Raw genomic sequence first — 144,179 nt, 5'->3', positions numbered from 1 at the left:
GGCCCCTTTCTGCCTAAATATCACGACATCGTGCAATCACTTCTTTCAAACAGTAACCTAATACCAAACAGAATTTTAACATAGCCACTAATTCTTTTGAACAAGGCTGTGTTGGCAATTATGAAACAGGGTAGACATTGGCAAGCGCTTTCAGAATAATTATAGGGTTCCTCGAGTAGTACAGTATAAATAATTGCTGGTTTAAAAGCGTTATTGTGAGCAGCAATTTATACTAAAATTTATATTTGCTCCTTGAAACCAATATACGTCAAGAGTGCCTCACTTCCGCCCCCACATCCCCACACTGAGATCTCAAGGGCTTTGGAACCTTTTGATTCCATTACATGTTTAACTTAGCAAGGCAACTACAAGGCACGTCTAGGCTCTAGTAAATAAGGGTAAGAGTAATGCATTTAATAAATGGGCATGAATGAAGTCACGTAACTATTCCAACTCTGGCCACCCGGAGTGCTCCCAGGATACTGACGTGCAGAAAGGCCGTTTCGGTACAGAGAGAAGCTAAGAACTGCAGTGGTATCACTTTTGCTTGGCAAGTAGGGCACGCCGAAGAACATTATCACCTCCTCTTTGGCTTATGATGGTGTGGATAGGAGGCACAGAGGACCAAGACACAGGAAACTCGTGGAGATAATGCTGCTCTAAAATAGCCACAGAGACTTATTAAAGTACATATTTTCCTCTCAAGAAATTTTCATTTTATTCTATGGCACATTAAAAATGGGTAGATGCGTCAGAAAAGCAGAGGGTTTGAAGGGCAGGAAGAAAGCTTGGGGGATAGGGGGCTGTTGGTGAAGGGCTCTCCTCGAGGGGTTAATGCTGAATAGAGGCCCTTCTTTTCCAAGCAGGTGACTGAATGGGTCATCTTGTCTTTCTGTTGATCCCAGTAGCTTCTCTTACCTAGTGTGAGAACTCCCCTGAGATTTTCACATCCTGAATGTTTCTCACCGAAGTAGTGTTCTAGGATAATGTGTTTTTTGTTTCAACTGCTGTTCTTGGTTTCTGTTCTCTAAAACCCTTCTAAGCCATATTTTCCATGATTGTTCAGTGCTGGCTTTGGTATTTAAATAAGCCTTTCAATGGGTCATTAGCTCTGTAATTAATTCTAGCTATTTTTAAATGGTGCCTTGGTTATTAAAGAGCTGCCATATTCTCAACAGCCTTGTCTTTCTTGGAGCATCCCTAAGCATTAGCTGATTTTTTTTTTTAGTGCCAAAAATATTGTAATTTTTTTTTCTCCTTTCAAATATATTCTTCACTGGTAGGAAGAGTCAACGTTTCTGAATGAGGACAGAAAATATTTAACTATTACATTTCTGTACGATAGCCTTGGACTTTTATTTTTCTTTCAAATGATCTCAACAAATAACCATCAAGGACTTCCTGTAGCCAAGGCCCTGCCCCCTTTCTTTTTTGTTTACATTTTAAAAATCAATATTGGCAAATCACAGGATTTTAATAGGAAGTGACTTTTTGAAGAAGTAACTATATCGAAATCACTTAGCCAGTTGGTTGCAAAGCTTAGAATTAGAACCCAGAGCATCTCTTAGCCCATTCTTTCCATTAATTTGTGCTTTGTTACATAATATTAACATAGCTGTTAGTCTCTGGGACACTGGAAGAGGCTTACCAATTCTAATATTAGAACCAGCGAGCCTGGCCCCACACCCTTGGCAGACGTCACAATCAGTCACAGCACAATACACCTCAACCAGCATCCAAAGCATTCATGAGAAATCCATCTGACTTAGGAAATGCGCTGAAACCCACTTGCCACCGTGACCTTACAGTAATCCCAGGATAAAGCAGTAATTCTTGGTTCAGAAAAGCAGATGGAGATTAACTTTGATTATTGAGTATTATCTGAGATTAGACAAAAATACCGATAACTCATATAATAATAGTAATAGTGGCTACCATTGTGTGCCAGGCACTGAGCTGATTGTCCAGGTGTATTCTTGCATCTGAGCCTCATAACAACCCTGTGAAATAGTTACTGCTGTCTCTGATACAGACAAAGAAATTGAGGATTAGAGAGGTGAAATAATTTGCCCAGGATCACTGAGCTGGTAAGTGGCAGACTTAGCATTTGGGCTTGAATCTATCTCTAAAGCCGCTCCTTGACACCTAACAGTACACATGGGGTGTCCAGGTGCTGACCACTATGGACCGGCCCTTGATGTCAGAAGAACAGTAACTACCTTTCTTCTCCATGACCGTGACCCTTACCCCTCACCTCCAGCCCCTGACCTTTTTTTTAATCCTGCGAACTCCTTTGGCATCTTTGAATGACAGGTTCTAGTAAATATAGTTCAGAAAAGGATGCTTGCCCAGTTGATTTTTGTGTTTCGTTTTTTGATAAATTAGGTATCCTTGAACTTATTTTGGTTCTTGCCATAAAGTTTCCATGCTAGAAGGAAATGCCCAGGGCTGTCTAGGATATCTTTAGCAACCTTCTTGTTCCTCTCTAGAGTAATAGAGATTACATGCTAGAAGCAGGTGATAGGGTTCCCTAATTTAATCATTCCTTTGGAGCACCTGCCGTGTGTCAGGCACTGAGGATGAGGAATACAGGATGAGGAAGAAAGACAGGTCCCTGCTCCTTTCTACCATATATTCTAAATGTGTGGAGAGACACCTAATAAATATGAAGCATTCCAGGGAGTGATAAATGCTATGAAGAATGAATCCAGGTATTACAGTAGCAGATGACTTGGGGGGAGAGGGTAGGGATGCCTCTTGTTTTTTACTTGCTATGGTCCCTAAGACAGGTATTAAGGGAGACCTTTGAAAGGCAAGTTTAGGGGCATCTGGGTGGCTCAGTCGGTTAAGTGCCTATCTTCGACTCAGGTCATGATCTCGCGGTCCTGGGATCAAGCCCCGTGTTGGGCTTGCTGCTCAGCGGGGAGTCTGCTTCTCCCTCTCCCTCTGCCCCTAACCCCACTCATGCTTGCTCTTTCTCTCTCAAATAAATAAATAAAATCTTTTAAAAATAAATAAATGAAAGGCAAGTTTAGCTTCTGTACTTCTAGATATATTATAGCCCACTTGTGGCTGGGACTGGAGCTGGGGGAAGATGTCAAGTGGACACAACTTTATTTCAATGTAATCTTCCTCTTTGGCACCCCCGCCATTTTCCCAGTCTGTTGGGGTTTTCTCTCCTGATAACTGTCTCCACCCCAACTGCCCAGCGTTCTGCCTGCGGTGCCAAAGCTTGCCTCTCCCTACCACCACCACCAGCGTGACCCATGAATGGTCCTCTGTTAGGTGTCCTCAAGGTCAGGCCCCCTGTGGCTGCCCAGGCCTCAGCTAGCCACCCTAATAAACCTAACCTCTGCTCACTCTTCCCACGTGGTGACTTCTGTTAACCCTAGTTCTGTTTTTTTCATCTGAAATGGGGAGGTTGGGATAAACCTAGTTGAAAGACGGCAGGAGAGTGAGAAGATGTGGGTGGTGGTTTCTCCTGGGTCTCACCCGGCTTGGTAATCTCAGGACAGTCCCTTTGCCTCTCCAAGCCTCAGTTGCCTTGGCTGAAAAGCAGTGGGTTCGATTGGGTCAGCTCAGAGGTCTTCACAGGTCTGGAGCTCTGTAATTTGGTTTGGTTGAGCTCTTTAGAGCAAGCTAAACAAAACAGAAACTATGATTCATGAGAGGGAGCACCTCTACCTTGACTGTCTAATCCGGGGAAGGGTCTTCAGACAAGGAAGGAGACTAGTAAGGTCTCACTGCAGGGCAGTAGGAGAAATTATTCAAGGCCTTTTAATTTCCCTTCCTGAGGACAGTTTGTGTGGGGAATGGACTCTTACTGCGATTATTAATGAAATGAGAACAAAGATGACTTCATATGCCCAAACTATGTTTAATATCTTAAACCTTAGAAATAGCAGGTTTTAACGAAAGCCACATCTCCTGACCAAGGTGTGGGAACTGAGCAGGGGCCAGAATGAGCCAAAGCATCAAAATCACATATTTGTGTTAAGTGACTAGCTTCTACTTCCTTGTTACCTGTTATTTTACTCCGCATTGAGGTCAGAGTGGTAAAGCTGTTATGCAGTATACATTTACATTAGATTATCAGGAAGACAACGGGCACTCTCATCCGTAATCTCTAAATGCTGAAAAATAAATGTGCATGATACATTCTACATGGATGCATTGTGTTGTATATTCCCTGTCTAGCCATAGATTTTACTTAATTGATTTCACTTATGGAATCCCATGAAATCTCCTTGCAGGAATCTGAAAAGATGAGGAGGTACTACCTAGTTCATCACTAGCTTGTCTTCTTCTCCTTTTTTTTTTTTTTTAAGATTTTATTTACTTATTTGAGAGAGAGAGAGAACAGTGGGGGTGGGGGAGGGGGGAGAGGGAGAGAGAGAAGCAGACCTCCCACTGAGCAGGGAGCCCTGCTGAGAGTCTTGATCCCAGAACCCTGAGATCATGACCTGTGCCAAAGGCAGCAGCTTAACCAACTGAGCCACCCAGGTGGCCCTAGCTTGTCTTCTTCTAAAGGCGTTTGTTTAGTGTGATGAAGAACAAGTGGTCCACACAGTGAATCTTCTGCACAAACTAAATTAGCAGAAAGAACAGCAAAACCAGCATGGTTCTGTGCAAAATGCTTCTTTTGTTTTCTGTCAGTTGGTAATGATTCCACACAATTGAAAACTTATTTTTGTAAGCTGGTATCTGGTGTAATTTTGAGGTGCGATTTCAGCCATTCATTGTTTGAACTTTTATTATTTCAGAATTAAGGTAGCCTTATTTAGATTCCTTCATCATCTCCTTTGAGAGTCAACATTTACATGATAATCTGTACATCCATTTACATCTTTTTCTGACTGTCCTTGAGGAAAACAAACAGCATCAAAAAGGATTAATTGTTTTCCAGTGCAATCTTGTGTGCCGACAATAACTTTAATCCCTTTAATGTCCAAATGAGTAGGCTTGATAACTGATAACATTTCTATTGATATTTTCCAGATATGATTCTGTAGCAAAAAAAACACAAAACTCTAACACAAAACTAAAACACCAAAGGGGGAAACCATAGATACATAGACCATAAATTCTTTGGCTTTAAACATTTTTTTTTTTAAATGAATCTGTTTGGGGTTGGATATGAACAGTTTAAAACATTAAAACGTCCATCCAGATTTAAGTCTTAGATGTTCCTCTCCAATACATTTTAGTAGGTCAAAGCGCTCAAATATAAACAATCATAATCTTTCGTCATTTAGCTGTCAAATATCACTTATATTTTATTTTATAAAATGAGCTACATTGTCCTTGTGATTTAATTGATGGCTGGAAGAAAATCAGACACTGTATATACAGCAGGATTTACGAACCCCCGGAGTCCTATTTGTGGCCATTTCACAATACAAGTTAAAAATACATTTTTTTGTTTTGTTTTGTAGATTAGAAAGGAGGTGCAGGAGGATGGAGAGAGGCATTACAGTTTGAATTTATTTATTTATTTATTTTTTTTTTTTAAGATTTTATTTATTTGCGAGAGAGACAATGAGAGAGAGACAGAGAGCCTGAGAGGGAGGAGGGTCAGAGGGAGAAGCAGACTCCCCGCTGAGCAGGGAGCTCGATGTGGGACTCGATCCCGGGACTCCAGGATCATGACCTGAGCCGAAGGCAGTCGCTTAACCAACTGAGCCACCCAGGTGCCCTACAGTTTGAATTTATAATTAGAAATAGAGTCAAATAAAGAGATTATTACCGTGAGAGTATCACCAGATGCCCACCCTACCCCCCAGGACCCAGGTAGTCTCTTTCTGAGAATTCACCTTGGGTGTTTAAAAACCACTGCAATAAAAAAAAGTGATATTAAAAATGGTATGTAACCACTGTAGCAAGCACGACTAATATGTGATATCCTGAGAAATTTCAAAATATTTTCTTATCCCATGTTTGATCCCTGTCTCTTAAGAGTGTTTGAAACCAAAGAATATAGCAAATACTGTTATATATTTAGCCTATTCCCTTATGCCTTGCTTATTTCTTAAATTAATTCATGGACAGTGAACGGGGAGAGGAAAATAAGAGCAACCACAAAACACCCCGGCCATGTGATAGAGAATACCACTTCCTAATGCTTACTCCCTACCTAAGAAAATAGCTTTACTTTCTTCTCTCTTGTGCCAAACTTGATTGCATGGGGCAAGAAAGTACCTAGCAACTCTTTTTTAATATTGTACTATTAACTTCATTCAACACAACATGTTTAATTCCTTGTAACTTTGGGACTAAGTACAGTGTTTTGTTGCTCATTTACAATGTAGTCAGGCAGCAGACACAGTGCATAAAAGGTGCTACCTATCATCAAACACATCAAGGATGCCAGAGATTTTTCTGCTTTCATCAATAAGACTTTGCTAAACTGTACATATCAAGAAGTTCAATAGGAGCGATGTAAAGCTAATCTGATATTTTTATATTTTTGTCCACTGCATTATTTTGAACCAACATTCTACACCTTTATTTATTTATTTATTTATTTATTTATTTATTTATTTATTTATTAAAGATTCTATTTATTTATTTGACAGAGAGGGAACACAAGCAGGGGGAATGGGAGAGGGAGAAGCAGGCTTCCCACTGAGCAGGGAGCCCGATGCAGGGCTCGATCCCAGGACCCTGGGACCATGACCTGAGCTGAAGGCAGACGCTTACCCGACTGAGCCACCCAGGCGCCCCTACACTCTACACCTTTAAATGTTGTGTTCATACTTCTCGCTTTCCAACATTCGAGGATGTCATCATTAATTGTCTTCGTTAGCTTTGCATTTCTCAGAAAGGAACACGTTCTCCCGTGGCAATTCTTGACCACTTTAGCAAATTGAGACCACCTATTTGTTTAAGAGTGTGATATGTGTTGGATTACCTAGAATGGATTGCCCAAAGATTCTCTTTTGGAAAATTACCAGCACAACGCCCGAAATGCCAGAGGGTGGAAAGTCGTGGTCTCGACGGGGGGAATGACTAGAGTGTTCCTGGAGACACTGTTTTTGCATGGCCGACATTAATGACAACCCAATGCTACGCATTCACTAAATGTTTTCATTTCAGAAGAGCATCAAAACCACGGAGTCCTTTCAAGTTGTCTTCTTTTACTGCAAAACCAGAAACCATGCGAACAACTACTTTCAGTAATAACCTGTGTCCCGGCTACAGGCTGTATTAAACTCTGTGTCATATAATTTTCTAATTTGTGTGTAGGTAGTTGTAGCAAACAACTTCGTTTATTTCGGAGCGTGACGTCAGAAAGCATATTTTAATGCAGCGGCGATGGGTAACGAAATCAGAATTTCCACCAAGTCCGCTCTAATTGAACAGTATTGTAAGGAGAGAGAAAACAGGAGACTCAGAGTTTCCTCCCAAAGTCATTTACATTATTAGGTAATGAGGCTGATTTTATTTTAACAAATGTACTAGGAGGGATGCTTCCATGTGGACATTGCCCCTTCAGAGCCAGTCTGCTGGGGAGGCTAGACATCTGTACCAAGAATGCTGTCACTGCCCAGAACTAATTACGTCGTCTCTCTTCTGGGACGGCTTTCCAACCCCGTAGCAGTAGTCTCCATAGTGGCCATTATTCTTCTGGAAAAGTGACTTGGATTTTTGAAAATAACCAATGGTTAATATGGTGAGTAAGGTCAGAGAAGAAACAAGGCCAGGCTGTTTTTCTTTAAGAACAACAGCAACAGAAGTGACTACGAAGTGGCAAACTCGTCTTTATGGGCACGCTGGCCCTGCGAGTGGTTGCCAGTGGAAGCAGTTCAAAGAAGTTAGTGACAAGGACAGCATCGCTGTTTTGAAGACCAGTCCTCATTCTGGGTGAGAGGCTGGTGCCAGTAATTTTGCGGGAAGAAAACAGCGGCCGCTGATTGTCTCTTCCAGGAAATTAACATGGTGGATGGCAGCCACAAGGAAAACAAAGAACATTCTAAGGCCGTCTCTGCCTCAGCAGGGAGACGGCTCCACACACGCAGCGCGTGTCCCCTAGCCAGCTCTCACCCCCGTCCCGAGAGTGCACGGTCACGGCCATGTCGGAGTTACTACTTCCTGACTAACAAAACAATTATGCGGCGAGCAGTGACTGTGGGAAGCCGAAGGGAGGGAGAAAGAAGGGAAACTCCTAGAATGGTGCCTTTCGTTGTCATAACCTGATAGCGATCACCGGAGAATTCTGACTTCAGCCGCCAGTCCAGAAATCACTAAGATGCCACCGAGGTTGGCTGTGGGGCCGCTCAGTGCTTTTCCTGCAGGCGGCCCAGAGCTCCCTGTTCTGGGCTGGGCACACCTCACTGACTCAGCCGTGGGGTTCAAGACCGGGGCTCGCTGGGGAATTCAATGGAAGTGTTGGTGGTGTGACTGAAGCTTTCCCGGTGAGAAGTCCTTTGGAACTACCCGTGTTTTATCCCATTTTGCGGTTTCGTGTGTTTGAGGCTATAAAAATGGGTTTTCCCTAAGTTTTATGTTTTAAGGTTTCTGAGATGCTGCTGAAGAATGTACAGAACTGCAACCTGTTTTCTTGTCCCCGTGCCTTTCTTCTAGGGATGGTTTTGGCCTGCTGCGGTTGTGGGGAAGTAGCCTGCGTGGAGTGAAGTGAGTGGCAGCCTTCCTAGGGAAACCCTTCTTAGATCTGCCACTCGTGACTTCAGACCCCTTGGCCCACTGGCCGTTTATGCCCATTGCTGAAGTCTGTGTGACCAATTTCCTCCAGTTTCAGCAATTACTCTCACACTAGAGAGACCGAACATTAACTCAAATAACAGTTAATATGAATTTAAATTCCTAGAATGTTAAAATGCATCATTGGCTTAGGAAATTTGTTTGTTGGCCTTTGGGGCTTTCCCCTTTCTCCTTTCTTGTTCCCCATTTTTCTGTTACAGTTGAATAAAATGTGGATCCTGGCAAAGTCAGCAAGGGTGGAGATGCCACACGGCTATTTGTCAGGTTAGGAGAAGAGTGAGAGACTGGTATCCTGTGGGACTGAGGGTTCCCCAGCCTCCTGACTCCCTGATGGAGGGTAGACTGAAGGTAGCCTGACTGCTACTTCTCTCTTAATCTCTTCCTTAAAACCCCATTAAGGATGGAGCACCTGGGTGGCTCAGTTGGTTAAGCATCTGCCTTCAGCTCAGGTCATGATCCCAGGGTCCTGGGATCGAGCCCCACATCAGGCTCTCTGCTCAGCGGGGAATCTGCTTCTCCCTTTCTTTCTACCCCTCCTCCCTGCTTGTGTTCTCTCTCTCTCTCTCTCTCAAATAAATAAATGAATAAATCTAAAAAAAAAAAAAAGCCACTAAGGAAAGCTCCTGGAATATCACATATAAAAATCAGAAAGACCTTTTAAAATCATTGCCCTCACTCTTCCTGAGAACCCCCTGCCTTACTGAGGACATTATGCTTTACAAAGTGCCTTGAACTAGGTTCTCAAAGAATATTTGTAAAATTATGCCCAAAGAAAAGATTCTTTGAAATTAATTAGTAATGTCCCAGTCAAGAAAGAAAGACAAATAATAGATTCACTCTAAAATGAACTATACCAGGGGCGCCTGGGTGGCTCAGTCATTAAGCATCTGCCTTTGGCTTAGGTCATGATCCCAGGGTCCTGGGATCGAGCCCCGCATCGGGCTCCCCTGCTCAGTGGGAAGCCTGCTTCTCCCTCTCCCACTCCCCCTGCTTGTGTTCCCTCTCTCGCTGTGTCTCTCTCGGTCAAATAAATAAATAAAATCTTTAAAAAAAAATTATTTGTTTATTTTAGAGGGCAGGGATGGGTAAGGATTGTCAGACTTACTCTTATGATGTATTTTAAAGGATGTTTTAAATGAACAGTAATTCCTCAGAGATGCTGGCTGTCTTTCTGATTATTGGCAGGTGCGTTTGAGGTGTAACTGGTTATGCACCTGAAAAAATCTTATCCCATTCAGAATTTTCAGTCTGAAAGCCTGCACACATATTTAAATGATCTTTTCTAAGCCTTAATTCTTTTTTTTGAACTCTGTTTCTTGGAATCGCTTTCAGTGACTGCACTGGGTTTCTTTGAATAACAGCAAAATCAAAATAAAGGCAGGTCGAGGTGAGTAGCACAGGGCTGACTCCAGCCATCCCTCTGGGCATTGGTTCCCCAACATCTTACAGGGCAGGCTCTTGTCTGATGAACACACTTTTGTGCTGCCACCAGAACCTGCCTCAGAAGTTACTTCTATGTGTCTTGATGGTCCTTGACATGAACGTGGACTTAGCCCTTGGCATCAAATGCCTTGGACCTTTGTAGCTGGGAATGAGGTAGCTTGAGGTCCTAAAATGCTTGGCTGTAGGAGGTTTTGTTTTGAAAAATAAATAACAATTGGAAATAGATTTGCGTGACTGATGCTCCTTGCCATGGGCTGTGCTGCTATGGATTTAAAACAAAAGCACAAAATTACGGGGGGGGGGGGGGGGGATAAACAACCTAACTCTTTACCAGCACATTCTATTGAAATTGTTTGCCTTGAAGGGAAAATAATACTTTATTTTCCATCAACACCACATTAGCATTGTGTCCGTTGCCTTGTCTCTTCTATAATGGCTTGGTATTGAAAGGAATGCTTTTTGATCCATAGTAGTAAACGTTTGTTTTTAAATAAGGCAAAAAAAAAAAAAAAGGAGGGGGCAGGTGTATAGAAACAAAGAGTTCTAGCTCTGGTAAGAGTTCTAGCAGAACTTTGGGCGCCTGGGTGGTTAAGCGTCTGCCCTTGGCTCAGGTCATGATCTCAGGGTCCTGGGATCGAGTCCCGCATCAGGCTCCCTGCTCCTTGGGAGCCTGCTTCTCCCTCTGCCCCCCCCCCCTCTCTCTCTCTCTCTGTCTCTCATGAATAAATAAATAAAATCTTTAAAAAAAAAAAAATTCTGGCAGAACTTTCACTCTGGACCTTGAGAACATTTCATTATGTTCCCTTTCCTAAGCCAAAAATGAGATGAAATAGACAACTTGGTTGCCACATGGGCTTCTCTTCCCCTTTGGATTATTACTTTCTCCCTGACTAGATGACACCTGTGGGGTCTTGCCATGAAAAAGATGTCCCCACTGTTGGAGAAATGACAGGTCAACTCTCCCATAATCATCAAATCACAGCATAGTATAGCAGGACTGAATGAGGAAGACTATCTGGTTCAACAGTGTATCTAAAAACAGAGGAGGGGAGGGGAGCCCTGGAGAAAGATGCTGGCAGAGATTCTCAGGGGGGTTGGTAAATTGCATTCACTGACTGGTAGTTTTAGGTTGCTCAGTCTTTTTGCTATCTCACCACACAGATCTTAGAAGCTTCTCCCACTTCCTCTGCTTACCCACCTCTCCAAAATGCCAGCCTTGCCATGGGCTTTACCTAGAAAGTGGGTCGCTGACATAATATGCACTGGTGTCTTTCAGTTCTGCTTTATATCTGTTTAGGGTCACTTCTCATCTTAGGCCTCTGCATTAGAAAAAAGCTCCCAGGGGCCCCTGGGTGGCTCAGTCAGTTAGGCGTCCGACTCTTGGTTTCTGCTTGGGTTGTGATCTCAGGGTCGTGAGATGGAGCCGTGTCAGCAGAGAGTCTGCTTGAGATTTTCTCTCCCTTCCTCCCTCTCCCCTCCCCCCCCAAAATAAATACACCTTAAAAACAAAACAAAACAGAAAGCTGCTAAACTTTACCATGTCTTTATTTAAAAGGAGTATGACCTATCCTTCATTCTTTTGCTAGCTCCCTCAACTCCAGTGGCAGACCTTGCCAGATACTACTGTCCTTAAAACATGAGTGAGGAGAAGGAATGCTAACGTTTATGAAGCACTTACTATGTGCTAGGCACTGGCTCTGCGGACACTCTACCTGGGTACCCTTTTATAATGCGGTAGGAATCATTTTAAAGGAGAGGAGGAAAATCAGGCGCAGAGAGAGTAAGAAAGCTGCCCACATTCAGATGGCTAGTAAGTAACAGAGCTGGGATTCAATCCCAGGCTCTAGAACTTGCAGATTTAACCTCTGCACTTTACCTTCAAGGTCATACTCATCTCTTTCCTTTCTTCTCCTTTTAAGACAGTTTTCACTTTCATCCTTGGTTTGTATACGGTGAAGCTAATGTCATAAGGTGAAGTGTGCTAGTGGGTTCGGTGTATCCTCTTTGCGTCCCTGGTGTCTAACTGTGCAGGTTCCCAGCAAGTAGTGGTAGGACTTGCAGCTGGATGGACCTGTGTGTGAGCATGTGGCATGTGGCGTGTGTGTGTGTGTGTGTGTGTGTGTGTGTGTGTGTGTGTGAGATGATTTTTTAAGATGGTGGCAGTCATGGGCATTAAAAAGGACCTGCTATTCTGAGCTCAGGCGGTGACAGTAAGATGTGCCTGTCGCAGCTGTTAGCAATCAGAGTGTTTCCATCTCATGGGAAATGTGCTGCCATCACTTGTGAAGTGGCTTTCAAAGCCTTGCCACACGGAAGTACCAGAGTATGTGAATGGTGCACTTTTACTGCAAATTGGAAGAATTCACTTATTCCGATGATAATGTCACACTCACTCACCCAAGCTATCTGAAGTGACAAAAGCACACATGGCCAAATGCTGGGTAGCTGATAGGAGTCTGTGCAGGACGGTCATAGAATGTCCTCCAAAATGTTTGTCTGCAGGCAAAAGCAGCTCCGTGGATGGTAGGAGCAGAAACCAAAAGTCGAATAAGGACGGTGCCGTGCCCCTTACTGTGATATGGCCACATGGCTGCCGTGTTCTTACCTCATCTCTAGTACATGACTCACATAAGAATAGGTAGCTTCAAGATAAACACCCATGGTATACCTTTGCTTTTGTTGGGAAAAATGACATTTATTAGATTATGTCATTAGTCTGTGAAATGATGCTTAGTCTGATGTTCAGACCTTCTTAAAATAAATCTGACAGTCTCTTAGCTTGGTCAGAACATTCCTTCTCCTCTGCCTCGCAACTACTCAATACCCCCAAGGCTCTGCTGCCTTTTACTGCCTCTCCCTTTCCTACAAAGAAATAGCTACCAGCTCCTGGTTTCTCCCCATAGGAATAGACTTGGAAACAACTGTGCTTCAGCTCTCAGCAAATATTGTTAGCCATTCTCTGGTTGATCTTGTATAATTAAGAATGGAAATACTTCTGGGGCGCCTGGGTGGCTCAGTCGTTAAGCGTCTGCCTTCGGCTCAGGTCATGATCCCAGGGTCCTGGGATCGAGCCCCGCATCGGGCTCCCTGCTTGGCGGGAAGCCTGCTTCTCCCTCTCCCGCTCCCCCTGCTTGTGTTCCCTCTCTCGCTGTCTCTATCTCTGTCAAATAAATAAATAAAATCTTAAAAAAAAAAAAAAAGAATGGAAATACTTCTTTAAAAAGCAAGTTTAGAGAGCCCGCAGTTAGAGACAGAGTCAGAAGAAACTCCTCAGGTCACTTTTCTGGTCGTTCCTATGCCTGGCTGAACTGGTTGTCTAAGAAAAGCATCATAAAAGATAATTGTAAAAAAATACTATTGAACTGCAATCCAGAAATACATCTGTGATGTATTTGAAGGCTTAGAACTTGACATATTGGTTGTTTAGATGTCATTGGCTATGTCCTGGAAATTAGAGGTGGAGAACCCAGCAGAATTTTTCTTCCAGGAGTTGGTCACTAATCCTTCAAGATCTTACAGTCTTAATATGATTAATATGACTACATCTACACTTCTGCTTCTGGCAAGTCTGAATAATTTGCTTATGACTTTTAATAAAAACCAGACCTTTCCCTGGCTTGTTTCCATTCTCCCTATTAATTCTAGGGAGATTTTGTAAAGTGGGAAATAGCACAGAGGTAGAAGGGGGGATCTGGGCTGTGGAATAATCCTTCTTACCATCCTCACCCGAGGTCCTTGGATGGAGAAAGTTCTCATATCATCGACCTGTATTCCTGTGGCTATGGATGTATTGTCATTTTAGTCCTCATTGGCTTACTATGGAGGGATGTAAATGTATTCCCAAGGTTTAAAGTTACAAGTTATTTTCAGTCTTTTGCCATGAATCCAGACTTGATTTGGTTAGAGAATATTTCTTTAAATGACATAATCTACTATTCAATGAATAGTAACTGATCAAAAAAACAATCCAAGCTAATGGAAAGAAGCAGTGGATTCCTTGGCCTGGTAAACTTTGGTGATGTAACCTGGATTCTTGTTATTTTGACCTACTTCATGTCTTCGTCCAGCTGATTTTTGTGGTAGCACCACTGGGGTGGGGAGGGGGAGGTCATAGAAATTGTACAATCGAAATTTGCAATCAATGACTGACTTTTTAGGCCGGAGATTTTAGCTCTTTAAGGAGTGTTCTGAGGCAAACAGAATGTTTTGATTGATTTATTCAGTAAACTATGATGCCATATGCTAAGCATACAATGGATGAGATTTATATGCAGCCATAAAACAAATAGATTTAAACAAATGTCCTCTTTGTTATAAGATCCATTTCTATGTCAATAGGTTGTTCTGTCCATGGACTGGTGGTGGTTGAATCACCAGGTTTGTTGATTTTTGTAACATTGTATGTACCTATTAAAAAAAAAATAAAAGCTTCTACATTGAAATACCAAGATTATACAATGAGGCTAGCCTGAGGTATGCATAAGCAGGTGTGAAGTTAGGAGAGCTGCCAAATGGAGTGTTAGGTGTGAGAATTTGGGGGCAATTGTGTAAAGTAAGATTATTTCATAAAATGCAGTAATTCTAATGTTTTGAGTTAAGCAGAAACTAGATAAGATCTCCAGATTTGGTTTGGTTTTAAAGATGTTCTTTTCTGTTGTTATGAAAAAACAGACTTCAAATGATGAAAGCAAAGAGCTGACCCCATTGCTCTCAACTGCAAGCAGAGGAAGATTTAACCTAAATGGGGTGCAGTTGTTCTTGTTTAGGGGAAAAAAGGAATTGGTATCTAGAGTGAGGTTGATCACGAGTAAAGATTAGATGCAGTTCTGTTAGTCAGGTGACATTTTTTGGCCTAGTATTATCCAGAAGAATGTAAGGGACACACATCTATTGTTGGAAAAGAAGTTATTAGGGGTTTACCTTAATCATACTCTAACCACTTAGTAAAATAAAATATTCTTTTTCCTGCTGGTAGGAAATGACATTTAACCCACACTGAGAGATTCAAGAAAAGAATTTTTATTAGATATTTCTGATCTCAAGGTCCTAGAAAATCTTCAGGAATTAAATGCTGAAAAGAAAAATGTAGTTAATTCTAGAATCTTAGAGGAACCTTATCCCAACTGAGAATAATTGGCCAAGTGGCCAGTTACCTTTGTTTTGGTCCCTGATTGCATATAACCCCGCACATTCTCAACAACATATATGTCTCACTATTTACAAAAGCAATAGAGAGGTTAGATTAGGGAAGACAAAACAGAGAGAAGTATTTGTATTACTGATATTAATGTATCATCATTTATTGAGTGAGCATTTATTCATTGTTTGCCCACTGGATGAGTAAAGAGAAGCTGCTTCTCTTGCCATTCAAGTATTTTATGCAAGGTTGAGGTAGTTACCAAAAGAGGTAAAACGTCAATTACCTTAAATGTAGGTGTTTTGCACATTACCGTGTAGTAGGAGGGTTCTAGGTAGAACCGGATCTAAAAATCAAAGCCATCCACTATTCCTCTGTATGAAAAATCTGTTTCCTCTCTGGTTGGACAGAATTTATTCTCCCTGTCTGGGGACAGAAGTGCTCATTTGGATTGGGCTTTTAACAAAGATATGTATGCATCGGGGAACGTGAGTCAGTTTCTCTGGAAAGCTTAATCTAGTAAGGATAGAAGCATATTACAAAGGATTAATATTCAGTTCCCATTGTCAGAACTACCTGCATATTCACAGAAAGCCACATGAGAAGATACGCCTGTCTTCCTTATTCTTCAGAGATTTCCTGCGTACCCAGCTAAACTCTTTCTGAATTCATAGAGGGGATTCTGGCCCAGTGTTTTAACTCCTCTGCACTGAAGTCATGCATGTATAAAGTCTGAAGGAAATAGCCGAAGTTCCAAAATTCCACTTTTGACTTATTTTAGATTTAGTTTGCAAATGTTTGTTCTCTTGACTGTTTGAGGTTTGTTTATGCGTATGTATTATGGCAGGTATAGGCATTACTTTTTATTAAAAAATCATTTTATAAAAAACTGTTAAGTTTTCAGCAGAAACCACAATCAATTTAAAGAAATGGCTTTAGGGGCGCCTGGGTGGCTCAGTCATTAAGCGTCTGCCTTCAGCTCAGGTCATGATCCCAGGGTCCTGGGATCGAGCCCTGCGTTGGGCTCCCTGCTCCACGGGGAGCCTGCTTCTCCCTCTCCCACTCCCCCTGCTTGTGTTCCCTCTCTCACTATGTCTCTCTCTGTCAAATAAATAAATAAAAATCTTAAAAAAAAAAAAAGAAATGGCTTTAAATAGTAGGTAAGATACAGGAGTTTTGTCGAACATGGGCTAGGACTTTTTTTTTTAATGGCTCTAATTTGACAAGCTCCTTTGAGTCAGACGTTGGCTGACTCAGAATGTCACCGTGTGACATGTATGTTTATGGTTTAACATGTGGGAATCCTTCCATTTCCACAATGCCTCCTCAAGACTGCACAAGCCCTGGTGAAAGTTTCGTTTCGGTGACTTTGCTCCTGACAGCCATCTATGTGTTCTTTTTTTTCTTGAGACTAAGATAGTAACATCTGGACCTATTAGTCCCTCAGGAAGGCATTTTGGGAACCAACAATTAAAAAAAAAAAACAACTAAGTCTGGCTAGCAGATGAAAATTACAGTTCTGTGTATTTTTCTTTAGTCTCTTTGTGGAGGAGCCTGTTGTGGGTAGTGAGGGCACAGCGTCCTGGTCCTTGCCAAGAACGATATGCCAAGCTTCCTAAAGCTTCCCATTTATATAAGTCTTTTCATCTTCAAAGAGCTTTGCGAGCATTCATTTACCACCACTTGCCTGGGAGGTAAGAATTATTCCCATTTTATAGACGGAGGAAGTGGAGGTGTAAGTGACTTGCTTGAGGCCACCCAGCAAGTTGAGGGTCAGAGAGAGACTTGGAAGGATTGCCGACTCCACTTCTTAGCTAGATCAGCCTGCAGCTCTTTCTCTTGTGTGTCGTTTCCCTTGGGAGCCCCAGATCGATGCTAGCATAAATCTAAAGGCATCATATAATCCTGAATAGGGAAGAGACCCCAAGTCTTACTTGTGGCCGCCTCTACCATTGAAACTCTGGGAAATCCAGCCAGAGAGAAGCCATTTTACCCTCCTGAGATTCACTGTCTGCATCTGTAGAATGGGTGTGATAATACCCAGCGGCCTACTTCAGAGCTGCTGGGAGCACCAAAATCAAAACGTGCTGATGAGAACAAAAACTTTCAAGCCTGTTACAGAACTCTGCAAGTATCAGACATTCTTATTGCTGCCAGAAATGACCACGAGGTTGCGGTATCAAAGGGGTAGGGCTTTTCTAATTAAGTGGCTAATTGCTTTGGTGATGTTCAGTGAGGATTAAGTACTGTTTTTATGAAAGAATTCACAATCAGTGGAAGGAAAGACTGTATCAGGGAAACATACTAGTATGATAATTAGTATATAGTTAGAAGACAAAATGGCAGAACACGTTGATGGTTAGTTTGGACAATATGCCACTGGAACTCGGCCTTCCCCACCCCCGAGGATCATCGAACATGCCTGGGCTGTGGAACATAGCCATGCTGTACCCCGAGCCATGCGTCCAGGACAACTGAAGGTGCCAGACTGGTCAAAGCCCACAGTCTATTCCCCTCCCGCCACAGAGATGTAATGAGAGCTCTCTGCAAATCCTCTGGTGGCCTGTGGCCTCCAGCAGCAGCCCTGAGAGAGTGGAGGAAAAGCATTTTGCTCCCTGAATTGTTTACCACTAGTATGCACAGCACCTTCACACAGGATAAAGAAGGCACCAACCTGGCAAGGATGGTTTCAAAAAGAGGTGCTTCTCTGGGCAGACAAATGAGAGCGAGGCTCCCTTACTCCGGACTGTTACAGCCTCTCTGCAGCAAGCTCAACAGCCAGGTGAATTTCGGCCCCTACTTTTGTCCCCTTGGCGGGGCCCCATTGGGCAGGGCACAGTGTCCTTGGCACCAGGAGATAGCCAGACCCAGAGGGGCCAGAAAATTCTAGAAGCCGGGAGCTTTGAAAGCCGCTCCAGGTAAGCAGGTGAAGCCTCTGCTACTCTCCCCCAGCCGGCCTTCACGTGCAGGCCCGGCCACATCCAGGCAGCTGCAGAAGCCTTTAATACCCCAGCAGTTTTAAACTGGGGATAAAATAAAGTGACTAATCCATAAAGGACTCAAGCCATTTTACTGAAAATAAAATCAAATGCCTTAGGGTTTTTCTTTTTAATCTTCATTGGTTTTTCTGCTTACAAAAGTAATACATACCGATTGTAAAAAATTCAAACACTGGGGGAATATGTAACATAGCAAGTGAAAAGCCTTCCATATTCTCAGCCCTCCAGAAGAAAGACTGTCAACAGATCGGTGTAAAAGATAGTTGTTTTGGGTTTGGGTTTTTTTTTTTTTTTTTTTAAAGATTTTATTTATTTGACAAAGAGAGACACAGTGAGAGAGGGAACACAAGCAGGGGGAGTGGGAGAGGGAGAAGTAGGCTTCCCGCGGAGCAGGGAGCCCGATGCGGGGCTCGATCCCAGGACCCTGGGATCATGACCTGAGCTGAAGGCAGAGGCTTAACAACTGAGCCACCCAGGCGCCCCTGTTGGTTTTTTTTTAAGCAGTAGTTCTCTATGGTTTTTGCAAGACACACAAAATTGCGTAACGTTCATCTGTGTCACATACTCTCATGGGTGTACCCAAGGTTTGGCCATTTCCTGGCAAGCCAGCAGTAACCCCACCCTGTTCAGTCCAATTCGAGAAAGTATATGGTTATTGCACGTGAGCTAGAGTGAAAGATATTACTGGGGTAACCGTAGGTCCCTATTAGTTTATTTTTTATATGAACCAATAAAAATTTTAATTTTTTGTTACTATTATTAGTAGCACATTCCTTGGGACACATACCACAACTGATTGCAATATACTGCTGGACTGTAGCTGTTAAGTGCCAGGGTTGTGAAGGATTGCTGCGGTAGCTGGTATGAACTGCCTGTCATATCATTGGGAGGATAAGCAGCTTTTCTCTATCCCCACTTTGGAAAGGGCTTAAAGTCTGGAGAAAGGAATTTCATTTCGCTATAAGGCAGGATTTCTTATCAACAATAACAATAATAATAACTACTATTTATCGAGTGCCAAATAGATCTAACAACTGCGTGATGTGCATGTATATAGAGAGAATACATATATAAAATAATCATTTATGTGCTACATCATTTATCCATTATACAATGGAGAATCTTCAGATATGAAACTCAGGCTCAGAGAGGTTAAGTAATTTGCCCAGCCTTAAAAAATTGTTAAACATTGCTGTCCGTCGTCTTAAGGTCAAAAACTCTACTCAGCATTTTATAAAATGGAGAAGAATGGTCTAGAAGGTTGGCGATTACTTACAGTTATAGAGTACTGATAAGTAAAGTAACTCCCAGGAAGATATCTTGACATCAGTTCTGAGTAGCTATCAAAGTTTAACCAAATTATTTGTGCTTAGTTCTTTGCATCCTTGGTTAATGGTGACATACTAATAGCAGTCTGTTCCTGATGTTGTTGTTGGAGCAATTTAGCTTGGCTGTGAAGGATGGTGGGAAAAGGGGGAAAAAAAACTATTGAGTTACACAAAAAAGACAAAATGTGTCCAAATCCCAGACTTACCTCTTCCTAGTTCTCTGACTTTGCGCATTGTTTAGCCTCTCTCAGCTTCCGTTTTCTTATCTGAAAAATGCAGATGATGATGATGGTGATAGCACCCCCTTCCTCATAGGGTATTGGAGGAATGGATATAATGCCTAACACATTATAAGCCTAAATACATGTTGCATATTATTGGTTATTATAAATCCATTAGCTTATCATGGCATCACCTTTCACCCATAGAGTGGGTACAACTCTTGTACAATTACACTTTTTAATTCTTTGGGAGAATGGGTATTTTTCTCTGGACCAAGATATCTCCCCCAAAAAAGGTCCTGAGGCGTAAATGAGGTGTTAAGAATGCCATTGTCCATGTTCTTGTCCCTTTTATAATTAAAAGTAAAAAGCCAACCTTTTACGGAAGTACAATGCTAAATGACAGCCCAGCCCAAGGACCACTTGGCGAATGAGCACACTTGCATTCCAGGATTTCCTGCCTCCCCGGTGCCACTTGTTGTCAGCTCCTTGAAGCTGCAGAAATTTGCCTCTGCAGGTGTGGAGAGCATGCTTGAATTACTTAGGGTGCATGAGAGAGCAAATTATTGAGGCAATAGAGCTGAAAATGTGGGCAAATTAGAATTTTTCATAGCAAGATTGTGCATTGTTAAGCCAATTCATGATTATATGTGTGTGTCTTGCTTCAGATATTCCGCTACACAATAAACCTCTTTGCCGCGATGAATATGTATGGAGACTAATTTAATCAATATACTTGTAACAGTAGTGGAGTCTGACAGAACTCATCCTTTGAAATTCTGGCTGCGTTAATCTGTGCAGTATATATATGGGCCAAGACTCATAATTTGTGTTAAAAGAAGATTATTTTGAAAAGAAACAACACTGCCTGTTAGAAAATGAAAAAAGCCTGGGGGATAGAAAGCAAAGGGCAAAGGGATTTTTGTCCTTTTCCCTCTTATTGGTCTGAAAACTCAAATTTAAGGAACTAAACTGCTTTCTTTTTGAAAAAATACGGCAAGGCATTTTTTTTTTCCTCATTGATACATTTGAATTCTGTAAATTGACTAAAAGGTGCAGGGAAGTAGCTTTTATGCATTGTTGGATTAAATGGAAGATTGAGTAAGTGCCCTGGTCGAATCTGCAAATGTTTGCTTTCTGGAAATATCAACACATGTGATCACATCACATTCAGGGAGTTTGCTTTTTGGAGCAGGTGGATTTTAATCATTTCCTAAAGAGCACTCGCCACTGAAATTGTCTTCTGAGATAAGAGAGTCAACCCAGAGGGTAAGCTAGTTGAATCGTTGCATCTGACCAATCAGAGTACTTGAACTTTGCTTTGGAGAACCCTCCCATCACCTTACCAAGAGATTCCTAGTGGAGCTTTTCTAATTCCCATTCTTTGACCAACGTTGTCCACGGGAGCTAAGTACAAACACAGTGGGGGTTAAAGGTCTAGGCCAATGGCCCCTGCTTGAAAATACAGGTCAATCTACAGTGAGTCCATTCATACTAAGCATCTTGGCCTCCATAAATCTTGGGAAATACGTCTCAGCTTGAGTGCCCTCCAGATGCGAAGACCCTGGGAGCTGAAGGAAGGCTGAGTTTGGAAGTCCGACTCAGGCCAGCAGTCCTATGCAGTATTAGGCACCAAACTCTGAGTGTGCTACAGTGACCCTCCCGCACCACCACCTCCCGCCCCCGCAGCCAGGCCATGAGTCATTCCAAGGGTGGAGGTGCCAGGCTAGGATTCCAGGGCCACCGCCATCATGAACGGACCCCTCCGTGCCAGATCTCCATATCACTTGTAGGATCACAGGAAGCCATTGGTAGGCATTTTGGTCCTGCCTTAAACATCATCATTTCACTTCTCATGCATAAGCCACTATGAGCCCAGGCAGAATGAACAGCAATACATTATTCTCCATCCAATCCAGATAGTTTTACTCAGCGTTCCCAATATGGTCTGCCCAGGGCCTTCATATCTTATAAAGAACTAAGTAGAGGTGCTTGATCTCTCCATTGTTAAGCTGGAAGGAAGGTAAATCTTGAAAGGCCCAAGTTCAGCACTGAGGTTGCTTTAATTGCCTCCCATCGTTTTGATGCTGACTTAAACTACAGGGTTTAGCGAAGTTTGTGTCTGGTTTCTGTGATTACGGCTTGAGGTGAGACGTAAGCAGAAGCAGCTCAGTGTCGGTCTTTTTATTTCACATATAAATTTTGTTTAATAGATGGTCCAAGTACTTTATGTTGCCTAATCTATTCCTTAGGGGTTAGGGTGGGGGAGGCTTGTTCTCATTACAGACTAGTTAATCCCTGTGGGAAAATCCAGGCCATCACTCTCAGCTGATAACACCTTTCAGAGTGTCTGTACCACCGCTTGGCTTTTGTGTCTCAGAAGGGTTGGACTTAACTTTATCTAGAGCTACAGACAGTATTTGACACAAAACTTGGCCTTGACTATATTAAAAATATCAGAGGGGCCATCAATGTGAAGCATTATTAGAGTTCAGATTTCATAAAGAAGTTCCTTGAAGAAATCAAACAAGACACTAAGATGAGGCAGACTTAGAAATTATCATTTTTGTTAAATGTGACCTTATAACACATTAAGCTGCAGAACTCAGAATGGACAGTATACAAAGAAACCATTAGAAAGCTTACCCATTACGGAAAATATATCGGATGTAAGATTTTGAACAATCTCTAACTCTGGACAATGAAGCTCACTATGTCAACACTAAAAGTGATTGACGTGAGGGGCACCGGGGTGGCGCAGTCGGTTAAGCGTCTGACTCTTGGTTTCGGCTCAGGTTGTGATCACAGGATCGTGAAATCTAGCCCCGTGTCAGCCTTCGCGCTCAGCGTGGAGTCTGCTTAAGACTCTCTCTCCCTTCTTTACCTCTCCCTCTGCCCCTACCCTCCCCAACCCCCCCGTGCTCGCTCACTCTCTCTCTCTCCCCCTTACTCTCTAAAATAGATAAATAAATCTTTAAAAAAAAGTGATAGACATGAAAAGGGACTCTCCTTCTAGAATAGCTTGCACTAGCTTGTACTAGTCCCCTTGAAAGGAAGTTAGCAGGTACACATGGTTTATAATGAGGTTAAATCCAGTAATTTAACGTATACTGTTTCTGAGTATTGAATGCAAACATCGCATCAAATCCAGAGTAAATGGTTGTGGAAATTATTCCAGGTTATGGGATTACACCGGAAGAAAGAGCGGGCTGTATGTATGTGTGTGTTACTTACATTGTGCAACATATTCCTTGTTGATAAGTCATTGCTTTGTGTAAGGCATGGGGTTAGGTAGGGGCTATATGAAAATGAAGTACACTTACGCTCTTACAATTGTGTTTGTGTGTGTGATTAAGTAATCTGACATGATATCCGTAGTGAAAACCATGAAAAATAAAACTTAGCGTAATGGAACATTCCGGGTACCCTGGTGAACGTTGCCATCCTGTGTAGACAGCTCAGTATTGGTCTTCTTTATTTCACATGTAAATTATATTTAATAGGTGGGCCAAGAACTTTGTTTTGCCTAATTATTTCTGAGGTTATTTTTTTAATCCTTAATTACGTTCTTTCCAACCAACTGTGCTCAAGGTATATTGTGTTTGCTTAGAAATGTGCTTTGTCATATTTGAGAACTTTGGTGTGATATCTGTTAGTTATTGGGTGGTCTTCCAGCATGAAGCATCTTCAGATGATCAGTTGGTTAGAAACATATGCACACTATACCAATCAGTTTCCAACATAAAGAACTGAGAAACTACATATACTATTCACCAGGATTCACCATTATTAAATTCAGATAGGATATTAACTTTATGGTTGAAAGGTTCTGATTGTACACAAATGGACTGATTTTCAACACATGCCAACTACATTAATTAAAAAAGATAATTAAGGCATTCTTAACTTGCCAGCCTATGTAACTTATTAATATTTTGAATTGAATCATTTTCCTAAGTAGTCTTGACTTTTTGGAGTATACTTTTTTCCCTACCAGTGGAGCTGCAATGCTCAGCCAAGACAGATTTATGACCTTTGAAAAATAATGATGGAAAATGAGATCGGAGGAAACATTTTAGTATCTGCTTTGCTCTGAGGCCTAAACTGCGAGCTCTCCAGCTCTTGAAGGCTTTGAAATGCTGATTCCAGTCTTCTTGTGGGTTTTTAAACACCTTCTCAAATGACCCATTTTAATAACCCGAAAGCTATTATATAACGAGCAGCCATAATTTAGTCCAGGGCTCTAGGGGGACCCTCACAGTTCAGCAATGAATAGTTAATGCAGTATAATGTTTAGCAGGTTATTAGTTTTCACTATACAAATGCTGATCAGGGAACGCTTTTATAAGGTGTTTAAAAGAAAATGTAATTAACTGGTTGCGTGCTTCTGTTGCAGCTCAAATTGAAATTATTCCTTGCAAGATCTGTGGAGACAAATCATCAGGAATCCATTATGGTGTCATTACATGTGAAGGCTGCAAGGTAAGCCTTTTTAATTGTTGTTGTTGTTTCTATTAATGTTAGAATGTATCTTTGTGATGTGACTTCTCCTATGTCTGAAAATTCAACTCCTCGGCGTTTTGAGTGATGAGAGATGACAGGACAGGATAAATATTTTGGCGTTAAATTACAATTAAGAAAGTCATATATATTTTTATGTCTTCCATCAAAATAACAGGAGGCTAGAGAAGAGTATTTGAACATTGCTTGTTTGTCACCTCCAATCCTGGATTTGATGGAACTGATGAACAATCCCTTTGGTTATATTTTTTGAAAAAGAAATGATCCTAGATTTCTGTAGTGTCCCTATTACAAGCTTTGTAAGAAGGTATTTCTGGGGCGCCTGGGTGGCTCAGTTGGTTAAGCGACTGCCTTCGGCTCAGGTCATGATCCTGGAGTCCCGGGATCGAGTCCCGCATCGGGCTCCCTGCTCGGCAGGGAGTCTGCTTCTCCCTCTCACCCTCCTCCCTCTCGTGCTCTCTGTCTCTCATTCTCTCTCAAATAAATAAATAAAATCTTTAAAAAAAAAAAAAGAAGGTATTTCTCATAGTTTAATCAGAATGTGATTGAAAGCCTTATTTTGGGCACACATATGTCGTTACATCCGGCCAAATTATGGCAAAGCCATTGGAAAGAACTGGGTTCTGGTCCTGGTGCCACCACATGTCCCTCCTGTTGTGGGCTTGTCTTAATCCTCTAGTGACTCAATTTCTTCATCTATAAAGTGGGCGTTAACACCTGTTCTTCCTACCTCTTAGAACTATTCCAGGGATAGGATAAAAAACTGTAAATAAAAGTCCGTAGAAACTGAAAAGTGCTATTTAAACCTAAATATTACCCTTCTTATTGCTGTTGGTACTATTTTAATTATTACTGATGCTAATCGAGGGCAACGCATTACAGCACATGCGTAATTTGGGAATGGGAATAGAGATGTTTATCCTAATCATTCAAGACCTCCAAACCCAGATTGCCTCTGTTATTCAGATCTCAATTTATTAAGATTTAAATCCTCCTGCTTATATTGGAAGGGCCTTGAGACAGCTTACAGGATAAAACAGTGCAAAATAAACAGGCGAGAAGCTATTTAAACATGCAGGCAGCTTCTGAGACAGCTGATTGCCACTGAACCAGGCCTGGATTAGCCCTAAGGCATTTTGAGGCTGCCACCAAAAAAAAAAAAAAACCAATAAATAAATAAAATCCATGCGTTTGGTTAGCTTTCCTTCGGTGAAATTAGAAAATATAATGTCATAAAATACGAAATCACCATCAGACACAAATAACTACTGAGAGACTTCAGGGAAATTCGCCTTGTAATTTCCTTAAGTCTTTGTTTTACTGTTAATCATCTTAACGTGCTGCTTTGTACATGTACAGATACTTCATATTGATCCCATCGTGGTGATGCTCGAGCTTTCTGCACGCCGCCAAACACACTTTTTCTTTGTCATCACCTGCCTTTTAGAAATAGGGGGCTTGCCACTTAAAGAGGATTTTGAATTGTTTTATAGCAACCCTCAAGGCCTCAGGTTCTAGATTACCAAGGAAAAAAAAATGATGTCTTTTTACTTCCTCAGCTTGCCCTCCCTCAAAATTAATCAATTAAGTAAATAAAAGTCCACAAAATGAAATCAGCTGCCTGGTTTATGCCACCCTGGGACAACTGTCATCCCGTTGACTTTCAGAGTTAATTCGGCTGATGTGGCTGGGCACCTGTCACCCTTCCCCCTCACCCGAACCTTCTCGTCCCGGTCCAAGATGGCGCAGCCTTCCTTGGTGAAGGGCATACAGACAACAGTGCCCTTCCCCCCCCCCCCCCCCCAGCAGAAGCTCCAAGCAAACTTGACTCTGTGCATTGCATCTTGCCTAGTTATGTTCTTCAGTGGGCAGGGTCCTGGGCATTAACCACATGTCCTTTCATTCTGTCCTGAGAAACTGACCACTCTCTCTGAGTCTTCTAGGAATGCCACGTGTGGTTTTAGGTGCTAACTAAAGCAAGCACCTCGGATAAGCGTCTGAGGCTGGGCCAGGGTGGGGGTGAGGTCTGCTTTGTGCGAAATAACGCACCAGTGCAGGAGATTCATGAACAACATGCTGTTCAATAAAATCTGGACTGCCTGAGAACGGCTGGGTTTACATAGGCAGAAACAGTGTGTGTTTTCTTTTTACCCCCAATGTTTATTTATGACGAAAATTAAAGCCATAAGAACACAAGGGGCAGCTATTATTTTATTGTTGTCATTTTTCTAGATCCCCGCCCCGATCTTGTACAGCCCCGATGCCAAAGTGTATTTTGGTTATCTGTGGCTCTGTTCTTCTGTCCTATTGACTTTATACAACGGAAATCACCAAACAATTAAAACTTAATTTTATTGACAGATTGAGCCTAGGCCCAGTCTGGGACTATACAGTGGTATGTGTTTATATTTGATGCATATAGTATTTGGTCTGCAATTATAGTTTCCCTCTGCTATAGTTAATATTTTCACTTCTGGCTGTGGTGAAATCAAGAGACTTCTGCTTTTGCCGTTGATGTTAATGATTTATCATGCTCTAACCAGGTGAGGGTGGTTATAGCATCATAAATTATAAATAATTTATCTCTGTGATAGGATCACTAGACATTTGGGGCGCCTGGGTGGCTCAGTTGGTTAAGCGACTGCCTTCGGCTCAGGTCATGATCCCAGGGTCCTGGGATCGAGTCCCACATCGGGCTCCCTGCTCTGCGGGAAGCCTGCTTCTCCCTCTCCCACTCCCCCTGCTTGTGTTCCCTCTCTCGCTGTGTCTTTCTCTGTCAAATAAATAAAATCTTTAAAAAAAAAAAAAAAAAAGATGTTACCATTGGAGGTAACTGACTAAAAGGATCACTAGACATTTGGAAAATTTCTAATTATGTATATATATAAATAGATATCTAATGAAAAGAAAGAAAGTGACTCAGTCATTTTCTGAGGTAATCATTTTATGAATGTATTTTAAATTGCATTTTAAAGTCAACCACCTGAAACCCTAAGAAACCAAAGAACCTATTTAATTGCTGAAATGATGATTTATTTTACCACATATCTGCTCAGGTAAACATTGCACATAAACCGCAAAAATGATGCAAGCTTGGTAGCTCTTTTCTCTGGTTTCTGGGTATTCCCAGCCCACCCTCTCCAAGTCCCCTTTGCTACCTGTAGAGAGACAGTATTGTGACATGTTAATGCTCTGACTTTGGAACCGGACTGCCTGAGTTTGAATCCTAGTTCTGCTTTACCAGCTTGAGCACCTGCCCAACCTCTCTGTGCCTCTGTCTCCCCATCTGTAAAATGAGGATGGACATTGTAGTTACTTCCCAGGGTTATCACATGCATTTAGGTAACACATGCATTTAGGCACGGAGAAAAGTGCCAGGCATGTAACAATCGTTCAGTAACTGTTGGCTGTTGTTACAATCATTGCTAGCCAAATTCCATAGGCTTGAGTCATGCTGCTCTAGTCAGATATCATTTCCAGAACATCTATGGGTCCAGTCTTGATTTTTTTGTGACCATTTGCTATTTGTTATGTAGACTCTTCTACTAAAAACAAAAATATGAGCACCCCCCTTGGGGCCACGCACTATATAAGCACTGTAAGGGATCCAGAGACATAGAAGACCTGAGCCACCTCAAGCAGTTTATGGTCTAGTTGTAGAGATGAGGTCTGCAAAGGAGCAATGCAAGAACTAAATCCTAGGTTTAATAAACCAGAAAAAAATTATAAAAGGGAGGGGGCAGTTCAGAAAGAGATCCATGCATTTAAGGTCAATTAAATTTTGACAAAGATGCCAGTTGAATTCAATGAAGAAAAGATGGTTATTTCAAATAATATTGCTGGAACAACTGGACATTCATATGAAAAAAAATAAACTTCACATTTATACCTCTCACTGAAAGCAAATATTAACTTAAAGAATATCCTAAGCATAAAACATAACTCTATAATATTTCTAGAGAAAATCATATATTTTTGTAACAATAGTCATACAAATATTTCTCAGACCACACACCAAAGTCCTTACCTTATTTTATTTTTATTTTTTTTAAGATTTTATTTGACAGAGAGAGATACAGCAAGGGAGGGAACACAAGCAGGGGGAGTGGGAGAGGGAGAAGCAGGCCTCCCGTGGAGCAGGGAGCCCAATGCGGGGCTCGATCCCAGCACCCTGGGATCATGACCTAAGCCAAAGGCAGACACTTAATGACTGAGCCACCTAGGCGCCCCTATCCTTCCCTTATTTTAAAAAATAACAAATTGGAATTAATCAAAATTAAAAACTTGTACCTTTCAAAAGGTATCATTAGTAAAAAGAAAAGGCAAGCCATATACTGGAAGAAATAAAAGAAAAAAATAAATTTTAAAATAAAAGGACAAAAATAATAAAAAGGAGCAATAACTTGAACAATCTCTTCACAAAAGCTGGACAAGGAACCAGTGAACATGTGGATATATTCTCAACATCTTTAATCATTAGGGAAATGTAAATAAAACCACAGTGAAATACCATGACATATTCATCTGAAAGGCTAAAATTAAAATAGAACAAAACAAGAAGAAGAAGAACAAAAACACTGCCTATAACAAACATGATGAAGATGCAGAGAAACTGGTGAATTTTTCAGTCTCCTACATTACTGGGGGGGGGGGGGCTGTGACATTGTACAGCCCCTTTGAAAAAAGGTGGGAATAGAGTAAGTTATCAGCCTCACATATGACCTAATGGCCCATCCTAGGTATTTACCCGAAAGAAACAAAAACACCTGTCCTAGAAAGACTTTTATATGAATATTTGTAGTACCTTTATTCATAATGGCCATCAGCTGGAAACAACCCAAATGCCCATCAACTGAAAAATGGATAAAAGTGTGTGGTGGACGGATGAGTAAGATCGATGGAATGGAATGCTGCTTAGCCGTAAGAGAGGATGTACTATATGTGCACAAAACAACATGATGATGAATGAAAGAAACCAGAAACAGAAGAATAATTACTGCATAACTGCACTTACATGTCATTGTAGAAGAAGCAAAAATTTTAAAGGTATAATGGCAGAAAGCAAATGTGGTAACCTGGAACGAGGTAAGGCATGACCACTAAGAGAAGGACACTTTTTGTGGCTTGTGGCGATGTTCCGTCTTGACTGTGGTGGTGGTTCCACAGCTGTATGCAGTGTCAAAATTCATCAAGGTGGACTCTTCACAATGGTGCGTTTTTGAATTGAATTTATGCCTCAATGAAGTGTATTTAAAGTATATATTAAAAAGAGCTAAATCCCAGAGTGAGACTATCATCTGTGGTGTGGTACAAAGAGCACATACCCATGAGGCAGCAAGAACCCAGAGGTGGGGATGTCTTGGTTGTCTTTTGGGGACAGCATATAACCCAGTGTGACTGGAGCAGAGGGTCACTTTCTGTGGATAATGGAAAATAAGGAAGGGTATGCCATTCCCAAATTTTTAAAGGTTCTATTATACCAAGGTTTTTATTAGAAGGGTACTTTACTTGTTTTTTTGGTTTTTTTTTTAAGATTTTTTTAAAATTTATTTGAGAGAGAGAATTCTGCACATGCAAGCATGGGGGGCGGAGGGGCAGAGGGAGAGGGAGAGAGTCTTAAGCAGACTCCATGCTGAGCGCAGAGCCCTCCCGGGGCTCGATCCCACAACCCTGAGATCACAACCTGGACGAAGAGTCAGAGGCTTAACCAACTGAGCGACCCGGGAGCCGCTACTTGTTCTTTTGAAATAATGAAGGAACAGTGTACGAGCTTTGGTCATGCCTTGAATACTGCATTTCAGAAAAACATAAAATCTAGGCCTGCAGGGGCTTAGGTCTGTCACTGAAGATGTTTCTGAGCTCTTGGAACAGAATTTAGTCCCAGCTCTGGGTGAGCAGTAGGAGGGGGTGTGGGGTAAGCTGGGGCAGGCCTGCCTGGGAAGAGGGGCCAGGCCATGGAATGGGCAGGCAGAGGAAAAGGCCAGAAATAAAACAAGGGTCTGTGGATGTTAGGGGTGAGGTTCAGTCTTCAAAGTGAATAACAATGCTGAAGTGTTTATAGAAAAATGACACTGGTTGAGGTTTCCTTTGAGAAGTGGTCCTATTTTTCATTCCACTTCCGTTCCTAGCTTCATCATTAGATACAGTGATGATGATGATGAAAAATTTATTTCCCAATAGAAACAGTTTTTTATCTATATCCTTTAGACATTTTGGATCTACAATTTCAGTTATAACTTTTTAAGTGATAATGTACAATCAAGTTTTAGGGTTGATAGGATTGATTTCTGATTACATTTAGGACCTTTTGCTCTTAATAGGATAAGAATAGAGTAACATTTGTTTGTCAAATACTTTTTCATCAATTAATTACACTTAAGACTATGTCTTAGGCAAAGTTTCCTTTTCCATCCAGTGAAGGAAGAATTTGGAGTCATTTCTTTGCATTAACAACATATGAGACTCTTAACTATAGGGAACAAACTGAGGGTTGCTGGAGGGGAGGTTGGTGGGGGGGGATGGGGTAACTGGGTGACAGGCGTTAAGGAGGGCGCTTGATGTGATGGGTGTTATATGCAATTGATGAATCACTAAATTCTACCTCTGAAACTTTTTATTTAAACTGAATTTAAATAAAAACAAAAAACAAAAAAAAAGGAAAAAAAAAAACCAATATGCTGAGATTAACAGTGAAAAGCCTTTTCAAAGATATCCAGAATGCAAAATTGGTACTTTTCCTTCTCCCCCCCCCCCCCCCCGGCTTTTTTTCCCCTGAAAGAGTTAAAGCAGTTTCTGGAGGTTTGTATGTATTAGGCTAAAAAGAAATGTCCATAAATATTCCATTTAGGCTCAAATTGTTTTTTAGAGGATTGTAATATTTTTTTCAGTCGTGAAATGTCACTAGCTTTGGACCAATTTTAACCACTTTTCAGCATTGATATATTCATGCCCAACATTTTTATTTTAATGTTTTATAGCACCTGGCCCGAATATTAGAGCTAGCCATTTAAAATGAAAATTAGACTTAGCTGTTACTGCATCCTGTGACGTCAGCGTTTCAGTTCTGTTAAATACCAGGTGGTAAGAAAAAACTTTCGTTTCGCTCACTCTTCCAGTCCTGTGATGAGATGCACAAGTAGTAGAATGTGTGAAACCCCAATGTCCATCAAGATGATTTGGATTTTTTTTTTCCCTGTATTTTTTGTTGCTTTGTTGTGGTCTTAATCATGTCTCAGTAACTGCTGTCCTTCCTCAGCTCATAGACAATGCTGGGCTTATGGCCTTGTTGTCAGTAGGGCTCTAACATAGTGTGTGGCTCAGGGCAGGGCTCCTCATGCTTGCCTGGGGATCACCGCTGTTGAATGTGTTCATTTGGATTGAGTCTGAGTGTGGCAGATCACAGTACGGCAAAGCAGACATCTACACTTACCAAATATGACACACGAGGTCAGCTTTAATCAGAGATCGTTTGCACATACAATTCTACAGGGAGGCCCGTCATTATTGAAGGGGAAAGTAGTTCAGGAGATCTATGCTTCCATGATTTATTGCTGCTAGCTGTGAGTATAGAGTTGTACCAGCTACTTTTGCAGAAGAGGTTTCCTATTCTTTTTTTTTTTTTTTTTTTTTTTTTTTTAAAGATTTTTTTTTTTTTTTTGAGACAGAGAGAAAGAGAGACAGAGAGCATGAGAGGGAGGAGGGTCAGAGGGAGAAGCAGACTCCCTGCCGAGCAGGGAGCCCGATGCGGGACTCGATCCCGGGACTCCAGGATCATGACCTGAGCCGAAGGCAGTCGCTTAACCAACTGAGCCACCCAGGCGCCCTCCTATTCTTTCCTAAAGAACAAATTCCCTTCTTCATTTGCTTCCTTGAGGACTATTATTGCTGCCCCCCCTTTTTAATTCTATCATTTCTTCTGCTTCTTCCTGTCTCTTGATTTAAATCTATTTATGCTCTCTCCTTATCCCTCAGTAAAATTAAATCAACAGTTATTTTTTTCTTAACTTTAAAACTCTCTGCCCATGTTTATCCAAAGATATTTCTTCTCCCTCCCCCCCCCCCATACCTCTGAATGTTCTCAACAGAAAGTTCCCCAGAGAAATAAATTTGTAACAGTTTGTCATTTACAGAAGGGATTCTCCACTGGAGAGGGAGACATACACCTGCTTCAGCGGTCCCCCCAAATTCCAGTTTTTCAGTTGTATTGGAAAATACAATAATTCTGGGCGCCTGGGTGGCTCAGTTGGTTAGGCGACTGCCTTCGGCTCAGGTCATGATCCTGGAGTCCCGGGATCGAGTCCCGCATCGGGCTCCCTGCTCGGCAGGGAGTCTGCTTCTCCCTCTGACCCTTCCCCCTCTCATGCTCTCTCTATCTCATTCTCTCTCTCAAATAAATAAATAAAATCTTAAAAAATAAAAGAAAATACAATAATTCAGGCAGGCATAGGAACATTCATAATAAATCATAGAGTTATGAATAAATCTTGGTTGTCAAAAGCAAATGTGTAGCCGTTCCAAAGCGTCTGCCATTAGAATTCAGCAAGGCAGCTGTCAGCTGCTTTCTTGTAATTAAACAGCCAATGAACAGCTAATTAAGACATATGTGTATACAGAAGTGGAAGTGGGTATGTTAATGAACTGTAGGAATCAATTCATTAAGTGAAAATTGTCAGAAGACCAAACATCAGATCAGCATTTCAGCCTCTGCCTTACTGAGAAGGAGCCCCAAACAGGAGGGGAGCCCCTCAGAGCAAGACCCTCAGAGCACCTCCCCAAGCACACCCATAGTTCTCTGTCCAGCCAACTCGCACTTTTGGGCAAAACTATTAATAACTCCGATAGGAAATGCCACTTATATTTCAAAGCTTCTTATTGAGTAGATCTAGCAAATGACCATGTTTTCCTACCATATGTAAACATGGTATTCGACACCCTATGAAGTGTCACCTCCCTCTCCGGTGTCTAAACCATTATATGGAACTTTGACTACAGAACTGAAAAAGTGGTGGCTTTGGGGGTTGTTTGGTTTTGTTGTTTATCTTGTTCTGTTCGACCTGCCCTGCATGTTTGTCTCGATGCTTTTTTGGTACTGTATTAAGAAATCTATGGCATTTGGGATAAGATGCACCAGGGTTCATCGATTCAAATCCTGGCTCCTCCCCTTACCTGCTGTGTGACTTCCAACATATGGCTTAACCTCTCTGCACTTGAATTTTCTCATTGTAAAACAGGAAGAGAAATACCTACTTTGCAAAGTTGACGTGAATTGCAGATCAGCAATGTTTGCCAAGTGTCCTACACGGTGCCTGGTATTGAATAGGTGTTCAATATATGATTGCCACCACGGTTTTTAATCAATACAGTCATTTTTCCCTCTGGTCATTCATTCAGCAAGTATTTGTTGATTTCTCTAAGTACTGGGGTAGCTCCTGGAAACAAAGAAACAAAGCAATCAGTGAGGGAGACCTGGCCATAAGGGTGCACATGGGAGGGGCCCGTCAACCAACCTTGGGAGGGGCAAAGTCAGAGAAAGTGATTATGTCCGTGAATCCTGAAGAGAAGGGGAGAGCTTCTGGAAGTGGGGGTGGAATGGGGGAATTGGGGGGTTGCCCTTGGAGGAACCGTGAACACAGCAGTTCAGGCTTGACCAAAGTGTGACTTCGAGAACAGGACTGAATGTAAGAGAAAGTTGCCTGGACAGGTGGTCGTAGCCTCGTCATCAGTAGGGAGCCATTGAGGGCTAAGAAGCAGGGAAGTGACCCGATCGGGTTGATGTTTGAGAAAAGGTCCCCAGTAACTGTGTGAAAATGGATTGGAGGGAATGTGAGTGGAGGCAGGCTGTATAATAACCAATTTGGGAGATGGTATGCATGTAAACTTAAAAATTGCAGTAAAGATGGAGAACAGTAGAAGGATTTGAGAAATAGGAAGATGGTAAGAAACAGCCTAATATGGTGACTCCATGGGTACGGGAGGGCAGGAGGCAAGGATGAAATGAAGCCTATCATTCTGCCTTGAGTAACTGGGATGAAGTTGGTCCCTTGACTGAGCAAGCAAACATTGGAGGAGACAAGGCCAGGAAATGGGCAGTGGGCTGCGTTACGTTCTGTATTGGAATGAAGATAAAACCATTCAGTTGAAGTGACTGAAGAATATGTGTGTCTACGTGTGGGGGGATGATAGAGCTATAGAAAGTCAAACCACAACTTTGGGTAGAGGCCCATCTGAAGTAGGGAGGATTCATTCAGACAGCCAATGGAAACCTGCAGAAGGGCTGTGCCCAGTCCAGTCATGTGCTGGTCAGTTTTTAACAACTGAGTTTGGAAAACAGTGTCTGTCTGTATGTACGTAATTTCAATGTATTTGTCACTGATGTAATGTCACACAAATAGTAAAATCTATAATATTCTGCACTATAAACTTCATATAGACCAATGATTCTCGCTAAGTGCTCTCAGTAATTTTTGCTGAACTCCTACATCTGTACCTGTGGTTGCAGTTGATGAAGGACTGTGGTGCCAACATGAATGTTGATATTTTCATTTACATTAATGAATGAGAGGAAAGTGAAATAAGGAAGATGTGTTTTGGAACTTCACTCATTCACCAGGGATGACATGAGCGATCTCTTTCCTGAATCAGATAATCAGATAATGGCTTTTAAATACTGGAAGAATATTTCCTCAGATTTGTTGTGCTGTTCACAATGTGATGGCTACACATACTATATTTAATACCTTTAACCCACATTATTGTTTTATTATTTTTTAAATCTAGACAATAAGCATAATAAATCAAGCCCCGATTTGTAGCTTTTGCCAGTTTCTGTAATACAGATACTCCCAACACATGGTCAATTTCAGGCCTCCCAACATGACCTCTCAGTGAATGCAGAGCAGGGAAAGACGTAGCACACCATTATGTAGTATCCCCACTGTCCAGATATAATTGATGTAAATATCCTTGGGAACATGGATAATAGCAAAATAATAAAATCAGTAAGTTAATTTTTAATAATGGTTATGTTTAATGATTGGTTCACAAAATTCCTGAAATTTTAACACTCCGCTCTTGCAATCTGGAATGAGCCTTTTCCCATACACCATGGCCTCAGTCCCAGTCCCAGGGAACTCCAAACTAGTAGGAGTGAGGAATAATTTCATAAAGTCAAAAGTTAGGCATTAGAAGTTTCCAGAGGATGGAGGGCAGAAATTAGAAATAAAACTCAATGAAAGGCACTTGGAAAGGCTAAGGGAGGAAACACTGCAGAGTTCTCTTGGAGTCTGTGGAAATCGATACAGTTGGTGTGTATGAGGAAGTCAGGATTGTGTGATGTCACTTCTCTTAGCCCAACACTTCAGAAGAGATACTTAAATGAGAGGGGACTGTATTTAAAATTAGGACACTGGACTTTGAGTGTCAGCACTAATATATACCAGGCATGGGATAACCTTAAGTCACTAACCATTCTGAGCTTCATTTTTGTTATCTACAAAATAAGAATACTAGAGTAGATCTGTGGTTCTTAACATGGGGAAGGCAGTGGAGTCTTCAAGAAGCTTTGTTAAAATATTTATCATATAAATTGATACCCTTTTTTTTTGGCCTACAAAAATGGCACCTTCATATTATTCAAACTCTGTGTATGTTCAGGACTATATCCCCAAAGGTTCTGGTTCAATAGATTTCAGGTGTATTTTTTTTAAAGCTTCATGGGTGATTTGGATGCACCATCTGTTTGAGAACCTCTGAACCTGATAATCTCTCAACTTCTTCAGTTCTAAAGACCTGTTTGTATCATTCAATTTGCAGTAACTGCATGTTGGTATGCTGCCACTAGGTGGTGGTAGTGTGCCACAGTCACACCAAGTTCTGCTACCCTGAAATGCATCATGGTGGCTCCCTGCTCAAGCCCACCATGTTCACAGGGGCACATCTCCGTGTATTTTGACATCCATAAAAAGTGAACTTTTAAGAAAGCCAAAGAAGTCATTCATTAGCTCATCTTTTGGCAATAAAGCTCTAAAACTGTGAACTTAATATCTTTTCTAGCTAACTCATAGCTTCAGCAGTTTCTCTCTTCTTAGTACATACCTCTTCAGTTCCACCTAAAACTCCATGCACTGGCTTGTGCTGTCCCTGCTCTTTGTGTGGCCTCAGACTCCCCAACCCCTAGAACTTGTATCTGAGCTCACTCATTTCTCACTGGGACCCTTTCCAGGATTGCTCCCCAGTCAGTAGAGATCCTGCTTCTACATTTATGAGTATATTTTTACCTTTAGGTGGGAAGATACCTACCATATTTTCTACTTCTTCCTCGTCCTTCTTGCTCTTCTAATCCTCCCCCTCTTAATGTGTTCATTAGCCTTAAATATTTTAGTTTAACTTCCCAAATCCTTAAGCCCCTGAGAAATCACCAGGAATGCTGAAATGAAGAGAAAGAACAAAAGAGAGAGAGAGAGAAGGAAGACCAAGCCCTCATTCTGTCTGAAATGTAAAGTTCAGGGTTTATCTGAGTCACACAGGCTTACCCTCTCTCTCTCCCTTCATAGCTCTCACCTTATAACCCCACTTGACCCATCCCACACGGTATGTGAGAACTCTCCTTGTGGGCATGACTCTGTTGCCCCAGTCCAAAAGCAGGATCTCTTCTCTGGATCTTGGCCGCTCCCAGAACTTTCCGCAGGCACTTGCTCAGCTGACTCAGTGTAGAATAAATGGTGTTGTGAAGAGCAACGTGTGTCTATTTGCTCACCTACTTTCCCCAAACCCTTCAAAGCTGAGCCATATAGAGAAGTATAGGTCTCTTCCAAGTTGACAGCTTGAAAGCCAGACCTTAGTTCCAGCCTCAGTGTTCAAATGTGGAATGCTTCACAGATTTGTCTTGCGATTTATGGCATAATTACTCAGACGTCTCTCACGATAGAGGTCTTTAGTGACGCTGTGTCCTAGACGGATGTTTGTTGTTGTTGTTGTTGTTGTTACTGTTTTATTTGTTTTCCAAATGAACCCAAATAAATTAGAAATAAATAAGGTGCATAAAAGGAGACCTAATGGCTCTGGTCAGAAATGAGGGAAAACGGTGAGCTCATGAGACTGGTTTTCTCATGTGACTCCAGCCCACATCTGGCTGTAGAAGAAGAATCTGTAAAATACCTGGGCAGTGGCCTTTAGTCCTGCTAACAGGGCTAACCTGAGGAAAACAGCAATTTCAGAGCAGATCAGTCTTGCTACTTTATTCATATCTGTCTCTTTGTCTAATTTAATGGTTGCCCTCTCTGAGAACAACCAAGTGGGAATCCTTATGACATGCAAGGGCAGCAGAAAAATAAAAAGGATAGAAGTGTGTGTTCTGGAATTAAGCCACATGAATTCATATCCTACCTTTACCCCATGCTAGAGGTGGGGCTCTGAGACAGTCGCTGTACCAAAAACCAAGGAAATGGTAGTACCTTCCTCATACTTTAGAATTACAGGACGTCATCCACATAAAGCACAGGGGCACCTGACACATAATAAGCACTGTTTTAACGATACCTGGGATTTGTTTTAATCGGGTAGGCAAGACACACAGACACAAAAATGTCATGAAGGAAGAAGGCTTTATACTCACAGTACCCTAGAAACAGGAAGGGCCACAGTGGGAAGCAGCAGGGTCAGTCAGGAGGTAGAGAGAGAAGGGGAAAATATGCATAGGAGACTTTGTTGTCATTTCCCTTAGTAAGGAATGGGCAAGGCAGTGTAAGCAGATTTAAGGTTGACTAGTTTTAGCCAGCCCTGGAGTCTAGGGGCCATCGTAGTTGTCCGGTATCTGGTCCTGGGATAAAATGGGCAGGGGACAATAGTGGCTCAGAGTAGGAGAGCCTCATAGAGGAGGTGGTTGGGTATATGGGCTCTGGATTGGTTGGTTTGCCTATGAAAAGTGTGCTCCCAGGCAAGTTGTTTGCAATCTCTAAGAATTAGCAAGCCCTGGGAAATATAATCTCTCCTGGGTCACAAGGCCCCAAGAGGTCAAAGCATCAAAAATATGGAATAAAAATATATGATTAATGAAGCACTAATTAAAAATTTCTCTGTTATCATCATCATCATCATCATCATCATCATCATCATGCCTTCTCAGCATTCCCTGGTAGTAGAGCAAACTGATGGGTGTTTTGTTTTTTTTTTTTTAAGATTTTATTTAATTTATTTGCCAGACAGAGAGTGCACGCGGCAGGCTGAGGGAGAAGCAGGCTCCCCGCTGAGCAAGGAGCCCGATGTGGGACTCGATCCCAGGACCCTGGGATCATGACCTGAGCCAAAGGCAGACGCTTAACTGACTGAGCCACCCAGGCATCTCCAAACTGATGATTTTATATGGCTTCTATGCCAGCATCCTGGAACTCATTAGTGATGGTTGATGTTAATTGGCGTTTAATAAGTGGAAACTAAAAAGTAGCATCTTTTTTGTTAATGACCCAGCCATTATTCAAGAGCTGTATCCAGTTCTGGATTTCATATTTTTGAAGGAAGTGGAGAAACCGGAGAGGATTCTGAGAAGAAATTCTTAATGGGGGGAGAGAACCTAGGAGGCAAGGTGACAAATGCTGTGATTTGGTCTACAGGTGAGGGGTCGGGAGATAGCCTGGCAGTCCATTCAAATAAGAAGAGATCACTCAGGAGCGCCTGGGTGGCTCAGTCGTTAAGCGTCTGCCTTCGGCTCGGGTCATGATCCCAGGGTCCTGGGATCGAGCCCCGCATCGGGCTCTCTGCTCTGCAGGAAGCCTGCTTCTCCCTCTCCCACTCCCCCTGCTTGTGTTCCCTCTCTCGCTGTGTCTCTCTCTGTCAAATAAATAATAAAATCTTTAAAAAAAAAAAAAAAGAAGAGATCACTCAGACATTCCCCATATTTGATAATCCTAGAACAAAATGGAGCAGGTTCATTGTGAAGCAAGCAAAATTCAGCCTCAACTAAAGGAAAAGCAAGGAATTCCTGATCCTAGGCACCTGTGGTGATAGCAAACACGGAGGGTCTGAAGAAAGGTAGAGTCTCAAGAAATAGACACCTTTCAGCTTTGACAGAGATTATGTATCTCAGACAAACTGAATACCTAGACCCATGACCTCTTCGTATCTCTTTCTAAGGATTATCTGCCTCTGTTATCATTTTTTTTTCTTTTTTTTTTTTTAAAGATTTTATTTATTTATTTGACAGAGAGAGACACAGCGAGAGAGGGAACACAAGCAGGGGGAGTGGGAGAGGGAGACGCAGGCTTCCCGCTGAGCAGGGAGCCCGATGCGGGGCTCGATCCCAGGACCCTTGGGATCATGACCTGAGCCGAAGGCAGACGCTTAACGACTGAGCCACCCAGGCGCCCCATCATTTTTATTTTCTTGAATTCTCTTCATTAAGCTCCAAAGAAAGCCTTACTTCTTCTCACTTCCTTTTCACAGAGGAATAAAACACACCAAACAAACAAAAAGCCCACAGCTTTAGATATTTTGAGAAAAGTGAGATTGCTTCACAGAAGAGGCCAGACTTAATATAAGGGAGGTTCAAAGCACATCACACAGTCTGAGACCCTGGGCCCCCACCCTGCCCATGTTTAGGCTAGTGAGTAGTTCAGCAGACAGCCAAGAGTGTATGACAGGTCAGTGCCCTGCCCCCTCCCATTCTAGATTGGCGTCCAAAACAAAGAGGTGGAAACTGACGTCATATCCATCATTACCATTGACTTAACCCACAGTCACCAACTCCTCACAAAAGAAAGCAGATATACTAGATTGCTCTTCCCACATAATTCACATTCCTTTCCGTCTGCATACTGTAGAAAAATCAGAAAGCACAGATAAACAGAAAGATGTTTATTTTTATCACCTTTTTATGTCAATAATTATATTTCTGAAATACCATTTTACTGGTTTCCGAATATATGGATATCCAATATGACTCTTGCAACTCATTAATGTAGGACATTTAGCATCTTTCCAAATTATATTTCAGACTGTGCTTATGATGAACATCCTTATAGATAAGTCTTTATATTCTTATATTCCTTTAAAATATATTCCCTAAAGGATAATTATTGATTCAATAAATAGACATATTTTTAAGGATTTTGATACAACTGCCAAGGTGACCTCCAGAAAAATCTTTTGGTGAGAAAGTACCTTTGTCAGTGTGCCTGCTACTCTGTCAGTTCTTCAGGACTTTACTTCTCCTCTCTCCACTGGTGTCCCCTTTACTGGGGTCATGTATCCTTACCATTAAGGATTTGAAGATAATAATGCTCTTTTTTACCCTTCATGGCTCTGCATCATGGAAAGGACTTTGGTTACCTTCCTTTTCTTCAGTACCTTCCTAGCTTGCAAAACCACTAAGAGATAAGTCAACAATAAAGAGACAATCAACCCCCCATATGTTTAGAAATTAAGAAATGTGCTTCTAAATAATGTATTAAAGAAGAAATCTGTTGAAAATTAGAGCATGTTTTCAAATGAATGGTAATGCAAATACTACATAGCAAAACTTATTCTAAAAGATAACCAAAAGGAAAATGTGCAGCTTTAGGAAAAGAATGAACACAGAAAATTAATGATGTAGTAAGGATCCAGCTCAAGAAGTTAGCAAGAGTGAATGAATGAATAAGTGGATGAATAAATTAAATTCTTGAAGTCAGTAGCTCCTTAGGCATCTTTGCACACCCTCTCATTTCCAAAACAGTGCTTAACAAGTAAGTGGAGGGGCGCCTGGATGGCTCAGTTGGTTAAGTGTCAGACTCTTGGTCTCAGCTCAGGTCATGATCTCATGGGTCCTGGGATCGAGCCCTGAGTCGGACTCCATGCTCAGCAGGGAGTCTGCTTGAGATTCTCTCTCCCTCTCCCTCTGCCCCTCCCACTCATGCTTGCTCACTCTCTCTTTCTCTCAAATAAATATATAAATCTTAATTTTTTAAAAAAGGCAAGTAAATGGAACTCAATGAACATGGGATTGGATTTGTTAAATAAAGGCCATGATTCTGAATACCTGTTATTTCCAAACTCTCAAGGGTTGAGGAGTATTCCCATTCTGACTTCTCTGCCAAGATAATCAATCCAAGTGTCATTCAAATTCTTAGGGCAGGAGATTCTTTCTTAGGAAATGGAAGATGCCTGGAGTGTGGTAGAGTTCAGTGGGCCAGCAGAAATAACCCAGGATAGCAGGATTGCAGCTACCATGAGTTACAATGAGACAGCATTTTCCATATCTCTGGACATCTCAGAGAACTGTTTTGTGTTTATTCCACTAAAAATATTTTGGAGATAAAGGTTAAAGGTAAGTGCCTTTGTACCGATCCATCAAGCACATGGTTTGGTCATCAGAAGTCAAGAACAGGGCCTGATCACATAGGCAGCCATCTGTTGGAGTTAAAGAAAGTTTCACATGTGTAAGGGACAAGGGATTAGGCTCTAGGGATCAATTTTACCCAAGAAAAAGAAATGACTTTAATGTCATTAATGGTCTCCTGGATGATCTACTATAACTTTTAATTCTCCGTGAAACATTAATGCCGCTCAGTGCTTAGTATACTGTCTTTAGTATCCTACGGCTCAAACTGACACTAACCTGTTTTCTGTTTTATAACTGAATCACAGGGCTTTTTCAGGAGAAGTCAGCAAAGCAATGCCACCTACTCCTGTCCTCGTCAGAAGAACTGTTTGATTGATCGAACCAGTAGAAACCGCTGCCAACACTGTCGATTACAGAAATGCCTTGCCGTAGGGATGTCTCGAGATGGTGAGCACTCATAGTTTGAGTTGTACAGTAGCATGGGCTTGTGAAGGGGCCTTCTGAGCCCTGGACCCAGATCTGCCCCTCCCCCACTCGACCCCACTCCTTTGGAGGCCTTGTGGGTGCCACGAAACCGGTTACTTCCTCCTCCGTAATCCACTGGGGGTCCGCTGGGGGTGAGGATGGCATGGAGGAGAAGCATCTGTGTGGTCAGAACACCTTCCGATTTTAGACATTCAAGACATTACAGGTTGATGACCTGATTGAAGGTGATTGAAGGTACATGTCATCTGAGAGCCTTAATAAATATTCCTCTTATAGGCATTTTCCCCAGTAAGAAGCACAAGCCAGAGCTAATGGTTAAGGCTAATTGCTAGTGCTTTACACGAACTAGTAAAGCTTATTGGCAGTTGGAATGAATTAGCTTTTATATTAACTGGATATTTTGAATCACAAATCAAAGTCATATATTTGGGGTTTTTAAAAAACTTTTGATTAAGTTTTTAAATTTTAATTCCAGTGTAGTTAAACATACGGTGTTATATTAATTTCAGGTGTATAATATGGTGATTTAACACTTCCATACACTCCTTAATCCCCATCAGCTATTTCACCCATCCCCCGACCCCCCTCCTCTCTGATATGCTTTATTTTATTTATTTATTTATTTTTTAAGATTTTATTTATTTATTTGACGGAGAGAGACACAGCAAGAGAGGGAACACAAGCAGGGGGAGTGGGAGAGGGAGAAGCAGGGGGAGTGGGAGAGGGAGAAGCAGGCTTCTCGCTGAGCAGGGAGTCCAATGCGGGGCTCGATCCCAGGACCCTGGGATCATGACCTGAGCTGAAGGCAGACGCTTAATGACTGAGCCACCCAGGCGCCCTGATATGCTTTATTTTAAAAGAGTACCCTCAGTTAAAGTTATTACTTCTTTTTCCAACAAGAACATTTTTTACTTAAGGCATACTTAAGAATACATGGTTCTATTGGATATACGTTAAGACGTTCCATCCAAGAAAAGTAGAATACACATTTTCTTCAAGTACACACAGAAGAATCCCCTGGTTAAGTCACATAAAAAGAGACATAACAAATATCACAAATTTAAATCACACCAAGTATATTTTCCAACCACAATGGTACAAAACTAAAGATTAACAATAAAACAAAGCTGGAAAATCTACAATGTAAATATTAAATATTTAGTATGTAAAAACTATACAACACACTACTGCACAAGCAGTAGACCAAATAAGAAATCAAATGGCAAATCAAAATATGTCTCAAAACAAAAGAAAAAGTCATGTATTTGTACATACAGAATGTGTGAAAACAGTGCAAAACATGGCTCAATGACAAATATTCTTTTCCTTAAAAGAAGCTGTTTTAAGAAATAGAGGCCATCTATCACTCAACTGCAAAACATTTCAAGATCTTCCTGGAACACTATCATAAGTGCATTGAATAATCAACACCAGATTTCAAGACAGTTATTCTTATACAAGGAAACTGGGCAGAAAGTATAGCGGATACATTTTAAGGACTTTTACGAACATACAGGCTGGCTGGCTCTCTTAAGAGATCCCCTTGAAGGAAACATCTCTTCCAGTGGAATTCCAGCCTGTGGAAAATATTTCAGAATGCTGGGCAGGCGTTCTGAAAGCCTGCCTTCCCCATAATCAGATGTTCTTGGGGCCTGCAGACCAGTCCAGGCACGAGTTACGGTGTACGTCGGTAGCGATGCACAGGATGGTCACTAAGAAACCATAGGCACAAAAATAAAGTTTGGGACATTGGAAGATGCAAGTCACAGAACTTATATACACAGAAATTCCTGTAAGGTGCAGCTCTGCAGATTTCACCTTTCAGTGACACTAAACTAACAAGGTCAGGCATAAGCTAAGAGTTAAAGAAATGGTGAACTTGTAAGCTAAGATCACAAGTTGTGTGTGCATTTTCTCAAGAACTGATCCTTTCGTTTCACTTAGAGGATAGTATAATTACTCTTCTTAATATTAAGGCAAAAGTTAAAACACAGTTCAGAGTCACAGCAGAATGAGTCTCACCTATGGTTATTAATCCCTCTGGGTGTTCTGGAGTATTCTTTAAAAGAAAAAAATACATATACCTTCAGTATACCTCTTGGAAATTTTGCACAGAGGTAGCAACACATGTTATGGGCTTGACGTGAATGTCGGGGCTTGTACAGTGACAGGCCTGAAACCCAGAGCTCAGAGCAGCCTGATTGCTGCCTAACCAGCCCCAAGTTTGTTACCTGAGCCGTGGAAACTGGAAATTGACCCGGATCCCACTCACATGTTTCCTGTGTGTGAAGGGACAGCGCGTCCTCCTTGGCAGGAAACAAATCTGCCAGCTGACCCAGGTGGTTGTCCCTGGTTCCCAACTTCACTTCCATCTCTCTTGCCTCCTGCCCCTAGACTCATAGAATTATAATGACGGTCAAATGGCTGACTTCATCCACCTGGTCAGGTATCAGTGTAACCACAATCAGTTAGGAGGTCTTAGTCCCTCCAGCAGAGGCTTTCTCTGCATACACAGAATCGGGCTGAGAGAAAATGGGTTAGTGGGAGAGTTCAGACCAGGAGATCATAAGGTTCTTTTATCAATTATCCAGTGTTTTAGGAGAGATCATTTGGGATTCTGAATGAACAGGAAAGATACTACACTCATTGTTCCACTTTAGATATGGGGACACATCCCAGGGAGAAACATTGCAAACACAAATTTGCCCAACAGGGATCTTACACAGTGTTTGCCCTTCCCAAAATTCTGATACTCTTTTTACTTGAGGGTAAATGAGAAGAGCAGAGGTCACTTAAAGGTGGGCCCAAGGGTTCCACGGGGGTCACCATGATCCAGGAGGAGGAGAGGGGGCTTCTTAGGTCAGGTAGACTCAGAGATATAAGTCAGGGAATTGCAAAGAAGCCTCATTGTTGAGGTCTCGCAGCAAAGCCCCAGCTTCAGCTGTTTGATTGGGAAGGAATGAATGAATGAGTGAAATGAATAAAAGTTGAGGTTCGACTGCTTGTGCCTCGATGTACCCCTGTGAGTCTGCATCCCTGCACATCGGTCTGAACCCTGGGAAGAGAAAGAGGTGGTCGAGGCAAGCGGCATGGGCGGAGAATGAGCAAACCTATCAAGTCACAACATGAGCAGTTCCCACTGAGCGTCGGGTTATGTGACAGCAGGAGGACAGACGTGGTCATTGCCCTTCCACCAGTCCCAGGTCTGTTTCTGAAACGTAGCTCCTCTGGGATGTGGAGCAAGCCTGTGTGGGGTGGGACCATTTTCACCTCTGGATCATGTCCTTATTTTTGTGGCGATGTGGTTTTTGATGGAGATTGTCTGAGACTTAAAAGGAACCCCCAACGCATGCTGGAGAGAATAACAAAGAGAAGCATATTGTCTATGGTGTGGTCTGGCTTTTCTCTTCCAGCTGTAAAATTTGGCCGGATGTCAAAAAAGCAAAGAGACAGCTTGTACGCAGAAGTACAAAAACACCGGATGCAGCAGCAGCAGCGAGACCCCCCACAGCAGCCTGGAGAAGCTGAGCCGCTGACTCCCACCTACAGCATCTCGGCCAACGGGCTCACCGAGCTTCATGAGGACCTCAGCAGCTACATTGATGGGCACACCCCGGAGGGCAGCAAGGCAGACTCGGCCGTCAGCAGCTTCTACCTGGACATACAGCCTTCCCCAGACCAGTCAGGTCTTGATATCAATGGAATCAAACCAGAACCAATATGTGACTACACACCAGCATCAGGCTTCTTTCCCTACTGTTCGTTCACCAACGGAGAGACTTCCCCGACTGTGTCCATGGCAGAATTAGGTAATGGCCTCCATGTGTCCGTTGTGACGCGTCACTCCTGCCCTTTCAAGTGAATGGGGGGTGTTTGACTTTCCCCTAATGAGTTATGTTCTTAAAATGATACTAGGAGAGCAATTTCACCTCTACCATTTGGACCCCTTCGAAGTTCCACCCTGCCCCCTTGTTTTTGATTGTCCACTGTTTCCCCTCGCATATCCAGGAAACACGTTGACCTGTCCGTATCAGAGATGGGGCAGCATGAAATTGAAGCTGTCTTTAAATGCCACAGAAACTGTAAACTCGGGGGGTGGCCCCATTAACTGTTCATCATTTCCTTTAGTTATGATCCAGGTGTTGCTTTACACCTGAAGTCATAAAAATGGAAGCCCACACACTGTGCCTGGGCCATACACATTTTTTTTTTGACCTGCGCAGAGTTTTAAAAATTTTTGAACTGGTTGCTAAAGTTTTAAACCTAGACAATCCTGCCTCAAAGTTCAGATTTTTCAGCTTCTTGTGAGAGGGGAGAAAATGACCTAGTTATACTGGACCAGCATTGGTGAATGGCAACAACCAGTTGGTACCAGTAAGGTCCTAACACCTTGACATGTTTTCCCATTTTATATCGCTGCCCAGCTCCTGTAGGCATCTAGGTTTTGCAGCCCTGAGGTATTCTATGAATGTTAAAGGGAAATTGGCTTCTTTATTTGCCAAAATGGTTTGGTGATGGATATTGGGGACAAAACGGATATATTTCATAGAAAACTCACCATGCAAAAACAAACAAACTTGTCATCTCCTTAATCCTGTGTGACATTGTTGCTTTTTGGGAGGTTTGACCTAGAAATGTTGAAAACACAGATGCTGGAAGACTTGCCATTTCGAGGAAGTGGTGTTAACAACCCCTGTTGTAACATTTAATCGATTTTTAGGTACAACACTATTATTAGCGAAACTTGGATAAGAAAGTTTGCAGTTTTAGAATTTGATGTGCTCCTCCCCGTGACTCCTCACACAAGGTTATAGTCCTTTGGGATATTTCAATTAGTCACTGTGAAGGTGACTAACTTAACACGAGGAGAGAATGAAGACTTCAGATGGAAAAGAACCAGCAGGTTCTGACTTGAGCACAGACATCCTTAGTTCACAGAAATAACGATTGTGTTCTTTAGATGGTTTCTCCACCTCTGTACCCCATAAAACATTTTTAAGTGAAATTTATATTTCCAGTAAAATCTTTCTCCAAATAGAACAAATTGAATGTTCTTTACGGTTTTTACACAAGCACCTTTTTATGGGTCTAAATTTAAATCCTCAAGAGCAGGGACATTTTAAGCGTGGTCTTTAACCACGGAACAGCATTAAAGGTGGATTGCAGCTCTTTTGATTAACAGAGGAACCTCTGAACTAGAAGCCAAGCTGAGCAGAGGTAGGTTTGATATTTTTTTCTTGAACTAGAACAAAAACCTTCCGTTTTTGTCGTGAAATCTTGGTTGGCTGCGACTTAAGCAGAACTGTAATGAAAGTAAAATTTTCAGAAATGAATAAGGATTTGATTGAAAGCTGACATGATATCATGAAAAATGACCTGGCTCACTTTCAGTTTGCTTCCACCTTATAAATACTAGCAAACCTGTCCTGTTTGCTTGTCAAACGTTCAGCCCTAAAATAAATCCGTGGGGCTTAGCCAAAGTGTTGCCCTTAAATATGGCCCTTCGGCTAAATGTGCACTAATACCTGAGTGGGGCCTGAAATGGCAAAACCAGTGCCCCCTGGGCCCCCTGGTCAGTGTCTTCCACAACTGTTACCTCCCACTACAGTCTGGGAGCCCTGTGCCCTCAAATGTTCTCCATGCTGTCCTAAATTGGGGGCTTTTCACGTGTCTTGTGGCATTTTCCAGGATCAGTAAAATTAACTCATCACTAGGATTAGTCCCAAACCCAAAACTAAATAAGAATTTGTCTGAAAAGAATATAATTGGGTTCTAATTTTCTTTCCCATTTACCTGTACAAAATATTTGGAGGAGCTGGGCAACATAGAAGTGGCCAAAGACATTGCTCTTCCTTCTTCAAAGCTATCTGGGGTTCCCTGATATTTCCTTTGGGGCCTCAAATCCTGCTGTCTTTTTTTTTTTTTTTTTCCAATTCTGGTATAGTTAACATACAGAGTTTTATTAGTTTCAGGTGTACGATATAGTGATTCCAGTCTTACTATCTTTTTAACTAACACCCTTGACTTTCATTTTAGGCAAAATTTTGTCATCAGATTTTAAACCAATGAAACCAGTTATACAGTTGGAAAATAAATTGTAAATTGACATATCCTAACCTCAATTTTCTCTTTCAATAATAGTGTCTACAATCTATTACTTTTAGTGGAAATACATCTGCATTCCTGGCTAGGAGATTTTGCCCTTGAGGTACAATTAGTACCTGAATTATACATTCCAGATAAACAACCTAGGTTCACTTGAAAAAACAAACAAACAAACAAAAACTAACTGCGTGTGTCACTATAATTGAAAACTAAAGCTTTGTGCAGAAGAGTCACCTGATTATTGGACAAAGCACTAGTCAAGAAGTCAGCTTATATGTTTTGTGGTCCTAGGTTTGCTATAGGTTGTACAACCCATTTTAAGTCATGTACCTTGCAAGCTTCAGTTTCCCTACTTATAGAATATAATGATTAAGCACAGACTGGCCCCAAATTATGTATGTTTGAATCACTTGCCACTTGTCTGCTATGATACCTTGGAAAAGTCACTTAACCTCACTTGGTTTCTCATCTGTAAAAGGGAGATAATACCAGCGCTTTCCTCCTACAATTGTTATGAAGATGAAGAAAATATACATATTCAGAATATATGTGTATATATAAGTTATATGGGGCTAGCACATAGTAAATGCTATTAAATATTATCATCATTATTAATGGTGTTATTATCTGTAAACTGAGGAGAGGTCGGACCAGGAGATGTCCAAAGGTCCTTTCCACTGTGAAAATCTGTGACTAACTCAGAAGTCAGGATTTTCCATCTGAAGTACCTAGACCCTAGCCATGTTGAAGAAACAATCATGGTTGAGAAGGTGAACTGATTTGTCCATCACAAAGTGAGTTTATCTGCTGAGTGCAAACCAGAAACCAGGTCTCCTAACTCCTAGTTGCACGGTATTTCACTATTCCAGAGTGTTTCTCTAAGAGACCACACTAACTTAACTTTTACTCAGTCTGACCGTATTGTCCTTTGCTGAAATGGAGATTTAAAAATAGTAAAGTGTCTGAAATCTTAACACTTGCCAAATCAACTGTGAATTGTAAAGGCAGTTGGTGAGAATGCAGCCACTGCCCTCTACTGGTTCGACATGTACATTACGCCATTCCTTGTCTGACTTCCGAGTGCTGGGCTCAAATAGGTAGGGATGGGTGGGAACAATTTTTAGGGTGAGGTAAAGCAAGATGCTGACCCATATTAACAGGAAGAGAAACATGATCTGGAAGGGAATACTATGAGCCTCTTCCCATTCATCACTTCACAGGATTCCCCCAGCTTCCCTGCAAATACTTCATCTTCATTTTTTTCATATCTGCAAAAATTAGTTTACTATATACAAATTTTTTTTCTTGTTTCTGACTCATTGTTTTTGTCTTTACTCCCCTCTTCCCTTCACAAGCATCACTGATTCTAAGACACATAAATTACTGGCTTCTCCCTCTTACGGTCATTGTCTCTGTTTCTTTCCTTTATTTTTTTCCCTTCTGTTTATGCTTTATTTTCCTGGTATTTATTTATGTTATGTTCATATCTGTGTGTTGCCAAATAGGGCTGTTAAGATTTATTGTGTTTCAGTGTCTCTAGGGAGACTCTTGTTTAAGCTTCATTTAGGTGAACCCACTCTGTTTTCACACAAACAAGTCTGATTCTGTTTGCTGAAAGCAGTGACAAATTTCCAAACAGACCCTCTTACTACCATTCTTTGAAAAGGCTTTCCTGATATATCATCAAGACCCTGGAAGGAGATCCCTTTGGGGTATGGTTTCATATTTATGGAATCTTGTCAGTTCCCTTAAAATACTTCCATCGTCCTTCCCTGCCATAACGTTTATCACCAACCTACCGCCAAGTGCTTAGTCCCGCCCATGTGGATTGCAGCAGCCTTTCATTGGTGCTTCCAGCACTGGCCTCTGCTCCAATTCACCAATCACAAGACTGCTTGTTCTGTTTCCCTGGATACGGCCTTCCGCGTGTCAGCTCCCCTGGAGAATTCCACTGACTCCTTTCGTTAAGCAGGTCCAAACCCTTAATCCTAATGTTCGAGATTCTCCAGAATGTGGACTCTGACCTACTCATGTTTCTGTCTTGATACTATCACTTTATCACATCTGCCTGTCCCCTGTAAATGCCATTATTTGCTCCTTCATCTGTCATCCCTCGAATGTGGAACTGGCTCACCTCTTCACACTGCTGGCCTCTGCCTGCCAAATCCTCCCCTTCCTTCAGGGTCCACTTCAAATGTTCCTCTCCTGCCAAAAAGCATCCTCTAATTCCCCTCATCTCTCCCTTCCATAACAGGACCCGTTCTCTCTCTCTCTCTCTCTCTCTCTTTTTCTCTTCTGGTACAATTCAACTTGATGCATTATTGTCTAATGTCTTGAATTGTCCTTTCAACATGTCCATACATGTTCACCAGATTATAAGTTCCTAGAGAAACTTCTTTGGCATCTATTTGTTTTAATATCCTCAAACCACCTACACTCCAGTATAATAAGAACAAATGTTTATGTACTGCATACTAGGTAACCCTCCCTGTTCTAAGTGCTCAACTCATTTAATTCTCACAAGCCCTATGAAGTAGATACTGTTTTCCTCATTTTGCAAATGAGGAAACCAAAGCACAGAGAGGTTGAGTAACTTACCCAAGATGATACAGCTAGTAGGTACAAGAGCTGAGTTTCAAACACAGGCCGTATGGTGCCAGAGTCCATCTCTTAACCACCACCCTATATATAGTGACATAGTAGGCCCCCAGTAATGCTTCTTGTGCTATTTGCTGGAAAAATAAATAAGTAGTTGTTTTCACAAAAGCATACCATTTCCTAAGTTTTCAAGAGTAATCCTCCCCAAGTCAATGTACGCAGCAGATGTGTCTTCATCAAAATGCCAAGAAGAGGCTGCGTTGGTCATTTCCCACACCTGCCCAGGCTAATAATTGTTCATTCCCACACATTGGTGTAAAGCCACAGAAGAAGGTCAAGGTCAGGAGGGTCTTTGAAGTCACCAAGACTTAATTCTAAGTATTGGCTTTGCCTGTCCTTCATCTTCATGTGCCAAAATACAGAATAGTTCCAAATTGCTTATTTAAAAATGTGAAGATAATTAAAACTGGTTCAGCATGTTTCTTTGTACTTGTTACTTTTTAAACCAGAGATTAAGCAGGGAAAACCCTGATTATCCAGAGAAGAGCTTGGCTTTTCATGTTTATGACCTCCTGTTTTCTCCTTAGAACACCTTGCACAGAATATATCTAAATCACACCTGGAAACTTGCCAATACTTGAGAGAAGAGCTCCAGCAGATAACGTGGCAGACCTTTCTGCAGGAGGAGATCGAGAGCTACCAAAACAAGGTACATACTCTGAAGATTTTTACCCAGGATTGAGGCAACAGTGGGAAGGGTGTTTATGCAGGACATCTGTCGAAGAATACAAACAGACTAGAGAATGAATGTCTTTCATCAGATATCAGATTTCTGTTTAAAATCTTTCTTCTAGAGATGATCATATACTTGGGGCTTTGTCTTACTGAGCTGCAAGTGTGTGAAATTCCAGCAATACAGTAACAAACAAATTCTCTTGTGCCTGTGACTATATACATGTATCTCCTATCACTTGGCAATGGGGGCTGGAGGAAGCAGTGTCCAAAAGCCTGAATGAATTGAGAGTTGTCCTGATTTCACGCTGGCAGATTTCAAGGTCTGGAAGTTGAATGTAAAATAATCTCAGCCTCCTGTTTCCAGAGGTTCAGAGAGTGTATACAGAAAAAGGTTTGGAAGCTATTATCATAACTCCAGTCTGAACCTAGCAATGCGAGGCTGACAAAGGGTGCTGCTACTTGCCTTTTTCTTTACACGCTGATCAACAAGCCGCCAGAATGGGAGGGCAGGGCTAGAGAAGGGGAAGTTACAATTACCCGTTCTGCCTTGGTAAAGGGAAATGCTGTGGTTTTCCCCAATAATTATAAAGATGTAGGCCTAGGAAGGGTGACAGAGATTATGCAGACTAATCCTCCCCTTCATTTTACATATGAGGAAATTAGCATCCCTTGGCATCTGGCAGGAGAGTGAAAATATCAGGACCAGACCATGACTCCTGGCTCCTAATTCATTCCTTCACCCCATCATGTTGGTGGAAACAGTCTTAAAGTAAGCTTGGGGGAACAAGTGAGCAATGTAACAGATCCGTGTCCCCCTATAACTAAATTAAAGAGTGGGTATATAAAAGCAATTAAACAAGACAGGTTGGGGAAGAGCAACACATCACTTTATTTGCCTTTGAGATAACAGGTAACACCAGCAGCCAGCCAGTGTTGTTAGAAAGGGAAACCAGAAAGCAGTAAGAAACAGCCAGGCATGTGAGATGGGGTTCAGAGTCAGAAATGCTGGGATTTGCATCCCAGCTCCAACACCTCCTAGCTCTGAAACCTCTTAAGAGAATCTGTGTCCATTTATGGAAAATAGGAAAATGAAAAAAGAGAAGGATGTCATACAGCATCTAGCTTGAAGCAGGTGCACAATAAATGTAATTGACTCCCCTTCTCTTCCTTATCCCCAGGAAAGTGGTGTTAAATTCCCCAAGGTAAAATAATGGCTCAAAAGAAGATCCTACTTTGCTGCTCTCCGAGGCCCACGGGTAAAGCGGTGGCATGTGTTGGTTTTCTGACTCATGTTTTCACCTGCTCATGACATCTTCCCCCGTCCCTTTGCCACCAAAATGGTAACGGAGGAATCAGAGGAGATGAGAAAGGGACTTGGAAGCAATCATTATAACCCAAACGTTTATTTTTAACCCTCTAGCTTTTTTGAATCCATTTCCAAAGAAGGCTTTGACAAAGCAGGGATAGTTGAAACACCTGGACTGGGGATGTGGGTGACCGCGTATGTTGACGTGCGTTTGCTCCTCCGCAGCAGAGGGAGGTGATGTGGCAGTTATGTGCCATCAAAATCACAGAAGCGATACAGTACGTGGTGGAGTTTGCCAAACGCATTGACGGATTTATGGAACTGTGTCAAAATGATCAAATTGTGCTTCTCAAAGCAGGTATGTGCTTTGCAAGTGAATTTTGAGCTCTTTTCCTCACCTGCTCTCGCCCGCCTATTAAAGAAATGCTTGGTAAGGAAGGTGTCGGGAACAGTTTTCCCCCAGTGTTAATAGCTCGGGTTTCTTTTAGCAGAAACTGAGGCCTTTTTAAAGGTTTTTGAGCAATCTGCAGGCAACATTCGCTCCGTTTTGCTTCTCCTCTGAGTGAAATGATTAATTTGAAGGACACCCACAATTCCCCATCTTACCATCGCCTGTGTTTTGTTTCTATCACTCCAGACCCTCGAGAGGTAACAGTAAGTTGTTAGGAACGTTATTTGCGGAACTCAAAGGGACACCCGTGGTTTCTTGGTTTGTTTTAATAAATATGAATTGATACGTTTTCCTGGCAACTCTGAGACTCTACTGCAAGACAGAAGAATGCCAGAGAAGTAATTTTAACCCTGTCTGTCTTCAGGAATACCGGCCTTAGTTAGCTTCAGCATAAATCCTAAATTACGCTAGTGAACTGTGCCCCTTTAAATATAGAGAGCTGATGTGACTGAGAGTAGACAGCCCCCACTGTGCTGAATCAGAAAGGGGTCCCTACATTAATGCCTTCACAATAGATAAATATTCACCATGATAAGAAAATCCACACCATTTCTGTCTCCGCTTAGGTTCTCTAGAGGTGGTGTTTATCAGAATGTGCCGTGCCTTCGACTCTCAGAACAACACCGTGTACTTTGATGGGAAATATGCTAGCCCCGATGTCTTCAAATCCTTGGGTAAGGAAATCTGGGTGCTCTGTCTTTAAATCAGGGCCATAGGAAAATACGGGAGCCCCACCAAAGAGCTACCTGAACAGAACGGAATCTGTTATTTGGAAACAAAAATTAAAGGATTTTATGCTTATGTTACTTTATAGTCGCTGAAGAAAATTCACACAGCTCAAACAGTTTTTGTTTATAGTACATTGAAAGGTTTAGTGTTTTGTTTTATCTAGTTTGTAATCGAAGAAATTTATATTGTCTAACCTTCCAGTTCCCTTGCAGATTTTAAGAACCAGATTTTCATAGGATAAATTATTCAGATAAACTAGAGAATGTGATTTGATACATAAAATCAAGCAAAGAGTACTTCTCAAATAACAACCATTAATAAGAATGAAATGTAGATATCAAAGAAATAAAATATAGCTAAGTGAAACTGACATATACTATAAAAATTATTTTGGATTTCTATAATTTAAATAAAGTGGGATATAACCACTAAGAAGAATGAAACAGTATCCAAGATAGAGTTAAGTGATTTTGAAAACAGTTAAATGACAGAAGGTCTGTATGCTTTAGGAAAGCTCATTGCCATTTAGATACATACACATAATATGCAAATCTGAAAGAGTAGACTTCAAACTTAACCGATTTTTTTTTTTTTTAGGATTTTATTTATTTATTTGAGAGAGAAAGAGAGCATGCACGCAGTGGGGAGGAGCAGAGGAAGAGGGAGGAAAAGATTCCCTGCTGAGCAGGGAGCCCAACTTCAGGACTCGATCCCACAACCCTGAGATCATGACCTGAGCTAGGGGCAGACACTTAACCAACTGAGCCACACAGGCACCCCCAAACTTAACCAATCTTTTGAGGATGGATTATTATTTTATGGGACTTTCACATTCTATGTTTTCAGTTCTGTAATAGCTATAATGATTTTACCACCATACTGTGTCATTGGTTATCATTTTTAAGGGTGGCTTAGATCAGATAGAGTAGAAAACCAAAAAGATGAGTGAATGTAACATCTCAGTTAGATTGTAGATGTTTGACTCTGTTGTTTAAGATTGTGGGTCCTGAAGTCAGGCAGCCTTGCTTTGAATTTCAGGTTGTTTCTTCCTACCTGTCTGAACTTAAGTAATTTTTCTCTCCAAATCTGTTTACTCACCTCTAAAATGGGAATAATTAATTAATAATCCCTCCCTCATAGAGTTGTTGTGAAGCAATAAGGTACCCAAAAGAAGCTCTTAGAGTGGTACCTAATAGCATGCTAACCTTGCAACAAAAGTTCACTCTCATTATTTTGAAGAGTGAGGATGGTGGTGATAGTGATGATGGCTAAACAGATTTTTCTTTTAAGATTTCAAACTGTTAAACTGTAGAAATGTTATTCCTATCTCCTTGGATCTTCAACTACTAGATCCCTCTTCACCTTATTCCATATTTTTCTCCAAGGATAATAACCAAAATCTTAAACTGTCTTTAACTTTGGCAGGTTGTGAAGACTTTATTAGCTTTGTATTTGAATTTGGAAAGAGTTTATGTTCTATGCACCTGACTGAAGATGAAATTGCATTATTTTCTGCATTTGTACTAATGTCAGCAGGTAAGATAACCAAATAACAATGAAATGCTTTAAAAATTGTCCAGGTAAAGAATTCCTACAAGGTACATAAGTTGTAATGGCTATGGAATATTCAGGTGCCTACCAAGAGAGAGTGCCACCCTTATTGAATCTAATTTTAAGTTTTATCAAACAGCAAGCCTCCCTCAACCCCCAACACATACATGTACCCATTTAAGAAGATCTCATGCCATTCTGATACAATCTTAAAAAATGAAAGTTGAGTAAAACCCAGTCCACAATTAACCTCTTGATATCATGAGAAATGCTCTGGGAGAGTAGGGTTGCCCTTCTTTTTTTTTTTTTTTTTTTTTTTTTAAAGATTTTATTTATTTATTTGCGAGAGAGAGAATGAGAGACAGAGAGCACGAGAGGGAGGAGGGTCAGAGGGAGAAGCAGACTCCCTGCTGAGCAGGAAGCCCGATGCGGGACTCGATCCCAGGACTCCAGGATCATGACCTGAGCCAAAGGCAGTCGCTTAACCGACTGAGCCACCCAGGCGCCCAGGGTTGCCCTTCTTAACACAAATCTCCAAGAGAACATGGTTTTTAAGACATCCTACTTTTCTTAAGTTTCATTTGGATGTCATCCACAAGTTTATCTGAATTTAATCTATGTTTTCAACAGGTACTGCCCCCTGGGGATAATCTGTTTTGCAAATTTACTGTCTTCTGTTTGGCATTCTTACACATAAAGACCAAATTCACAACCCTTAAGTCATTTGGAATGCTCTTGACAATTTTAGTTGCCTTGGATTATAAGGCAATTTTCATATTTGCCAGAAAGGCTAGCAGGATTGCTATGAGTATTTCATCCAGAAATATACTTATTAGAAAGATTTGAGCGTCCATGGTGGTTTCATTTGCCCTTGTGTATGGCTTTAGATTTAAATGTCTATCCTCTTGGAAGGAGAGGACTCTCCCCTTCTTTAAGTATCAGTGAAAATGGAAAGCTTTACCACTCCATCGTAGATCAGTTTTCCACTGCTTTAGGAGCAAATCTTGAACAAGGAGTAAAACTGGCCTCTTGTTCTCTAATTCTGCACTGCGGCATAATAATCTGTGTCTAAGAGTCTGGAGGAATTGGGGTGTCCTGATACCACGTAGGAGAAATACTAAGAAGTATCATTTTTCATGTTTAGATCGCTCGTGGCTGCAGGAAAAGGTAAAAATTGAAAAACTGCAACAGAAAATTCAGCTAGCTCTTCAACATGTCCTGCAGAAGAATCACCGAGAAGATGGAATACTAACAAAGGTAAGAGGGAAAGGTGTCCAGTTGGCATGGCCTGAACTAGCCCTTGCCACAGGTCTTGCTGCCAGCCACCCTTAGAGGTCATCTTACCAGCCCCCAGAGGTATCCATAAGCAATAGGCTACTGAAAAAAAAGAAGTATCTCCATTTCAAAAAACTTGGTTGGGCCAAAATTCAGGTTAAGTTCTACTTACTGTTATTGGTTGTGAAGTGTCCTGCAATAATAGGGCAATGGTAGAAATTTTTTTTTAAGCATTAATACATTCTGGAAATCCTCCTCCTATTCCATCTAAGTTGTGCATAAAGCAGAGTTAATGTTCTGCATTGATATAAATTAGAGAAAGAATCTTCAAATTTAGAAGGAGGAAGTTATAAAGGACTAAAACAAGCAGGATAATCACATATTCTAATATTAGTTCTATTTCCTTTACATTCATTAGTAATCAACAGAAAGTAACTTTTGTATTTTCTTCATCAATTTCCCATTACTGCCCCGTATTCAAAGCATAAGGCTTCATCTTTGCTAATTATTACCTTTTGCAATAAAAATCTAATTAGGATGTCAATTTAAAATATGCTAATTTTCTTCAGTGCTAGCACTAGTAGTATGTATTTGGTCTTTGAAAAATCAGCCTTATTCTTTCTTAGACTATTTTATGTGTTTTGTTGTTCAAGAAGATGGATTTGAGAGGTTTGGGTTTCTCTTCCTGCTTTCTTTTCTTTTCTTCTGATAGCTAGATTAGGTCAGAGATGGGAAGTTGGGGGTTAATTGCTGCTTTGTTTTTATTTTGCACCTGTTCAATGAGAGATTGAGGCAGGAATGGAAAACAAAAGAACTCTCCAGACCCTTACCTTCTTCTCCATCTTCTTGCCCCAATGCAAGGATACAATTAGGTTCTTTCATTTTGGAGAGCACCTAGCACCTGGACAAGATCCGTCAAACATGTTTCTTAGGATTATTTTGGCTGAAGTAATACATTGTTTGTACAGTGTTTTGGAGTTTAAAAAGCATTGTTTCAGGCTGTTACTGTCTTCAACTGGTAAATGGTCAATGCTGAGACTTCCATCCAGGCCTTCTGACTATTCTTTCTTCTGAGCCTTTTACTCAGACCCAGAATTGGTTTGTCCAGGCCAAGGTCTTTCCAAGAAGAAACTCCTTGTCATTGGAGTTGGCTAGTCGTGGTTCTGCATAAAATAGGTAGGGGACGCGCTTATCTGCAGTTGCAGTGACCTCACCTGCCCATGACTGCTTCCTTGTCCTCTTCTCTGTCACCAGATGTCTTCTTCCTCCACAGCGGTGGAGGGCAGGGTTGGGGATGGGAGAGCAGAAAGCATGTTGGAATAGGAGAAGGAGGTGAGAGGCTTGGGTTCTTATCTCACCTCTGCCACGTTTGCTCATGAACATCTTTTCAGATTATTGTATTATTTGTCTTCAAATTTGTATTTAATGTATACCTGGTATTCCATGATATTCCTAAAATTTGTTTTTACCAATCTTCCTTCTGGGAAGAACACGTAAGCAGCTTTGAGTGTGTTTCACCTTGTAAACAACGTTGTAAAGATCATCCAGATTCCCTGATTTTTGATGCTTATGTCTGTTCTCCCCTCACAACGTGTCCTTTCTTCCACTTACAGTTAATATGCAAGGTGTCTACATTAAGAGCCTTATGTGGACGACATACAGAAAAGCTAATGGCATTTAAAGCAATATACCCAGACATTGTGCGACTTCATTTTCCTCCATTATACAAGGAGTTGTTCACTTCAGAATTTGAGCCAGCAATGCAAATTGATGGGTAAATGTATCACCTAAGCACTTCTAGAATGTCTGAAGTACAAAACATGAAAAACAACCACAACAAAATTAACCGAGACACTTTATATGGCCCTGCACAGACCTGGAGCGCCAACACACTGCACATCTTTTGGTGATGGGGTCAGGCAAAGGAGGGGAAACAATGAAAACAAATAAAAGTTGAACTTGTTTTTCTCATGCATATGATTTCCATTATGCCTACAGATATGGACCCTTTTTCTGTCTCAACTTCTTGATCACTGACCTCTGTTTACAACTGAAGGAGGGTACTAAAGTCGGAGGATTTCCTTTTCTTTGTAGCTCACTGCCCACAGACTTTCTGCAGAGTCACCAATCTGTTGGTACCAACAGAGAGCCCTGCAATAATCGGTACCTGGTGTGCAAAGCGGAGGTGGCGGCCTGACTTTGCACAACTTGCTCTTTGTTTCATGAAGGAAGTCTTTATGTTTTTCCACCGATTATTGCCAGTCAGCAGGATGGTATGAAAAGGGTCCATAGCACTAGCAACAATAGCATTATAATATATTACAGGGTAAATGGGCATGAAGACTATATATAGCTAAAAGAGATATTGTTTATATATTGTTTTAATTAATATAAAATGTAGTTACTGGTGTAGCTTTTCCTGTTGAATTGATAAGGCACTTTCATTTTGCACCTTTTTCTTTAAATGAAATGCTAGCGTGTTCACTGTCGTGTCGCATGCGCACCAGAAACACAAGTTTAACTGAGAAGGCTTGGAAGGAACGTTCAGGAGGTATTTATGCTGCTGTTTACAAATGACTTTGAAAAGACTGGCTGGTCATATCTAGAAATCACGATGTGGATTATTATTACTATTTTTTTTTTTTTACACTTCATTCGGAATTAGAAATGGAACTCTCCCTAAATTATACTTTGCTTCTTGGTAAGCTTAAGGATAGATGTGTTTATGCTTCATACAAAGTTGAATGATCGATTGGTGCTATGGACTTATACCATCATGCACATTTTTTTTTTAAAAAAGCTTTTTTAAATGCCACCTCATGGAGGCAGGGGAGGGAGGGGAGGCTCATTTCACACAATTCAGTACTTATATGGACTCAGTCTCCACTTGGAATTCTTATGCTTTGAGAACAAATCAGTAACCCAGATATTTATTGGAATTCAGCTTTTATTATAAGAAGGACCCAAAGATTATATCTGGAGCAAACACACACTGCCCGTGTGAGGACATGAAGCATTTACTTTGTGAACGGTTATGTTCTTGGTATAATCTAGGAACCCTAAGAGTATATCTCAGAGCTAGTTCACTCTAGCTGCCTCTAGATGCTATAATTCTAGAATATTGCGCTCCATATTTCACAGACAACGGATAGAAGGGCGAGGGAGGTATGTAACACTGAACCAGTTTCTCTTATTTAAATATTAAATATTTTTAGCATTCAAAGTGAAGTTGATGCTAGCTGCAAACATTTACTCTTGTATTTATCTTCACTAGAAAACTGTGGACTGTAATTTATTTTATTAAATATTTAGAAGATTGTTTGGCTTTTGTGTTCAGGTGAGAAATATCGAATGTTTTTGTTTAATTTCATGTTTTGGAGGGTTTATTTTAATAATTCCCAGTGGGGGAAGGGAGAATGAACAGTCTGATATGCACGTGTGCATATTTTAAAAATAAGTGCCCTTTGGAAACGTAGGCATTAGAAGATGATTTTAGTCAGTCGGGGTGGGATTCAAACTTCTGGTCTGCAATGAGAGACCATGTTTATACAGAAAAGGGAACATCTTCCCATAGCATAAAGGTGGGAGTTTCTAGGCAGCCTTTATGGCAGAGAAAGTGTCTCTACCACCAGGGTCCTCCTGAATCTTCCCTAGGAATTGTGGCTCCTGATGTCACGTGGATCACAGCATGGGCTTCCCAGAGCCCTTTACTCTGGCTTTAACTCCAACTGATTCTCTGACTTGTTTCCTGGGGGATTTGGAAAAGAGGAAGGAATTTTTCACACAGAAGTGTGTATGAAGCCTAAATAACATCTTAATTTTTTTTTCAAAAATATAGTAAGGTTTTAACCATAAATAGAAGACGAGAGTAATATTTACTTAAATTTCTTACAAGTATATTAAACTTTATGTGAGTGTTTATATAGAGAGGTTAACTATCAGCATATAGTATTTATATTTGGGCAAGAAGGGTTAAATCAAATTTTTTAATTTAAATAAGCATAGTTCCTTTAAAGATCAATAGTATTTATACTCTGAAAAGAGTAACAAGCTTAGTTCAGTTATTTATTTGTCCATTTTTTTTTTCCTATTGTTTCTCCTGGGGAGGGGGGAAATGGTGTGTTTTTATTTTGGTTTGATTCTTGTTTTTTGCTTTTTGTCATTCTGAGTCACTAAATTCGGGGATGGTTTTACTAGAGTATATTAACTTCTTTTTAACCAAAGCTTTCTGAATATGACCAGCCTCAGGTGCTAGCGCATTAAAGAGCAACTAAACCGAATTCCAGTGTCCATTTGTGAAGTGATAAGAGTTAATTGAACTTCTCTAAGGGTGAGAGAGAGCATAATGTTGAGCTTAAAAGAAATTCCTTTTCCCAGAAAGGATTTTGCATGTACCAAATGCAAAAAAAAAAAAAAAGATGCTTGATCTCAGTAGTCGTCACGACATGGTGACATTGCTTTTAAAATAAACCAACATACATTGACATGATGCTGCTACCAGGTCTTTCTGAAAGAAAAGCAAGGTGAGGACTTTAAGAGCAAAATACGTTGCCAGTGTAGGGACAGAGCAGGGGAGGCATGCTCAGTGAACAGAGGGAACAACCATTATTTGGATCAAAGTTGGGATCTGAAGTTAAACAATAAATTCAGTTTAAAAAAATGACCTATAGAAAAGGATGTGAAAACCTTTGCGTTTTTATTTTCTTCTTATAGAAACACCTGTGTGATGACACAAACTACTTGGTGATACAGAATAATGATTGTTTAAGAGTTCTTATAATTAAAGTTTCCTAAACTTAAATACCCAGTAGTCTTTTAAAGATGGAATCACATCATTGTTATCCCAGCTGCTATGATGCCTTTTATATAGTTTTTTCATAGAGGGTACATAAGGCTTTTTGTACGAAGCCTGAATACCTTTGGTTACAGTGGTGTCAGATGGTGGCATTATATTCTGAAGAACCTGGCCTTGGTCACAATGAAAACAAAAGTGCAGATGAAAGTGCTTTTTTGGACAGTTTGCAAATTGTGTTAAAGCTATGGATTTTTTTTTAAGTGTTCAGCATCCTAATTTGCGTTAAAGCTATGGATTTTTTAAAAAGTCTTCAGCATCCTAATTCACCCTTCCTAACTTAAGGAAAATATAACTTAAGACACTGCTTCTAAGTTTGGTTGTTCTTTATAGAGTGTGGATACCCAGATCTCTGTGAGCATATGGGGGTGGGCTGAGGGCCAGGTGAGGACGGAGCGTGTGTGTGTGTGTGTGTGTGTGTGTGTGTGTGTGTGTGTGTGTGTGGTTTTCGTGTGTATGATGTGCGTGTGTCGGACCGCTTCTAGGCTACTAAGTGTCAATGGAAAAGAAAATGTATTCAAAATACTTAAATCAAAACTAGAAGATGGGGGAAAAAAAGATTTATTCTATACAAAGCCTTGTCTGGACCACTTTAGAGAGACTTCTATTTTTTTAACCCTTCTATAAATATTTGATGGCACTTGAAATATTCCTGCAATAAAATGTGATTTGTGTAAAGAAAAAAAAAGATTTTGTAATGTGAAACAAAGAAAGAAAGTAATGTAATTTTCTAAAAAAAAAATACAAACAAACAAACTTTGTATTATTTTCTTGATGGAATTTGTCTATCTGTCTTTGGAAAACTTTTTATTTCATTGAATGTGCCATAGTAGAAATATGTGTTTTTAGTTTTAGACTAAGGAATAGCTGTTTGTGTTCCGACATTCCAAAATGCAAAACAACCTAGTAGAATCTTTAATGAAAAGGTTTAAGTAGGATGTAAGCTTCTCTCATTGTTGCTTTTTTGCACATGTTCTTCATTCCTCTCTAGTGCAATATGTACATAGAGCACTTGCGGGTGTACCTTGATCCCTCAGGGAAAAAAATACATATTTGTACAGTTTTGGTTTTTTGGTTGGTTTTTTGTTTTTTTGTTTTTTTGTTTTTTGTTTTTTGCCTTTTGTTTTTGGCTAAGGAATGTCGATTGAATCACTTGTTATTGTTGAGGGGCAGCCAGATAATAATCCTAAAGCCACTGTTTTCAAACATTGATTGTTTAAATCATGTGTCCTTCCAGTGCTATTATTTTAAGATAATAATAATAATAAAAAGTTATTTTCTGACAGTTCTTTGTGCTGATTGGTGAAAAAAAAAGGGTAAATAAGCACCTTATGATTGACTTACTGTGAATGACAATCCATCTTGATATCAACAATAGAAGCCCTATCACTTTGGAGTTGGGGTTAAGAGTCAGAAACAATGTGCTCAGGGATCTTCTAAAACTCTTCAAACAGGGTGGCCAGTACTACTGGGACAAATTGTGTTTTTTATTATTAATAATAGTGATAATAATACTATCCCTCAAGGCACAAGTGAACTGTATAGAATTGCCTGTGTGTGTGTATGTGTGTGTGTGTGTGTCTGTGTCTGTGTAAACTCTTCACTATCGTCTCATTTTGTTGAGTTCAAAAACGTATGTGTTCTTCAGTCCCGTGTGGTTAAAAATGTTGAATAACTTCCAAAGCAGTATAAAGTTATGCCAGTATGTTCACGAGATAAATCAATAGGCAGTATACCAACAGAGAGCATCACATCAAGTGCAGTCCTACCTACTCCATTTACTTCTAATAATTAAAATATTCATGCTAAATATATTCATAGCATTATATATTAGAAACTTTCCAATTCTACATGGTATGCAAAAAATTATTTAAACCAGTAATGAGACAAGATCCCTGCCTATCAGTGCAGTAAAAGAGGTGAAAGTTGGAACACATTTTTTTCAAATGCCAGCAAAATAACTTATCTTCATTGTGTTCTCTAGAAGCAAACCAAAAAATCCCTTTATGGAACACAGTGCTTTTACTTCTACACTTACAGTTTTCGTCTGTTGAATTAATACAAGAGCTAATGTTTAAAGACAAACAAAACCCACCTATGTAACAGTGCCACAAGCCGGCTTTTAGGGTTACATTTGACATTTTTGCAATATAGCTTCGTTCTCATGTTTCCATGTATTTTCATAAGGTCAGTGAACCTCAGTATAATTGTTGGCTTTTCTTCCATACCTGGAATACACATTCAGAAGAAGCTTTTACATATATTCTTACTACCATAGCAGAGTATAATTTGGGAAAACTTTCCATGTTGTTTAGATGAAAAAGAAACTTTGACCTTGTTGTTTTTGATAATAAAGACTATGGAAAATGCAGAAATCTCTCTTTCTCTCTCAACCTATATATATATATACATGTATTCATACATATATATACATAGATTCATATGTATTCATATACACACACACAAACAGGTTATTGACATTTTCACATACTGTAGCACGTGATTGCCACGTCTTATAAAGATACGCTACAACAGAACCCTATAGAAACAACTTTATACTATGGATCAGATTAACAGAAATATAATTGCAACAGTAAATCTTGACCTATTGCTAATAGTCTATGATACAAGTCTTCATTCTATCCCTAAACACTAGTATTATTAAAGAGGCCTTCCTATTATTGTTTATTCTTAAGATATGAGAAGGCTGACGACAATGTCTTTACAAAGCGATCGGTTTCACTTCTGGGTTAGTTGCTTGTTTGTGTAAGGAAGATCAGTTTTGTCAGGCTCTCAGAATAATTTTTAAAGTAATCCAGAAGCCTGGCTTTATACCAAGGAAATACAGATGGAGGGATCTCCATGTTTAACCAGACCCTCAGATCTTAGAGCAATAAATACATTCATTCAGTCATTTACTTATTTATAAATGAATGACAGAATATTCAAAACAAATAATGTTTTTTTCAGCAATGCAATATAACATGGAGGAAAGCATGTTAGGAAAGTGAATATGAATATTTTAAATAGATGCCTATAGAATCCGTGTTTGCTGTTTACATTTAGTGTGTCTGCCACATTTTCTTTTACTTTTTTCCTTCTGAGAACTAATGAAAGCTTGCTATTAGCTTTGACACACTGCACACACCATTATGTTGTTCTCTAAGAGCAAATAAATTCTCTCCAGTGTTCCGTGTGTTTCCTTTCTCACTCATTATTACTTTAATGTGGATGAAAACTATTTTTAGGAACTTGGTTATTATTGAACAGATTGCATATGTAAATGCAGATAATTCTCGAGCAATATAGTGAATATGATTTCACACACACAAAAAATCTGTATGTACTGTACACATCTTCCTGAATCCAAAATTCTCTTATCCACAGTGGTTTGAAATCTCATATAAAACAGTGGTAAATTTTTAAACATTAGGACATTAGCTGGCTGCTTCTTTAAATGTACCTGTATTGTCTTCCTGCTCCTTTTGTGGAGATGTGTTTTTGTATTGGATGTTTGGGCCAATGGGAGGCTTCAAGCTACAACATATTTTCCCAGTTTAAATATATTTAACATATGACAAACCCCAGACAAGGCTTTTAATATGTATAAAGAACTGCAGTGTTAGGTGGTTTATTTGCAAACCGTTTTCAATGTTGTCCATTTTTATGGCACCTTTAACAATATTCTTGTTTCCAAAGTACAAAAAAAAAAAATAGGTTAAATAATCTAGCCATAACTGAATGTCAAGCAATAAAACAAATGACTTTTGTGCATAGACTTAAAAAAATACAAATCTTAGACATCTGCATGTAAATGCAATCTCTTGTTTACTGCTTTCTTCAACTTGAGCAATTGATTCCTTATTTACTATTAACTTAAGAACTTGTAATGGCCTGTACACATTTTCTCTCTTACTCTTCTTTCAAATTTACCTTTGTCCCTGCTTTTAAGTCATAATATTTAATGTTGTTCTGCACATCTCTATACAGTTAACTTTTGGGCTTTCATTCTGTATAGATAAGAAAATGTTATATTATAAACAGCCTACTCAGTGCAAATATTTATCTGTTTATCAAATCCACAATATGCTGTATAATACTGGTTTTACTATATAATCTATTTTAGACATAGCTGTTTAGAACTAGAGTGTGCTATTTTTGTGTTTTTCTGATGTGTGGTGCTAGATAAGTTACTTTTGTGAACAAAAAAAAGTCCCTTTTATTCCTAGACAATACCACCTTTGGGTCTTGTTAATTTCACTGAGTATAACTCTATATTTGTATATATATATACATAAATATATATCTACCTGTTCCCAACTAGCAGCTGTATCAGAGTGCTGGATTTGGGACATGCTTTTCTCTTTAAATACATAATATCATTATATAAATTATTCTAGAGTGTATTTAATTAGGATAAAATTACTTCCTTAGTATGGATATTTGACATCTATAGGGTGAATTTGTTTATAAATATGGATATATGAAAACTTAGCATTTACTTTATGTTTGCTACTTGGCTTTATACCGTATCTCCTGAGCTGAAAAATAATTTGCCAGGCCTTCGAGATCTAAAGAAACACTCTAGTTTAATGGAGTAATATTTCTTTTTTCTTACTAAGGAATTATATTATTGGCACCTGACAGAGTTGTGTACTTAGCTCCTATTACAGATAATAGGCATTTCTATAAAATACCCTTGGTGGCTTGATGGCAGAATAAACCTTTCCCCTCCTACCTGAGCCATGAGAAGCATGGAGACATCCGCTATCATGGCAGAAAGCAAATTTGACAAGGGACGTTCTGTTTCAATATGACCTCAACCCAGTTCCATGAACTGAGTGAAAGACCTTCGTTTTAAAAGTCATTTAATAATGAGCTTAAACTCTTTCACCTCTTCTCCCAAGACCTATTGGCATTGTTAAAAATCAAAGTATATCAAATATCTAACTAAGGATGTAGTTAACCTTATTAAATATTGATTAGAATTGTTCTGTAATATTACTGAATTTGTAAGATCTTTAGCAAAGATTTTTGAGCAATTTATAAACATAGAGCAAATGTTTCTGTTTACTGCACTTTTTGTAATTGAAGGTGATAAATTCTCAAGCCATGGTTATTGGCTTCCATGCACTGCATATTTACCCACAATTCTAGACATTTTCCATTTTTATGGAAGAGTTGCTGTTACCTTAGTTATAAATGCAATCATGTGGTTAATGAGAGCGAATGCTAATAGTTAACCTTTTGAAGTGAATTGGCTACAGTTTAGGGAGAAATCTCTTTTACTACAAATCACGTCATTCCTTATTGCTTCACTTAGAGATTGAAACCTATTGTTTTTATTTTTGTTCTTTAAGCACCATTTAGTATCCTAAACTTCCTGAGAGTAGAGATTGTATCTCCCTGTGTCTACACAATGGCCAGCACATGTCAGCATTTGATAATTGTTAAATGACAAGTGTGCCCAAATTAAAATTTTTTCCTGGGTTTTTTTTTTTTTGGTAAATTTATAAAGTATGTCAAGCCTTATGGTTAACAATTTCTTCTACAATCAAGTATTAAAGCCACATTTAAAAAGACCACATGAAATGCTGATTCTAATTGTGTGTAGGTCTTGAAGATTAAGCACACAAATTTCACAAAACTCTGTGAGTAACGAACTCAGTCTTCTGTAAATATACATGCAAGTTTGGAAACAGTAATACTGTACCTATAAATATATGCTGTCTGTTTTGTGTACAGTATGTAAAAACTCCTTTTCTGCCACACTAAAAATGCAAGCCATTTATGGGAATCCTAAAAATAGTATTGTACTAAAACTTTGCTAATGATCTTTATTAGAGGATCATCCAACTTTTCACTTACATTGGGTTTTCTTTTCAATTCACTCTAACAGTAGTCTGCTTATTTCCAGCTGTTTGTTATTTTATTGAGTCCTCAATTTAAAAAAAAATATTTTGATTCATTTTGTAAATACAAGCTGTAAAAAAAGAGAGATTTAATGTTGTCTTTTAAATACTCCGATTTTCATTCTAATATGAATGTTGTTATATTGTACTTAGAAACTGTACCTTTAATATTACATTACCTTTATTAAAAGTGCATTGAACACATCAATTTTAGATGTGCTTTATGTACTATTATCCTATAATAAAACTTCAGCTTCTAATGGAACACTTGCCTTGTTTTTATTCTTTTTTCTTGGTTGTTGAGTTGCCTTGTACGTAGTTTTCTAGCTCACGTTTTGTCTCCAGAAAATGGGCTAGTAGAACCCTACCACTCAAAGTGTGGTCCACAGATCAGTAGCACCAACATTACCTACAACCTTGACCTTATTAGAAATGCAGAGTTCTTGGGGCGCCTGGGTGGCTCAGTCGTTGGGCGTCTGCCTTCGGCTCAGGTCATGATCCCAGGGTCCTGGGATCGAGCCCCGCATCGGGCTCCCTGCTCGGCGGGCAGCCTGCTTCTCCCTCTCCCACTCCCCCTGCTTCTGTTCCCTCTCTCGCTGTCTCTCTGTCAAATAAATTAAAGAAAGAAAGAAAGAAAGAGAAAGAAAGAAAGAAAGAAGGAAAGAAAGAGAAGAAAGAAAGAAAAGAAAGAAATGCAGAATTCTGGACACCTTCCCAGACCTACTAAATCAGAATCTGCATCTTTGTAAGATCCCTAAGTGACTGGTTTGCATACTAAAGTTTGGGAAGTACTGGTCCGTAGTACAGTACTTTTTAAAAAATAATCCATTTGCTGAGGGAGAAATGTATAGAAGGATCGAGCTACCTTTTGGATCAGAGAAGTCAAAGAAAGAAGTTTTAACTTGTGAGATAATATCTATTGATTGGTCATAGCCACCAGAAATGCAGAATTGAGGATTCTCAGGCTGCTTGCTGTCTCAAAGAAGGATGCCATGACTGATTAGTGGTATCTGCCCTGATATATGGGAGGAGAGAAATCCTGAATGCATACCATACTTTGTTATCTTTGCTTTGGAAATCATTAAAATGGAATGTCAGAAATGATGCCAAACACTGTAAAAAATCTGACTTTACCTGAGCTGTCTTTGCCCTACCCCAGCCCAACCACCTCTTGAATAGATTATATAGGCGTAAACTAATAAATTTTAAATCAGCTAAGTATCACACTGTTTTCATGATGCAGAACACCTCATCATAAATTATTTTGAAAGTAATGTCAAGGACATCCAAACTATAAAATATCCTGAAGTCAGAATAAAGACAACTGCATTGGCATTTTCCTCCACATGCATACTACAATACCTAAGTGTCTCTTGCACTCAGGAAAATAAATATTTGAACTGATCCCAGAAGTTGCTTCCTGTGACAGTCCCTAATCCTGCTTTTATTTCCAACTGCCTCAGAAGAGGAAGAATGAGATTATGCATGTGAAGTATTTGTAGACTGTCAAGTTCTATATAATTATAAATATTCACCACATTCCAGTATCTCAGGAAATTGGAAATTAATGAAAATAATGGAGTTCAAGTTATGAAATCCATCACCTCCAGGCCTTTGGCCAAACCCATGCCTAAGCTCCTTCTAATAAAAACAATGGTTTACACTCACCTCTCCATCATGGATTAACTTGCCCAGCTTCAAGAGGGAACTATAACTGGAGCATAAGAGGGATTCTTATCATTCTGTATATAATGATCTCATGGGAGAATTAGAAAGGAAAACAGATGTCAGGTTAATAACCTCTTGGGGAAAAGCAAAAGCAATAATCATAGTAAGACCTGACCATAGTGTGTCTTGGTTGGTACTGTTACTACTAAGCTTTGTCTCATGAGGCAAGATCAGTCTAGCCTCCCAAGATTAGATGTCCACTTCTAATGTGCCCTTGGATCAAATGGACCAATGCAGAGCAGGACTCGGCTTCTCATGACAGGTCTGTGAAAAGACCATGTGCTGGGGAAGGTAACTGCTGATGTGCTGAGATGCAGCTCAGCAGTCCCTTTTGAACAAGAAACTGGAGTTGGGGCCCAGTACTGTTCAAAGCCATGGTCTAAAAGAGACCGTTATATCATATAAGTCGCCAGAGACAAGAATAAAAACATTCTTGCCTAGGGGATTTCAGGAACATGGGAGGAAGCAGGGAATTTTTGTCAAGAGAACACGCCTGGATCCCAGAAGAATCATACTGATGGATCCTCAACTTTTCTTAAGGCAAGCCTAGACTCTCAATATTGGCAGAAGCCTACTGCTAAATTAACAGGCACTCTGTAATATCACTGTATCGCTAGCTGTGAGCTGGAGAAAAGTCCTTTTTTAATTTTCTAATGTCATTTATCTCTAGCCTTAATACATTGACTTAGCCTCTGGGTTTGTTTGTTTGTTTTTTTTCTCCTCAGGAGGGGGACTATTGTCTCCAGTAAAATATAGTCATGTCTCAGCAATCCATTTATTGCCTATCCACTTGATGGGCTTCTCAAACAACATTTTTAATTCCAGGATGATTTCCTCTTTGTGGGGGAGAAGTTGCTTCAACTATTTATTGTTCTGTGCTTAGAGAACGAAAACTAATTTTAAGATTAGCCTCGCCCAAAATTATGATAGTAACCTCCTAACAAATCTCACATCCACCTTTTCTACCATTCTTTCTTTATCCCTCCAATAAAATACATACTGTATTCTAAAGACGAATCTAAATAATTGCTTGCTTATCTTACTTGAAATGATCTCTTCAGTCATCAGCCTCTCTCCCTCCCTCTGTGGGAGAGTTAAAGGCTCCCCATAAAAGACCAGCATTCAGCTGAACAGTTAGTTCTGGTTTATTTTGGTTTGTTTGTTTTTAATGCAGAGACCATGTAATACAGAACACTATGAAATATACTTCACAAAATATCATCTTCTGAGTGGAAAATTTTGAACATGTTAGCCATTCTCCTCTGAAACAGGATAGCCTGGGCCGGAGCATTATGCTGGTTTTCAGGAGTAATGATAATTCCCTCCCCACTTGAAATACATTTATTGCTGAAAAGCCCGGTTTGAACAAACTACTCTTGGCAACAGTATTTCCCCCAATAGCTCTGAATCAATTCCTAGATCAAAACCTCTTTCCTAGAGAACTATTTCTGAATTCTCATTTTGAGAGGACCTTATGGGTGATTTTAAGTTCATGAAACAATTCCCTGAGTGAAGTAGTTGCCACACAATAAACTCTCCAAGGCTTAGCTCGTCCCAAATCAAGCAGAGGAAGCTCATTAGCTGAAGGGTAGGAAAATGACTTGGTTCTAATAAAAAATAGATGATCATGAATATTTCTCTGTCTTAACTTGATCCACAAGAAGAAAGACACATCTGGAAGCAACTGTAATAACTTCATTTAGCCAGGTGGTTGCTGTTTTTAAGAGTTCTTTTTGAAATTTGGTTCAATGAAACATTTTATAAACTCAAAATAAGTACCTACGGTTATAAATTCTTTTAAAATGAAATTGATTTCTCATTCAACTTCTGAGTTTGGTTTTCAGTTTAGCAAGAATGGAAAACCAAATCTTTCTTCTGCCTAAAAATCCACAGAATAAAATGGTACGATCACTTTGGAAAACAGTTAAACAGTTAAATAAATTTACATACAGTCCAACAATTCCACTTCTTGGTTTCTGCTCAAGAGAAATGAAAATACAACGTCACACAGAGATTGGTAAGCAAATGCTCCTAACAACATGATTCATAATAGCCAAAAAGTGGAAACCATCTAATGTCTGTCAACTGTTGCATGGATAAACAAAATGAGGCATATCCATAAATGCACTACAATTTAGCAACAAAACACCTACTGCAACATGGATGATCTTTAAAAATATTCTGCCAAGAGAAAGAATCCGTATTGCATAATTTTATTTATATGAAATGTCCAGAAAAGGCAAATCTATAGAGATGGAAAGCAGATTTGTGTTTGCCTAGGGCTGGAAGGTGGGAAGAGAGATTAACTGCAAAAAGGCACAAAGGATTTTTCAGGGTAATGGAATGTTTTAAAACTTGGCAGTGTTGACTGACGGTTGCAAGACTCCATACATTTACTAAAAATCAGTGAATGATACAAATAAAATGGATGAATTTTATGATACGTAGATTACACCTCAATAAAACTGTTTTTAAAGGTATGCCCACACAGACACACACAGGGAGACACACAGAGACACACATACATGCTGGTTTCTCCACCACCTAGAGAGTAAAGTCTGAAGTCCAAATTCTCTGACATAGCATGAAAACTCTATCCCCTTCTCCCTCTCCAGTCCAATGGCCTTCATTTCCCACAAACACAACAGTGCAATAGATTTTCCCTTTCCCAGAACATGCGGTGCTGTTTCACATTTCTACACTCTTTCCCCACCTGAAAACCCACAACCCCTTCTCTACCCAGGGAACTCCTACTCATCTTTCAAGATGCAATGTCAATTAAACTTCTCTGAAGTGGTACCTTAGCTGTCTCAATCAGAATAAGTTCCTTCCTCATCGTGTTCCCATAGAATCGATGTATGTGTATGTGTGTATGTGTGCGTCTTATGTGTGTATGCGTGCATGTGTTGTATGCGTGTGTGTGTGTGTATACCATTTCTTATTTGTATTATAATCATTTGTTTACAATGCCACCTCCACTGTGGGTTTTTGTGTTTTTTTGGAAGGCAGGAAAAAAAAAACCCCTATATACTAATGGCTATTTTATGTTGAACATTTACTCTTCGCAATGTGCTTTTTACATGTTACTTCTAATCCTCATAACAACCCTGTAGGTGAGAAATTACTGTCTCCATTACCCAAATGAGGAAATCAAGGCTCAAAGAGGAGGTACAACATGTGTAGGATCACACTGGCAGTAAGCAGGAAAACTGAGATAAAATCCATATAAGCTAGACTCCAAAAATCCATGTACTTTTAACTAAAGTGCTTCTGGTTCACAAGTAGAACATAAAGAAGAAAGGATACATATATTTAACGTATTGTAATGGCAAGAGTTGTTAAGACCTGATTACTAGTATCCATTCTATCACTGATCATTTAATGTTGGAAAAGTCATTTGACAACCTGGGCCTCAGTTTCTTTATCAGGAAAATAAGTTGGACTAGATAATCTCCAAAGTTCCTTCTGGTTCTAAAAATTCTGATTCTATGTGCCATCTTGCAACCACTGGAAATCAAATATACCAAACCAGCGCACACTCTTTGATGATAATCTGTAATCTCAACACAGGCCATATCTGGTGATGTTACCATAATACACTACCATGGGCTGATCCCAGCAGCATAAGTGCTTGAACATTTCTTGTGCTATTTCTTAAGCAGCTGTTAAAGAGTAGGACAGGACTCCCAATTCTCTCTGACTGCATGCTTTATGAGATAGTACCCAACACTTGAACTTCTACACTGCCTTGATGTCCATCTCTGTCCTAGCACAGGCTGTCAACATTACTCACCTAATAAATGCTACCTGCACAGCGCCAGGCATTGCTCCAGCTGATTTGCAAGTATTCACAAGTATTCTCCTAACCTGCCTCTTCCCTACAATTCATTCAATATATTGCCAGATAAAGCTTCCTGAAACGTAGAAACTCTCACTGTGTCATTCCTCTGCTGATAAGCAACTTTCACCCCCCAGCCCAGCATTTCATTTCTTATAAAGTCAGAATCCTAAGTCTGGCTTATAGGTTCTGTGGTTTAGTCCCAATCTATTTTTCAAACCCTTTTCTTCTACCACTTTATAGTCCTTGCATTCCAGGCAAAATAAATTACCTAAGGGTCATTGTATTCAAGGGAGATTTTTAATAGAAGTATAATTTCTATGTAAACATAGTTTTAAACAATATCATAAATCACTGTAAAATTTAGAACATGCTTTCCTGCTAGCATACAAACTGGACTCTGTCCATGTAATAGGTTTATGCAGCTTCTTGTGCTGGTCTCTTTCTAGAATGCCCTTTCCCATCATCTACATATTTCAAATTCTTCAAATGACCTGCCATGTCAAGTGCCCAATGTGGTAACTGACATGTAAGTATTCAATACATATCTTTAGCTATTCAAAGCTGCTTTCTGTCCCTCTCACTAGTAATTTCTCTCCCTCTCTAAACTCATACAATCTCTCTCAAGGAGCTTACTAGTTTCTATTTTGTTTTATATTATTTAATGTGAATGAGAATCCCAATGATCAAAAGCTCTTGGAGAAAAGGGTATTGGGTCTTAGTTCTATGTGTACCCAGCACCAAACACAAATTATAAGTGCTCAATAAATATTTCTTTAATGAACGAAAATAAAATTAGTGGGAGCCACCAGAGTGGCTGACATCTGGAAATGGAGTGGGGATGGAGTGGAGGTGCTATTATGTGCCAAGTACCATGCTGAGCACAACATCATCCATTATTTCATTTACTCCTTTAAAAAACCCTAAGTAGGTGCTAATAATATCTCCATCTTACAGATGAGGAAACAGGGTTAGGGAAACTAAGACATTTGCCTAGGTCAAACCAAGTCTGTTTGGGTCTTCCCAGTACTGTACTTGTCGGCTGTCCCTCTTCTAATCTTTCATCACCTCAAGGATGTTTCTAGGACAACACAAAGCCCCTAGTCCCTTCAGCGGGGCGAGCCGCGCACTTCCCTGATGAAATTCCCCGAGTGCGGGAGTGAAGAGCGCACGGACCCCGCCCGCCTAGTCGCTGGTGACGTCATTACGCAGGGCCGAGGCGGCGCGGCCACGTCCTTTAAATAAGGCCTTCCGAGGGCGCGCGCGACAGTGTGAGGAGTGGGGTGGAGCGTGTGTGGAGTGGGGGCCGCGGCCCGGGTCAGAGCCGCCGCGGACCACGAGGTGGGAGGAAAGGATGCCTTGCAGCCGAGACGCGGAAGGGAGGGCGCTGCCTTGCAGGCGGGCACGCGCGTGAGGGTGGGAGGAGGGAACATGGCGGCCCCTTCGGTCGGGCCAGGACCCTACGCTCCAGGTTTTGGCGCGGCCCCCTCGCTCTGGCTTTGCTCGCCCCTTTACTTGCCTTACTGGAACCTTGTTTCTCCTACCGTCCCTTTTCCCTCAGCCATTCCTTTTGTCTTCATCAACTCTCTCTCCCCAGCCCCAGATGGTGTCATAATGTGAGAGGGGGATTATGTGGGGGCAGGTCAGGCCCGTCAGGTACTGAGAGACCGACTTCTAAATTTGACTGCTAGTTTCTCACATACCACTTTACCAGTACGTTTGGGATGACAGGAGAAGCACAGAACATAGAGTGGTCAAATCAGATTTGCAGTCCTGGTGATTCCTCCGATTCTGTGAAATGTCATTTAAGTCACCTGGACCTCTGTCTCCTCAAAAGTGAGGTTCTTTTTGAAAGATTCTTGATATCCAGAGAGTTTTTGTCCAGCATTGCTTGCCAGAATTTGTCCCATAACAGTGTATGGTTGGGAAAACAGAAGCAAGATTTGGGCAGTAAGGGAATAGAGGGGAGCTGAGTTAAGACTTAACAGCCCCATGCCCTTAAGTGATCTAGTATGTAAGCAATGAGAACACCATTCAGTTTTGACTCTTTATTTCCACAGTGAGTGTCCTGAAAGTTATGTTACCGGAGTAAGTTAAATGGAAAAGGATTCCTACATCAGCATTGCTGTTCTGCTACAAAGAACCTTGGGAATATTCATCTGTGTGCTGTATTCTGTTTTAGGTGTCCCTGTCAGTTGAGGGTAGGTGTTACAGGTTCTTCCATACCTAAGTTAACAGCCCCTGGCCCAGCCAGTCACCTGCTTTTGATCTTGACCTTTTGTTTTTCCTCAGTTGAGTGTAGATTCTGGAGAAATTTTGCCTCCCCTGGAGTCTGCACTGCGAGGCAGCAGAATTGTGAGCTAGAGTGAAGCAGAAATCTAGGAATATGACCTCCATGATGGCCATGGGTGAACCAAGGCTGAACTGGTGAGTTATGTCTGTTTGAAATCTAAAGAGGAATGAAGTGGGACTGGCGGCTGGATTAGGAAAGGAGGGTTTCTGGCCTGGAGAGATTTGGAGGAAACAAAAAGAAGATACAAGTTCAGTGGCTCAGAATGTACCCTGGTCTTACCTTCACATACTGAGCACTTTTGAGTCATAGCTGATTGCACTTCCTCTCCTAAAATGACAAAAGTTCATCACTCAGATTACTACTAGGTATAACCCCATCATGTATTTATTATTTATTGTTGGTCTCTTAGTGAAGGAGAGAGGCTAGAATTCTCTTGCGTCCAAGAACCTTGCCCATTTCTGTACAGCTAATAGAAAGACCCTCTTTCTAGTAGACAAGCTTCATTTTGTTATATTAGAATCTACATCAAGTGATAATATAAATGCATAGACTGTTTTAGAAGTGTATGAGAACTTCACAAATAGCACACTTGGTAGGTGTAGTTTTGTAGGGACCTAATACATGTGCTGCTTTAAATCAATTTAACACAAATTTACTGAGCATCCACTCTTTGCTAGACAAAGAGAATACTAAAGTTACAAGAGATTACAAAGATGATTTAAATAGTACCTGACTCATAAGATTCAATCAGTATGAGCTCAATAAGTACTTTTTTTTATATTGCCAACAGTGCTCCCTTACCCCAAGGAGCTCATTGCCTTTGAGCCCATGAATTTGTTTTTGTATGATATGCAAAAATCTTGTAACTTAATGAGCTTTCACAGATACAGTACCATAACAAGTAATAAGAAATTACACTGTTGCATAGCAAGTAAGACATTCTAATTTTTATCATTTATACTTTAACCATAGTTGTGGGTTTTTTGTTTTTTGATAAACACCTTTAAAAACAATGAGTATGGAGCAAATATGCTAAAATTTTCTGTTTTGGGAATGGGCCAGCCAGAAGTTACCGTTTAATGGATTGTTCTGTTGTAAGTTTTAGGAGTTGTATACATTTATGCTCCTTGTCATAAAGAACGTGTTCAGATGCAGCACAGATGCTCTTAAATGCTATTTACATTGTGAAACCAAATGTAGTTTACAGCCCTTGGAAGTACCTTTTCCCACAGAATCTTAATAATCTTTGTCCTTTCTAGGTTATGGTTCTCCTTAATTTTTTTTTTTTTAAAGATTTTATTTATTTATTTGACAGAGACATAGACAGAGAGGGAACACAAGCAAGGAGACTGGTAGAGGGAGAAGCAGGCTTCCCGCAGAGCAGGGAGCCCGATGTGGGTCTCGATCCCAGCACCCTGGGATCATGACCTGAGCCGAAGGCAGAGGCTTAATGACTGAGCCACCCAGGCACCGCGGTTCTCATTGTTTTTAATTCCTTCAACCAGCATTTATTGGTTCCTCACAATGGTTCCACCACTGACTATAATATGTTAGTCTCTAATTATGATGTTATGGAAAATCATATAAGACCTTACAAGTGGTTTTAGCAGAGGCACACCATTCATCACATTTGCCAAGTTAATGAAAATAGGTAGGATATTTAGTCTTTGTAGTGTCTCGTGACCTGGCACAATAATGCATGAAACAAAACTAAGTTGAGAAACATTTTCTTTCAGCAACCAAACATCTTAATGTTATACCACAGAGCCTGAGGTGGAGCCTGCCCCTGACAGAATCTTATTGTACCTCAGTCTTTTCTATCTTTAACTCTTAAGTATTTCTGATATTTAATTGGGTATTAATGGAAAAAGCAAGGCTGATTATTTGAACTGGAGAATTTCAGAATGAGCCTAGGCTAAAAACTATCCAAGTAAAACATCTAAACTCAAACATCTGATATATGAAATTAAAATTATTAAGAGGTGATTGTCTAGGAAAGGGGCTATGGGGGCATGTAGTTGTAAACTACAATCGTACCATTATGCTGCTTAGTCTAGCATGAGATTTTGAATTGTCAATATAAGTAAGTTACTTTGTTTCACAGGGATGTTTCCTCAAAAAATGGCCTTAAGACATTTTTCTCTCGAGAAAATTATAAAGACCATTCCATGGCTCCAAGTTTAAAAGAACTATGTGTTTTATCTAACAGGTAATATATTTATTTATTTGGTTGTTTATTTTCATATTTGTTATTTTTCTCGCAATTGAAGTTTTATATCTGTATCCACTATTAAACATTCAAATTATAAAAATGTAAAAATTAGAAAATGGAAGAACCCAGTACCCAAGGATGACTAGTCTTTGGTATATGTGTATTTATATATATAGGTATAGATATAGATATATATAAACAAATCTTTTTGGACCTTTCTCCACATAGATATAAAAACAAAAATGAGATCATACTATAAATAATATTAAATACTATAAAACTGTTTTGTTGTTTGCTTTTTCATTTAAAATAATATTTCAAGTATCTTTCCATGCCTCTCTATATAGCTGAATCTTCTTGTTACATAATGCTTCATTATGTAGATATACTTTCAATTCATTTACCTAGTCTGATATTGCAAAATGTGTTCCTCTTTTTTTGTTACTATAAACAATACATTGATGAAATTCTTGTAATAATTTTTATAAGATAAATTCATAGAAATTGAATTGTTCAGTCAGATGGCATATGCATTTTATATTTTAATAGATACTGCCAAATTGCCAGAGATTTTTTTCCCTCAGATATGAACATGCCTATTGAATGATAGTTTTCCCTTCTCACTGTTTGCCTGCCTGTAACTGCTCTTCTTTCCTTTGTGATTGGCTATTTCTATTCTATTGTGGGTGAGTCTTGAAACCAAGTAATTGGGTTTACTAGAATGGACTGTAAATATGACAAGTGAGGAATTGGGGAGCTTCTCTAGAGGAGCTCAACATTTACTTTCATCCTTCTCCACTTGGTTTGCAATTGAGGAAGTATATTTCCAGCCTCTGTTTGGAATGGGTCCCCATCTGTTCCTGCCTTCTCAGTACCCTTTCTGTCAATTAGCATCTCTTCCTACTGCTATATTTTCATTCTCTCTTGATCGGTGTTTAAAGGTGCTCAAGTTCTTCCTGTCTCAATCCCTGGACTCCATTGTTACTTTCTTACCTCTTCTGTTATTTGTACTTAGATTTCTTTAAAAACTTGTATGTTTTTGCTGGGAGGAAACTATAAGACATGCAAAAAATGTTTAACAAAATGGCAATAATAATAAGTCCCTCCCTGTCAATAATTACTTTAAATGAATTAAACTGTCCAGTCAAAAGACAGATTGGGAGAATGGATTAATAAAACAGGATAAAACACTTCACTGCAGGGCGCCTGGGTGGCTCAGATGGTTAAGCGTCTGCCTTCGGCTCAGGTCATGATCCCAGAGTCCTGGGATCGAATCCCACATTGGGCTCCCGGCTCAGCGGGGAGCCTGCTTCTCCCTCTGACCCTCTCCCCTCTCATGCTGTTTCTCTCTCGCTCGCTCTCTAAAAAATAAATAAAATCTTTAAAAAAAAAACAAAAAACACTTCACTGCACATCTCACTACATTTGCTTTCACTGAACTTCCCACTCTAATCTGGCCTCCACCCTCACTAGTCTACTAAAACTGCTTCTCTCAAGATCATCAGTGACCTCTCGACTATAAAGATATCTCATTCTCCTAGTTTTCTGGTGATGGTGGTATTTCTGTCTCTTTTACCATCTTCATTTTCACGCTTGCCATACTGGCTCATTATACTCTCTGGAGCTTTTAAGAAATACTGATTTTGTACTCTCAACCTATGCTTTTGAATCTGAACCTTTAAGGATGTCTGTGGAATCAATTAATTGACCGCACTGATAGTCATTTAGGTTGTTTCCTTTCCTATTAAAACACTGAGCATCCTTTTATGCTATCCTTATATGCTGATAATATAAGTAGGATAAATCATATAAGAGGAGGTATGTATATGTTTTTTTGTTTTTTTTAAAGATTTTATTTATTTATTTGACAGAGAGAGACACAACGAGAGAGGGAACACAAGCAGGGGGAGCGGGAGAGGGAGAAGCAGGCTTCCCGCAGAGCAGGGAGCCTGATGCGGGGCTAGATCCCAGGACCTTGGGATCATGACCCGAGCTGAAGGCAGACGCCCAACGACTGAGCCACATAGATACTACCAGAGTGCCATTAGAAACATTTTTTAAAAAGTGCTTTTTTGATTCATCAGATGAATAAATAAATTCACTTAAAAGCAAGTAGATGTTGTAGTAAAGAGGCGATTTTAAAAGCAACATTCTTACCTAAGTGCATAATTGTAATGTCTTTGCTAATACCACCTATAGAAGGTTGAGTAGATCCCATATAAATGCATCTGTGGATTTTTAAAGCTATTTTTTTATTCAACTTAGACCATTTCTTGAGGATACCAATTTCTTTTTTTAATTTCTTAAAACTTACTATCAAATAAAGAATTGCCTTTGTTTATTGGAATCAAAGAATGCCTACCAATTCTAGTATCCTGCAAGGGGAGGGTAAAAATGTATATCTTTACAACTTTTTTTAAAGGTAAAAGGAACATGTATCTTTAAAAAAAAAAAAAAAAAACAAAAACTTTTCACCACTCTATATACTTTTATCTCAGCCTTCATCTTTTCAGACTAAAAATTTTTAATATTAATCTTCATCCTGCCACTGCTTCTTATTTATTTTAATGGTTCTTCTCAAGTTTAGCTCTAGTCAGCATGTCGTAGGTGTGGGTTATAGTCTGAATTATGTAAGGGAGATGACATCTTGCTGGCAGTTGGTACAGCTTCTAAAATATTTTCTTCTTAGAATATCCTTTAGATTTCTGTATAGCACAAAATAATAGTATAATTTACCTTTTGGCATAGAAAAAATAAATATATAAGGCATTGATTTCATATGTTTCTAGTCTTTTTTGCTCACATTAAATTTTATTAAGTTTTGTTAAGGAATGGATTTTCAGACTATTAATTTACGGATATTTTCTTGATGGAAAAATTAGAAAAAAATGTAAAATTTTTATTAACCCTAATTTTGTGTTTTTTTGTGTTCTCTAACATTTGGGAAAATACTTCTAATTACTCTGCTTTCTGCAATAGGAGGTTTTTATTCAATCCTTCTCCCTCTACTGGAAGGTAAACATTTACCTTTTTTTAAATTAAAATTTTGGTTGTAGACACTTATAACTGAGTTTTGAGCCAACAATGGGGAAAGTAGCTTCAAATAAAAATTATGAAATTTCAACATGTTTAATATAGAAAACTATAAATCAAATTTAGGAGGTACAGGTAGACTTTAGATGGGGGCCAGAAGCACCATTTCCAAATGCCACTTAAAGAAGCCACCCAAACCAGTAGACTTAAAGCGTAGGAGACTAAAAGTTTGAATTCTGCCTTTTTTTTTTTTTTTTAGAAACGTTAAGCCAAAAAAGAGAATGGGTGGTTGACAAAAGGAAGGGGGAATACTTCAAACCATCAACTAAAATAAAATATAATGCTGTAAATGTGGATAGAGAAACCCTGTCAGATGCTTTTGGCTTGCATGCACCCTGATGAAGATTTTGACAGCACTGCACTCGGAAATGATCTTGATGTGCTGCCATTTCATTCTTTGCTGAATGTAGCCAATTTAAACTGCTAGAATTTCTTGACATTCCTACTCTGGCATATCTGAGTCAGCATCTTGTTGCTGCAGCAGCTTAATTAAATTTGCCAGTTTGTGCCACAAGGACAGACATGTTCTCATATTCAGAGAGACAGCTGTGAAGCAGTATTGTTAAGAGCTGCGGACACAATGCTGTTAGGTTTGAATAGCTCTCAAGACATTTTCTAGTGAGAAATCAATTTGCTGTAATACATTTCTCCCAAGATCAGCAGTTAATATTCATTTTGTTAACCTAAAATATGCTTATTTTTATACAGTTATTGGAGAAACTTTAGTAGCTAAGTATGTCTTATTTCACCTGTATTATTTTCAGAGCCAAGTTAAGCATCCTTAATTTAATTTCCAAAATTCTTTTCCCATTCACTAACCAGCTCTCTTGATTAGTTTTCCATCTTTAGTTTAGCTCTTTAAGGGTGGGGCTGGATATTTTGCTTAATTTGGGGGCCTTAACTTTTTTCCTAAGAATCTTGGCACTTTTACCGTAATTATTCTAGTATTATAGAGCTGATTTAAAACAAATTATCGGTAGTTTTGGGTGGGGCACAGCCTTTATCGAGACACAGATCTAGATTGATAATTCTCAGCCTTATCAGACCAACACCCTCCCACTTTTCATTACAAATATGTATGAGAAATAATATAACTCCTTTGCTAGCCTGAATTAAAATTCATAGATAATAATACTTTAAAAATGTCTCAGATATGTAAATGTGAAATCAAAGGAAATAATTTATACTATTTATTTTAATATGTAAATGCATAGATACTACTGTACTAGAAGATATAATGAAGTAGGCAGATGCACCAGCTAAAATGAACAAGGTTGGATTTTTTTTAAGATTTTATTTATTTGAGAGAGAGAGCGGGGGGAGTGGCAGAGGGAGAGGGAGAAGCTGACTCCCTGCTGAGCAGGGACCCAGATGCAGGGCTCGATCCTGATCCCAATCCCCAGGACTCAGATCATGACCTGAGCTGAAGGCAGACGCTTAACCAACTGAGCCACCCAAGCACCCCAACAAGGTTGGATTTAAGAGAAGTTAACATGAACTATACCATAGAAGAATCATAAAAATAAAAGAGAATAAAATGTATTGTTAGGATAAGTAATAACAGACCAGATTTGTTTGTATATGATTAAAAGAAAGCCTAAAGGAACCTTTGAAAGTTGTGTAGTATACTCTCATACATTACATTACAGGCAGCTAGTATTCCTCACCTCTTCGTGCCTTTAATTCTCCCCTTCTTTTTTGACAACCCAGATGCAACCACGGTCTTCTAAAATTCCCTAAAGAAATTAATACTGTCACAATTGAGCCCCTCCCCATTCTCCCTCTTTTTTTTTTTTTTTTTTTAGGTTTTATTTATTTGACAGAGAGCACAAGCAGGGGGAACAGCAGGCAGGGGCAGAGGGAAAAGCAGGCTCCCCGCTGAGCTGAGCAAGGAGCCTGATGCGGGACTCCATCTAAGGACCCTGAGATCATGACCTGAGCAGAACGCAGACACTTAGCCAACTGAGCCACCCAGCCATGCCCCCCCACCCCCGCCCCGCCCCGCTTCTCTTCACTCTCTTAATCCCTGATCATGTTATCCTTAGGATTCTTGGTCACCTATTCAGTAAGTTCAGTTTGGAAACCTGAGATCTCCATAGTTACACTCTATTGATATACATATATACATATTTACTTATCTTTCTTCCCCATTTATTTGTCTGATCCACTTGATTGTAAAGTTTTAGAGAGTAGAGACTGTATTGTTCCCATGTCCAGCACAAGGCTGACACATGGTAGTCACTTAGTAAATATTAATGAATGGGGGATGAAGAATGAATCAGCAGACCTCCATCCTTCTCATTAGTTTCCCTTCTCTTATGTTACTGTTGTTTAATTTGGAACTAAATCATAGGGAACAGTTACTGTGGTGGAAATTAGAATTGTGGAGGCTAAGGAAGTGTAGTTGTGTGTGTATGTATGTATTTGTGTACTTAAAACTCTTATTAAAAATGTAGATTACTACAATTGAATACTAGGAATAGTGACAAATTATGAACAAGATAAGAACTTTGTATTCATGTACCTCACTATTGCAGAAAGGTGATTTTTTTTTTTTTTTTAAGAAATTGGGGATATCTTTTCATAAATATGGTAACAGGTTCTCTAGTTACTACTTTCTCCTCTAGTGCATTTCTTTGTAGATATGCCACATTTTCTCTTTTGCATTCATTCAAAGCATAAAGACATTTCCATGGACTGAGCCATGTATGAGTGATAGAGGATTGTTCAACTTTTCTAAAACCACTATTGCTTCCATAAAATATGGCACACAGTGTTCGAATTTTCTTTTTAAATCTTGAGATAATTAAAGGAAACTAGAAAATATAGAATCTCAATTTGTGAACCTGTGACCTAAGCATATCCTGCTTTCAGTGGCTTTTGTTCACCATATTAACTAATACATCTTACTGAAGAACTTAAGCTTTTGAAAACAACTTGCATTGTAATAAAGGTGAACATGAAATACTTGCATCTATAATGGCAAGAGCAGTTTTCCTCTGTTGAATAAAGGGGGAAAAGTTCCAAATTGAATAACTTGTCTCAGGATTTTGCCTCTTCCTCTCTGTCAGATAATTGAAGGTAAACTTGTAGTATGATCCTATCCTGCAGAATACTTAATTTACACCAAATGGCTAAACATCAAAATGCAGGTGGCAGAGTTAGATAATAATCCAGAATTTACTATGTTAATCATGCTATATTCTCCCTGGTGATTGAGAATCATGAAGTTCCATGATAGTAATCTTCATGTGAAAAGCACATATTTCTAAATTGTATTTTTTTTTTCCAGACGTATAGGAGAAAATTTGAATGCATCAGCAAGTTCTGTAGAAAATGAGCCGGCAGTTAGTTCAGCAACTCAAGCAAAGGAAAAAGTTAAAACCACAGTTGGAATGGTTCTTCTTCCAAAACCAAGAGTTCCTTATCCTCGTTTCTCTCGTTTCTCACAGAGAGAGCAGAGGAGTTATGTGGACTTGTTGGTTAAATACGCAAAAATTCCTGCAAATTCCAAAGCTGTTGGAATAAATAAAAATGACTACTTGCAGTACTTGGTATGTATTCTATTCTTCAGCTTCAGTAAACAGTATTTAAAAGTTAGGAAGTATTTTAACTTTGCTTTTATGTTTCTGGGTGCAGTTGTATTAACAAAAATGGAAAATTTAAGGAGTTTAATTGACAGAGCATTGGTGCTTTCATTCTTTTGTTGGTTCTATTATAGTTCAGGCATTTTGCTCTGGTTCTGAGCATATTTCACTCCAGTTCATCGTAAGTACTAGCAGAACAATTTTACATTGCTCACTGAACCAATTTTAAGTTTTTGTTTGATTAATTAGTAGTTTCAAGTTCTCAATTATATAAATGATGCTGTGTTGAACATCTTGGTTGCAAACTCTTTGTTCATATCTATAATTGTTTCCTTAAGATAAATTCTTAAAAATAAAATGGCCAGATCAAAAACTATACATATTTTTTGAGGCTTAGATCTGCATTTACACATGGGAAAATTGTTATGCACAAAGTTTAAGCCAGTTTGTACCACTATTGCATGGAAGTTTTCTTTAAAAAAAAAACAAAAAACAAAAAAACTTTACTAACCCTGGATATTACCTTTTTGCCTCTAATTTGATATGGAAAAAATGGTGATGCCTTGTTTTATATTAATTTACAGTGTTTACTAATGAAAATAAGCCATTTCCATGTGTTCATAAGCCATTTCTATTTCTTTTGTAACTTGCCTATTCATGTTGTTTGCACATTTTTCCATTTGAATGTTTGTCTTTTATGTTAATTAAGAGCATTTTGTGGAAAAGCTTATTAATTCCTAAATAGGTAGTGTGATATTAGTCATTTGCTCTTTTTACAGAGTTAGGTTTTTTTTTTTAAATTGAAGTGTAGTCGATAGGCAATATTGTATTAGTTTCAGGTGTTCCACATAGTGATTCAAGATTTATATACATTTTGGAGTTTTTAATAAGTTTGTCATTATTATATAACAGTATTTACTCTTTCTCTGATTTCTGCTTTGGATAGAGACTTTAATTAGTCTTTAAGTCCAAATTATTAGAACAGTGATTGAGAAGTGATTGTTTTTAATCAAGCTTATTCCATGACATGTCTACTTTTTTAAAAATCAGGATATGAAAAAACATGTGAATGAAGAAGTTACTGAATTCCTAAAGTTTTTGCAGAATTCTGCAAAGAAATGTGCACAGGATTATAACATGCTTTCTGATGATGCTCGTCTCTTCACGGAGGTAAAAAAAAAAAAAAATCATTTATTTAAACTGGCAAGTAATAGGCAGTAACAGCATTTAAAATGTGTGATGATCCTGCCACAATCATATAAAGATATCAGTATTATCAATTTAGAGACCAAATTGTGTGTAGGTCTTTTATTCAGCATGTATTTTAATAATGAAAATACTAGCACCTCAAAATCATATACACTAGTAGAATACTCATATTTGTTTTTTTTATTCTACTGATCCAACTACCAAATTTGAATTATATTTTATTCACATGGATGGTTTGATCTGATGCACTGATGTTCCTTGTGAGAGAATGGGTGTTTAAGGAGTTACCTTGGTCCTTAAAAATCTGAATGGTCATTTAGTACTTAGTCATATAAATTTGTATTTGTTATCTTCATGGTAACCAGCTACCAAATGGAAGAATTTCAACTGTGAGTTCATTTTTTGATACTTAGATCATTCATGCAAATGTATTAGCAAAGCATGTAAACCACTATACTTTGTACCCTACCATCATTCAGTAGGCTTAGGAGAAATTCAAAATACACTACTTAAATGGTAACTATTAAAATGTATTATTGTATTAGAGTTTTATCTACAAACACCAATATCAGTATGAATTTTTTTGAAGTCTTTAAAACTAATCATTCTATATAGCAGTGTGATCCGCTTGACACTACTGAACTCTACATATAAAATGGTTAAGATAGTAAGTTTCGTGTGTATTTTACCACAATTCAAAATAAAACAAAACAACTGGTCCCTATAATTTAGGGGCAGCAGAGGATATTAATTTTACCATTTTTTAAACACATTTTAAGGTGAAATTTTGGTGTTAATATGAACCAGAAGAATGATTCTTCTAAACAAATGGAAGAATTGCATTTTTATTTTCTCTGAATCTACATATGGTATACTCAAACCAAGTGTCCTATTTTTCCATATGGAAAAGGAATTGTAGCTGTTCCTATTTTAATAGTGCCTTTGAAGGGACCAGAATGATGGTTGTAAAACGTAAGTCATATCCCCTCATGTCACTGGTTTAAAATGATTTCTCAGTTCACTCAGAGAGGGCAAAAAAAAAAAAAGAGGGTATTTACAAAGTTGTACAATGCCCTACATGATCACCCTCCCTCAACCACCGCCCCCCAAGCCCAGCCTGCTTCATCTTCTACATAGCTCCCTCTCAGTTCTCCTCCAGTCTACTGGCCTCTTTGTGTTACTTGAATACTCCAAGCATGGTCCTGCTTTAAGGACTTAGGTTCTTCCCATCTTTCTGGCAAGCTGTTCCCCAGATAAGTGCATGGATTAGTTCCTTGATTTAAGTCTCTCACTGTTCAGATGCCAACTATCAATAAGGATATCCCTAATTACCCTGTAACAAATAACATCACTTTCAGGGTTCCCTTTACCATGTTTTATTCTTTTTTATTGTCTTTCCCCACAACACCTATACATAAGTGCTTTTTTTTTTTTTAATATTTTATTTATTTGACAGAGAGAGACACAGCGAGAGAGGGAACACAAGCAGGGGGAGTGGGAGAGGGAGAAGCAGGCCTCCCGCAGAGCAGGGAGCCCGATGCAGGCCTCGATCCCAGGACGCCGGGATCATGACCTGAGCCGAAGGCAGACACCCAATGACTGAGCCACCCAGGTGCCCCCATAAATGCTTTTTTGTGCACTGCTGTGCTCCCAATGACTAAGTAATGCCAGACAAACATTAAATTCTTAAGTGCTCATTGTAATTATTTATTGAATATAAAAGTGTTTATTAACAAAGTACATTATTTGATAGGGAGTGTGATAGCTAATCAGCATTAAGTCTTGTTTTTTAGTCACATTGACTTGGCAATATATTTTGTCTGATTTACATTTTACCTCTCCACCCTAAAGGTTCACTGATATTTTTCTGATTTTTTAGTGTTTTAAAATTTTAATTTTATATTATGAAGTGCAGTATACTTACAGAGAAGTATATAGAACAAATATATACAGCTTAACAAATAATTATATAGTGAACACCTATGTAAGTCTCTTACAAGTCAAGAAATAAAACATTACCAGTAACCCAGAAGCTCCCTGTATATCCCTCCTAATAATAACATTCTCCCTTCTTGAAGAAGTAATCACTGTCACAGTTTGGTGTTGATAATTTTCATGCACTTTTTTTGGTAATTCTTCGAGCTCACTTTTGCCTGTTTTTGAGTTTTATGTGAACAGAATTCTTCCTTCACTCATTATGTTTGGGTGAGATTCATCTGCATGTATGTGTGTAGTTGTAGTTCATTCATTTTCTTTTCTGTCCATTATTACATTACATAAATAAACTACAATTCTATTGATCACAGTTTGAGTTGTTTCCTGTTTGGAGCTATTCTAAGCAGTGTTCCTATGAAAATTCTCATACATGTCTCTTGGTGCACATGTGCACACATTTCTACTGGGTATATACCCAGGAATGGAATTGTTGAGTCATAGAGTATACACATATCTTTAACTTTAGTAAATAATGTCTAACTGTTTTCCAAAGGGTTATGCCACTGTACAGTCTACCTTTGAGAGTTTTGTTGGTCCATATCCTCAAGTTAATACATACATGGTAGTCATTTCAGTTTTAGCCAATCTAGAGGATATGGTATTATATATGTAATAAGACTTTGCATCTTTTCATATGCTGATTGGTTATTTCTTATGAATCAGCTGTTCAAGTTTTGCCCTATATTCTACTGGATTTTTTGTTGTTGATATGTGGGAGTTCTTTGTATATTTGAAATATACAAATTTTATTGGGTTATGTATGTTGGAAATTTTTTCTTTTATTTGATAAAATGGTCACTTTTAATCTACAAATTTCCCCTCATTCCTTTCTTTTCCTTAAACTTTATCTTTTCAAGAACTTGGGTCATTTGACCTGTAAAGTTTCCTATGGTCTAGATTTTGATGAGTGCTTATTCACAGTGACATTTCAACATGTTCCTCTTTTCTCTGTATTTCTTACAAATTGTCGATGGGATCTGGAAGCTTGATCAGAATTAGTCTTGGCCAAATGGATCCAACACATAGATGTTGTATTCTTTAATCAGGTGGCACATATGTCTGGTTGTTTCTTTTTTGTGGTGGTTGCAGCTGTTCGTGTTCAATGCCTAGATCTAGTCATTCACTGGGGTTTATAAAATCATAGGATTCTAGTTGCATCATTTATTTGTATTTATTAGTTGGAATAATTTTATTAAGATATGTTTTCCCTCATCTATGTGGTTTCCTGATTCTTGTAGCAGAAAAAACTGCTAGATTCTTTCCCTTTATATGCCAGTTTTGAAAAAATTGATTCCTTCTTCTCCAATGTTGGTCAATGTTTTCTTTTTTAAAAGTATTATGGGTTTTAGTCCACTGTAATTACTCTTTTTGAAGCTCATATAATACCAGCTTTAGCCAGTGACTGCTCTTCATACTGGCTTTTGAGTCTTTTTGAGTCACTGTGGTAGTCTTTGAGGCTTGTTTTGTTCATTTCCTGTCTCAACCCTGGAATCAGCAATTCTCCAGAGCCCTTGTTTCTTTCAATGGCAAGTTTTATTTCAAGTCTACAGTCTGTGTACTGGGGATGCTCATTGCTCCTGGATTGGTCATTGTTTCTGAGAATATTTCAGTAGATGGAGCTAGGAAATAGTTATTTAAAGAAAAAAATACCACATGTATCTCATTTACTTTATACCACATTATACTCACAACAACCTTAGAATAACAGTACTATCAATCAATGGGATACTGAAAACAGTTTGGAAAAATTTTTTGTATGTTCTCCCTATTCTCCCCTACTTTTTTTTTTGTTTTTAAGATTTTATCCACTTATTAGAGAGCACGAGCAGGAGGGGCAGAGGGAGAGGGAGAAGCAGACTCCCTGCTGAGCAGGGAGCCCGATGTGGGGCTTGATTCCAGGACCCTGGAATCATGACCTGAGCCGAAGGCAGATGCTTAACCAACAGAGCCACCTAGCACCCCTCCCCTACTTTTTTTTTTTAAAAAAGGTTGTACTTTATCTATGTTAGAGCATTAATTATTACATACTAAATAAGCTCTTCCTTTTTACCATATTTAATTCTAAATCAATTTTACTGAAGTATATATAATTTACATATAATGATCCATTTTAAGTGCATGTCACTGAGTTTTCACAAATGCGTATACCTGTGTAACCATGACCACAATCATGATAGGGTATGTTTCCATCACACTTAAAAGATCTCTATGCCTCTTTCTATCCGTGGCCTAGGAAACCACCAGTATGCTTTCTGTTTCCATGGATTAGATTTGCCTTTTCTAGAGTTTCATAAAAACTGAGTCACACACAATGTATTCTTATGTCTGGCTTCTTTCTTTCAGCATTTTTTTTTGAGATTCATCCACATTGACACAAATATGCATAATGTGTTCCTTTTTATTCCTTTTTGTTTTATTGTATACACCAAAATTGGTTTATCAGTTCAGCTGTTGATGGACATTTGTGTTATTTCCAGTTTGGGGCAATTATGAATAAAGCTACTGTGAGCATTCTTATATGAGGTTTTTTGGGAACATATGTTTTCATTCTTCTTGGGTAAAGAACAAGGGGTAGAATTTCCAGATCATATGGCAAGTGTAGTTAAATGTTGTTAGAAACTGCCAAACTTTGTCATAATGGATGTACCATTTTACACTCATCACAAATGTTTAAAAGTTCTAGTTGCCCTGTACTTTTGCTAACACTTAGTATTGGTGATCTTTTTTTTTTAGAAAAGTAAAGTTTTGACCTCAGGTTTCATGTTCCTTCCTGTTGATGACCTTAGTCGCACCCATGCAATTCTTTTTTTTTCTTTTTCAAATTTTTATTTATTTTCTTGTTAGTTAACATAGAGTATAGTACTGGTTTCAGGAGTAGAATTTAGTGATTCATCACTTACATATAACACCCAGTGCTCATCATTACAAGTTCCCTCCTTAATATCCATCACACATTTAGCCCATCTCCCACCCACCTCCTTCCATCAACCCTCAGTTTGTTTTCTATCATTAATAGTCTCTCATGGCTTGTTTCCCTCTCTCTCTCTTTTTTTCCCCTTCCCTTATGTTTATTTATTTATTTTTATTATTTATTTATTTGACAGAGAGAGACACAGTGAGAGACGGAACACAAGCAGGGGGAGTGGGAGAGGGAGAGGGAGAGGGAGAAGCAGGCTTCCCGCCGAGCAGGGAGCCCGACGTGGGGCTCGATCCCAGGACCCTGGGATCACGACCTGAGCCGAAGGCAGACGCTTAATGACTGAGCCACCCAGGCGCCTCGTTCCTTCCCTTATGTTTACCTGTTTTGTTTCTTAAATTCCACTTATAAGTGAAGTCATGTGGTATTTGTCTTTCTCTGACTGACTTATTTCACTTAGCATAATACACTCCAGCTCCATCTGCATTGTTGCAAATGTCAAGATTTCATTCTTTTTGATGGCTGAGTAGTATTCCGTTATGTGTGTATTATGTATGTTACATATATGTGTGTATATATACGTATGTGTGTATATATACTTATATATGTATTTTATATATATATTTATATATACCACATCTTCTTTATCCATTCATCAGTCGATGGACACTTGGGCTCTTTCTGTTGTTTGGCTCTTGTTGATAATGCTGCTGTAAACAACAGGGCACATATACCCCTTCCAATATATTTTTTGTATCCTGTGGGTAAATACCTAGTATGTAATTGCTGGATCCTAGGGTAGTTCTATTTTTAACTTTTTGAGGAACCTCCATATTGTTTTCCAGAGTGGCTGCACCAGTTCATACTGGTAATCTTTTTACATTTTAACAGCCTCCTGGATGTGTAATGGTATCTCATTATGGTTCTAGTTTGCATTTCCCTAATGAGTGATGATGTTTTAAAATCTTTGCTGATTTTATTGGTTTTTATTTTTATTGAGTCTTGAAAGTTCTTTATATATTCTGAATGCAAGTCTATTATATATGTAGTTTTCCCCAGTTTGTGACATGTTTTTTAATGTTTTTAAGAGTGTCTCTCAAGGGGCACCCGGGTGGCTCAGTTGGTTAAGCGACTGCCTTCGGCTCAGGTCATGATCCCGGAGTCCCTGGATCGAGTCCCGTGTCGGGCTCCCTGCTCGGCAGGGGGCCTGCTTCTCCCTCTGACCGCCCCCCCTCTCATGTGCTCTCTCCCTCTCATTCTCTCTCTCTCAAATAAATAAATAAAATCTTAAAAAAAAAAAAAAAGAGTGTCTCTCAAAGAACAGAATTTTAATTTCAATGAAGTCTCATTTTTCAAAATGTTTTTGGTTGGTGCTTTTATGTGTTCTATCATAGAAATCTTTGCTGACCCCAACTGGTTCTCATCTGGGATCACTTTTACTTCTTCACCCCTGCCCCATGGATTTTAGCAATGTCTGGAGACAATTTTGGTTGTCACAAGTGGCAAATGCTACTGGTGTCTATTGACTAGAGGCCAGGGATGCTACTGAGCATCCTACAATGCGCATGTCATCTCCCACAACAAAGAATTATCCAGCCCAAAGTGTCTGTAATGCTTCTGTTGAGAAACCCTGATCAGGAGGGTTTATAGTTTTAACTTTAATGTGAATGTCCATTTCAAGTTTTTATGGTGCAAGATGTGAGGTTTGGATCAAAGTTCATTCTTCTTTCATATGGATATCTAGTGCAAGCATAGTGATTCTCACCTGAGAGTCATTTTGCCTCCCAGAGGACATTTGGTAGTGTCTGGAGACATTTTTGGTTGTCACAACTGGGGAAGGGCATCTGGTGGGTAGAGTGAAGGATGTTGCTAAATATCCTTCAGTGTATAGGATGACCCCCCCACCACAAAGAATTATCTGGTCCCAAATGTGGAAAATGCCAATATTGAGAAACTCTGCCTAGCACTATTGGTTGAAAAAGCTATTTTTTCCCTCATTGAATTGCCTTGTCACCAGTGATATGTGTGTGGGTCAATTTCCTGACTCTATTTTATTTCATTAATCTATAAAATTGTCTTTATGCCACTACCACCTGGTCTTGTAAGTTTTGAAACCATGTGGGGGAAGTCCTGCAACTTTGTTCTTTTTAAAAATTGTTTTGGTTCTTTTTAGTCCTTTGTATTTCCATGTAAATTTTGGAATCCACTTGTCAATTTCTACAGAAGATTTAGGTGGGATTTCAATAGGATTTCTTTGCATCTGTAGAACTTGTATTTTACAGATATATTTTAAAATAGTGTTTAGCTGTATTGTCTTTCTTCCTTTTCTTTTTAAATAAAATCTGACATCTCTTGTCTTTTAACTAGAAAGACTAGTTATTTACATTCATTATGATAATTGACATACATGGACTTGTTTGTGATTTCATTTGTCTTTTTCTAAAGTTCTTTCTAATTTTACTTCTTTTGAGGGCATTGACTTTTTTTCTCCTTCTTTTCCTCTCCTTACTGATTTGGAATTTATTCTTTGTTTTTCTGTTCACCTAATGGTTACCCTTGAATTTTTACAGTGATTTTTTTCCCTCACTGAATTGCCTTGTCATTAGTGATGTGTGGGTCAGTTTCCTGGTTCTATTCTGTTTCTATCTATTAGTCAATGTATCTACAGAGACCATAGAGCATTTTGACTGATGTTGTTTAATGCTGTCTCTAAAACCTATGTTATTATTTTATATGAACAATGTTTTAATTTATCTACAAATTCTGACGACTTTTGGCTTTCCATTTCGTCTTCTCAAATATACATTCTGAGATCCTCCTCATTGTTCCTGAAATGCTTTGTGTTCTAGATGTTCCTTTGATGACTGTCTCTGGGTGATGAACAATCTTTCGGTTTATCTGAAAATATTTTTGTTTTGTTCTCCTTCTTATATGATAGTTTTACTCCATACATAATTCTAAGTTGACTGTTTTGTTTCTCAGTCTGAAGATATAATTCTACTTTTTCTGGCTCCTGTTTTTGAAAAGTGTGTCATCTGGGGGCGCCTGGGTGGCTCAGTCGTTAAGCGTCTGCCTTCAGCTCAGGTCATGATCCCAGGGTTCTGGGATCGAGTCCCACATCGGGCTCCCTGCTCAGCAGGAAGCCTGCTTCTCCCTCTCCCACTCCCCCTGCTTGTGTTCCTGCTCTTGCTGTCTCTCTCTCTGTCAAATAAATAAAAAATCTTAAAAAAAAAAAAAAGAAAAGAAAAGTGTGTCATCTGTTTGTCCTTTCTTTTAGGGAATCTGTCTTTTCTCTCTGACTGATCTTTATTTTTGGTATTTTACAGTTTGACTACAGTGTGTGTGTGTTTAAATCATACTTGGTTCATTATGTTTCTTGTATCTGTATATTCCTATCCTTTATCAGTTCTGGAAAATTCTCAGCCATTTTCTATTATTGCTTCTCCGTCATTTTCTCAACTCTTTCTGGGATTCCCATATTCCCTAGGTTAGGCCTCAGTCTATCTTCCATTCCATCCCCTGCCCTGTCTCCCTCTCTCCCCCTTTTAACTGTGGTAAAATATACGTAACATAAGTTTTTAGGGACAGTTGAATGGCATAAAATACTTTTTATACTGTTGTAAATATAATTCTACCATCCACCTCTAGAACTTTCTCATCTTCCCAAGCTGAAACTCTGTACCCATTAAATAATAACTCATCATTCCCTCTTCTCCCCAGTCCCTGGCAACCACCGTTCTACTTTCTAGCTCTATGAATTTGACTTTTCTAGGTACCTCACATAAGTGGAGTATTTGTCCTTTTGTGATTTTTATTTCACTTAGCGTATTGTATTCTTCAAGGTTCAACTGTGTTGTAGGATGTGTTAGAATTTCTTTCCCTTTTTTAGAATTTATTTTTAATTGTGGTAAAATACACATAACTTAAAGTTTACTATTGTCATTATCTTTAAGTGTGCAGTTCAGTAATATTAAGTACATTCATATTGTTATATAGCCAAGTCTCCAGAATTCTTTTCACCTTGCAAAACTGAGACTCTCTACCCATTTCTGAACTGTTTCTGCTAACAACATTTTTGATACCAAATACGTGTTTTGTTTTGTTTTTTTCCCCACACCAATCAGTTCTCCAACTCTCTGGAAGGCAGCTATTCTCACCACTATCCACCAAAACAAGTTCTCCAACTCTCTGGACAGTAGGCCTAGAGTTCCCATGACCTTCTCTGGTTCAGTAATTTGCTACAGAACTCAGGAGAACACTTTACTTACTATTTCTAGTTTATTATAAAGGATACAACTCAGGAACAGCCAAATGGAAGAGAGAGATGCATAGGGCAAGAAATGGGGGAAGGGGCACAGAGCTTCTGTGCCCTCTCCAGGCATACCACCCTCCCAGCACCAATGTGTTCATCAACCTTGGAGCTCTCTGAACCCCATAGTTTAGGGGTTTTTATGGAGGCTTTGTTTCCTAGGCATGGTTGATTAAATTATTGGCTGTTGGTGATTAAATCAATCTCCAGCCCTCTAATCATGCCCTGGTCTTTCTGGCAACCATCCCCCATCCTGAAGTTATCTAGGGGCCATGAGTCATCTAATTAGCATACAAAAGACATTCATTCTTGTCATTCAGGAAATTGCTAGGGTATTAGTGCCCTGTGTTAGGAACCAAGGACAAAGACCAAATACATATTTCTTATTTTATCCATTAAACAATAACTCTCAATTCCCATCCTTCCCAGTTTGTAGCAACCACCATTCTACTTTCTGTCTCTGAATTTAATCTTCTCTAGGTAACCCCATATAAGTGGAATTTATGGTATTTGTCTTTTTGTGACTTATTTTACTTAGTGTAATGTCGTCAAGATTCACCCATGTTCTAGCATGTTTCTAAATTTCCTTCCTTTTTAAGGCTGAATACATATTCTGTTGTATGTATTTGGACATTTTGCTTATCCATTCATCCATTGATGGACACTCTGGTTACTTCTGCCTTTTGGCAGTTGTGAATAATGCTGCTTTGAACATGGGTGTACAAATATCAGTTCAGATCTCTGTTTTGTGAGTCTTAAATGTAAGTCTCATGTTCAGCTCCTTACCTGATCTTCCCACTGGTGGAGGCATTTGACCTCAAGATACTTCATCTTTTATGGGTTTTCTGCTCACTGCTCCTGTTTCTTCTCACTCTAGGTGTCTGAGGTTTATTTATTTACTTATGGTCCTTGAGATTCTTTTTGCTTTTTACCAAGCCCAGTAATGCATGAAAATTGTTAGTTGTAATTTATCCAATATCTAGTGGGATTTGGATAGAAGTGCTCTCTCTTCAAAGTATACCTACTCTGCTATACTTCTAGAAGTAGTGTCCATTATGTTTTTACGTTTCAAACATGAATGATACTGTATTTGTCCCCTCTGGCCCAAAATAAAATCTAGGGAGCAGAGTCATTTTCACCTTTCTTTGTAATGATATATCTGTATTAAGTACATGCATGTGCTTTTGGTGTGTTTAGTTTTCAAGATATTTTGAATATTAAATAACATTCAGTGGTTGGGTGATGGGAAACAGCCAGAATCTCTTAACCTTCATAGCTGTTTTTCAAAGACAAATTATTAGTTAAAAACCTTTTAAATATATCAAATAATGATCCTTTAGTTGCTTAATACCTACCAGTTATGAAATATCTCTAATAATATATAGTAATGTATCTGAATATAAGAGTAAAACTGTTAGATTTTCCTGTGACTTTCTCTTTCCCTAATTACTGAATTAAGTGAAACTAAGAAACACTAACATCCAACAGAGTTTTATCAAGAAAGATGTGTGAGCAAATATCTAACTAGAATAGTCTGTATGTCATATAGTTCTTATGTATTGCTTTCTTTTGCGTGTATGTTTAAGTTCTTGTAATGACTGCTATAGGATGGGAATGTTAGGGGTAGAGGTTAACTAATATAAATGAGCAAAGATACTACGCAGATCTCACTGCAGTTGACTGGGATTTTTAAAAACAAACAAAACATTTCCATGTTAATCTACATCTGCCTTAGTTGCAAGTAATATTTGAATAAAATACCAAAGTTAGCATTGAAAAGAATGGATAGAGGGGGAAAAATGTGAAAGACAGCAGGAAGTGAGGATTTAGGAAGGGGAGAAGAGGATATGAAATTAGATGAAAAGAGACTGGAGTAAAGTTATTAATTTGTAACTTGACAACTTTTATAAATGAGGGAAAGAGAATATAAAGATTACAAAGATATGCGCTTATTGCTAATTTACTTTTGTGATATAAAGTAAATTCTAAAAGCTTCAGATTAGATTCATTGACAGGAGAAGAAAAATACGTTTCTTAGAAGATGATATACATACGTTTTTTAATTATAACCCCACTCCCACCCAAAACCACTGTGCATCTTTGAGTTATTTACATGTTATCACAATGTCATATATTCTGCTTGAGTAAAGCTGTGTATCTTATTTCCTTCTTGATTAGATTTCCTGGTAAGTTATTAGTGTTTTGAAAAGTTTGGAGAGAAGCAAATACTAAATACTCCATCATTTAATTAGTTTTAACATTGTTACTTATTTTTTAGGTTGTAGATTAGAGTGATTTGTAAGATAAGTACTTTGTTAATTCATTGTGCTTTGGAATCTTTTTAGTGTATTAAACTTATTTATTTCTAATTAGTCATGTAACTTTATTGCAAGGAAACGTGTTGAAATTTTCATGTGGCTTTATTTCCTTGACAGTTTCTTAAATAGCACAGAAAATATGCATCTTTTCTATTTAATTTTAAATTTTAATACTATTGCTAATTTTAGTATTAAATATCAATCTTTTAAGAAATTAGGTTAAAAAGAATTACTATGGGGCGCCTGGGTGGCTCAGTTGGTTAAGCGACTGCCTTCAGCTCAGGTCATGATCCTGGAGTCCCGGGATCGAGTCCCGCATCGGGCTCCCTGCTCAGCAGGGAGTCTGCTTCTCCCTCTGACCCTCCCCCACTCTCATGTGCTCTCTCTCTCTCTCAAATAAATAAATAAAATCTTTAAAAAAAAAAAAAAGAATTACTATGAAAATAAGAGATTAACTTAAGTAAGGAATATACATTATGCTTGGATTATTAGAAGTTTGATTAATGAAACGAGGCTAATATTTATAATGAATAATTATATAGTCACATAGAACTAAATTATTTTTGTTGTATTATTATGGAATTATGATACAAATGAATTTCTCTTAATTTTTATTTCCTAGCAAATTTTAAGAGCTTGTATTGAACAAGTGAAAAAGTATCCAGAGTTCTATACTCTTCATGAAGTCACGAGCTTAATGGGATTCTTCCCATTCAGAATAGAGATGGGATTAAAGTTAGAAAAAACTCTTCTCGCATTGGTAAGGCTTACCAATGAAGGTATAAACTTACTTTTCTCTGAAACATCACCTATATTTCACATAGACAATATTTATGTTTAGGTTTTGAACATTACATAATGAGATGTAACTTTTAAAATATGCAATGCAAATGTGTCTTTTTTTATTTTATGGATACCAATGCTTGATTTTTTTTTTAAATGTCACTACTAACTTTATTTCTTGGTTTTCTTTTCTTCATTTCTCATCTTTCTTAATGTTCCAAAATACAAGCAGAGAACCTTTTTTCTTTTAAATGATTGTACTCACAATCATTGGAAGTAAGTGTGTGTAGAGAGGATATTTTAGAGTTTCTGTTATATGTGTACCTCATAAAATGAGAGGTTAGAATGTAAAGTGGTAAAGAAAATGGCATGGCACCCTTGTCTTGGACCGTTTTTGAAAAAAACATATATGTAGGTTGTCAAGCAAAATCATGGGAATCATAGCTTTAAGAAGGCTCTAAAGTAGAGTGGAGAATTTTAAGTTAAGAGTTTCATATGATGGAAAGATACTTAGGGGAAAAATACATGTGGTATTTGCAATAAGACATTCCCTTTTTTCTTACTTAGGGCAGTGTAAAATATGTGAAAACTGTATTTCCCTCAATGCCTGTGAAGTTGCAGCTCTCAAAAGATAACATATCTACCACTGAGACACCAGAAAAAACAGCTGCAGCTATGCATTATGTAAGTAAGAAAGTACTTTGGATTTTCCCAAGTAATTTGCTGTACCTCATAAAGTACATATGATCTTCCTGTTCTAAAGTCCCCTTCTTGGGACGCCTGGGTGGCTTAGTCAGTCTGCCTTCAGCTTGGGTCATGATCTCAGGGTGCTGGGATCCAGCCCCGCATTGGGCTCCCTGTTCTGCAGGGAGTCTACCTCTCCCCCAGCTCATGCTCTCTCGTTTTCTCTCTCTCTCAAATAAATAAAATCTTAAAAAAAAAAAAATAAAGTCCCCCTTTTGAATGTCTCCCTTCTTTTCATCAAAGAAATTTCCAATACATATAATGAAGTAACAAGTTATATGTTGTTTTTCAGGATATTAGTAAAGATCCAAATGCAGAGAAGCTTGTTTCAAGATATCACCCTCAGATAGCTCTAACCAGTCAATCATTGTTTACATTATTAAATAATCATGGACCAAACTACAAGGAACAGTGGGAAATTCCTGTGTGTATTCAAGTAATACCCGTTGCAGGTTTGTGATTTGCCATAACAAGTAATACTTTGAAAAGAGGAGTTGGAACAATTCTATTTCAGCTGTCTAAACATAGGTGGTCATTTGTCAAATAAAAAAATCTTAGGTTTTGATTTAAGAAGGATGTGAATTTTACATTTACATTTAGTAGAACTTTAAATATATAATACTACTAAAGAGTTCATACTCATACGTGAGTAATTAGATCTATAAAACTTGTATTCATATTGGGGGTGGTGAGAAAGAAATAGTTATGGTTTAGGGTAGCCAAAAATACATGAAATAATGAGGTTCTCTGTCTTTCATTGAAATGAAAAGAATGTAATACTTTATTAGACAACCTCAAATGAGTGAGTTTCCAAGACATTTACTTGTCTGGTATTGGAGTTCAGAATTAAAATAGGTCTATACTTGTAAGCATAGGATAGTTTTTCTTTGGACAGTAAGTTAATACCTTCTAGATTCATTTTATTATATACAACAATTATAGTAAATATAGAACTGTATCTAATGAAATAAAACTACAGATTAGAGTTAAATATAGTATATTCTCTGTGGTTGAGTTTTATCACTTTTTGAAAGCATAGTTGTATAAGAACTGAGTAATAATGACAGTAAAATTACATGAAATAGGGACGCCTGGGTGGCTCAGTCGGTTAAGCGTCTGCCTTCAGCTCAGGTCATGATCCCGGGGTCCTGGGATCGAGTCCCTCATCGGGCTCCCCGCTCTGCCTCTGCCTCTCTCTCTCTATCTCTCATGAATAAATAAATAAAATCTTAAAAAAAAAATTATATGAAATAAAAAGCAGAAAACCTTTTTTAAAATTTATTAGGAAGAAAACATATTTTTCTTGCCAGTCAAATTCTCTTGCCCTTATATCTGTAAGGGACATTGAAGATCACAAATTCAAGGGTGGCAAGTACATGAGATGTGCTATACTTTCCTATGCTATATTTCTTTGTTTGGTGATCTTTCTGTCCTACATCCTGTTTGTTTGTTTGTTTTGAAATAGAATTTCTAGAAACTAATCACCCTCTTTCTTCTGTTTTTGTTTTAAGGTTCAAAACCAGTTAAAGTAATTTATATTAATTCACCACTTCCCCAAAAGAAAATGACAATGAGAGAGAGAAATCAAATCTTCCATGAAGTTCCATTAAAATTCATGATGTCCAAAAACACATCTGTTCCAGTCTCTGCAGTATTTATGGACAAACCAGAAGATTATATGTCTGAAATGGAAGTATGTAATGCTTGCTTTTTTTTTTTTTTTTTAAGGGAATGTACTTCTTTATCTTTTTGAAGCATAAAGTTTTATTGCAAGCCTTTAAATCTAGTAGTTAGAAATGAAGGCTTTAGATTAAAACTTAAAATTGAACCCCAAGTCAAGCTAGACTTTAAGCAACTGATTTAACCTCCCTCAGCCCCAGTTAACTCCTTTTGTAAAAGAAAGATGATAATACCTATTTCAAAAGACTGTTGTAAGGATTAAGTTTGATATTATATGTAAAATGCTGAGTACAGTCTTTAGTATATATGTAAAAACTTAGTCAATGGTGGTGGTAATCGTGATAGTGGTTTTATTTAATTGGCCTCATTCATATTCAAGAGTTTTTAAGTATGAAAAGGAATAGATGAGTTTGATTGGTGCAGAAAGTATTTGGCCAGATTGTTAATCCTTTTCAGTATACTCAATAGCTGCGTGACCTTAGGCAAGCTTCATAATTTCTCTTCGTCTCTGGTTTGCTCATCTGTAAAATGGGTTTCATGACAGTACCTAACTCAGGATTATTGGGGATTATATGAGTTAATACAAGTAAAGCATTTAGGACAATGCTTGGCACTCCATAAATACTATTTTTATTATTTTGTGTTTAGACAAAACTTTATCCATTCATTTTACTCATTTTACAAATATTTATTGAGCAGATACTATCCTATGCACTGAGGATACAGCAGTGAATAAAAATAAAGTCTCTTTTTCTCTCACAGCTTACATTAGTGATAGAGGATGAGATGATAAAACCATAGCGAACAAGCAGCTAGTGATAAATGCTATGCAGAAAAATAGAGTAGAAAAATAAGGGTAAAGAGATGGGAATGGGACTATTTTAAACTGATGATCAAGAAGGCTTTTCCAAGGACAGGAAATATGAACAGAGACTTGAATAAAGTGAAAAAGCAAACAAAATTAGAAAATAGAAAAACATTTTTTTAAATTTTATTTATACCTAAGAGCTCATACTATTTTAAGAATATTGACCTTTTGCGTTTCATAATTGTTTATGTTTTTCTCTGCCATTTGCCTTTAATATATTTATAGTGTAATATCATAAAGCACTTCCAAAGTTTGAGTTTTCTTTTTTACATTTTTCTTTTTTCTTTTTTTCTTTTTTTTTAAAGATTTTATTTATTTATTTGACAGAGAGAAGAGAGACAGCGAGAGAGGGAACACAAGCAGGGGGAGTGGGAGAGGCAGAAGCAGGCTTCCCGCCGAGCAGGGAGCCCGATGTGGGGCTCGATCCCAGGGCCCTGGGATCATGACCTGAGCTGAAGGCAGACGCTTAACGACTGAGCTACCCAGGCGCCCCTTTTTACATTTTTAAATCTATCTTATAGTTGGTGTGAGGTGAATGTCAGGAAGTAATAAGCACTATGAAGAAACATGAAGTAGGTAAAAAGGGATAAAAAGTGACAGTAACTTCTTTCTGTAATGGCAGACCAAGTAATGTGGACCTTTGCCATTACTGATTACAGCTAAAAAAGCTGGACAAAATATAAAAATTTCTTTCTTAGAATCATCAAAGAGCTAACAAGATAGTGAGGAATTACAGGGCTGAGATACTAGAGAAGACCAGAATCCAGAGAGGTAAGTCTTTCACTCAGAGTCATTTTTGCCCTGAATGGTATTTGCCATTTCTGAAGGGGCAGCAAAAAACGAACTATGCTTTTGGCAGCATCACAAGACTAGGGGGACAAAAGTCAAAGTTTGGTTTTCTACCAAGGGCTTGAGCCCTACAGGGCTGCACCCCAGGAGTAAGGGTGAGCTAGAGATAAATCCACTTTCTCAGAGATTGTAGCCTGAGTTTTCCAGGCCTTGAACTTGGATTTCTAGTGTCTCTAGACACCTAGTAAGAACTAATGAAAATAATTCTTAGAGGAACATAATGTCATTTTGAGCCTTCAATTATTTCTACAGTTAACTTTTTAAATAAAGCATCCAAAAAGCAAAAGGGTAACTGAACTAGATAATGTGAGCAAGAATCATCAGAAACAATGACCAAAGAAATTGACTCACAGAGACAGATCCTGCAATTATCAGTCACAAACTGTTAGCCAACTCTGTTTATTTATACAGCATTCAAGGAAGTTAAAGCCATGCTTGAAAATTTCAATGAGGAACTAGAAACTTTAAAAGAGATAGTAGATTTGAAAAAGAACTAAAGAAAAAATTTTAAACTGAAAAATATAGCAAGTTAAGGATTTTGTAAATGGGGTTATTAGCATCTTAGATAAAGCTGAAAAGAGAATTGATAAACTGGAAGATGAGTCTGAAAAGACTATCCATAATGAAACACAGACAACAAAAAGAAAATAGGGAGAATAGGGCAAGAGATATAGAGGATATAGGGAGAACATCTAACATAGGTGTAGTTTTATCCAGAAGAATAGTGTAAAAGAGATAATCAGTCCAAAGCAATAGTTGGAAACAAAAAACTCTTAAAAGCCACCAGAAACCAGGCGCCCAGGTGGCACAGTCAGTTAAGCGTCCAGCTCTTGGTTTCAGCTCAGGTAGTGATCTTAGGGTCATGAGATTGAGCCCTGCACTGGGCTCTGCACTCAGCTTGGAGTCAGCTTGAGACTCTCTCTTCCCCTCTCCCTCTGCCCCTCCCTGCTTTCTCTCTCTAAAATAAATAAATAAGTAAATCTTAAAAAAAAAAAAAAATCCACCAGAAAAACAAAAGGCACATTGCCATTATAGGACTGAGAGTTAGACTGGCAAGTAATTTGTCAACAGCAACAGTGGAAGCCAGAAGACACTGAAACAATGTATTGTTCTGAAATGACCCCATACTAAAATTCTTTAACCAGTGAAATATCCTTACATAAAAAATTAAAGATATTTTCAGATAAAAACTGGGTTTGCTACCAGAAGACTGCCTCTATTGGATGTTCTTCAGGCACAAGGAAAATAATGCCGGACAGAAGGAGCATGGTACAGATGCAAGAAGGAATAAAGAAAAACAAGTGAAAATAATGTGGATAGGCTCTAATTTGTAGGTGAGTCCAGGGGCACTCAGGAAATTAAGAGAGTTCTGAGATGACCTGAGCCCTCAAAACTCTAGAAACTAATCAACCAAAGCCCCTTTCAAAACAAAAGTCTTCACTCAGACTAGTAGTAGAGTTCATATTGAGCAAAACAAGGACATTAAAGGTAAAGAAAAGAGAAGTTTTCATATAACTGAGGGAGAGGGGACTAGAGAAAGTGGATATCAGAATATACTTAAGATTTTATACACATACACACAAATTTATATGCATACATACCTACCTACCTACCTACATACATAAATATATACCTTGTGGTAACAGTGGAGCATGAACTTAGAGCCATGAGGTTCAGAAAGCTGTCTTGGCATGCCCTTACACAGTATTGTCCTCCCGTAGGAGCAGGAGAACCCATCTAATTTAAAGACGAGAAACAGAAGAGGATTGTTGATGGAAGCTCTTATAAAAGTACTAGAGAAAAAAAAGATAATTGCTATAACATTTCCATAGTCAAGTGAAGAGAGATACACCCACAAAACATGAAATGGGTTCATCCATTGCCCTAGAAATCTCAATTCTAGAAATGTAGTTCAGAAGTACACTAGGGAGGGGTGCCTTACTGGCTCTAATGGTAGAACATGTGACTCGTGATCTTGGGGTTGTAAGTTCGAACCGTGCTTTGGGTGTAGAGATTACTTAAAATCTTACTGGGATGCCTGGGCAGCTCAGTCGGTTAATTGTCTGTCTTCGGCTCAGGTCATGACCCCAGAGTCCTGGGATTGAGTTCCTAGTTGGGCTCCTTGCTCAGCAGGGAGCCTGCTTCTCCCTCTGCCTGCCACTCCCCCTGCTTATCCACGCTTTCTCTCTCTCCCTCTCTCTCTGACAAATGAATAAATTCTTTAAAAAAAAAAACAAACAGGGCACCTGGGTGGCTCAGTTGGTTAAGCGACTGCCTTCGGCTCAGGTCATGATCCTGGAGTACCGGGATCGAGTCCCGCATCGGGCTCCCTGCTCGGCAGGGAGTCTGCTTCTCCCTCGGACCCTCCCCCCTCTCATGTGCTCTCTTTCTCATTCTCTCTCTCTCAAATAAATAAATAAAATCTTTAAAAAAAATAATAAAATAAAAAAATAAAAAAAACAAACAGAAAAAAAGAAGTACACTAGGAAAAAAGCAAAATGCATGTGCAAGGTATTTATGGCATCACTGTTTGTAGTAGCCAAAGACTAGAAACAAACCACGTGTCCCTTAATAGGGTATTGATTAAATAACCTGTACATCCTCAGTAGCATACCATGCACGTATTAAAAGGAATGAGGAAGGTATAGATAGGCAGCTGTGGAGTGATACCTAGATATACTATTAAGTGAAAAAGGTAAGGAAGGTGCTCACTTCGGTAGCACATATACTAAAATTGGAACCCTGCACAAGGATGACACGCAAATTCATGAAACGTTCCATATTTTTGTAAATAAATCATAATACAAAACAAAAGACAAGGAAGAAATAATTTTTTGTAATATGCTACTTTTTATGAAGGGGCAAGTACAAATATATACTACGCACATACACTTATTTGCTTATATATGCTTATATTAAAAAGAATAAAAACCCTACATAATAAAGAATAAACCTAAAACTAATGAAAATGTGTAACTGTGGGGGAAGGAAGAAACAAAGTAGAGGAAGCAGAGATGTCAACTAGATTTCTCTAAATGTATTTTGTTTTACAGTTTTGACTTTTGAGTCATATAAATGTTTTACATGTCTATAAAACAAATTTTTGAAAAGTTATAAAAGCCAACCTAAGCTGAAATGAAACAATTAATCCACTGTATATCAAGTTAGTGGTTTAACCACTCAGTGAATTATTTTAAATGATTAGAGACTTACTAATTTGACTATGCATCCCTAAAGATTTATATCCTAAGTACAAAAAGAACTGCCAAAAAATCTTAAACTGCGTTTAGCAACTATATTGTTAGAAATGATATTACTTTTGTTATTTCAACACATTAGATAATACGATAACACAAACAAGTAATTATGTGTATAGTAGGAACCCAGAATTTCAGAGATAGAAGAGAGATAAATGCCAATCAAGAAGTTAAGTAAAAGCTCGGGTGCCTGGGTGGCTCATTTGGTTAAGCATCTGCCTTTGGCTCAGGTCATGATCCCAGGGTCCTGGGATTGAGTCCCACATCGGGCTCCTTGCTCAGCAGGGAGCCTGGTTCTTCTGCCCCTCCCCCCTACTCGTGCGTGCTCTCTCTCTCTCTCTCTGACAGATAAATAAAATCTTGAAAGAAGTTAAGTATAAAAGCCCTATAATAATAACGGAGTAGTATCAAAAAGATGCCAGAGCCAATTGGAGGGTTTCCTATTGACCAGAGATGTGTCATTTAGACATGACAAAGAATGACTGCAATGGATTAAAACATATGAAATATGTTAAAACCCCTGAACTCATAATGATACTTAAAAAAAAAGTACTAGTCACCTTTGGAGGGTGCTAGTACATAAAGTCATTCTAAAAACTGTTTATAAGAAGAAAAAATACCAGATATTTGTCTTGCCTTTCTAGTACAAACTATATTTTAGGGTAATGATAGAATATGACTGTCACCATTTTGCAGCTCCTAATGAAATAGTGACTCTAAGCAGTAACCATCAGTGGTGGCTATTAAAATCATTAGATCAATGAGGAATTTCATAATGGATAGATTAAGTTGAGGACACTTAATGAACCAACAGATCAATTGTAATATCACAAGAAGAAAGATAACCAGACATCATTAGCCTCCTGGTTGAAGTAGGAAGTACACAGTACCACCATATTCAGATTAAAAAACAAAAAAAAACTGTACCCGAATCTAATAAAGCTACTAGATTGTTTTAATAGGAAATTTAAGGAATAGAAGAATGTGTTAAATGACATCAGACGGATGCAGAATAACTAACTTGTTTTTTCCTACAAATATCTGGTGATATGGGAGTTGACAGAATATGGGGGAGAGGCATTTGACAAATTAAAGCAAATTGAGAGATATGTCAACCAAATACAGTGTGGGGATCTTGATTAGATCCTGATTCCAATAAACAATTGTAAAAAGACATTTATCAGACTTGGAAATTTTAACACTGATTAGATATGTTATGACATTAAGGAATTATTAATTTTTATTGATATAACTGAGATGTTTTAGAGAAGAATCCTTTTACAGCTGCATACTGAAGTATTTACAGATGAATGATATTTAAAATTTTATCTGTTCGAGATGAGACCATTGTTTTTTAATTCATTAATTTTGGTTTTATAATTATTAAATTTGTTCATTTTATTATTATAATTGTATTAGTATTTTCTTATTCCTTGAAAAGGCTGTGAATGATATTTCTGATCTTTAATGTCTAGTGTTCTATTTTCTGTTGCTTTTTAACTATTCTGCAATTATTTTTAATTTCTTCTTTTATCCAACAATTTGGAGGGTTTTTTAAGGTTCAGGTGCTTGGATTTATTGTTGTTGTTTGTATTTTTTCTTAAGATTACTAATTTTATTTCCTTCTAAACAGAGAGTAAGATCTTAGCAGATTCTGCTTTGTGCTATATTGATGTTTTCTTTATATGTTAATTTATAGTCCATCTTTGGAAATACCCCTTGGATTCTTGGGAGGGAAAAGGTATATCTTTGCAGTCTATATATATGTTTTCAGTCATTCATATATATTGGTTTCATTTAATAGTATATGTACTTCCTATATCCCTATTTTACTCAGAGACAGTGTACTGTTGACCAAGTACAATTGTGTTTCTGTCAAATTTTCCTTTTATTTCTCAATTTTGACTATATGTTTTAAAGTTATTTGGCATGTCACAATTTATTATCTATTCATGGATTTCATCTTTTTTCAGTATAGGATTCCTTTGATGCTTTTTGCATTGAATTCTGTTTTGTCTAACACTTAATATTGCTCTCTCTTATTTCCATTTCTTGATTTTATGTCCCATTGTTTTGTTTTTAACCTTTCTGTGTGAGAATGCCTCATGTAAACAGCATATGGTTAACTTTTATTTATTTTTTTACTAAATCTGGTGGTCAACTTTATAAGAGTTACCATTTACTGAGAAGTTTTTTACTATGTGCCAAGGACTATGCCAAGAAACTTTCTATATACAAGTTCTCATTTAATCCTTAGAACAAATCCAAGACGATGACCCTATTACCACTATTTAGAGATGAAGAAATTGAGGTTCGGAGAGGTTGCATAACTTACATAGGTTGTTCTTTCTTACTATGTGATTGCTGTTAGAATATTCCTCCCTCAGATCCTAAACTGTATGGCTGGTGGGTGTGTATAGTTTGTAACCAGATATTTATAGTATTTATCCAAATTCCTTTGCTAGATTGAGGAGAGATCTATTGCTGCTTGGGGACAGGACCGTTTATTCTTGAATAAATTAAAGCTGTCTATAGTTCTTCCATTACCAAAACAGTACATGAAAAACTACAACCTCAATGGCTTCGTGTCCCAGAATACAATAAAATCATTTCCTGTCCATATTACTAAGAGTTGTTTTCTCTGAGTAGGTGTAGAAAATCACTGTTGATGTTAGGGATACATCAGAGGCTGGTGACCTTCCCGAGCTGCATTAGAGAGCAGCTTCTTCACGGTGGCAAAGAGGCTTTCCTCCTGGTCAGCTAAATACAGGTGTCTCTGCAAGAGTGTAATAGAGTGGGTATCAGTGAAAATCTACTGCCTTCCTATTTGGCCCCACATTTGTTCTTTGTGGTTCTATTTTTTTGATTAGTGGAAATTCCTTTTGGGATATGCGGGTTCACAAGTATTCCCTATTTCCTGTGCTGTTACAACATGGCAGATTTGTCTTGTGTTTCATCAACATTTCAGTGGGAAGGCTGGAGGGGAGGGGGGAGGGAGATGGGGTGACTGGGTGACGGACATTAAGGAGGGCATGTGATGTAATGAGCACCAGGTGTTATATACAACTGATGAATCACTGAACTGTACCTTGAAACTAATAATATACTATATGTCAATTAACTGAATTTAAATTTTAAAAAATAATTTGAAAACAAAACAAAAAAAATCAGTGATCCATTAAACTCTTGAACGCAAAAAAAAAAAAAAAACCAACACATTTCAGTGGGAAGATAAGGTCGAATAAATTAGTTGCTAGTTTATCATTATCTTAAGCAAGAACCTTCCAAAGCCATTAGACATTTCTTTCTGCTCTTAAAGAGCATGAACTATCTTTGTGAGGGGTAGGGGCATTAAGAGATAGGTGACGGGTGTCCTGGAATACCTGCTAATAGTTTACCAATATATTTTCTTAAGATGTCTTATGAAGTTAATGAGTGCCGAAAAATTGAGACCCTTGAAAATTTGGACCTGGATTTTGATGGTGACGTCACAGAACTTGAAACTTTTGGAGTAAACACCACCAAACCATCGAAGTCACCGAGTCCTGCAAGCACTTCCACAGTTCCCAACCCAACAGATATTCCCACAGCCCCCAGCACAGCAGCCACATCTGTGGTACCACCCGCACCAGACATTTCTGCTCATTCTAGAAGTTTATCTCAGATTCTGATGGAACAGTTGCAGAAGGAGAAACAACTGGTGACTGGTATGGATGGTGGCCCCGAAGAGTGCAAAAATAAAGATCAGGGGTTTGTACCATGTGATGAAAAGGCATCAAATTCTGACAAGTTTTTGATGCAGGATAATGACTTGAAAACATCTGATTCCTTACAGTTAGAAAGTTCTACAGAAGTTGAAACCTCTCATAAAAATGATTTGGCTACTGATACGGTATATGCCCCTGAAAAACTAAATGTTCTGGAGAACTCAGACAATTCAAAGGAAAAGACTGTTACCTCAGAAGCAGTAAGAAGTGAAGATGTAATTCTTTGCAATAGTGATACAGATGAAGACTGTTTAATCATTGATACAGAGTGTCAAAATAATAGTAATGGAAAGACAACTGATATGAATTCTAATTTAAGTTCCAAACCAGCTAGCCCCAATTCTTCTTCAGCACAGGCTTCTGTAGGAAACCAGACTAATGCTACCTGTAGTCCTGAAGAGTCATGTGTTTTAAAAAAACCTATCAAACGAGTATATAAAAAATTTGATCCAGTTGGAGAAATTTTAAAAATGCAGGATGAACTCCTAAAGCCAATTTCCAGAAAAATACCTGAATTGCCCTTAATGAATTTGGAAAACTCTAAGCAACCTCCTGCTTCTGAGCAATCCTCTGCTCCTTCAGATGCCTCTGGTTGGCCAAAATCTGTATGGCCTTCTGCGTTTCAGAAGCCAAAAGGACGTAAGTAAATATTTATAAGGACCTTTATATTAACTATTTTGCCTCTTCCTTATCCTTAGGTTTTTCTCCTTTATTCCCTCACTTTTTCTTTGTTCTGACCTGTCTTATAATATTTACATGGTCATTGATACTTCATTTTTCAATGTACTGATCAGTATATCAGCTTCCAAAATCTTCTCTTTAAATATGTACACAAAGTTGTATGGATCTTTGTAACCTATGTTTATCTAGCATGTACAGTGGCTAATACGGCTCACAGAACTGATGAAGGGGAAGTGATCAAAAATAATCATAAACATTTATGAGTCCAAAATTTACTAATTCATGGTGTTGGACTGTAGTTTTATACTTTTTCACTTTCTGAGATAGATACAAAGCTGTACCCCAGCTCTGCCTAGATTAGAAAAAACATCACTTTTTTAAAACTTTTTTTCTTCTTCATATGTTGTCTCATAAATTTAAACTTTGTCTAGGGTTAGTGAAGGTGGTAGTTAAAGGTTTAACCTTAGCTCTTGGCTGCCGTTCTGTTAAAAGTAAACAGAAATGGTAATAGTTAGATGTTCAACTCAGAGAAAATAGAAAAAGTTGATAGAAACGTAAAAATAGATAATTGAATTGTTTTCTTGAATTATGATCGATAAAGAGCTAATGTATTTTTAAATAATAATGAGAAATAAAATTATTTTTAAAGGATTGCCGTATGAACTACAGGACTATGTTGAAGATACATCAGAATATGTAGCTCCTCAGGAAGGAAATTTTGTTTACAAGTTATTTAGCCTACAAGACCTATTGTTACTTGTGCGATGCAGTGTCCAGAGGATAGAGACCAGACCACGTTCTAAAAAACGGAAGAAAATCAGAAGAGTAAGTTGTTACTTGGGGAGTTAGGATGTGGTAGTATAAGTAGATAATCAGCAGATATTTAACATGCCATTGTTATGAAGTTTAATTTAAAATTGTTGATCACTATTGGAATTTTTCCAGGTTGAGCTGGGGCTTTTTATTTGTTTTTTGTTTTTTTTAGTAAAATACTGAAAACACTTTTAATAAAGGGAAGTGGAAAGTGTTATATATAAAATTCTTGAATGCCGGTAACATTCTTACATGGAATTTATAAACTTAATGAAAAATGGCACCATCACAGATTTGACCTGGACTGGCACATATGTTCCTACTTTCTGTAAATTTGGAATTCCACTGTGACATATTAGCCCCTTTTTCTCTTACTTTGGGGATCTTCTTGACTCATTTTAGAAGTCCCAAGTTTTCAAAGGTGGGCTTTCACATGCATTTGAAGTCTTCCCAGAATTGTTAGAAGACCAAATGTTTTCTTTTTCCCCTGTTGTTTTTTGGGGGGGGATTGATATAAAAAATATTTTTCAGTTAAAAAGTTCTTGCTACAGTTTGAGTAATTGGTTCTTCATACAGTTTTCCATATTTGATGTTTGAAGTTCTCATTCAGATTAGTTTGATTTTTGTGTGTGACCACTGAATTCTGGTAAATAAAGAGGAGCCTCTATATTATAATTGATTATACTGATGTCTTTCTTTTCATTTTTACTTAAGAGAATTTTTTCTGTGGTGTACATTTGTCACAGTATGTGTGTGTATTTATATTTATATTTTTATATTATTATTTTTTTAATTTTGGTGTCTCTATCTCTTGCTCTCTAACTTACTGCCTGTAAGAATCCTCAATGACTACTTTAGAATGTTAGTATGTTTGGGGCTAGGAATCAGGTGCTCAAAAGTAGTGATGTTCCAGCATTAACCGTTGTTGATCAAGTCCCTGACACTGCTTTGTCGTGTTAAGGAATAACTTGGAAAAGAAAGAAAAGAAGGAGGGAAGGAAAGGAGGCAGGGCGGGCTGTCCAACCTTCCTCAGTGGCTAGTAGCAGGGTCTATCATGAAAAAAACTAAAGCTAACCCATCAGGATCTAGGATCTTTGTTCACCAGAATCCAGTGGACCTGGAGGATCTTTTGCTTGATGTCGTTATCCTTTGTCAAATAGAAGGAAGATTGTAAATACATTTTTAAATTCTTAGTTCTCATAATTTGGTTTTTATCTGTGATTCAAACTTTAAATTGTAGAAACCAAATGGTTTTGAATTAAATGTATGGGGTAGTGTTTTTTATAAGAGAAAGTCAAGGAATAATAAAATACCAAAGATTTTGTATTAGTCTGCTCCTATCCTAAATAAATGCTAATATTGTCTGAATTAAAAGATTTTACTTTATTTGCTAATTTTTCCCATCTCATTTATATTTAATGATGATCAATTTAATGGCCATTGCATGAACATCTTGAATATATGTAGTGTCAGTGCTATGTATTGTATATTCAGTGTTTTATTTCTTTAACTTTTACTTGCTATATCTGATTTATTTGGGGGCTAACCTCATTTCTTTCACTTTCTACCCTTTGAACCCATACCACTTTGTATTGATCTGCCAGCTCACAGCAGTTAGAAACTATTGATGGCCAGTATCTCTTAAGAAAGAATAGCTTAGGGAAATAATCAGATACTGAATTAATTCTTGAAACAGACAACCTGTTAAGGACATTGTCATTCAGTTCACTAAAGTGCAATTTGTAAATGTTGAGATGAAACCTTATAGGAGAGAATTCGCTCTTCATCAAAATATATCAAAATAGCTGAACCCCAAAGAATATCTAAATAGGAGCCTTATGTTTTTTATTATGTCAAACCCAGAGTAAAATTTTAAAATTTTTAGTGAATGGTTATCATATTGTACCTTTTATTACATGTAATAGTTTAGTACACTTGATTTAAATCCCTTAGTAGAATGCATTTCCTTTGGAATTATGTCCTATTTATCTGTTTCTCCCAAATGTTTTATATTCTAGGAACAAAATGAACAGGTAATAAGTAAATGAGAGGAACTGGTATTAGGGAAGGGAACTTTAGGATAATTTAAGTATTAGTTTGAGAAATTTTAAAGTAGCACTATTTAAACTCTGGGTAAGAAAGCATTCTCTTAATATTTACTACTTAAAAACCAACTTGTTTAGATAAAGCTTTAAAATACTTAGAAGTCTCTTCACTATACTATGATACTAGCTATGAAATATCTATCTAGGGATGTAATGAAAAGTTTAAAAGGTTTATGTGAAAAATTGGAAGACAGAACCAAGAAAAGCTTTCAGTTAGGGAGAATAGGAGTTACCATTCAAGGGAGAAAGGAATAGTAAACTTAATTTTTATAGTTTGAATCTGTGATTGAATTTAAAATTTCACTTTAATTTTAGAATACTACCATAAAATATTCAGACTTTTCTTTCCCTTGGCTTCCTGGAGGTGGCAGTAGAATACATACAGAAATTAAAACCAGCTTCAGGACTTAGTTTCATAGATCTAAGGCAGTATTATCAAGGAAGATCTACTTATGATCCAGAAAGGATATCTTGTTTATCAATTATTCAACTGTGCTGTAAACTGGCTCTGTCCCTGAACAAATTTCTTAACCCTCTTGACCTCCATTTCTTTATCTCTAGCTTATAGTTGTTAAGTGCAGATTACCAATTGCTGAAGAATTATTATATAATAAAATGCCTTTACCAGTAAAATTATCTTAATCACAATTTAATTTTTTTTTAATTGAGAAGACACCGTTAGAGGCCTTGTACTCAAGGTTTGGCCCCTGGAACAACAGCTTCTCAAATATGCAAAACCTACTGTATAGAATTGTTGAATTATTGTATTGTACTCTTGAAACTAATATAAAGGGGCATCTGGGTGGCTCAGTCATTAAGCATCTGCCTTCGGCTCAGGTCCTGATCCCAGGGTCCTGGAATCGAGCCCCGCATTGGGCTCCCTGCTCCGCAGGAAGCCTGCTTCTCCCTCTTCCACTCCCCCTGCTTGTGTTCCCTCTCTCGCTGTGTCTCTCTCTGTCAAATAAATAATAAAATCTTAAAACAAAACAAAACAAAAAAACAGAAAAAACCCATATAAAACTGTAGGTTAATTATACTTCAATTTAAAAAAAAAAAAGCAAAACCTTGTTCTTCACCTCAGATTCTGCATTTTAACAAAGTTATTCACCAGGTTTTTCATATGCACATTGAAATTGAAGAAATGCTGCTTTAAAAGAGTTTTACACCATTCACAGGTAACCATATGAACCAAGTTTATGGTTAACAGAAATTTTACTGGATTTGGATTGTTCTTACCACCATCATTGTTCCAAGCCCACTAAATTTGCCACTTGATGAAAATCAGGAATTCTGAAACATTTATGAAATATTTTCAAGTATATGAATAGTGGCAACTTCATATAATTTCAGAAGTACAAACTAGCTATATCACTTTGAATAAATTTCTAAAATCATGTATTTCTCCTTCTGCAGCTGGAAATGAAGAGACTACTATTAAGAGTAGAATATTCTTTGACAGAAATGAGATAACATGAGCACAGTGAACATGACTAACATTATTTCACAAGCATGTATTTCCTTGCATATACCCCTTTACACTAGTAATGGCCACAGTTACTTTACTTTATTCAGTGTCCTGACCAATAAACTCTGATTGGCTACTTGACTAGTGTTTGGAGCAAAGCCTCTGTATTAATCAAGATAAAGACACTCACAGGTGTTAATGTAGATATTAATGCTTATACCTTCATTCTTAGAATGAAAAAAAGCTGTTCAGAGTATTTGAGCCTGATACCATGTGTCTCATGCTTTAAAAGTACAAAAAATTCTTACTTTTTTTATCCTCTGCGAATTACTAGTATAACAGTCTTTGCTTTCTAGCATCCCCCTTTGAACCTTTGGGCAATTATGTATCATAGGCTCTGTTCCAAGGATGCTACTGTCAGTTACATTCCCTGATAAAATGTGTGCATATGTAGGGAGGTATATGAATTTTGGGTGGAGGTGGGGGAGAGCTGTTGGTTCAGGATCTCTTACCTGTCTACCTCTTGCCCACATCTAACAAGGGTTCTTTCCATCTTTCTGTCTGAATTCTGCTGTATTTGAAAGGATAAAATAAGATTACCTGATAGTATTTCAAAGTGGCAAAACTATAGGCAAATGTATTTTCTGTTAAGAGTAAATTAATGGAGCTTTGAAAAAGTATAACTGTGCATTTCAGCAATTTCCAGTTTATGTACTACCAAAAGTGGAATATCAAGCTTGTTATGGAGTTGAAGCTCTGACTGAAAGTGAACTTTGTCGCTTATGGACTGAAAGTTTATTGCATTCCAACTGCTCATTTTATGTTGGTAAGTTACACAAGAGGATTTGCTCTCCTTTTTAATGCCATTGTAAATACATACTTTTAATCAATTGTAAATACTTCCATTCTGTACTTTCTGCAGTTCTCTTATTGTGTTAACATTCCTATTAAAACATCATTCCTACTGCAGAGTTAAATGGTGGGGTGAAACTAGTGAGATCAGATGTTTTCATTTCCCTCTTATTGTTTAGTTATGCTTGATGTCAACATAATTGTTTTATTTTTGAAATACTTATTTTATTTTACAGTGTAATAAGCTAAAACTATAGAAGGGTTTTCTAAGGAGCTTCTTTTAAACTATTGGTGTGAACATACTGAAATTTTCTTAAAATTTTAGTGACATTTAAAATTTTTCAATTTTTCTTGTTTCAGTTTTCTGTTTTTTTTGGGGGGGTTACGGATTTGATTTGTCTTGGGTTCATGTACAGTTAAATACTTCATATGAAGGATTACTTGCCAGTTGTTACTGATATTGCTCTCTCCCAATGGAATGCCTCATCCCATACTTTTTAATTCATCCCATATGTCTCAGTCCATCTGCACTATCTCAAGTTGCCCTTCCATGAAGTCACTTTCTTCCTTTGGTCTTTCAATACAGGGTCTTTTTTTTTTTTTAAAGATTTATTTATTTTAGAGAGATCACACACTAGCACATGCATGTGCGGGGGAGGGGCAGTTGGAGAAAGGGAGAGAAGCCGACTACCCCGAGTGCAGAGCCTGGAGCATCACGAAGCTTAATCCCAGGAACCTGAGGTTGTGATCTGAGCTGAAATGAAGAGTCAGATGCTCAACCGACTGAGCCACCCAGGTGCCCCTGCACAGTTTTTTTTTTTTTACCACTCTTATAACTTGTTACTTTCTACTGTAATGTTCTGTTTTATACCTATCCGATCTTCCCATTAGACAGTAAGTAGTTTAAGGTCAGTGTCCAATGAAACTGTATTTTCATAGCAGTCAGCATAATTCCTGGTGTGAAGCAGCTGTTAAGAGTATGTTTTTCTTAATCAAAAAGAGGTTATTCACTTGAAAATTTTTTTTCCATATTTTGGTTCACCAATATTTTGTCTTTATTGTAGAAGAGTATTAATAAGATAATTGATTTGCTCTCTGTGCTTAACTCAAAAAGAAAGTGGTTTTTGTACTTGGTTGTGCACTAGCCCCCTCCTCCTGTTTCATACTGAATGCTGGAACTTTTTTGTGTAGTTTTTCGCCACTAACCGCAATTGCAGTGTTCCTCCAAAAGGAGGAACATACCAACAGTCTTCACGTAAGCTACTCTGAAGCAATTGCTAGCCACATCCATTTTAGGAAAGGACGAAACAAAAGCTTATCACTTAAATCCTTTTTAAAGTACTGAAAGAGAATAGACTCAGGACTAAAACAATACGAAGTGGTTTGTTTGTTTTTTTTAATGTACACTTTAACAGATAAAACTGCCATCATCTATATGGCTTACTTCATCTATTCTTTGAAGTCCTAAGTAATTATTGCTCTGTGTGCTCTTTATCCTCAGTAAATCCTACCCACTTAGAAGCCATTCATTTTAATGTAATAGGATAGTGTATTTGGTTTCTTTTACAGTTGTTTGATGAGAAACTTACTTTGTATGGTTGTGTTTTCTTTGGGTTTGGGAATGGGTTTGGTTTTTTATGTGGGGGTGAATATGTTTTAAAATGCACCTGTCTGGCTCAGTTTAGAGCATGCAACTCTTGATTTCAGAATTGTGAGTTCAAGCCCCACATTGGGTGTAGAGATTATTTAAAAGTTAAAAAAATCTAAAAAAAATAAAGTATCTATGGGTTAGAGATACTTCCCAGCTTCCCCTCCTTCCAGCCAACTTCCCCTCCTCCCAGCCTCGCAAGGTACAACTTATAGAATATTGTTGGGTATTTTTTTTTCTCCTTTTGGTTCGTTATGTATCTACCACTCACAAATCAAGTTATACGATGCGCTTGAAATGCTCCAAAATTATCCTTAGAAACTATTAAATATATGTGTATATGTATGTATATGTGTGGGTGTGGGTGTGTATAAAATAATAGAACAGTATTTTTTTTTTTTTTGAGCGAGGGGGAGAGAGAACACAAGGGGAGGGGCAGAGGGAAGAGAGAGAACCTTAAGCAGGCTCCACTGGGTGTGGGGCCTGACACAGGGCTCGATCTCACTACCTTGAGATCATGACCTGAGCTGAAATTAAGAGTCAGACACTTAACCAAATAAGGCACTTAGGTGCCCCATAGAACAATATTTCTAAGCATGTAATGTGGGACAATGACAATATATCCATTGTTGCTAATCTTCACTATTCCGTAAAACAGGTGATGTTTATCTTTGTTATATAGAGGAAGAAACTAAGGTTTTCTAAGTTTAATGCTCAAGAGTATCCATATCTTTTCTGATTCCACATCCTGTGCTTTTTCTATTACAATGGAATAGTGGAAATCATGCTGAATGTGGAAGTCAGAAGATATATGTATGATTACTATACATTTTATAATTCTCTTACCTTGCTTGGGTAGAATCATTTAACTCCCTAGGCTTGAGCTTTTTGACCTATACATAATGAATATAATAATATTTTGTTCAACCTGCTTCAAGGATTGTATATACAGATCTTTTAAAATTATAATTATTACCTAATATATTGCCCCCAAAGTAGACTTCTTCTTGATGAAAATAGATACCACAGGACAATGAAGTAATATTTTATATATTTTTGTACTGAGGAAAAAGCTATTAACCTAGAATTAGGTGAAAATATGGAAAATCATCTTTATGATAAAGAGTTAAAGGATTTCTCTTTTTTTTTTATTTTATTTTTTATTTGAAAGAGAGAGAGAGAGCATGAGTGGGGGGAAGAGCAGAGGAAGAGGGAGAAGCAGACTCCCTGCTGAGCAGGGAGCCCAACCAGGGGCTCAATTCCAGAATCCCGAGATCATGACCGGAGAGGAAGGGAGACACTTAACTAACTGAACCACCCAGGCAGCCCCTATCCATTTAACTTTAGGAACCTGTTTAGGTTGTTTCCATTGTAATGCAACTGTGAAAATTCTTGTAAATGCCTATTAGTACGCTGCATACATATTGCTATTTGGGCATATACTGAGGAGTGGAATTATTGGGTCATATTTTAGGTATATACTCAAATTTAGTAGATAATTTCAGAAAGTTTTCCAAAGCTATTGAACCAATTCACATTTATAATAGAAATATGTGATAGTTTCAGTTTCTTCACATCCTTACCCACACTTGGCCTTATCAGTTTACTTAATTTTAGCCATGCTGGTGGGTAGGTATAATTAATATTTCATTATTGTTTTACTTTGCCTTTCTTTGGTGGTTATGAAATTGGGCACCCTTTCATGTGGTTAATCATTTGGATATTCAATTTTGTGAATTGCCTATTTAACTCTTGCTCATTTTTCTGTTGTCAGGGGTTTTTTGTGTGTTTTTGGTTTTTTAAGTAGGCTCCATACCTGGCATGGAGCCCAACATGAACTCACAACCCTGAGATCAAGACCTGAGCTGGGATGGAGAGTAGAATGCTTAACTGACTGAGCCACCCAGGTGCCCCCTTTTGTCAGGTTTTTGTTTGGTCCTTCCTTGTTGGTTTTAAGTTTTACAAATATTTTTCTCCCACTGTGTAACTTACTTTCTCAGTCTCTTAATGGTATCTTTTGAACTTACCAGTTTACTAGTCATTGCCTTTCTGATTCATGCTTTTTTTTGACCTATTTTAAACCGCCCCCCCTCCCCGGCAAGATCATGAAGATACTCTCCTATATTATCTTCTAGAATCTTTATTTTTTTCTAGCCCTTATTTTTAGATACACAGATTATGTGGTATTTAATTTTACATGGAATATCAAGATTTAATTTTCAATAGTGGGCACTGTTAATTGAAAAGACCATCCTTTCTCTGCTGCTCTTCAATGCTACTTGTGTTATAAATCATATATGTGACTCTAATTCTAGACTCCCTATGTATCCTTGAGGCAGTATCTGTTTTAATTACTCTAACTGAAGTAATTACTTAATTTTTCTAGGTAATCTAGCTAGACAGTAAACACTGTAAATTACTCTATAAAATATTCTACTCTTTTGTAAAGTGAACCTTGTCAACTTTTCTTCAGGAGTTTCTTGGCTATTCTTGGCCATTTGTGGTTACAAATTTTGGAATCAGCTTGTCAGTTTCTATCAACAACAACAAGAAGAAGATTGGGATTTTTGTTAGCAAGTGCACTGACTCGGTGTGGAGCAAATTGATAGCTTCACAATAACGTCTTCTAATTTGTGAACTTTACATATTCCTTTATATCTTTAATTTCTCTTAGTATTTTATGGTTTTCTATGTAGAAATCTTGTACACTTTGTTAAATGTATTTTTAAGCTATTATAAATGGTATTTCTGACATTTTATTTTCTTAAGGTTTGTTACTAAAATATAAAATTTATTTACATATTGATTTTGTATATTGATCTATCTAGCAACTTTGCTAAAGTCACTTACTCATTCTAATAATTTAGGTTTTTTAAGTAACCAATCATGTCTTCTGCAAATAATGGCCATTTTATTTCTTCTTTCCAATCTTTATAACTTTTTTTTCCTTGACTTCATTGCCTAGCACTTGAATACAAGGTGAATAATGGGCCTTTGCCTTATTTCTAATCTTAAAAGGGAAGGTTTTCAGCAATTCACCATTGTGTTTGGTATTTTGTATAGGTTTTTGTAGATACTTTTAATTAGAATAAAGAAGTTCCTTTTTATGCCTAATTTAAGAATTTTAATCATGAATGGGCAAAAAAACTTATCAGATATTTTCTTTGCTTTTACTTATATGATGGTATGACTTTTCTCTTCTTCTGCTAATGTGATGACTCCTGTTGATTCGTTTAAAAATGTTAATCCAACCTTGTGTTCCTGCAATAAACCCAGCTTGATCATGATATATTGCTCTTTTTATATATTGGTAGATTTAGTTTAATATTAATGTTAATTTTGTTAATATTAATTCTGCCATCTGTGTTTATGAGTGAGATTGGCCTATAATACCTTGCCTAGGTATTGGTATTAAGGTTATGTTTATACCATAAAATGAGTTGGGATGTATTCCTTCTTCTTCTCTTCTCTGGTAGAATTTCTATAAAACTGGTGTTATTTCTCCTACAAATGTTTGGTAAAAGTTACCTAGGAAGCATGTGGACCTAAGTTTTCCTTTTTGAGAAGCTTCTAATTATCTGTTCTGTTTTTAAATTAGTTTTAGAGCCATTCAGATGTTTAATTTCTTGCATCAGTTTTGTAACTTGTGTTTTTAAGAAATTTGTTCAGTTTAAGTTTTCAAAATTATTGGCATAAAGGTATAATATCCTCTTAAAATCTTTTAATGTCTATAGTACCTGTAGTAATTACTACACATCACTAATAATTTGGGTTTATATCTACCATTTTAATATATGTTTTCTATTTGACTCATTGTTTTAAGGACCTTTTTTTGTCTTAGTGCCTTCTTATGAATTGAATATTTTTTTATTGCATTTTTTCTCTTGATTAACAGGATAGTTCTATAACATAATTATATACTCTTTTACTACTCTTTTAAGGGTTACTCTAGAGGTGTCCTAATACAGTGGCTCCTAGCCACAGGTGACTATTTTAAATTTATTAAAATTAAGTAAAACTTAAAATTCAGTTTCTTAGTCATACCGTGTGTGAGTTTCAAGTGCTTGAAAGCTGCATCTGGTTACCATATTGAACAGTGCAGAGATTTCCAGCATCACAAAAAGTTCAATTGGACAGTGCTACTCTAATCATTATAACATGCATCCCTGACTTATCCCCATTAAATAGTATTTTATATTTTCTATATATTATTATTAGTGTATACATTTGATATGCGGTTACATTTATTCATATATTTACCCATTTTAATGCTTTTCTTCTCATATCTCTAAGATTCTAACTAGTATCATTTTCCTCTGCCTGAAGAATACCCTTTAGTATTATCTTTATTACAGATAGCTTAGTGACAAAGACTCTCAGTTTTTATTCATCCAAAAGGTTTATTATTTCACCTTTATTGAAGGATAGATATTTCATTGTCTTCTTGTTTCTTTTGTTTCTGTTGAAAAGTCAGCTGTCCATCTTATTTTTATTTATTTATTTTTTTGCTCCTTTGAAAGTAATACAACTCCTTTCTCTGCAGATTTAAAATTTTATCTTTCTCCCTGTTTTTCAAGAATTTTCCTCAGTGTACTTACATTAGGTTTTCTTTGTAAATATTTCTTTTGGGGTTTATATTGCTCCTTGAATATGTGACTTGATGACTTCTAAAAATTTTGGAGAATTCTCAGTCATTATGTCACTAAATATCAATCACTTCTTCCTCATTTTCTCTCTTTCTTCTCTGGGATTTTAGTTGCATTATGGTGTATCTTACTGTAACCCTAATGTCTTTTCTTTATTTACTTTCCTTTTGACTCTTCATGTGTCATTTTTGATATTTTTTTCTAGTTCATTAATTCCCTCTTCACCTATCTCTAATACACTATTTAACCCATGACTTGAGTCCTTAATTTCAATTATTGTATTCTTCAGTTCTAGATTTTCCATTTGATTCTTTTTTATAGATTATAGTTTTTGACAGAAATTCTCAATCTTTCCTTTAGCATAGTAGGCAAAACTCTTTTAAAATCTGTGTCCAGTACCTCTGTTATCTAGATTTCCGGTGCGTTTTTTCTATTATCTTTTGTGTATTCATTTCTTAGGGCTGCTGTAACAAAGTACCACAAACTAAGGAGCTTCAAACAACAGAAATTTCTTGTTTCACAGTTCTAGAGATTAGAAATACAAAATCAAGGTGTCACCAGGCCATGTTCCCTCTGAAACCTGTAGGAGAGAATCCTTCATTGCCTTTTCTATCTTCTGATATCCGCCAGCAACTTTTGGTGTCTTTGGCTTGTAGATGCATCACCCTCATCTCTGTTTCTCTCATCATGTGGCATCTTCTTCCTGTGTGTCTCTCTCCTCTTCTTAGAAGGACACCAGTCATATTGGATTAAGGGCACACCCTGCTCCAGTATGACCTCATCTTAATCTTTAATTATGTTTCCTATGATCCTGTTTCCAAGGAAGGTCATGTTCTGAGGTACTGTGGGTTAAGGCTTCAATATATCTTTTGCAGGGGACACAGTTCATCTCATAACATGTTTCTTTTTTTTTTTTTTAACATGTTGTGTCATTGTATGCCAGAATGTTCTTTATTAAGGGCCAGCTATTGTATATGAAAAATTGTGGAGATAATGAGAAAGTTAAAATGTCATCTTCCTCTAGACAAGATTACTTTTGATTCACCTTGATTCTGTTACAGGGATTTAGATAACTTGAAGCTTGACTTTGAACCCTAGAAAGATCAGTCCGTTTCCCACTTAATGCTAGTGTGTTGCTATTCAGGGTCTCTGCAGATAAGAGTTGATGTAGCCGGACTGACACTGCCAATCATTGAAAAGACCTGTTTGTAAGGCTGGCCCTTAGCTGGTATCTGGGAACTTGGCTAGTAAACTTCCCTGTACTGATATAAGACTTTCTTTAGCTGATAAGGATGGCTCATAGTACCTACACTGTACAAACAGTGTGGCTTATTCTAAACATCTGCTTTCCTTTTGAGGGTCTTTGGTATGAGCTAGGCAGAAGGCACCTACATGATGAGCCTCCAATAAAAACCTTGAGTGCTGAGTCTCTAATGAACTTTTCCAGTATACAAAAAAACTGTTGCTAGAAGAATTAAGTGCATCTTATGCGACTTCAGTGGGAAGGGACTTTTTTTTTTTAATTGTGGTAAAATATACATATTTTAGAATAACATAGAATTTACCATTTTAACCATTTTAGTGTACAATTCGGCATACATTTTTAATACAATTCAGTGATACTAAGTAGATTCACAGAGTTATGAAGCCATCACCACTATCTACTTCAAGAACTTTTTTATCATCCCAGACAGAAACTCGGGAAAGACCCAGAGATTTCACCTGGTTTCCTATGGACTTCACTCCATACACCTTTTCCTTTTACTCTTTATTTTTATTTATCTTTTTGCTTTGTATCCTTTTGCTGTAATAAGTCTTATCCATGAGTACAACTGTATGCTGAATCCTATGAGCTCTTTTAGAGAATCATCAAACCCAGGGAACCCCTTGTTACACAAGGTCCCAACTCAGAGCTTAGGTATTCAATTTATTGATAGATCCTGAAATCCAGTTTTTGTTTCTCTGATCCTGACAGACTGTTGAAAGCCCTGGTCCATTTCTTAGCCTTTTGTTGCTTTTTCCAGAGAAAAGCAACCCCAAGGGCCAGGCTCACATCTCTGGGTTTCTTTCTTCTTTTAGTTGTTGGCTTCTTTACCCTTAACCCACACAGCTATATATCCAATCCCTTTTCCTGGTTGCCACTAACAAATTATATACTTTAATTACTTATGATATCTATTGCCTGTCTTTGTGTTTCTTGTTTACTATCAATATCCCAAGGTCCTAGAACAGTATTTGACACATGGAGATACTCAATTATGTTTAGAATAAGTTAGGTTTCCTTTGATAACTGGTTGAAGGAACAGTAAAAGTCAAGGAGAATAGAAATGGTGGAAACCAAACCATTGAATTTATATACTCTCTCTATATATATATACACACACATACATACATACTTTATATAATCTTTTTACTGTCTCAGGATGTGCATAAGATAAACCACTGGGATGTAGGAAGAGAATAATATAACTTATTTTTTCTCCAAATCACAATTAAACATTACTCATATTAAGTATATGGATTGGTAAGTGGTACCCTCTCTTTATGTTGTCATACAGTCCTGTCACATATAATACTGAAAGAATCTTCAGCATCTCCACATAGCACACCTCTAGGGAGACAGTGTGCTTAATCCCTTCCATATGAATGGTCACCCCCAGAGTTGTGCCATACAGCATCCTTGGGTCTGCTAAGTATGATTTTGTTGCCAAAAATGAAAGATGCCACTATTTTAAACAAAAACAAACAAAAAACTGTACATCTGTATACTTTAAAAACTTGGAATCAGATTAAGAAAAAAAAAAAAAATCTCTTAAAATCTTCCAGAGAGCCTCAAGGATAGGAATGTAGCTCCTGTCTTAACATTTGTAAGAAAAGGGGCACCTGGGTGGCTCAGTCGTTAAGCGTCTGCCTTCGGCTCAGGTCGTGATCCCGGGGTCCTGGGATCGAGCCCCACATCGGGCTCCCTCCTCTGTGGGAAGCCTGCTTCTCCCTCTCCCACTCCCCCTGCTTGTGTTCCCTCTCTCACTGTGTCTCTCTGTCAAATAAATAAAACTCTTAAAAAAAAAAATTTTTTTTTTAAAAACATTTGTAAGAAAAACTAGTTAACATCAGGGAAGATGGCCTTTTACTAGTAGAATTTAGAGGAAAAACCTTTGTGTTATTGGTATATGGTGTTAAAAACTATTACTGTCATTCTAGTAAGCCCAGCAATAAGGCATTTATTGCATGTGGATCTTTGTATCATTGTATCTTTTTGGCAACCACTAAAACCTGTAGAAAATGAATTGAACTTTGAATCCATCCTTCAAATAGATGTATCACACAGTTTTTTTTAAGATTTTTTTTTTTTAATTTTGTTTATTTGACAGACAGAGAGAGACAGCAATAGAGGGAACACAAACAGGGGGAGTGGGAGAGGGAGAAGCAGGCTTCCCACGGAGCAGGGAGCCCGATGCGGGGCTCGATCCCAGGACCCCGGGATCATGACCTGAGCCGAAGGCAGACGCTTAACGACGGAGCCACTCAGGCTCCCCATATCACACAGTTTTAAACCAAGATTTCTCAAAACCATAGTTAACTATACATTGTGTATTATTTACATTCTTCAAAAAAATTTTGGTCTAAGTGCTATTAACGAACAGTTTTTAATGTGTGTAGACCACTGCTATAAGCAATAGAGGAAAGTAAAGTTCAGAATAATTAAGTAACTTATTCATAGATACAGAGTTTATCAGTTGGCAGGACCAGAATTGAGTCATAGTTTTTTGTTTGTTTGTTTTTTTAAAAGATTTTTTATTTATTTGACAGAGACACAGCGAGAGAGGGAACACAAGCAGGGGGAGTAGAAGAGGGAGAAGCAGGCCTCCCACCGAGCAGGGAGCCTGATGCGGGGCTCGATCCCAGATCCCTGGGATCAGGACCTGAGCCGAAGGCAGATGCTTAACGACTGAGCCACCCAAGCACCCCATAGTTTTTTAGTGTCAATAACTTTGCCATAAAACTAAAAAGGGCTAGGGAAGAATTGAGGGAGGGGCGGGGAGGTGTCAGATGTAACAAAAGTAAAGCATTTTGTGTGTGACAGTATTAATGTAAATTAAAACAAATGACTTTACTGTTTAGAAACTGGATTCCAAAAGTCTTGACCACAAACTTTCCAAGCACTTATGTTCTCTCTCTCATGTACTCGTGCACCATAGTCCTTCCTCAGCTGTGGCCTGAGCTTTCCTCTCAACCAATGCTAGCCACTCCTCCATTTATCTTAATCATTTCGTTGTCATTTTTCCCTGTCCAGACTATGATCTCAAGAGTTCAAGGAAATTTAAGATAATTTCTCCTCAAAAATCAAATTTGGGGGTCCGTATATTAGATCAGTGAGGATAGAGTTTATTTGCATGATTGCGTGATTCAGATAAAACATGTCTTACAAGATAAAGTGATATAAGATCTCAGTTACTTTCTTTAACTGAAGAGCACATTGGTTTGTAGGAAATGAGTTCAGTAATTCTCAAACATGGTGGCTCATCAGAATCACTTGTAGGTCTTGTTAGAGTAGAGATTGCTGGCCCTGACCCTACTGTGTCTGATTCAGTAAGTCTAGATTGGGACCCAAGACTTAGCATTTCTAGCATGTTCTCAAGTGCTGCTGATGCTGCTAGTCTGGGGCCTGCATCTTGAGAACCACTTCTGTAGCTCATAGTCTCTTTTTCAGGTAGAATAAATGTACTTTTTTTGTTGTTGTTAATGTTTGTCTGCTTCACTTTACTATGAATATGTTCTCTTCCCCTCAGTTGTAGTACTCTTTTTATCTTCAGGTCCCATAAAAACATTGAAAGATACTCCTTAAAGAAAATTCCCAAAGGTGGCTCAGTCGTTAAGCTGCTTCCTTCGGCTCAGGTCCTGATCCCAGGGTCCTGGGATCGAGCCCTGCATTGGGCTCCCTGCTCAGCGGGGAGTCTGCTTCTCTCTCTCCCTCTGCTTGCCGCTTCCCCTACTTGTGTGCTCACTCTCTCTTCTGTCAAATAAATAAATAAAATCTTAAAAGAAAAGAAAATTCCCAAAGTAATCTTATCACAACTTCTGTATCTACCTCCTAATCCTTTAATATATATCAGTTCTGTATCGTTGACATAAGGCAGGCCTTGCTTTTACACAGTTCTGAGATAAACCAGTTTCAGTTACTACAGTGTATTGACTACTTCACCGCTTACTCTTCAGTCCACATATCACTACATAAATAACAGATGCACATCATGACCAATGACCAGTCATGTCCCATTTTCCAAACTCTGTCAGTGGTCACTGTGCACCTGTTACTGAGTTCATACACAAAAAACAAAGTGTGTATTTGTGCTCCATCCTTGTCTCCCAGTGATAAACTCATGTAATTTTATAAAAGTGGATAATCAAAGAGTTGGCCAACAATGATTAAAGCACAGCAAAGAAATAAAAAGTGATACTGCAGGAAGTGAAATTCGAAGTGAACATAACTGGAGTTACAGGAGAAACAGCTGATAGTGGGAATGTTGACACTGCTGATGTTCAAGAGACTCTAGATATGCCGCCACAGGAATTTAGTGAAGGCAAATTTAGGGACATAAATGAGGAAAGTAGTTGTGACATAAAGAATGAAAAAGTGATACCCGTATAAGATTTTACATGAAGGAGATATTTCCTGACATTTAAAGCACAAAGGAGGGGCTCCTGGGTGGCTCAGTCGGTGAAGCATCTGCCTTCGGTTCAGGTCATGGTCTCGGGGTGCTGGGATCGAACCCCACATTGGGGCTGAGCAGTGGAGCCTGCTTCTTCCTCTCCTTCTGCTGTTCCCCCTGCCTGTGCTCGCTCGCTCTATCAAATAAATAAATAAGATCTTTAAAAAAACATAATAAAACACAAAGGATACAATGTTGGAAGCTGATCCTAACTTAGAAAGGAGTATGACAATCCACGGCATAGAAAAGATGCTTGCTTCCTATCATAAGTTGTTCCAGAAGAAGGTTTGACAAGCAGTGTTCAAACTGCTCCTGCTAAGTTTTTTTTATAAAAAAATAAAATACCTTCAGTGTTTTTAATGTTTTAAATTACAGTATACTAAATAAATATTAGTTTTGCTTTTTTTTTTCATTTCCCTATACATTTATAATTGAGGGGAGAATTCATAATGTGACCAAAAAAAATTTTAAGATTTATTTATTTATTTTAGAGAGAGAGCATGGGGGTGGGTAGCAGAGGAGAGAGAGTCTTAAGCAGACTCCTCACTGAGTGTGGAGCCCAACAGGGGGCTTGATCTCACAGCCCTGAGATCAGGACCTGAGCTGAAACTAAGAGTTGGAGTCTTGACCAATTGCGCCTCCCAGGTGTCCCAACAACAACAACAAAATTTAAGATTTATTTATTTATTTGAGAGAGAGAGTACACACACACATGCACAAGTGGGGAGAGTAGCAAAGGGAAAGAGAGAGAGATAATCTCAATCAGATCCCCACTGAGTGCAGACCCTGATGTGGAGCTTGATCATGACCCATGAGATCACGACCTGAGCTGAAATCAAGAGTTGGACATTTAACTGACAGAGCCACCCAGGCACCTCTTGACAAAAAGTTTTAAAGGTTATGGAACAATTATCATTTTTTACATCATTAAAATAGCTTGCATGGTTTCAGCTTGTATCATTTTTATCATCCCATACTGCATGCAAAGCAAGGACTGCCTGTTCGTATATATGTATATATGTGTGTGTATGTATGATTGGATGCATGTATATAAAGCCTTTAATTGTATTATATAAAGGCTTTATTTGTACTCTGTAAAGCAGTGCTTCCCAACCTTGACACACAAAAAATACTTGGATAGCGCTGTGATATACAAAAGAGATTTCTCATGGCTGAAGGGGAGTGGCCAGGAAACTTTCCATCCCAAGCCTTGCTCAGCTGCCCCAAGGGCCTGGGTGATAAATATTTCAACCACACATATGAGTCATTTGAGGCCCCCAGGTGAAAATGTGCCAATATTGAGAGAATTGTTAACTCCTTGAAGAAGTAGGCCTCCTGGCACTTAGTATGGCGTTCTCTGCAGAGTTATTTTTGGCTGACCATATTTGACATATACTATAATACATATTTTTTATTGAGATTTCTTTAAAAAGCAAAGACTTGTTAATCTCAAAGGCATATTTAGTAAGTATCTAAATATGTTTTATTGTATTTAATATTTCCTTCTACAGTTACTAAAGCATTAAAAATGTGTCTTTGTTATTAGAAACGTCACTGTATAATGAGTGTTAGAAATGTAGAGGTGAAACTAAAACTTGGCATAGGAAATAATAAGTAGGCGTGGAAAAAATAGATTCGTTGTTTTAAAGAAAAGCATCTGGTAAAAATGTTTCTAATTCTTTTTATGAGCTGAAAGCAAATGAAAGGGCTTTATATGAAAATTAGATATTATGTGCATTTTTTGTTGTCTCAGTGATTGACATCAGCTTCCCAGGTAATGTGTTTTGATAACTAAATACTACAAGTTCAAAAATAAAAGTAAAAAATGGTATTTTCAGCATTGATGAGTGTTACACTCTTGTCATACTAACTGATGTTTTTAACTCTGGTTTTTGTATTGACTTGATTATATAACATTTAACTTAGGGCTGTCTTTTATATCATTCTTCTTGGTACATTTCAAGGCCTGTGTCCTGTCTTAACCTATGTTGTTATAGAACATACACATTACTTTTTAAAATGAAAGTGACACCATTTGCTACTTTGTTTCTTGGAATTCTGGAATTATGTCATGTTTGTAAGAAAGTAAGACTTTAAGCAGACTATTTTTTTTTTAACCGTGATGAATCTTGTGTGCTTTAATTAGAAGCCGGATTTTTTTTTTTTTTTGAGCTTTATTGTGGTATAATTTGACAAATCAAATTGTAAGATATTTAAAGTGTACATCATGATGAATTGATATACATATGCATTGTGAAATGATTCCTCCCATCCAGTTAGTTAATACCTCCATCCCCACATATTTATATTTTTCCTTTTTTTTTGATGAGAATATTTAAGTTCTACTCCCTTTGCAAATTTCAATCATACAATGTAGTATTATCATCTGTAGTCACCATATTATACATTAGATTCTCAGACTCTATATGGCTGAAAGTTTGTACCCTTTTACCACCTCTCTCTATTCCTTCCTCCCCCAGCCTTTGTTTGACTTTTATTTTTAGATTCCACATATAAGTGATACCATGTAGTATTTTCTTTCTCTGTCTTATTTTACTTAGCATAATGCCCTTAAGTATGTCTATGTTGTTATAAATAGCAGAATTTCCTTCTTTCTCATGGCTGAGTAATATTCTATTGTATATATACACTACATCTTCTTTACCCATTCATCCGTTGTTGGACACTTAAGGTTGTTTCCATATCTTGGTTATTATAAATAATTAAACTGGATTTTTATAATCTCATTTTATCTCAAGAACCAGGTGTGGGGTTGCCTGGGTGGCTCAGTTGGTTAAGGGCCAACTCTTGATTTCAGCTCAGGTCATGATCTCGGGGTCCTGGGATTGAGCCCTGTGTCAGGCTCCGCTCTCAGCAGGGAATCTCCTTCAGGAGATAGGAAACAGAAACACGAATATTTTAACAGTTGTTATTCTTAAATTTGGGTCTTAGAGATTATTTTTTGGTGTACACATGTGTAAACTTTCCTGTATTCAGCAAATATTTTAGAACTAATACTTTTGTGTCATTTTATTTATTTATTTATTTTTATTTTTATTTTTTTAAAGATTTTATTTATTTATTTGACAGAGAGAGAGACAGCGAGAGCAGGAACACAAGCAGGGGGAGTGGGAGAGGCAGAAGCAGGCTTCCCGCTGAGCAGGGAGCCCGATGTGGGACTCGATCCCAGGACCCTGGGATCATGACCTGAGCCGAAGGCAGATGCTTAACGACTGAGCCACCCAGGCGCCCTTGTGTCATTTTAAAATACAGTTTTGGGGTGCCTGGGTGGCTCAGTCAGTTGAGCATCCAATTCTTGGTTTCAGCTCAGGTCATGATCTCAGGGTCATGAGATTGAGCCCTGTGTCAGGGTCCACACTCAGCACAAAGTCTGCTTGAAATTCTCTCTCTCCCTCTCCCTCTGCCCTTTCCCCCACTTGTTTTCTCTCTCTCTCTGAAATAAAAATCTTTTAGAAAAATAAATAAAATACAGCTTTACTTAATAAACTTAATAAAATGTATAATTCTCCTCTTTTTAGAATGTATCGTTCCTTTACAGTTGTTACAGTTTTGTAAAAACATCTTTAAGAAGACTGGATAACTTTTTTTTTAATACTGCAATTGTTTTTAAGTTTGATATTTTATTTTAGGGCATATCGATGCATTTACTTCAAAACTTTTTCTGTTAGAAGAAATTAGCTCAGAAGAATTAAAAGAAAAACTTTCAGCACTCAAGTAAGAAAGTTTACTTTGTGGTGGGATTTTTAAAACGTGTTAATGTAATCACTAATAGTTGTTTATTTCTAAATACTGGTTAAGTTTAAGTCCTTTATTTTCAAGACTTTTAATCCTTTTATACATTGAGGCTTCCCCTAACCCAGTTTGTGATCCATCTCTATTGATCATGTCCATTTTCAAGTTAAATCAAATACCAGTGGCACCAGTCTTTCTACTTCAGACAAAGGAGGCTAGAGCACAAGTAGGAGCCCACCGTCTGGGAGGTGCATGGGAGCACTCCTTTTCAGGGATGGGAAAGAACAGGACAGTCATATAGACTCAACTCTAAGGATTTTAGACATCCTAACTTCTAAAAGTTTCCCCTGTGCCACATATTACTGTACCTCATACTGAAATGAGTTTATTGTGCTCAGGACTCCAAATACCTAAATGCAAAGGAAAATAACTTACAAATATCTAATTTATATCTCATAGCTTTCTAGAAAGGACTGGTGGGAGTATTATCCCTATTTTATGTGTGGGGAAACTGGGACTTAGAGTGACTTGCTCCAGAGCACACAGCTGAGCTAGAGTGGCAACCTTGGTAATTAATATGTTTGATTCACCATTAGGATGAGAAATTATCCTGACTTACACTGGTTGCATAGTTCTAGCTTTGGGGCTTGACACAATTTTCGAAGGGTCTCAGGTTCAATCTAGAATTCTCTGCTTGTTCTTAGAAATGTCCGCTTCTATTTATAAGGACTGCCTCCTTTGAAGAGTAACTTTTTCTTTACATGAATAAAAAAGCTTTTCTGTACATTACTCACTGCCTGCTCCACCTTTCCCAGTGAAACCCATTTTTAAATAAATCGTAGGGGGAATGAATTTCGGGCTAGAATAGGTACTAAAGAAATATATTTCATTTCCCTTTAACTATCCTGCCGCCAGTCAGTGGCTTCTTTGGTATCACACATTTAAAATACCTCTCAGATTCTTTGGAAGCTAATTCACCACCATCTCTTAAACAGCAAACTCTTTTGCAGATTAGTTCTGCTAAAGACCTCTTGAACATTTTTAAAAGTTTATAATTTGAATATAAAATAGTAATCTCTTTACAACTGCTCTGATTCACACAGGCCAAGTACTTTATGATTTTGAAGAGAAATCAGGAAATGGTAAAAATTAAGTAAACATTAGAATTTAATCAAATGATTTTGGTATTCTTTGTTTTCTGTTATTATGTTGGTATTGTTTTGTTTTTTTTTTTCCTTAGGGTATTTCTCTTTCGCAGGAGCTATAATTGTTAAGAATACCTTTTTTGTCATTTAATTTTACAAGAATTTCTTCTTTTTAATAGGATTTCAAGTTTATTTAACATTCTCCAACACATTCTAAAGAAATTGAGTAGGTAAGTGTTTTTTGGACATTTTGCATTGATATATGTGATTTTCTTGGGTGAAAATTCATAGAAAATTTGAATATATGCTATTAGGGATCATAGAATGTAACCTAGAAATGCAAGATTTATTCTATTTTGTCAAGGTTGAAATTGTGAAAATATAAATAAGATAATATGATAGTAACTGGCTTGCTTGCAATTAAACATTTTTCTCTAATGCTTTGTTGTATTGGTTTCCAATTGCCACTGTAACAAATTACCACAAACGTATTGGCTTAAAACAGCACATACTTACTCTTTTACAGTTTTGGAGGTCAGAAATCCAAAATCATTTTCACTGGACTAAATGATTTTGTGTCAGCAGGGCTGATTGTTTTTGGGGACTCTAAGGGAGCAGTCATTTCCTTGTCTTGATTTTCACCTTTTAGTGGCTAACCTGTATCCCTTGACTTGTGGCCTCTCTCCGTCTTCAAACTGTATCACTCAAATTTCTGCTTCCTTTATCACATTGTACCTTAATCACACTTGGAAAGCCATTAAAGGTAACATTCAAAAGTTCTGGAGATTAGGATGTGGATATCCTGGGGGCCATTATGGAGCCTAGCATAGCTATATTTACATTTTCAGGATAAGGAAGCAACATAGAGCTAGTCTTAAAAAATATTAAGTCCATGAGAAATCTTAGAATATGGATTCTCCACCTGATAATTTATCAGACTGTTTTATTATGTGAACTTTTATACTCCTTCTGTTATGCCCTTACCAAAAGATAAACTAAAAAGCAATTCGAGTCTGAAATAAAAGTGAAAAATTTCAAAGTTCTAACTCTCCTACTTAATATGCAACTATATGTTAGTTTATTATTTATAAAATGATGGTGTTGAGTTCAGTGATTTCCTAAGTACTTTTCAGTTCTGTGATTCTGTGGCAGAAATTCTATTTTGTGTATCGTGTTCTTCAAGTGAAGCACAGTACTTATACATGAAATTTGTCAAATGCTTTTTGAGATCTTATTATCAATATCTTAGTTTGTGTGTTCATTTTCTACTGCAACTATAGCAAATTAACACAAAATTGGTGTTTTAAAACAACACAGATTTATCATCTTTCAATTCTGTAAGTGTAACAGGTCTTCTGGATTGAAATCAATGTGTCAGCGGGCCTGAATTTTTTTTTCTGTAGGCTTTGGGTATGGTCTCTTTCCTTGACTTCTGTAAAATTCTAGAGGCCACCTTTATTCCTTGGCTTGTGGCCCTCTTCCTTTTTCAAAGTTTCAAAGGCAAGTTGAGTCCTCACATCACATTGTTCTGACTCCTTTCATAGTTATATCTCCCCCCTGCTTCCCTCTTCTACATTGAAGGACTCTTATGATTATAGTGGGCCCACTAAGATAATCCAGGAAAATCTTACCATTTTAAAATCAGCAGGTTAGGAACTCCATCTTAATTCCCCTTTGCCATGTACTGTAACATATCTATAGGTTCTAGGGTTTAGGATCTAGGCGTCTTTGGAAGGTCATTATTCTGCCCACCAATGGGTAGTATCCATCCATGTACATTGCACTGTATGGCACTTCTAAAATACTCTTCCTTGAAGTTTTGCCTTCTCCATAAATTCTCTGTAAACCAGAGCTTTCTTCATTTTTAGTGAGGGTAGTTAAAATATATGATTTTCATCAATAAAAGCTCAATCTTTGAAATGTTATTTATTCCTACTACCAAATCAATTATTACTCATTTCCTTATATGAAAATATGAAAGTGATTTTTCCAAAAAAAAAGTTTTCCAGAGGATAAGAATAATTCTCTGAACCTCCTTTGTCAGCACCTATTACTTTTCTGCTTAAAAAAATTAATGGAGGGCGCCTGGGTGGCTCAGTTGGTTAAGCAACTGCCTTCGGCTCAGGTCATGATCCTGGAGTCCCGGGATCGAGTCCCGCATCGGGCTCCCTGCTCAGCAGGGGGTCTGCTTCTCCCTCTGCCCTCTTCCCTCTCGTGCTCTCTGTCTCTCATTCTCTCTCTCAAATAAATAAATAAAATCTTAAAAAAAAAAAAAAATTAATGGAAATGTAACTTATCAGTTTTATAGGCAGATGAATATAACTAAAGTATGATTAGTCTTATTTTAAATGATATGGGAAAGAACTGAGGTTCTCCTTAGCACCTTTGAGCTAGAGGAATATAAAATCCTAATAAAGCACAAAATATTAATCCTGTCCTTTTAGCTCTTTGTGTTGATACACTGAGTTCCTTAAAACTTTATATGGAGAAAAAGAAAATGTAGATTTGATGTTTGACAGAAGTGATTATTGTAGAGGATCATGATTAAGGGTATGGCCTGTGGATTGAACTACCTGGGTTTATATCTAAGCCCTGCACTCAGAACTTCAGGCAAATTGCTTATCTGTAATAATGGGGTGAATTATTAATATGCCTTGAAGATTTGTTGTGGAGGATTTAATAATAAAATGGATATAAGCAGGGCGCCTGGGTGGCTCAGTTGGTTAAGTGACTGCCTTCGGCTCAGGTCATGATCCTGGAGTCCCGGGATCGAGTCCCACGTCGGGCTCCCTGATCAGCAGGGAGTCTGCTTCTCTCTCTGACCCTCCCCCCTCTCATGCTTTCTATCTCATTCTCTCTCTCAAATAAATAAATAAAATCTTTTAAAAAAATAAACTAAAATAAATAAATAAAATGGATATAAGCAGTATAACAGTAGTTAGCTCATGATAAACATTCAATACCTATCAGCTGCTATTGTTATTATTCTCATAGCACCTCATATTGTATTGTGATTGTTCCATTTTTTTCTTCCACTTTATTTTAAGCTAAGTGTAGTGAATGTGCCACATTCCCTTTTATATCTCTTAATCTTTATATTACTGGATACAAAGCAAGAGCTATGTTTGTTGAATGAATTAAAATGGTCTGTATAGGAATACTATGTATGTACACTCATGAAATGCTTTTCAGTATATGTTGTACGTGGATTAGAGAATTAGGCAAACAGTTTGTTTCCCATTAAATTATTGAATACTTAGAAATTGACTGAGGTAACAGTAAAAAGAAAGTAATTATGTATCCTGAACTTTGGAATAACAATTAAAATTAGTTGCCTAAAAATCATGAAAATTGTTAAAAATAAGACTTCTTAAATCTTATTTGGTCATTAAAAATTTTTAGAGGTGGTATTCCATTCCCATAATTGTTTTCATGCTGTTGAAGTTGACACTGAGCCAGTGAGTTGAAATTTCCTTGTATGATTTAGCTTGCAGGAGGGTTCCTACTTGTTGTCTCATGCAGCAGAAGATTCTTCACTCCTGATCTACAAGACCTCTGATGGAAAAGTTACTAGGACAGCCTACAATTTGCATAAAACACATTGTGGCCTTCCTGGTGTGCCTTCTAGTCTCTCAGTTCCCTGGGTCCCTTTAGATCCCAGTCTGTTATTACCATATCATATCCATCATGGAAGAATACCTTGTACTTTCCCACCTAAATCACTAGGCCCCACACCACAACAAAAGGTAAGATCTTTTTTGCAATTAAATGTTGCATTAGGTTGTTTATTACTCATCTGTGTCATTGACAATACAATATTTCAACTTCATGTCCACATTAATCACAACATCATCTAAAAACTATATCATAAGAAGGGTAGATAAAGTTGTATGCTTTACTGAGTCCAGTCGTTGTCAGTGGAAGTTTCTGTTTTTGTAATGTTTATAAGTCAACTAAAGAAAATTGTTTTAGCTTGCCCAGTGGGAGCATGAGTAATGCATCCACATAGTTAAATCCCTGTGTTCTTGTAAAAAGCAGTTTTTTTGTGATTCTTATTTATGTGTACTGTTTCATTTCATTAAATATTTGAGGCAATTTGCAGAAGAATACTTACAATAAAATTATGATACAATTAAAAATTGGTAAGTAGGATATAGAAAAATTAAAAAGTAAGTGTTAGTAATTAGTGAATGCAGTACCTTATTAAATGTGCAATAAACTATTAAGGACTAAATTGTATGCTAAGTATTATATAACTCAGTATTTATTGAGTTACAATTAAAATTACTCTCTTTATAGACTCCTTCCCAGAAATACCAATTGAATGGTTTTTCCCTGCCTGAAACTTCTGTAAGGCCGTGGCTAGAGATACTCTTCACCATGTCACTCATTCTTTATATCATGTATAATATTCCACTTTGGGTTTAGCTGTAGGAAAAGTTTTGTTCTAGACAAATGATTCTGAGTGTTCAGGAAATAAAAACTGAGTGTATTTTCCTTCTGTGCTGCCAAAAATCTTGGAGTCAAAAATTATTGTCTTTCTTCCATAATCTTCTCTATGTGTGTCCCAGAACATCTATCAATTGTGTATCCTGTGGATATCTTCTGTTCTTTTTTTCTTTCTGTGTTATATTAATCCGTAAATGTTTTCAAGTCCTTTTAGAAATAGCTGGAATGCAAATATTGAGGACTTTTAAAAATAGTTTACAGTGAATGAAGTTATGTTTTTCATTTCTTTACCCTAATGTTACTGTTTGGAAGGATCTTTTTAGAAATGAGAACTCCTTGCACATTCTTAGCTAACTTGGCCATGAGAATATATAAATGTAGTTAACTAGTTGCTACAAATGAAAGAGTGGATGATGAAGTTGTTAATATTTTAAACCATCTTATCTGCAGTTCTGATTGGTTATTTCCAGTTTAAATTTCATTTGAATAGTGATTTTTATAACTTATATTAAGGCAAAATTTTCTTCACTCTCTTAAATATAATAAATGAAAACTTCTTTTGAAAGATTTATGTTCTTTCTAGGATACTGATTTCTTTTTAATTTAGAAATTCTGTGGGGCGCCTGGGTGGCTCAGTTGGTTAAGTGTCTGCCTTCGGCCCAGGTCATGATCCCAGGGTTCTGGGATCGAGTCCTGCATCAGTCTCCCTGCTTAGCTGGGAGCGTGCTTCTCCCTCTACCTGCTGCTCCCCCTGCTTGTGCTCTCTCTCTTTCTCTGTCAAATAAATAAAAATCTTAAAAAAAAAATTCTGATTATGGTCTATTACTGTGACATATAATTCTGTATGGGGATGACTTATTCCTTTTTTGTTTAATACTTAGATACAATTCCATATGTTCAGGGTTTGGCCACATAAATTCAAAATTAAACAATTACATGTATGCCACTAAGCAGTTGCTGATTTGTATTTTTTAAGACACTTCACGCATTCAGTTTCAGGGACAAATCCTTAATGATATTATCTAAGACCCAGCTGTTAGGTAGAGTAAACAGGTAGATAATTAATGCTTGGTTTGGTATGTTTTTAAGCCCTTGTAAGTTTTTGGTGATCTCTTACACATCTCCCTACAATCTAGCCCTATGTTTGTTGAGAATTACCCAACCTTCCTCCCTTACTTCCTCCTAGCCAGGCCATGGGACTGGGGCTTTCTAGTCCAGTCAAGGTAAGCACAGATAGGGTTTCTAGCCTTAGCAGCAATAGGAAAAGACTGAAGTTTCAGTAAACTTGGGGAAGTAAGACCCTTTATGAAATAAAAATCATCCACATATTTCATGGTGTAAAATCTCATATAACAAATGTTTCTGCCTCTGATACAATCCTTTAGTCCCTGTCCACTTGAACTCAGTTTTCATCTTTGTGTAGTACCTTGGGTACTAACCCTGAGACATACCCTGGTAGAGTCTGTCTACCTCCTGCTGCATATAGAAGAGATGAATAGGAGAATCCCATTTGCTTCCTATGCTACCCCTGACTTCTTCCACTTCCAGTCCTTTTGCAAAGGCTCTGTGCCCATCCCTTTCTCCTTCTACAACTTCTGTAATAAACATTCATTTTACACACACACACACACACACACACAGAATCTTACAGTGGAAGTTTCAAAATGCTTTCCTCAGCAATATAGTAGATACGATCAGGGTGGTTAGTGTAGTCTTATAGTAAATACCACCTGAGTGGGCAGTAGTATAGATAATTTAAAAATCACAGCTCTTTTCTAATTGGTGTGTTAGAAAAGTTCATCAGATTCAGACAAACACACTGGCACACTCAAATCCCAACTGGAATTTTTCCTTTCTGGTCACCTGATCGTACACCAAAAAATGCCCCTGAAGAGATAACATATTAGATTAGGGAAGTTGGAGTCTGATTCATTCTTAGTGAGCCAGTAGCCCCTTGGAGCAATGCTAATATGTCTGATATATTAGGAAATATGAGTGTGTTTGGAGTAACAATATCACCCATCATCACCAGATCTGTAATTCACTGGACAAGATGTGAAGAAACAAAGGTTGCAAGGTGGCCAGGGGAAATAGAGGCAGAAATAGACAGGTTCTGGGCAAATGGTTTTAGGCTGGACAGCTTTGGCCCTTCTCTCCAAGGGCTGACTTTCTCCATTACCCCTTTTAAAAACTATGCTCTCTCAGTGGCCAAGGAGATGACAGAATTTCCAGATCTCATCTTCAGCAGGACTACAGTTAGCAAGGGATTGTATCCTAAGAATACGCCTTCTCGTATCTGTAGTCTCTGTGGGCTAGAAAGTGAGGGTGGGCAGCTACTTGTGCTGAGGAGGAGTTGATATTAAGGTAGAACCAGCACCCCAACAAACTTTTTTCCTCCCACTTCCCTTCTTCCTTTTTTTCCTCTGTAGCCTCCTTCCAGTTTTTTCTTCCCCTTTCTCTTTCTTTCTTGCAAGAATCTTCTCTTAGTCCCTCAACTTTTCCTTTTTACTTGGGTTATTTTCTCTTTTGCCTTCCTGTTTTTCAACACTTATTATTCCCCCTTTTTCTCTGTAGACTTGTCTTTCTTAGTCTTTGTCCCTTTCTCCATTTTGTAATTTTTTTCTCCCTCTTTACCACCTCCGACCTGTTTCTTGTATTTCCTTTCTCTCCCTTCGTATTTTTCATTTCTTCCTTTCTTCTGCCCTTCAGCTATATTATTGCAAACACATTGCTCATAAGTCCTGACCTTCCATCATTTTCTAATTTAACATTTCAGCCTCTTCCAGATTTAACGCAGAGTGGTTTTCCCCTTCATTTCTCTCCAGCTACCTGGCTGCTTCTAAACAAGCTTTAATCTGACACAGTTTAAGGTACTAAGCAATCAGGGAAGGAATAGGTTAGGGTAGATGGAGATTAAAAACATATAAAGGATGATTTGCAAGGTAATTAGTACATATTATAAATAATACAGAGCAGAGTTGACCATATATAAATATTTTGTAAACATGTTAAACTATTCTTTGCTTCATCTCTTAGGTTGGTGGAACAAGAATGCCTACACGCAGCCGTAGGAATCCAGTTTCCATGGAAACGAAAAGTCTGCCTGCTCAGCAAGTTGAAAATGAAGGAGAAGCTCCAAATAAAAGAAAAATAACATAAGGACTGTACTATGGAAAATGAGGAAGAACTAGTTGTAACAACGTTCACTTTAGAAAAGTTTGAGGGGAAATATGCCTAGAAGATCAGTGGACAAGATGAACATTTTTCTTTTAGTGTCCTTGAGAGTTCTTAGAGTGCCTTGAAAAAATATATTGGCTATGTGAAGGAATGTTTCAGCTAAAATGGAATGTTATACTCTTAACACGATGTTTGAGGAGAATCCAGATATGTTTTAACAGTATCATGGCAGGGAAACATAGAGAAGAGAAATATTTTTATAGTAGACCTTTTCCAAAAACTGTTAAATAGGAAAATAATTTGCTTTTTTCAAGAGCAATATTTATCATTGTATGTAATGTTAGTAATTTGAATTATATCACCAGTCTGTTGAGATTGGCTCAAAAAGTTGAATCTTGCCACTGTCAGAGATAATTTTGAGCCAATGTAAACCTTGCTTCTGACCCATTGTGACAGTTTTTATATACTATTTTAAAACGATGATTGTTGTAAGTTAATAAAGTTAACATCTTTAAAAACTTGATGAAATTCCATTGCACAAGCCAAAAATTAAAATTAAAAATAAAAAAGTTCATGCTCCTGAAAAAGTCACAAGTTAACAATTTCTTGTTGGTCAACGATCAGTTTGTTTTTAAAAAAACAAACCTTCTGTGGTGTTATAGGTTTGGTGATAGATCCCTCTATCTCTTGGCACAAATTTCAGCTGAGTGTTCAAATAATGCTACTGAAAGCAGAGATGAGTGTGTTTTCCAGAAAAAGCTCATCATTTCAACTGACAAGGTTAACGTGGTAAAAAATAAAATATCTTTTCTCATCTATACTGATTAAATTTCCTAGGACCACATAACTGAATTTGGAAAGCTTATCATCACCTGATGTTACTGTAGCCAATTTGGACTTAAGAAGGAATGGACTTATTTAATTTTTGTGTCTTTGTCCTTTAATGTGCATTAAAAGTTTCAGAAATATGTGCATCATTTGTAAAATACAAGTTTTGTAATCTGCTTTGTTTTTGGAACTTTTTAATGTGTTTTATATTAATATAAGAAACTAGTCCAAGAAATCTTCTCAACTATTATCAGTAACAGTTGAGTATTTTTATCTTCAACTACCAAGTTTTGTTTTCAATTATTTTAGTCCGTTATATTTTTAAATTAATAAGTAATTATTAAAATTATTTTATATATTTTAATATATAATTTCTTCCGCCTTCCATTCCCTTTTTAAAACAATGTGTTTTTTTTTTAATGGACATGATCTTTTTTTTTTTAAACTTTGTCCCATATTCCCATATCCCAGAAATATTTTAGTTGTGAATCATTTGTCAGTGAACCAAGGGAGAGGCAGGGATTCCCTTGGAATTTGCTCTTTTAAAAAAGCTAGACAATGATTTCTTCAGACTTCTGAATACCAGAAAGACTTGGCTTTTGATTTTTAATATTACTTTTTACCTAGTAAAATGTGTGGTCTTGCAAGTAATTATTTTGAAATTATCTTAGCCATATATTTCAATGTTCCTGATAATATATATAAATCTAGTCTTGGTTTTTCACTTGTGCTTAATCAAGCCTCTTTTATAACATGTATTTGATCATGTTTGTGTTTTTTCCCTTGATTTTTAGTACAGGCATACCTCATTTTATTGCACTTTGCAGATACTACATTTTTTACAAATTGAAGGTTTGTGGCAACCCTGTGTTAAGCAGAGTCAGTGTTGGCAAGGATGTGATGAACCTGGTCCACTTACACCTATGGTGAAGGTATAATTTATACATACCTCTTGGAAAACGTTTAGTTCAATAAATGTTTGCATTTGTGTGCCTCACAGTCTAAAGTAGGTCCGCATTGTTACATAATATTCTTTTTTCACGTATCGCAGTATTTGTTTATTTGACTTACTGTCTTTCTTCTTGATTAGACTATAAGCTATGCAAAGGCCAGGAACATATTTGTTTTGTTCACAATTATGTAACAAACACCTAACCTGGTATTACTGTCTTGCATTGCTTAGTAAATATAAGTTGGATGTATGACTAAATGAATGTCTAGGTATCAAAGATAGATTTTATTTTTTCCAGGAGCTCACATTCTAGTGGAGGACACAATACTGATCTATGAGTAAGTGCTCTGATAAAGTAATAAAAGAAAGCCATATAACCTGAACCTGATAATTAAGGAAAGTGAGTTGAAGGTTGAGGTGAGTCTTTTCAAAGTGTGTAAGAGGGGTGCCTGGGCGGCTCAGTCGGTTAAGCGTTTGCCTTTGGCTCAGGTCATGATCCCAGGGTTCTGGGATCGAGCCCTGCATCGGGCTCCCTGCTCAGATAGGGAGCCTGCTTCTCCCTCTCCCTCTGTTGCTCCTCCTGCTTGTTCTCTCTGTCTCTCTGTCAAATAAATAAATAAAATCTTAAAAAAAAAAGTGTGTAAGAATTATAAAGAAAGAATGAAAGGTCTTAACATAGAAAGAAAGAAGCATATGCAAAGGTGAAAGTTGGCCAGATTGTAGGCTCTGAACTTGGATTTGAGAGAAAAAGCTGTAGGACAGGGACAGACATGCCATGCTATGACATTTGAATGTTGTCCTGTGCAATGTGGGAATCAGTAGTGAATTTAAATTTAAAAAAAAACATGATCAGATAGGCTTTTGAAAAAGCTCTTGTTAGCATTAATCTAGAGAATGAAATAGAGCTGGGAAAGACTGTAGGAAAGGAGAAAAGTTGGAAAGCTGTGTTATAATAATTGAAAAATGGTAAAGGCCTGGAATTAAAGCAGTAAGAGGGATGGGCTCAAGTAACAGGAGAAAAAAATGATAACTTAGTGAAACAGTTGGTAGGAAGAGTTAAATAAGGCTTCCAGAGAAATCCCAATTTCTCATTTCGGATACTGGGTAAATAGTGGTGTTACTCATTGAGAAAGTAGGAGGATGAGTGTGGATAGAGTGGGAAGAGTTAAGTTAAAATGTTCATTTCCTGGGCGCCTGGGAGGCCCAGTCAGTTAAGGGTTCTGCCTTTGGCTCAGGTCATGATCCAAGGGTCCAGGGATCTAACTCTGCATCAGGCTCCCGGCTCAGCAGGGAGTCTGCTTCACCCTCTCCCTCTGCCCCTACCCCCTGCTTGTTCTCTCTGTGTCTCAAATAAGTAAAATCTTTAAAAAAAATAAAAAATAAAATGTTCATTTCCTTTCACCATATTTGTTCCTTGGATTCTAGGTTTGGATGCAATATTGGTTATATATTGCTGCATAATAAATTACCCCAAAATTCAGTTAAAACAACAAACATTTATTATCTTAGAGTTTCTCTGCATCAGAAAATGCAGCTCAGCTGGGTGTCTCTGGCTCAGGGTCTTTCACAAAGTTACAGTTAACCTGTTGGCTGGAGCTGCATTCCTCTCAAGGTTTGACCGGCTAGAGCATCTACTTTCAAAAAGGTGGTGCCAGTCTTTCACTGGTTGTTGGCAGGAAGCCTTATCCTCACTGCATGTACCTCTTCATGGGTCTGCTTGAGTATCCTCATGACATAGCAGCTGGCTTACCCCAAAGTGAGCTAGTCAAGAGAAAGAGCAAAGAGGAAACCACAATGTCTTTTTGTCTTGGAAGTCAAATACTGTCACTTCTGCCATATTTTCCTCATTAGATATGTTAGTAAGTGCACACTCAAGCTCCACCTCTTGAAAGGAGGAATAAAGGAAGAATTTGTGAACATTTTTTAACTACCACAAATGCCATGGACATTTTAAGGATATAGAAGAAGAATTAGGTTTAGGGTGGAGAGAAAAGAAAGGACACTGTTTAATGTCTTATTACCAATATGCTGAATCTAATAGAGATGGTTGATAATTTGAATTTTGAACTCAGAAGAGAAGCCTGATCTCATCAATACAGATTTGGGAATTGTTGGTATGTCTGTGGTGATTGAGAGAAATGTATAAGGTAACATAGCAGAAATTAGTAGAATGAGAGAAGGATCGTGAATGGAGCCCCAGAGAAAACCATATAACTTCACTAAAACGTTTCATTTAAGTGGCCAGTATGGAAATCAGGTTTATAAACATTAAGGAGTAAGTAGAAGGTGAGGTGGAAACAATGAAATTTTTCATTGCCAATTGATTAGCAAAACTTGGAAATAGTTTCACTATTTGGATCTTCTTTTGCAATTGCAAGGGAAGTTAACCTGTTCCTTTCCATTCTGCTTGGGTTCTAGCTTTGGACACTGTAAACATTTTAGATATATTACAAGAAAGTATGGGTTTAGGGTGGAGAGGGGAGAAAACACTTGAATATTTTGTTATGAACATGCTAAATCTGAAGTTTCTGATACACGTATTAAGATGCTTGTTATGTGTTACAGGTATGTGGTACCTTTTAATCAAACCATAAGAGTATTTGATATCAAGATTTATTAAGTTTCTCCTTGAATGTAGGAATAAAGATGTATTTCATTGGTCCTTCCACTCTTGCCATGTTCCCCTTAGGTAATGTCTAGACTTATCAAGGTATGTAGGGGCAGACACACAAAGCATCTATCTGAGGATTGGGTCTGATCTGCCAGGTAGATCTTACTGAAGGAGTTGAGGCCCAGATGTCTATTTCTAGGATGGGAATTTTAGAT

The 144,179-nt window shown here is 38.1% G+C and overlaps 2 protein-coding genes and 1 pseudogene across 3 annotated transcripts in view; all 3 read left to right on the top strand.

The window, feature by feature from the left end:
• The window catches only part of RORA (RAR related orphan receptor A), a 705,545-nt gene extending 646,657 nt beyond the window's left edge, over positions 1 to 58,888 (top strand). For both annotated transcript variants that reach the window (XM_044918011.1, XM_021693822.1), the window contains 9 exons: positions 24,246 to 24,331; positions 41,987 to 42,128; positions 45,581 to 45,976; positions 51,458 to 51,579; positions 53,137 to 53,269; positions 53,929 to 54,036; positions 55,517 to 55,627; positions 56,787 to 56,899; positions 58,531 to 58,888. In XM_044918011.1, the coding sequence (XP_044773946.1) occupies positions 24,246 to 24,331; positions 41,987 to 42,128; positions 45,581 to 45,976; positions 51,458 to 51,579; positions 53,137 to 53,269; positions 53,929 to 54,036; positions 55,517 to 55,627; positions 56,787 to 56,899; positions 58,531 to 58,695 (1,376 nt within the window). In that variant the 3' untranslated portion in view covers positions 58,696 to 58,888. The remainder of the gene's footprint in view (positions 1 to 24,245; positions 24,332 to 41,986; positions 42,129 to 45,580; positions 45,977 to 51,457; positions 51,580 to 53,136; positions 53,270 to 53,928; positions 54,037 to 55,516; positions 55,628 to 56,786; positions 56,900 to 58,530) is intronic.
• Positions 58,889 to 74,431: 15,543 nt separating this feature from the next.
• Positions 74,432 to 140,597, top strand: ICE2 (interactor of little elongation complex ELL subunit 2). The gene is made up of 16 exons (XM_021693880.1): positions 74,432 to 74,588; positions 75,540 to 75,674; positions 77,645 to 77,749; positions 84,138 to 84,399; positions 85,483 to 85,602; positions 97,803 to 97,940; positions 98,531 to 98,647; positions 99,000 to 99,159; positions 100,219 to 100,400; positions 108,777 to 109,767; positions 110,459 to 110,634; positions 114,889 to 115,018; positions 130,700 to 130,784; positions 132,127 to 132,177; positions 135,435 to 135,693; positions 139,433 to 140,597. Exons 2-16 carry the CDS (start codon positions 75,634 to 75,636, stop codon positions 139,553 to 139,555), a joined length of 2,940 nt encoding a protein of 979 aa, XP_021549555.1. The 5' UTR covers positions 74,432 to 74,588; positions 75,540 to 75,633; the 3' UTR covers positions 139,556 to 140,597.
• On the top strand, positions 104,809 to 104,891 carry LOC123325800 (annotated as a pseudogene).
• Positions 140,598 to 144,179: the final 3,582 nt, after the last annotated feature.

Source organism: Neomonachus schauinslandi, chromosome 9 (genome assembly GCF_002201575.2).
Source record: "Neomonachus schauinslandi chromosome 9, ASM220157v2, whole genome shotgun sequence".
Classification (NCBI taxonomy): domain Eukaryota; kingdom Metazoa; phylum Chordata; class Mammalia; order Carnivora; family Phocidae; genus Neomonachus; species Neomonachus schauinslandi.
Note: the sequence above shows the minus strand (reverse complement) of the source record. Positions and strands in the feature narration are given on the sequence as shown.

What these genes read in the sequence shown, in the direction of transcription:
- ICE2 (XM_021693880.1), top strand. Translation starts at nt 75,634, where the DNA reads ATGACCTCCATGATGGCCATGGGTGAACCAAGGCTGAACTG. An exon ending in CAACTGCTCATTTTATGTTG is followed by an intron (nt 115,019 to 130,699) that starts GTAAGTTACACA and finishes ATTTTATTTTAG; the next exon opens with GGCATATCGATGCATTTACT. An exon ending in GAAAAACTTTCAGCACTCAA is followed by an intron (nt 130,785 to 132,126) that starts GTAAGAAAGTTT and finishes TCTTTTTAATAG; the next exon opens with GATTTCAAGTTTATTTAACA.